Consider the following 144,179-nt stretch of genomic DNA (forward strand, 5'->3'; position numbering starts at 1 on the left):
TCGAGGGAGCCAAGTGATACGAGTACTTCCGTTGAAAGTCACGTTCAGTGAAAGCAGGTAGCGGTACATTTCGGTAATCTACCCCTCCACTATAATCAGAAGTAGAACTCCCAAAATCGGGTTGTATGCAGCTTGCTGTTGAACTTTTTGTCGATATTTGACTCGATTTACGATTCAGACCTAATTTAGGCTTCTTGCTAGGCATGCTAGCCACCGGGGCAGACGTTACACCGGCACGGTCAGGGTTTTCGCTGGCCATGGTTTTCGGATCGCGGGAGGGATCCGTGGCTCTCACATCCTTACCCAGCTAGGAGCGTACATGTACTTTCCTTTTCTCTCCATTTCTCGGTAGCTTTTATCGCGATAAAGAAAGTTGTTCAATACATGACAGATAAAAATACAATCCAAAGAATCGATAGTATGGTGGTAGTAGAACGTGGACTTTCACGTTTGCCATAGGATGACTCTCACTTCGTTGCTTAGAATCAACATGAGGGGGCCTTGTCACAACTTTGTCATGAATAATTAATTGTGGCCATCTGAAATAAATGCTAAGGCTAACGTCAAATCTGTCAGTTATTTAAAGCATGACAGACCATTGCTTTGCAAGTACACGCGCTGTTTTTTTTAAACCAAATTGTTGTTTATAATATGTGATTTGTCAACAGTGAATTGTTCGGGTAAAATGAGGTTCCGTGAAAAGGAATCTATATGCGGATTTACCAAAACATGTGCGCGATTTGTTAAGACAATAACAGCACAAAACTGAATTTCGCGAACATTGTCAATGTTTTCTAAACAGAACAACTGAACTAACGTTAATCCCCGGATCGTGATGTACGTCCTATTTTCAAGTTTTCGGGACTCACAAAAATCGCCCCACAAGAATACCGTGCGTGACTGTGTATTATAAGAAATTCGGACGTTAAAGCTCGGATAAGCCCTTACAATGACATTGAGTCTATGAGAAATACCGGACATACGTTTTGCGACTGAGTACTATGGATTATGAAAATCTCTTTGAAAAGTCGGTTAGACACTTGACGTGTAACAAATACTTCACTTATTATGGCGCCAGCCAATCAGGATAATGCGTGTGCGCGCTGCGCCACCATGCGCTATTGTTTGTGGCTCTTCTTCGTTACGTCTCCACTCCCTCCCTCCCAATTTATCTCATCTCATCTTCTTTATCCAATTTGCCAGTCACCTCACGTACAGGTGAAAGTAGAAGGTGCAACGAAGTGGTAAAAAAAAACGTCTTTGTATCAATAACAGTGCCAACTTAGAAGGCTGAAAGATGGTTAAGTTGAAGTCAAAATAAACATGCACTGTGTACTTTGTCAGAAAAAAAGAAAATACAATGTCTTGTAACTTCGCAAATATTTATTGAGTTCTCACTATCGACTATTGTTGAATATGCATCAATAAAATATTGAAAAATACGTAGGTTTGTTTCTCTCTTTGCTACGTGTAAATATATTTACTACGTCGTGTATTTGGTCAAAAAGCAAATTTACTGATCGTGTAGATGCCTGTCGGGCTTGTGTGGTACTTGGGGAAAGGGCGGTAGTGTTTTCATGTCGTTGCTAAGCCATTGTTACGGTTGCCATGCCGGATATCTAGCTCCAAGTTGTTAATTCCACTCATCACGTGCCGCCGATGCAATTGAAATAATTCACGGAAACACGGGAAATTGCGTATGAGAAAGTAACACGTACACACTGTAGACTAAGCGTGAATATCAATTCATTACTGTTAGCGAAAAAAACACAGCGTACCAGCATTATTGAATACAGCTAACTGTTTTGCAAACAAAATAGCAATATTTATAATTTAAATGTAACGGTATGTAAATTGTTACTTTGTTAGTAAACAGTGTGCTGTTATTGCAATACTGCTGGTTGGACTTGTTTGTTCACAGTAACGGGAAAACAAAAAATACTGAAAATATATTTTCGATACAGTGAAAATAACTTTTCCCATATCTCACATTCAACTCATCAAAATCAGTGAAAATAAAAGCCATTTCAGCAGAAATTATCACCAGCTAAAATAAAGTATTTTACAGTAGCTTAAAGCGCGGTGGTCGTCGCGTTGCGCGTGTTCTTATTTCATGTAAATAAACAATGTATTTTACACGCGTTGTATACGTCGCTATGAGTCCCATATCGAACAGGACGCGGCATGGCGGCTGTAAATCGTCACCCGCAATGCTAACAATGTAAGTGGCAATATCACTGTAACTCGTTGTACTCCGATCATAGAGACGATATGCCAGAATACCTATATATTTCAGTTTATTTTATTCTGTTTGAAACAACAAAATATAGGCCAACTGAAAACAGATATTGACTTCGTGCACTACCTGGATGAACGAACGTACCGCTGATGGCGCTGTACACGTCCGTTCCAAATCGTGAATATTCGTCTACTACCGGTAGTACTTGACCAAAGATAATTTTCGCTCAGTATTGTACACATTAAAACAAATTGCAAACACACTCAGCGTACACACATACTATATAGACATCACCCCGTAGGTCGCAAAGTTTGCATCTCATATTTATATGATTAAAACTCGCGCAGTAACAACGAGAAACAGAAGAGTGAAAGGTTATATGGTTGCTGCGAACGACCGACAGAGGCTACGAATAATCAATTACAGCCCGGCGCTGCAGCCGGGATGAATGACTTCAGCCCTAATTCAAGTAGGTCGAACGTTGGATATTTCATGCAGCTAAAACAATTAGACAGTTACACGTCATATATTTACTCTTGCCTATTTTCTTATTGTATATACATGCCACAACGTAGCCTGAGATACAGGCGTGAGTGGCGCCCTCGCCGGCCGAACGGCATCAGACCCCACAGTGTTGGGTTTGGAGCACCGCGGAGGGAACAACTCACGCGACCTTGTCAAACTAGCCGCAACAAGGCTCAGGCATCACTGAGACGTCTCGTGAGTCCAAAGTTGCAAATTAAGCGGTGATGTTAGAGTGCCGTCAGTTTATATACTCCTTACCAATGAACGTGTGTCCCTGGGAGCCTCGACACCATGTTGACAACGGCACGTATTGGATAGGATCGCCCCAGATTTGTTTGACATCACCGCGACGTTGTCCTTTATGTATTGACGTCAATCTTCTGGCTTTAAAACATGTGATGTAGATGTACTATTCACCGTTTTGGGTCTCAATGTTTAGGGAAAGTCGGCCACCATGTGTTTCTTATGTAAACTGTTTACCAAATAATTAGAAGAAAAAAGTTTGCGATTTTTTTTTCACCGTGGTATAGTGAAATTCTCATGCTGTATTCCAGGCAGAGAATTGATTGAAAGATTGTTGGAAATCCATAGTCGTGCTGGGCTGTGACGTCACCTGGCACCATGTGACTTGGTTGTTTAGCAAATGTATCGCTGTTGTCACCGTATTTCGAGTAAACAAACATGTGTTTTACTTGTGTTTCTTATTTTCATTTGGAAATCATATAGAATACGACGCGGCGACTGTTATTTTTTAATGTGTGACTAAATCGAAAAATGTTATACAAACTTCGAAAAGTCGGTTTAAATACACTCCGTTTTCACACCACTTCCGTTTTTAAATTATATTTTTGACTCAAACGTTTATCAACTATATGATTCCAAAATAAGAGACGTTTTGGACATCATGGGATATATGTACAGTTCACACCAATCTAACTAAAATAAGAACCTAGTTTGGGGGTTTTTTTTGTTTATATAATATCATTCATATATTTTAAATATTACCAAAATTAAAAAAAAATTCCAGCAAATAAATTGAAAAACATATATATATATATATATATATATTTTGCCCTTCATATATATTACCCAGATACCATAGATTTACATAAATGTACGTGTACGTCAGGCAGTCCACCGGTTCAGCCTCGTTCGACAATTGTTAAAAATCTATAGAAACGTTCTCTGAATATCTGTTCCGATATCCATTCTCAGACTAGAGTAACTATAATAGTAGTCTGAGATCTTATCTAATCATCGTACCACTATGGGCGTTGTTCCATTTCTATCACCATGCACTTACGTAAACTGTACCGTCGATGAACAATTAAAACTAAATAACCAAATGATCGTTTGATCTTTTACTGAGAGGAGAGGAGAGGAGCGGGGATAACTGGGCGAATAATCGCCCCATTCTGATATGATTTTGTGATCATTCCTGGCTCGAACAGGGGATGGGAAATAGAATTCATTTTCCCAAGATTCCTTTCAAAGGATCTGGGATACATGAAAACGGGAATTGTGGAAGAATGTGCAAGTGTAAGTCATTTAAATATTTATTGCAAAATAAAACTCGTATACAACTGTTCAAAACTGTATTCAAAATCGAGGAACATTACATGTGTAATTTACGAATTCAGCCAGATCGAAGATTAATTTCACTTTCGAACGTCGAAATAATGAGTTGACTGCGAAGAACATACGACTTGTCTTTCGTGCATTATACTTGTTTGAAGTCTCTTGTTTGTTTGTTTTTTTGTTTTGTTTTCTCCCTCTCAATAAATAAAATATTATGTGAGTGTGTACTAGTAAATGGCGAAGCCGGGGTATTGTGAAAGCCGTGTTTGCGGTTTTTATGAAACGCCAGCAAACAAGAGTCTGTTCGCAAGGGTTCCCTTTCACGTTCTTTCAACCCGTCGTCACTCATACACGCATATACTACAATGCAATGCAATAACGACGTCATTGTAATGAGCTCCAACTGGAATTTCTACATCCGTTCCTATATTGGAGTAAATATTCGTTTGATTTCGCCGCAGTGACGACCTCATAGCCTTGATTGTCGTTTAGTTTCATTGGTAACTGTGACGTGCAGATTAAAGTTACATATTGATCGAGCTAGCGTGGAGGATTATGGTATTAGATATTAATCTTGAATTCCAAAACTACTTAGCGAAATGGGAGATACAGTATGGATTTATTTCAATCAAGGACACATACCAGACTCGGTGGGGGGGGGGGGGGTTCACGTGTATTTATATAACGAAAGAAAATTTGCGAGTCAAGTCTTGAATTTTACTCATAATTCGTGAAAAAAATTGTAAAAACAAGCTTGACAATCTTAATAATGTTTAGTAAAAATAACTGTAGTTTAAATTATTAGTATAAACAACTGTTTATTTACGGGGCATATGTTTTGAGATACGGAACAAATATTATGCAACATCTGCTGTTCGCCGAATGAAATAGTATGTGTTGTGTTTTGAACTAATATGTATGTTTTACTTTCATTGTGAAATTGTGACACATTATTGAACGTGAGCAAACGATAAAAGTACATTGTACTTTCAAAATGGTCACCTTATGTCTCCACAGGAAGCACAGAAACTATAATAAAGTACACGACTCGCCTGTACGGGGGGGGGGTATCGTATCTAGTATATTCAAATTGACAATTTAGCCAACGCCATACCTTTACTTTACCAATATTAGTAGAAAAACAAGAAAACTAAACAGATTTACTCTATTTACGAATTCTGAGCGGCATGTACGGTTTAATCCCTTATTTATTGCAGTTATACAATATCCCGGGCCGCTAACTCCCGTCCCTCGTACAGACTAAACGTACAGTTTTTTATAGGATCTGGGCTCCATGTGATGTCACCGCACATGTGTATTCGTAGCCTACATTTCTGCCATTACATTATAAAGGAATTTTAACAAAAATTAGTTATATTGTTTAATAAAAAGTTAATAATAGTCTTCCACGCTAAAACAACATCCAAATACTATAGTTGTCTCAGAAACAACTTTGACATTGCGTCGCCTTGTGTATTCAAATTTCTTTAGTCAATGCCTCAGCGAGCATGGCGAAATGAGACACTCGGTAGACTGGAATTCACAGCAGAGTATCATTATCATAGAGCCAATCAGTCTGTGACGTAGAGTGATCGATCTATCTGTTCGTTATTAGATATAAAAATGAAATATATGTATAAATAAAACAATAATGCAATTTTCCTTCCAAGATATTATCGCTGTAAAATATGGATATAACACAATCAGTCATATGATATTTTTTCTAGTATACTGTTAAAGTATAGTTCAATGAACGCTGTATATATGTTATAACAGCGACAACTTGAACCGACATTCACTTTTATTCCGAAATTATGAAATATAATTTTACTAACATACAGAAAAAATGATAAACAAATACATCTAGCCAATGTGTTGAGATTTCAGTAATGCAAAAACAAACTGTCTGTCTGTCTGTCCTGCGTCCGTCCGTCTGTCTGTATGTTTGCATGTAAGTCTTCCTACATATCCGTCTGTCTGTCTAACTGTCCGTCCGTCCATCCACTCTTCCGTCTGTCTGTCCTGCGTCCGTCCGTCTGTCTGTAAACAAATACATCCAGCCAATGTGTTGAGATTTCATTAATGCAAAAACAAACTGTCTGTCTGTCCTGCGTCCGTCCGTCTGTCTGTATGTATGCATGTAAGTCTTTCTACATATCCGTCTGTCTGTCTACTTGATCCATTTTTATTTATTTATTGACAATTTGATTGATTCTATAAAGGAAAAAATATTCAAACTAATTTTCATTTTTTATCTACGAAATACTGTTTCCGGTTCGTCCCCAAATCGAGTTTCAGATTTAAATTGCAACATTTCTGATTTAGTACAAATCGTCTGTGATTAAGGTGAGCACTTCAAGATGTGTAGTCGTGATAACGATTATTTTAACTTGTCGTTTCCTAGTTACCCTTGCAATATCAATCACTCTCACCACGAGAACTGCAATGTGTTTGGTTTATCAAAATTCCAAGAAGATTTTTTTTTTTTAATTTAGCGTTGAAAAATTGTTAGATCATTGTCTGTGAATAATAGTGTACTGAATGTAAAATTAAAGAATAAATAAATAAATCATACATAAGGAACTCTCGAAGCCTGAAATTTCATAGCGTCTCTGTGTGCTGTGTTCAATACAGGTCGCATTGGGCCATGCGATGTAGACAACCCGTGTAAAAGCATATCGTTGTTTTTTCCATGGAATTCGAACGCGAGCTGCGTGACGACTGTGAAGCGTGACTGTTTTTTTTAGTTTCAAACTGATGTTCACATCAACCGTGACGAAATCGAATACAGTGAAAGGCATAAAGCAAGGGATGTTTTGAACGTTTTATAAATATAATTTTGTTTATAAGCCAAAATGACTGATAACCAATTCAGAACTGATATGGCGACATCATAGCAAGTTCTAATTAATATTAATGAGTTAGTTCTACGTCATCCAATTAGCGAGCGTTCATTTTGAATACTGTACTAGTAAAATACTTTATTTTCGCTTGGAATTAATTTTCGTCTACCCACGAACCTTTGCGTTTTTAGCGTGTGTTTTTTTTTTTTTCGTCGATTGGGACTCAATTCCCGCGCGTGCGCAGGTGACGACTCTCCTGCTTTAATTTATCACCTCTTTTTAACCAATTGGTGAAACCTAAATTTCAAACTTTTATGATACACCATTTAAATCAACCCCGTTACGATTTTACTCAAGCTTTCAGACTTCTTCATTCAAGTCTGGTCCTCGATGATTGCGGTGATGAGGTGATGATCACCGATGTCTAAAATATGTCGCTAGAGGGCGCATATTCGGAATAAACAGAACGTTCCCGATGACTTGTTTTTGTTGAGACGTGGCATGGCTGAAACTATCGAACAATGACAAACTATATTTACTACCTCGTTTGTTACATAGCGAATAAGCATTATAATGATTCATAGCTAAAATAACATGTTTTACATTATATATATATGAAGTCCATTGACCAATCAGAATGCTTGTTGATTGCCTCTGAGTTGTTGGTTTTGGGATATAATATTTCTGATTTACAACTGACGATGTCTCAACATAATCATGACGACGGTCCAGGTTTCAGTTCGATAAGTACAATTAGTATGAAGCCAAACTTTAGTAATTTCAGAATTAGATTTTGTAAGAGGTCTGTAGTGAGCAGTCTGTTGTTGAAAGTATTTAAACAGGCATTTGTTCTTTTTAAAACCAACGCAAGAAAAAAAATCCATTAACAGGTTATAATATACGTTTTACAGAAGCATAGGGTGTATATTGTTATATTTTGACTGTCCGTGAAGTTGTAAGGATCTGGAGGAACCACCAAAAACAATTTTCATCCCACGAGCCAACCGTCTCTCTCTCCGTTTTCTCGGTGACCCACTAATATTCCGGTTGATCGCTAGAGGGCGCTAAATACTTTGGCGACCCTGTAATGATTTGTATCGTTGGTTCAACGGACTGGTATATTCAGGCCCTGGGAATATAATCAGCCGTAGCATTTTAGTCGCGGGAGAGTCTTGTGATTTCAACTATGGCAGATAGATAGATTGATAGACAGATATTGTATTCAACACTGAATTATGTATGTAATGTACATTGTCTTTGGTATGAAAAATACAACGTTACCAAGTTTTAATTAGGTGATTAGAAGATATCGAAAGAAGCACCAGTGATAATTAGTGCAAGTCGCGCCCAGGTCAAACTTCATACTTCCACTAGAAGAGCGCATTGCACTGTGGGAAAATCAATGTTTATCAACACAAATGTCGCACATGCGCAGCGCGAGGACCACCGCCCTTTAACATAACATCAACACAATATGAAGTAAATAGATCAATAAATAATACTGTTTCTTTCTGTCACCAATCTTCCTAATTGGGGCTAACTATACCTATCCCCCATCCCCTCCTTCTTCCATCTTAGAGGGAGGGCAAGGGGGTACCTGGTACAGGTTACAGGAAATAAAAACGGCATTTTACGTTTTTACAGTAAATAAATGAAAATTCCATTTACAGTAAAAAAATACAGATAGAGCAAATTCCTAATTACATTTTTATAATATTTATGATAATTTGTGTTTAAGAATCAAAATTGGAAATTGCGTACGAATTGCCATATTTAATTTGGAAAATACTTTATACGCTTACAAAAAATAAGATGTTTTTAAAAATTACGGACGAATAAAATAGCTGGTTACATTTTACATCTTGTCCATGTCTACGAATTTATTAAAAATTACATTTTTACGAAAATAAAAACAATTGATTACACCTTACGAAATTACTCCTTGCCGACCCTCATCATATTCATTCCTGGTCGACCCCATCTAAGTTTCCGGACAAAAACGTGTCTGTCTAGCTAGTATTTTAGTACGTTGATCCAGAGTGGTCGCTGCCATTTCATTTAGAAATATTCATTTACGTCATGGAATGCTACAACAGTTCTGATTGGAAGAAACGCCGCGTAACGTCAGCTCGCCGGGAGCAGCCTTAAATCCGATAGTCGTCGTTTCACACTCATGGCCTTAGAGTGGGAAACACATATTTACACGACAAATCGAATAAAGAAAAAGAAATTACACAAACTGATTTGAAAATTACAAATACGTGTAAACACCTTTAATACTGGCAAGACATCGATGAGTTCTCTTTGTTACAACTGACATTACTATATCTAAAAGATGACATATCAAATAAAATAATGCGAATCTGATTAAAATAAGATCCTAGTTTGGGCTTTATTTTATAAGTTTTTTAAATATGTGTTAAATTATTTATTTTTATTATACATTTTATTTTGTTTTATTTTAATTTATTATTTATTTGCTGGCAGTTTTTTAAGAGTATTGGTAACCGCGAAACCCACATGAAATCTCGTATTAGCTGCAGTACGCGGTGATAGTTGGAGTAATACTAAAGAAGATGTACGTAATTATAATAAAGACAATTATTAAATAATAACAAATATATAGTAAAAATAAAATAAAGTGTACACAATTAAATTAAATTCACGCCGTACATTACATCAGATTTTAATCAGTGTGGGGATAGCCATGACTACTAACTTGAAATTTAAACGAAAGGTGGCAGTCGTCGTGCCGCGTCCTGTTCGATATGGGACTCATAGCGACGTATACAACGCGTGTAAAATGCATTGTTTATTTACATGAAATTCGAACACGCGCTGCACAACGACCACCGCGCTTTAATAGCAATGTGACTGATAATTTGCGAAATCTATACTTTAGACACGCCTCACAAGCTATAAAAATGAGGATCATTTAAAAGCACTGAATTAACGATATTTTCGTCAGCGAAAGTTCAAGATTGTATTTTACAATGATAACAAGCAAAAAAAGAAGGGGTTCCCGCACTTCAATGACAATCGTGACATTTATGATTTCCAATATTGTAAAAATTGTACTCTGGAGGCCGTTGTGAATTGAAAATAGTCAAAATACCTTGTACATACAACTGTGTTCGGTTACGGGGTAAGTTTGTTTTAAATGTATTCACAGTATTCAGTCACAGGGAATTATTCCAGGAAAAAATTGTTTCAAAAGTATGCTAGCCGCAGAGTCTATAAATTGTGTAGTTTATTTATTATAAATCGTTGATTTTACTATTTAAAAAAATAAAAAAAGGTTAGGCCGGGTGCATCCCAGGCAGGGGTCAGGCACGCCACCATCAGTTGAAACAATCAACCAATCACAAATCAACACAAACCACGTGACAATCAGCTGTGTCCTTTCTGTCCTACAGCGAGTGGATCGAGAACTTTAGACCTTACATTGGTGTGAATTTCACTGCTTTCTACAAACGCTAGCAATAATCAAACAACATGGCAAACAGGGATAAAGCATCGGATCAACTGAAGGAGTTCAAGAAGACTCAGACGGTAAGTTGCATGCAAAACGAATGTTAGTACATCCATTGGAGTGATGTCTAAGCTCCTTGTTGGCCTTGGTCCGATGTGAGTTTGTTGACCGTTGCAATTGTCTGCAAACTGGGTTGTGTTCATGTGCAGCGCCATTTGGTTTGGGGTCCAAATACGTAATATTTGCTTTCATTTCATTCACTGAACTTGAGATGAGATAGATCGCATAATTTAGTAGACCTCAATAATGTGAAAACGCTCCGGTGCAACGAGTACGCCATTAACGCGAGATCGAGAAGAATCCATGATGAGGGGGGTTAGGTGGAGGGCACGAACTGTTGGAGGGGTTAAAGGTTGAGTTGTGAACGTGCGCGCTCAAGTCAGTCAGTTAGTTAGTCACTGGCACATTTCTAGAAATTTGCAGTGTCATCAGTTTGTCTAAATTATACAGATCCTTTCGTTGTTTTGATAAATGCGTACGTGGAACTTACGCCCTCAACGTGGACATCATTTGGTATTTTATTTTTAGATGAAAATTTTGTGTCCTCAAGTAACACTCAAAATAAGCACTTACATAAAAGAGGAGGCAATTTTTTGAGAAACAATTTATATTTTTGCATTAAACCCATAATTCTCATTCAACCTATATCTGGTCAAGTAAATGTACATGGGGGGGGGGCATAGTGAGGGTTAATATAATTGTCACAAGCTTATTTTTTGTTGTATTTTTAGTTAATGGCAGCCATTTTGTCTGTAGTATAATTACCTTTGGTTTCTATGGCGATAATAATATACTCCATCTCAAATTGTAAACGTGTGACATAAATGTTTTGTGTTGATAGCACTTTTTTGTTATCCCGAATTATTTCATAAATTTGGGTTATATATATTCTCTTTAGCATTATATTTATGAAACTGTTCTAAAAAACTGGTTTTTGAGAAATTTTAAATTGCATGTAAATTTCTCAAAATATTGTACTGTAACACACATCCTGTTTCATGTTACCATGGAAATATAGTGCGGTATTTAGCACCTACATTGTATATTTACATTAAACTCATTTAAAATCAGTGAAATTTAATTCCAGCTAAAATAAAGTATTTTACAGTACCAGACCGCTGGGCATGCAAGTTTTAATTGATAACAGCCTGGGCATATGAGCCGGTCATAATTTCAAATACTGGTATACTGGATTATTAAAATACAACTTATTTTAAGCATAGACACACCTCTGTAATGCATAAATACATGTACTACTAATAGAGCAAATACGGTAAACTGGAGTATGTTGAGATTATATATGTTGACTCAAGATACAGAGATTGGACTGTCTAATGTGTTGATATAATTAGTATGTTCAGAGTCCAGTCCAAAGATTTCTTTTTCAAGAGTTTATTGACCTGTATTTGGCTTTTTCCAATGAACGTGTTTATTCAGCAAATTTGTGGTAATTAATATTCAAAGTTAAAAATATACTGCAAATTTCACAGGCTGAAGAGTGGAACATAGCACTTTTAACACTCAGGTTGAAATTGGTTATACCATGTACTGATGTTAGAAGAGGTAATTTAGGTGTTAGATTGGTTTTGTTGAACTACTAGGAAGGTGTTTTATACATTTTTAGGTTAAAAAATATAAAATTTCGTGAAATCAAAGTTTGCAAATGGTGTCGCAATCTTCACCCTTCAAGCTGGTATTGTACCTGATTACAAAATTTCTGTATGGTGAATTGTGGGTAAAAATGTTTGAAAATGAATTTCTACTTGCTATTTCTTTGAAGGAAACTTTTACCTTCCCACATAATTCTTGGTGTAACATTTTTATCTATTTTTCATTAGTTCCTTTTTTATTAATTTACGATGGATATAATTTTCCGTTGGCAGCTGGTCTTGAAAAAAGATATTCTCACAGTTGGGGGGAAAAATTATTTCAAGGGAAAAAAAAATTACCACAAAGCTTAGTGAAGAAAAAAAAAAAAATGTTTTGCACATTTTTTCTGTAACCCCCCTTCAAGAGTTTCTAATCGTCCACGTTCTTATTATAAAATAAATAATAAACAAATAACTGAAATAACCACACAACAATGTTCAACATGTGAAAACAAAAACAGTTTGTCATACATCAATCCATTACTTGGTTTTTATGTGATCTGTTGTCAATCCCAAGGCTGTTTATTAACTGAATCAGAATCATTGCAAAATAATAAAAGTTCTATAACAGTACTTTTAAATAAGTTGACCAATATTCATATTTGTTTGTCCATGTTGAACAAATTCACGAATAATTAATCACATTATGTGATCAGGGGTTTGTCTAGAAAAAAAATGCAAGATTGAGCATTACAATTCAGCAGCGCCACCAAGTGGGGGAGATAGGGTTCTCCCTACCAGGGTGTGAGTTTTTGATAGTTCCGAGTTAAAATGGAGCATTCTATGGCTTCCTTGGGGCCAAAATTACTATCAGACAGGTCACAGTTGAAGACTGTGGCCACATGTGTTTCTGCTTCTCACATCTGCTTCCCAGGGTAAGAGGGCGCATGGCCATTGCATGAGGGCGCTGCGCTTCTGTTCCCTTGTTTAAAAAAATCCCTGGTGATGATGTCATTGTTACTTTTCAATTTTTTTTTTCACTTCAGAAACCCGAGACCTTGACGACAGCTACCGGGGCACCCATTGATAATAAGAATGCTATCCTTACAGTGGGACCCAGGGGTCCTCTGTTGATGCAAGATTTTGCTTACACGGATGAAATGGCTCATTTTGGTAGAGAACGTATTCCTGAGAGAGTGGTACATGCTAAGGGTGCAGGTAATGATTTCGTTGAGGTATTTTAAGTTTTCGATTAATAACATTGTTGTCAAGATGCTTATGTCTCACTGTACGATGTTTGTTTACAGGAGCCTTTGGGTATTTTGAAGTCACTCATGATATATCAAGGTACTGTAAAGCTAAGATATTTGAACATGTCGGAAAGAAAACTCCTCTCGGTGTTAGATTTTCAACTGTAGGTGAGTTATATGGCATCAAAGTTGGGTAACATTTTACATTGAATTTTGTGATGTTTGTTTTAATTGAAACCAAAATTGTTAGAATTTTTTCAGCCCCTCGGTTCTGGGTATTCAGAGCAATATGTAATGCCAAGGCATGTGTCCCTGCCTTAGGAGAGATGTATTCTGTCTAGGCATGTGCAAAGCAATATGCGCTGCCTAGACATGTGTCTCTACTCTCAGAGAGATGTAACTTGCCTAGGCAAGTTTTCCCTGTCTGAGCATGTCTCCTTTGTCAGGGTGATATATACTGCCAAGGCATATGTTCCATTTAAGAACAACAGCTGCTCTCTTGACATTTGTCCCCAGCCTCAGAACATTAATAAATGCTGCCTAGGCACTTATGTGTCCCCATCAGTCATGCACCCTGCCTAGGCATGTGTCCCCCAATTTCAGGGAGATATACACTACATAGGCATGTGTCCCACCCTCATCTGTGTGGTGTCCTCAGCACAGATATGATGTCCACAAACATAATATGATTTTCTGAATTCCCATTCAGGACTTTTATAATAGCATAAAAATCAGTGAATAAAATCTCATTTCAAATTCAGAAATACATCAGTCACTTTACTGTATTATTCCTAGGTGGTGAGTCTGGCTCTCCGGATTCTGCTCGTGATCCTCGTGGATTTGCTGTGAAGTTTTACACCGATGAAGGTAACTGGGACTTAGTCGGTAATAATACACCCATCTTTTTCATCAGAGATCCAATGTTGTTTCCAAATTTTATCCACACACAGAAAAGAAATCCAGTAACACATCTGAAGGTCAGTCAAGATAGAATTTTAGGGTTTGGGGGAGTTGGGCAAAGAATTATAATCATTAAACGAGGGGGCTCATTGAATGTTGGAAAATGAGGAATTATGATCATAAAACTAGGGGGTATACTGAGTATGGAAACAAATTGTAATCAAGGAACTGGCATTCTGTACACAGTGGAACTGTAATATGATGTTGAGACAAAGAAGTATAGTCATAAAATTAGAAATTATCATAAAACCTGATTGTTCATTATTATTTAACTAGAAAGTACATATGTGGAGGAATGGAATTATAGTCTTAGAACTAGGGGGTACTGAAATGTTGTAGACAATGAATTTTAATCATGGAATTTGGTGGGTACATTATTGTACATAGAATGTGAAATCACAGTTATGTTCATAGAACTTGGGGTTACATACATTTGGAAACGAGAAATTCTGATTACGAAGAAAATCACTGGTATGATTTTATGTTTTGTTTTGTCTTGTTTTGATTTGTTTCAGGATCCTGACATGTTCTGGGATTTTATTACACTACGACCAGAATCAACTCATCAAGTCTCATTCCTCTTTTCCAACCGTGGTACACCAAATGGTTACAGACATATGAATGGTTATGGCAGTCATACATTCAAACTGGTCAACAAGGACGGAAACCCAGTTTACTGTAAATTCCATTATAAGGTAAAAAAAAAGAATTGTAACTGTTCATGTTGTGCGAAAAACAAAAAACAAATTTTGAAACTCTTGCTGAATCTTTATTTGTTTTTAAAGACCACCGGCCAATTTTACAAAATACATGAAAAAATAAATACATAACTATTCTTTCCTGAGGTCAAAGGTCACCTCATGTTTTAATGCATTCTTGTCTCAGAATTTGTGCTTTATGTTCAAACATTGCTAGTTTTGTAATTATTTGGTCACAGTTATCTGACATAATGGAATAAAAAATTTCTAATTTTAGATAAGTATATGACCATGAGGGTAAACATTATTTTCTAATGTTTTCATACATAAACTCTTGCTGACCTTGATTAAAACAAATTTACTATTTACCTAAATGTCATAAAAACATGTTGCCAACATCATGACTCTGCGAAAGAAACTTTGTAGCAAAAAACTGCAAAAAGTTATATTCATAATTATTAGGGTCTCACCAAAGTTATCTACTATGTTTTTTTTCCCCAGACTGATCAAGGTATCAAGAATCTGACTGGTGATGAAGCTGCGGAGATGGCCAAGTGTGATCCAGATTTTGCAATCCGTGATTTGTATAATGCTATTGCAGAAGGAAATTATGTGAGTAGAATATGTTATCTTGTTTGAGTTTAACTCCCTAGCACACCTAGCTTATCAGTTAAATTGACTCCCTAGTACCCCATTTGTAATAACTCCATAGCTTGTAATAACTCCCTAGCGCTCCTGTTGTAATAACTCCCTAACTTCCTAGCTTGTCAGTTCTAATACTCCCTAACTTATCAGTTAAATTAACTTCCTAGTACCTCAATTGTAATAACTGCATAGCTTGTAAAAAACTCCCAAGCACTACTGTTGTAATAACTCTCTAGCTTGTCAGTTAAACTAACTCTCTAGTATCCCCATTGTAATAACTACATAGCTTGTAAAAAACTCCCTAGCACCCTATTGTATGTACTCATATATTCTTAGCTTTCCAGTTTAAATATCAAATTATTATTTTCAGCCCACTTATACCATGTACATACAAGTGATGACATATGAAGAAGCTGAGAAACATAGATGGAATCCGTTTGATTTGACGAAGGTAATGAATTATCTATCCAATTAGTGTGGTCCAGTAAGGCCAGTAGATGCTAATCTCTAATGATTGGCAAATTGATATAGGATTTATTATATTAGTGTAGTCATTTTCCAAGCCCTGAACCAATGAAAAATGACAACACAAGTCACATGTTCCTACATTGTGATTTATGCCATCCATCTGTTTTGCAGTTTTTTGTGTGTGCTTCCAATACAATGTGTTTTTATGACCCTGGGGTTATAGGTCAAACATCCTGGTACCTTCATTATCAACCATTTTAATATGGCAAAATGGAGGTATGATATTTCTTACTCCTGCCAAAAGTACCAGGAAATCTGACCTTTGCAGGATATGCCTAACTCGTATTAGACATAACACATGTTTGTATTTGTATAGATCTGGCCACACAGTGAATTTCCACTGATTCCTGTCGGTAAATTGGTGCTGAATAGAAACCCCAAGAACTATTTTGCTGAGGTAGAACAGATCGCCTTCTGTCCGGGTCACTTGGTTCCTGGTATTGAAGCGTCTCCGGATAAAATGTTACAGGTACGTTATAATAGTGCATTACCTTGTATAAATTACAAAGATACATTGATGAAAACTTATTTTAATGTTCCTGTTAATAATGAATGTATTTGCCCACTCAGCAAATTTGATGATGATGCCTATAAGTGGGACTTGCTCCTGTTTGTTTTCCAAAAAAATAAATATAAGAAAAATTAAAATAAATAAAATAAACATATGACTAATTAGATTTGTGCTAATCCTCCAAAATGCTGACATTCAAGTTGGTTTGTTTAGTAGTGTTGTAGTTTATTTACTGTGGAATACTTGGAATTGGAATTTTCGCTTGGAATTAGTATTTGCTACTTTCGCTGAAGGAATGATTCATTGAAAATAAAATCCAGCGAATATACCTTTTTCCTATATTTTACATTCAACTTGTCAAAAATCAGTGAAAATAAATTCCATACAAAACACCGAAAAAGTCTATTCAGCGAAAAATTAAATGCAGCTAAAATAAAGTATTGTACAGTAATTACACGTGATTACACTTGTGTGAATTAAATATTAAATATATCATATGGTATTTGTGAACACATGACATGTGTGTGAATGCCATATGATGTGTAAACACCACGTGATATATAAAAACAATGTGTGTATACTTTATGGTATGTATGAACACCATCACGTGAGGTGTGTGAACACCACGTGGTATCTGTGAACACCACATGACATCTGTGAACACCACATGGTATCTGTGAACACCACATGGTATCTGTGAACACCACATGGTATCTGTGAACACCACATGGTGTGTGTTAATACCATGTGAAACATGTGAATGCCATCAAACATGTGTAATCACCATATTTATTCTATTTCAGGGACGTATATTTTCGTACTCTGACACCCACCGTCATCGTCTTGGGACAAACTATTTCCAAATACCAGTAAATTGTCCATTCAATGCAAGAACTTACAACTACCAGCGGGATGGTCCCCAGTGTGTCACTGATAATCAAAGTAAGCCTAAAGATAGACCAAAACTTAATATTAGATCAAAGGTACATTACTTGGGGTTTGCAACGCGCATTGTACTGTATGGTGACATCATGCCAAGATCCCATTCAAGTCTCATCTTGTAGATAGCGAGACTGGTGCTACGACCTTCTGACATGACATACAATGTATCTCAATGTTCAACATGTGTAATATACATGTCTCACCACTATCATAGTGAAAAAATGTAATGTACAGAAAATATAGTTCTCGTAATCCGTCATATCGTGAACAGCTATTTTGATCCACCTGAACCTCCCAGTATCCTAGTTACCTCGGGCATGCGCATTTGCATTGTTCTGAGTTGGAACGCTTATGCGAGAGCGATATTGAAACGGGATCTTGGTATCATTTCAGGCTACTTGCAAACCCCAAGTAATGAACATCTGATTAGACCTATATACGAACCCTTATCACGGGGAGATAAGGCAGGAACACCTAATAGTGTGACATCACTGTTTTTATCGCTGTGATGAGGATTTCAGACCGAATAACAACAATTACTCAGATGTAGTGATGACGATAATGACTGAAAGTATATTTTAAAAAATAATGCTCAGAAGGGTAACATTTCTGTTGATTTTGTAAATCAATGGCTGAGTGTGTTACTTGTCAAGAGCAACTGAATTTTCTTTTTTAGCCATTGCGATAAGTAATGATTACTGCCCTCTATGCTTTAAGTGTGTAATTTCTTTTGTTTTCCAGATGGTGCCCCCAACTACTTCCCCAACAGTTTCCAGGGACCCCAAGATAATCTAAAATATGCTTCCCATGTGGATCACGTCAGTGGTGACGTCAAACGTTACAATACTGCTGATGACGATAACTTTACGCAAGTCGGTTCCTTCTGGCGTAATGTTTTGAGTGAATACGATAGAACGCATCTAATTAACAACATTGCTGGACACTTGAAGGATGCCCAGGAGTTTCTGCAGAAACGAGCTGTGAGTCATTAATACTTCAGAATAAATTTTATTTTTAGTGAAAATGAAAAGTGTAGAAAATTTTTATGGGAATGTAAGAAAATCAAAATCTGTCTAAATGTAATTTTCCGTACAACTGCGAGATCTCGCGAGATGCATGAAAGACGCGCTTCGAACGTCTGCTGCAAAAATTGAACGATTTGATTTTGAACTCGAATTTCCTTATTTCGTAGCTCACACCGACCGGCCGATCTTCGACAGAGGAATATTGCTTCCGAATACCCTTACTTAATCGAAATTGCCTATCATCAAATGTGGATAGCACATTACTTTAAGCATGGAAATGTCCCCAAAATACTTTCGCGTTTGTCAAATCCCACGCGATGTTTGACGCGACTACGACGCTATGACCTTTGTTTGTCCTGTTTTTACGTTCGATTTCATGCATAATGCGTGATTCTCGCAGTGTATGGAAAATGGTCTATTGGTCCTATGCTATGTAATAGACGTGCTCTTATCAGTCAAGTTAAACATAAAATAGTAAAATATAAAACTCTACCAAACGGCTGGTTTCATGTAAAACTTTTAACGAAGTCTTCAAAATCAGCTGATAAACAAATTAAGCAAAATGTCATTTCACACTGAGAATAGAGTCGAACAGTGATTGACAGGGAATTATTATTGAGGAGAAGATTTAAATCAAAAAAGTTTTTTGTCACTGTTGTCTCTCCTGACTTTTTTCGTATGTGCAAATTGCAAGTGCTGACGCATCATGCATTTTTGCCACAGAAGTCATATTCATGTTTGGGACTACATGGCAGGGCTGTGCGGCCATCTATTTATCAAATGGCATTTTAATGTGCTATCCTGGCGTCAACCAGGTTCGGTCGAACACAAGCACGTGCGGATCCTAACCAAGATTCCCCCAAAGTCGCATTCGTTAGTGAATGAATCTCGGCCAGTGGCCTTCCCATTGAGTCTGTGGCACACTCACCCAGGGTAGGGGTCGACCTTTTTGATGTTCAGACTAAGGTAAGATTTGGACTTAGATCTACCGGCCATGAGTCCGATGCGAAATCCTCTAGGCTAACAGTCACCAGTTTTTGGCTTTTTTTTTGTATGAAGACAGAAACAGATATAGAATTAAATACTTTACTGTAGCGGGAATTAACTTTTGAAAAACACAATTTGGTCTGATTTACTATAAACTACATTCAATTGATACTAAAGCATCTATTTTTGCTAGTTTTTGTTTGTTTGTTTGTTGCTTCAGCGATAATAAAGCCATCTCTGGTAATTTTAGTTGGACATGTAACTGTTAGTGACCAATGTTCATCATTTCATATGTTACGATCATGATTGTGTTTTATTGATCATCACACTACTGTTGCCATGGAGATGAAATTAAACTCCTTTTGCATCTCATTAAACAACCATTATGGGAGTTCTGTCAACAAATCATACATGTCCTTACTAAAGAAAATTACATTATCATGTGCATCAATAACAAGATTCCTGATTGGTTGTTTATCAAATAAGGTTTCAGCATATGTCAGATATAGATAAAAACACCAAGTTATTATATGTAATATTTTTATATATTTTGTGGTTTTTCAGGTTCATAATTTTAGCCAATGTGATCCAGAATATGGTCGTAGATTGGAAGAGGCATTAGCAAAGTATAAGGTACGTTATTTCAAATTAATATTATATCACATATATTAGTATACTGTGGAATACTTTATTTTCGCTGGAACTAATTTTTGCTGAAAAGGCTTTTGGGCGTTTTGTATGGAATTTGATTTCACTGTTTTTTGATGAGTTGACTGTGAAATATAGGGAAAAAAGTATATTCGCTGGATTTTATTTTCACGGAATCATCCTTTCAGCGAAAATGAATTCCAAGCGAAAATATAGTATTCTACAGTAATTAAATAAAAAACAATGTCATGACCAATGTGGGTCTAGAAAATGTAAAATACAGTGTTCGAAATTTGAATGATTACGCTGTGACGACTGTGACGTTTAAAAGTGCGTTTCACACTATCACAACAGCTACCCCGCATGAGGTATTGTCAAATACTGTATTTTAGCTCGAATCAATTTCACTGAAATGACTATTTTGGATGTTTTCTATGGAACTTATTTTCAATGATTTTTGATGAGTTCAAAGTAAAATATAGGAACAAAGGTATATTCACTGGATTTTATTTCCAATAAAACATTCTTTCAGTGAAAAATAGCAAAAATTAATTCTAACCAAAAGTATTTACAGTAGAGTAATATCTCGTACAAAAGCATGTAAATTGAGGCTATAGCGCCCCCAAGTGGTGTGTTAGTCGCTACTTTCTTTTGTGGTCTAAACATTTCCTGTCAGATCACATCAGAAACAGGTAGGCTCCTGCAACATTATTATGATGTTCACCACACAACGCTTGCCATCACTTGTTTTTGCTTTCCCAATTTGTACCAACTGACGACAAATGGTGTTGCAGCAAATTATTTTCAACCATGAATTATGATTAAAAATACAGTAGATTATGTCCATGATGACTCAAACAAAAATATCATGTGACACAAAACTGATTAAATCCTACTTGTCTGTGTATTTCTAATCTGCTATTTTGTTTGATGCTTTCTTGACAGAAATCGTCTCAAGCCAACCTGTAGGATACAACGAAAACAAGGATCAACGTCTTCAAACAAAAACTAAACATAGCAGATCCAGTCATGTGACTTTAGTGATATCACTGTTATTGACTAAGAATAAAGAGTTGATTATGTAACATACTAAAACAACGACCAATCAGTAGCCTATAAATAAACATCAATTTTTGCATTTTCTTGTCGACTGTAACAAAAATTCCACCTGAGTATTTCATATATTGATCTAGACATGCAGGCAATTTGAAAATATGTCAATTTGATACAAAATTAGCAAAAAATTATAAAAAATTATATAAAAATATATAAAAATGTGCAAAATATGCAAAATGTAGCTGCAAACCAATTTTGGCGGGAAAAATTATTCATTCAACCTGCTTTACCTTCACAAAAGAAAAGTTTTCAGAAATTTGACATGTCAGAGAAATTCTCAAAAATTCTTGGCAGTGAAAATTCCACAGGTTTTCTTTTGTTGCAGTGAGTTTCATGAATTTTAGTTGTGATGTAATCAAATTGCATATCATGAAAATATGTGACCTAAAAATGTAACGGTTATAGTAAAGAACATTTTTACTGGACTTTGGTCAAACTACGCGTCGAAGGTCAAACTGTCAAAGGTCAAACAGTCAAATTCAGAAATTTATCTTGCAATTGATTTTTATTTTAAAATAAACATATATTATTGAAATAAGTAGGATCACGTATAGATTATTGAAATCTAATTATGAAAAATAATTAAAATTATGGTTTGTAGTTTTAGTTGAATACTGAACCAAAAGCAATGATAATATTTTATGTTCAAACGTAGTGATAGAATAAAAAAACTTAAAAATGTTTTAATATAACATGAGATCTTAAAAGCATTAATTACTTCATTATTGGTCTGAAATTGACTTGTAATGTCAGATTTTTTTATTGTAGCATGGATGACTATGGTTTAGTTTGGTACACTACTCCATTTTTATTTTTCAGCGTTCGGTGAAAAATATAATTGTAGTACTGTAAAATCTGTATTAGAAGTCGCTGATAATATTGAAAAGGTATAATGCAACAGAGGGGATGTGGTCTCTATTAGAGTATGTACACATATGCAAAACTATGAATTTTTGGTTCTCAATTGTTCAAAAAGAATAGGTGCGACTTCTATTAGGGATGCTGCTTCTAATACAGATTTTACGGTATCATTGACAACAGTGAGAGATGTGCATAAAATTTGTGTGGATGATGCATAACAAATGCTCAGAACAAGGGAGAATACATCACAATTATTTTTTCAGAAATGTATATAATTATTGGAAGAATAAATTGAATTCTACTAATGAAAGTTTGTGCTTGTTTTGGTTTTGATTTCAAGTTACGTGTGATTGGCTGGATACGTTGTTTTTGTACAATACACAGGTGTTGTGGGTTGGATAGAAACGTTCTTCGTCCGATACTTTTCCAATGATGCTCACCCACAGAAACAAATACCAGATGCCATCTTACTGTTCCTGATCTGGATCTTTGATGTCATGACGTGCACATTATAGCAGGGAACAGGGGCGCAGCGCCCTCATGCCATAGCCACGCGCTCCCTTACCCTGGGGAGCAGATCCTCTGGTAACCATAAAAATCTGATTGACCAGGGAACACATGTTGCCATAGTCTTCACCTGTGACCTGTCTGATAGTAATTTTGGCCCCAAGGAAGCCATAGAATGCTCCATTTTAACTTTCAATTATCAAAAACTCCACACCCTTATAGGGAGAACCCTATCTCCCCCACTTAGTGGCGCTGCTGTATTGCAGTGCTCCCTCTTGCAGTTTCTTTTAGAAAAAACCTTGTTATATCGTTACTTTCACATGCTCTATCACAATCAGAAAGTGTGTTATTTGAGGAATTGCTCTTTGCTAGTTTGATACAATAGATAAATTATTGAGATCCTAACTTTTTTTAAAAAAACTAGGAATAGGAATAGTATTGTTAGATTTCAGTACAGTTACATAAAATAATTTCAAGTTCAAAATATATAAAATTGTGAGGAGGTTTATTTTGGGTGTGATAATTGGATTTGATTTCATTTGAGTAATCTTGATGTTACACAAAACAAAATTGTAGAATTTGTACTTTTTGAATTTAAGTTATTTAATTGTGTTTGATATGGGAATCATAGTGATTTCTTGCATTAAAGTGGATAGGTTTATGGTTGCTTTGTTAGGCGAATTGGGGTGAATAGATTGGTTTGGGGTTGCTCGGTTAGGGGGTGTGAATTAAGGTGAATAGGTTGGTTTTGGGTTGCTCGGTTAGGGGGTGTGAATTAAGGTGAGTAGGTTGGTTTTGGGTTGCTCTGTTAGGGGGTGTGAATTAAGGTGAGTAGGTTGGTTTGGGGTTGCTTGGTTAGGGGGTGTGAAAAGGGTGAATAGATTGTTTTCGGGTTGCTTGGTTAGGGGGTGTGAATTAAGGTGAGTAGGTTGGTTTTGGGTTGCTTGGTTAGGGGGTGTGAAAAGGGTGAATAGATTGATTTTGGGTTGCTTGGTTAGGGGCTGTAAAATGGGTGAATAGGTTGGGCTTAGTTAGGTGGTGTGAAATAGGTTTCATGAATTGGTTTGTGATTCCAGGTTGTTTGGTTAAGTGGTACAACATAGGTTGATTTAGCATTTGAGTAGGTAATGTGAAATGGGGTGGATAGGTTGGTTTAGTATTAGAGTAGGTGGTGTGACATGGGTTGGATAGGTTGGTTTAGCATTCGAGTAGGTGGTGTGAAATGGGTTGGATAGGTTGGTTTAGTATTCGAGTAGGTGGTGTGACATGGGTTGGATAGACTGGTTTAGGATTCGAGTAGGTGATGTGAAATGGGTTGGATAGGTTGATTTAGCATTCGAGTAGGTGGTGTGAAATGGGTTGGATAGGTTGGTTTAGTATTCGAGTAGGTGGTGTGACATGGGTTGGATAGATTGGTTTAGCATTCGAGTAGGTGGTGTGACATGGGTTGGATAGGTTGGTTTAGCATTCGGGTAGGTGATGTGAAATGGGTTGGATAGGTTGGTTTAGCATTCGAGTAGGTGATGTGAAATGGGTTGGATAGGTTGGTTTAGTATTCGAGTAGGTGGTGTGACATGGGTTAGATAGGTTGGTTTAGCATTCGAGTAGGTGGTGTGACATGGGTTGGATAGGTTGGTTTAGTATTCAAGTAGGTGGTGTGACATGGGTTGTATAGATTGGTTTAGTATTCGAGTAGGTGGTGTGACATGGGTTGGATAGGTTGGTTTAGTATTCGAGTAGGTGGTGTGACATGGGTTGGATAGGTTGGTTTAGTATTCGAGTAGGTGGTGTGACATGGGTTGGATAGGTTGGTTTAGTATTCGAGTAGGTGGTGTGAAATGGGTTGGATAGGTTGGTTTAGCATTCGAGTAGGTGGTGTGAAATGGGTTGGATAGGTTGGTTTAGCATTCGAGTAGGTGATGGGAAATGGGTTGGATAGATTGGTTTAGTATTCGAGTAGGTGATGTGAAATGGGGTGGATAGGTTGGTTTAGCATTCGAGTAGGTGGTGTGACATGGGTTGGATAGGTTGGTTTAGCATTCGAGTAGGTGATGTGAAATGGGTTGGATAGCTTGGTTTAACATTCGAGTGGATGGTGTGAAATGGGTTGGATAGGTTGGTTTAGTATTCGAATAGGTGGTGTGAATTGGTTTTGATAGGTTGGTTTAGCATTCGAGTAGGTGGTGTGAAATGGGTTGGATAGGTTGGTTTAGTATTCGAGTAGGTGTTGTGAAATGGGTTGGATAGGTTGGTTTAGCATTCGAGTAGGTGTTGTGAAATGGGTTGGATAGGTTGGTTTTGTATTCGAGTAGGTGGTGTGAAATGAGTTGGATAGGTTGGTTTAACATTCGAGTGGATGGTGTGAAATGGGTTGGATAGGTTGGTTTAGTATTCGAGTAGGTGATGTGAAATGGGGTGGATATGTTGGTTTAGCATTCGAGTAGGTGGTGTGACATGGGTTGGATAGGTTGGTTTTGCATTCGAGTAGGTGATGTGAAATGGGTTGGATAGGTTGGTTTAACATTCGAGTGGATGGTGTGAAATGGATTGGATAGGTTGGTTTAGTATTCGAGTAGGTGGTGTGAAATGGGTTGGATAGGTTGGTTTAGCATTCGAGTAGGTGGTGTGAAATGGGTTGGATAGGTTGGTTTAGCATTCGAGTAGGTGGTGTGAAATGGGTTGGATAGGTTGGTTTAGTATTCGAGTAGGTGTTGTGAAATGGGTTGGATAGGTTGGATTAGCATTCGAGTAGGTGTTGTGAAATGGGTTGGATAGGTTGGTTTAGTATTCGAGTAGGTGGTGTGAAATGGGTTGGATAGGTTGGTTTAACATTCGAGTGGATGGTGTGAAATGGGTTGAATAGGTTGGTTTAGTATTCGAGTAGGTGATGTGAAATGGGGTGGATAGGTTGGTTTAGCATTCGAGTAGGTGGTGTGAAATGGGTTGGATATGTTGGTTTAGTATTCGAGTAGGTGTTGTGAAATGGGTTGGATAGGTTGGTTAAGCATTCGAGTAGGTGTTGTGAAATGGGTTGGATAGGTTGGTTTAGTATTCGAGTAGGTGGTGTGAAATGGGTTGGATAGGTTGGTTTAGCATTCGAGTAGGTGATGTGAAATGGGTTGGATAGGTTGGTTTAGCATTCGAGTAGGTGATGTGAAATGGGTTGGATAGGTTGGTTTAGTATTCGAGTAGGTGGTGTGACATGGGTTAGATAGGTTGGTTTAGCATTCGAGTAGGTGGTGTGACATGGGTTGGATAGGTTGGTTTAGTATTCGAGTAGGTGGTGTGAAATGGGTTGGATAGGTTGGTTTAACATTCGAGTGGATGGTGTGAAATGGGTTGGATAGGTTGGTTTAGTATTCGAGTAGGTGATGTGAAATGGGGTGGATAGGTTGGTTTAGCATTCGAGTAGGTGGTGTGAAATGGGTTGGATAGGGTGGTTAAGCATTCGAGTAGGTGTTGTGAAATGGGTTGGATAGGTTGGTTTAGTATTCGAGTAGGTGGTGTGAAATGGGTTGGATAGGTTGGTTTAGTATTCGAGTAGGTCGTGTGACATGGGTTGGATAGGTTGGTTTAGCATTCGAGTAGGTGATGTGAAATGGGTTGGATAGATTGGTTTAACATTCGAGTAGGTGGTGTGAAATGGGTTGGATAGGTTGGTTTAGTATTCGAGTAGGTGGTGTGAAATGGGTTGGATAGGTTGGTTTAGTATTCGAGTAGGTCGTGTGACATGGGTTGGATAGGTTGGTTTAGCATTCGAGTAGGTGATGTGAAATGGGTTGGATAGATTGGTTTAACATTCGAGTAGGTGGTGTGAAATGGGTTGGATAGGTTGGTTTAGTATTCGAGTAGGTGTTGTGAAATGGGTTGGATAGGTTGGTTTAGCATTCGAGTAGGTGTTGTGAAATGGGTTGGATAGGTTGGTTTAGTATTCGAGTAGGTGTTGTGAAATGGGTTGGATAGGTTGGATTAGCATTCGAGTAGGTGTTGTGAAATGGGTTGGATAGGTTGGTTTAGTATTCGAGTAGGTGGTGTGAAATGGGTTGGATAGGTTGGTTTAGCATTCGAGTAGGTGATGTGAAATGGGTTGGATAGGTTGGTTTAGTATTCGAGTAGGTGGTGTGACATGGGTTAGATAGGTTGGTTTAGCATTCGAGTAGGTGGTGTGACATGGGTTGGATAGGTTGGTTTAGTATTCAAGTAGGTGGTGTGACATGGGTTGTATAGATTGGTTTAGTATTCGAGTAGGTGGTGTGACATGGGTTGGATAGGTTGGTTTAGTATTCGAGTAGGTGGTGTGACATGGGTTGGATAGGTTGGTTTAGTATTCGAGTAGGTGGTGTGACATGGGTTGGATAGGTTGGTTTAGTATTCGAGTAGGTGGTGTGAAATGGGTTGGATAGGTTGGTTTAGCATTCGAGTAGGTGGTGTGAAATGGGTTGGATAGGTTGGTTTAGCATTCGAGTAGGTGATGGGAAATGGGTTGGATAGATTGGTTTAGTATTCGAGTAGGTGATGTGAAATGGGGTGGATAGGTTGGTTTAGCATTCGAGTAGGTGGTGTGACATGGGTTGGATAGGTTGGTTTAGCATTCGAGTAGGTGATGTGAAATGGGTTGGATAGGTTGGTTTAACATTCGAGTGGATGGTGTGAAATGGGTTGGATAGGTTGGTTTAGTATTCGAATAGGTGGTGTGAATTGGTTTTGATAGGTTGGTTTAGCATTCGAGTAGGTGGTGTGAAATGGGTTGGATAGGTTGGTTTAGTATTCGAGTAGGTGTTGTGAAATGGGTTGGATAGGTTGGTTTAGCATTCGAGTAGGTGTTGTGAAATGGGTTGGATAGGTTGGTTTTGTATTCGAGTAGGTGGTGTGAAATGAGTTGGATAGGTTGGTTTAACATTCGAGTGGATGGTGTGAAATGGGTTGGATAGGTTGGTTTAGTATTCGAGTAGGTGATGTGAAATGGGGTGGATATGTTGGTTTAGCATTCGAGTAGGTGGTGTGACATGGGTTGGATAGGTTGGTTTTGCATTCGAGTAGGTGATGTGAAATGGGTTGGATAGGTTGGTTTAGCATTCGAGTAGGTGGTGTGAAATGGGTTGGATAGGTTGGTTTAGCATTCGAGTAGGTGGTGTGAAATGGGTTGGATAGGTTGGTTTAGTATTCGAGTAGGTGTTGTGAAATGGGTTGGATAGGTTGGATTAGCATTCGAGTAGGTGTTGTGAAATGGGTTGGATAGGTTGGTTTAGTATTCGAGTAGGTGGTGTGAAATGGGTTGGATAGGTTGGTTTAACATTCGAGTGGATGGTGTGAAATGGGTTGGATAGGTTGGTTTAGTATTCGAGTAGGTGATGTGAAATGGGGTGGATAGGTTGGTTTAGCATTCGAGTAGGTGGTGTGAAATGGGTTGGATAGGGTGGTTAAGCATTCGAGTAGGTGTTGTGAAATGGGTTGGATAGGTTGGTTTAGTATTCGAGTAGGTGGTGTGAAATGGGTTGGATAGGTTGGTTTAGTATTCGAGTAGGTCGTGTGACATGGGTTGGATAGGTTGGTTTAGCATTCGAGTAGGTGATGTGAAATGGGTTGGATAGATTGGTTTAACATTCGAGTGGATGGTGTGAAATGGGTTGGATAGGTTGGTTTAGTATTCGAGTAGGTGGTGTGAAATGGGTTGGATAGGTTGGTTTAGCATTCGAGTAGGTGGTGTGAAATGGGTTGGATAGGTTGGTTTAGTATTCAAGTAGGTGGTGTGACATGGGATGGGGAGGTTGGTTTAGCATTCGAGTAGGTGGTGTGAAATGGGTTGGATAGGTTGGTTTAGTATTCGAGTAGGTGGTGTGACATAGGGTTGGATAGGTTGGTTTAGCATTCGAGTAGGTGATGTGACATGGGTTGGATAGGTTGGTTTAGCATTCTAGTAGGTGGTGTGACATGGGTTGGATAGATTGGTTTAACATTCGAGTAGGTGGTGTGACATGGGTTGGATAGGTTGGTTTAGCATTCGAGTAGGTGGTGTGACATGGGTTGGATAGATTGGTTTAGCATTCGAGTAGGTGGTGTGAAATGGGTTGCATAGGTTGGTTTAGTATTCGAGTAGGTGATGTGAAATGGGTTGGATAGATTGGTTTAGTATTCGAGTAGGTGATGTGAAATTGGTTGGATAGGTTGGTTTAGCATTCGAATAGGTGGTGTGACATGGGTTGGATAGGTTGGTTTAGCATTCGAGTAGGTGATGTGAAATGGGTTGGATAGGTTGGTTTAGCATTCGAGTAGGTGATGTGAAATGGGTTGGATAGGTTGGTTTAGTATTCGAGTAGGTGGTGTGACATGGGTTAGATAGGTTGGTTTAGCATTCGAGTAGGTGGTGTGACATGGGTTGGATAGGTTGGTTTAGTATTCGAGTAGGTGGTGTGACATGGGTTGGATAGATTGGTTTAGTATTCGAGTAGGTGGTGTGACATGGGTTGGATAGGTTGGTTTAGTATTCGAGTAGGTGATGTGACATGGGTTGGATAGGTTGGTTTAGTATTCGAGTAGGTGGTGTGACATGGGTTGGATAGGTTGGTTTAGTATTCGAGTAGGTGGTGTGAAATGGGTTGGATAGGTTGGTTTAGCATTCGAGTAGGTGGTGTGAAATGGGTTGGATAGGTTGGTTTAGCATTCGAGTAGGTGATGGGAAATGGGTTGGATAGATTGGTTTAGTATTCGAGTAGGTGATGTGAAATGGGGTGGATAGGTTGGTTTAGCATTCGAGTAGGTGGTGTGACATGGGTTGGATAGGTTGGTTTAGCATTCGAGTAGGTGATGTGAAATGGGTTGGATAGGTTGGTTTAACATTCGAGTGGATGGTGTGAAATGGGTTGGATAGGTTGGTTTAGTATTCGAATAGGTGGTGTGAATTGGTTTTGATAGGTTGGTTTAGCATTCGAGTAGGTGGTGTGAAATGGGTTGGATAGGTTGGTTTAGTATTCGAGTAGGTGTTGTGAAATGGGTTGGATAGGTTGGTTTAGCATTCGAGTAGGTGTTGTGAAATGGGTTGGATAGGTTGGTTTAGTATTCGAGTAGGTGGTGTGAAATGGGTTGGATAGGTTGGTTTAACATTCGAGTGGATGGTGTGAAATGGGTTGGATAGGTTGGTTTAGTATTCGAGTAGGTGATGTGAAATGGGGTGGATATGTTGGTTTAGCATTCGAGTAGGTGGTGTGACATGGGTTGGATAGGTTGGTTTAGCATTCGAGTAGGTGATGTGAAATGGGTTGGATAGGTTGGTTTAACATTCGAGTGGATGGTGTGAAATGGATTGGATAGGTTGGTTTAGTATTCGAGTAGGTGGTGTGAAATGGGTTGGATAGGTTGGTTTAGCATTCGAGTAGGTGGTGTGAAATGGGTTGGATAGGTTGGTTTAGCATTCGAGTAGGTGGTGTGAAATGGGTTGGATAGGTTGGTTTAGTATTCGAGTAGGTGTTGTGAAATGGGTTGGATAGGTTGGTTTAGCATTCGAGTAGGTGTTGTGAAATGGGTTGGATAGATTGGTTTAGTATTCGAGTAGGTGGTGTGAAATGGGTTGGATAGGTTGGTTTAACATTCGAGTGGATGGTGTGAAATGGGTTGGATAGGTTGGTTTAGTATTCGAGTAGGTGATGTGAAATGGGGTGGATAGGTTGGTTTAGCATTCGAGTAGGTGGTGTGAAATGGGTTGGATAGGTTGGTTTAGTATTCGAGTAGGTGTTGTGAAATGGGTTGGATAGGTTGGTTAAGCATTCGAGTAGGTGTTGTGAAATGGGTTGGATAGGTTGGTTTAGTATTCGAGTAGGTGGTGTGAAATGGGTTGGATAGGTTGGTTTAGTATTCGAGTAGGTCGTGTGACATGGGTTGGATAGGTTGGTTTAGCATTCGAGTAGGTGATGTGAAATGGGTTGGATAGGTTGGTTTAACATTCGAGTGGATGGTGTGAAATGGGTTGGATAGGTTGGTTTAGTATTCGAGTAGGTGGTGTGAAATGGGTTGGATAGGTTGGTTTAGCATTCGAGTAGGTGGTGTGAAATGGGTTGGATAGGTTGGTTTAGTATTCGAGTAGGTGTTGTGAAATGGGTTGGATAGGTTGGTTTAGCATTCGAGTGGGTGTTGTGAAATGGGTTGGATAGGTTGGTTTAGTATTCGAGTAGGTCGTGTGACATGGGTTGGATAGGTTGGTTTAGCATTCGAGTAGGTGGTGTGAAATGGGTTGGATAGGTTGGTTTTGGGTTGCTTGGTTAGGGGTGTGAAATGGGGTGAATAGGTTGGTTTTGGGTTGCTTGGTTATGGGTGTGAAATGGCGTGAATAGATTGATTTTGGGTTGCATGGTTAGGGGGTTTAGCAGTCGCGTAGTTGGTGCGAAATGAGATGAATATATATTTATTGTGGGTTGCATGGTTAGGGGGTTTAGGATTCGAGTAGGTGGTGCGAAATGGGGTGGATAGGTTGGTTTAGCATTCATGTAGGTGGTGTGAAATGGGTTGGATAGGTTGGTTTAGCATTCGAGTAGGTGGTGTGACATGGGTTGGATAGGTTGGTTTAGCATTCGAGTAGGTGTTGTGAAATGGGTTGGATAGGTTGGTTTAGTATTCGAGTAGGTGGTGTGAAATGGGTTGGATAGGTTGGTTTAACATTCGAGTGGATGGTGTGAAATGGGTTGGATAGGTTGGTTTAGTATTCGAGTAGGTGGTGTGAAATGGGTTGGATAGGTTGGTTTAGCATTCGAGTAGGTGGTGTGAAATGGGTTGGATAGGTTGGTTTAGCATTCGAGTAGGTGTTGTGAAATGGGTTGGATAGGTTGGTTAAGCATTCGAGTAGGTGTTGTGAAATGGGTTGGATAGGTTGGTTTAGTATTCGAGTAGGTGGTGTGAAATGGGTTGGATAGGTTGGTTTAGTATTCGAGTAGGTCGTGTGACATGGGTTGGATAGGTTGGTTTAGCATTCGAGTAGGTGGTGTGAAATGGGTTGGATAGGTTGGTTTTGGGTTGCTTGGTTAGGGGTGTGAAATGGGGTGAATAGGTTGGTTTTGGGTTGCTTGGTTATGGGTGTGAAATGGCGTGAATAGATTGATTTTGGGTTGCATGGTTAGGGGGTTTAGCAGTCGCGTAGTTGGTGCGAAACGAGATGAATATATATTTATTGTGGGTTGCATGGTTAGGGGGTTTAGGATTCGAGTAGGTGGTGCGAAATGGGGTGGATAGGTTGGTTTAGCATTCATGTAGGTGGTGTGAAATGGGTTGGATAGGTTGGTTTAGCATTCGAGTAGGTGGTGTGACATGGGTTGGATAGGTTGGTTTAGCATTCGAGTAGGTGTTGTGAAATGGGTTGGATAGGTTGGTTTAGTATTCGAGTAGGTGGTGTGAAATGGGTTGGATATGTTGGTTTAACATTCGAGTGGATGGTGTGAAATGGGTTGGATAGGTTGGTTTAGTATTCGAGTAGGTGGTGTGAAATGGGTTGGATAGGTTGGTTTAGCATTCGAGTAGGTGGTGTGAAATGGGTTGGATAGGTTGGTTTAGTATTCGAGTAGGTGTTGTGAAATGGGTTGGATAGGTTGGTTAAGCATTCGAGTAGGTGTTGTGACATGGGTTGGATAGGTTGGTTTAGCATTCAAGTATGTGTTGTGAAATGGGTTGGATAGATTGGTTTAGTGTTTAACTAGGTGCGAAATGAGGTGGATAGGTTGGTTTGGGTATGTGTTGTGAAATGGGTGCATAGTGGGTTGTTTAGTGAGGTGAATGGGTTGAATAAATAAGTTTGGGATTGGTTAGGTGGTGTGAAATAGGTTGAATAGGTTGGTTTCAGATTGCTTTGTGAAGTGGTGCAAAGGGCATTGGATAAATGAGTTTGGGTTGTTTGGTTAGGTAGTGTAAAATGAGGTAGATATGTTGGTTTAGTGGTTAATTATGGTGAAATGGGTTAGACAGGTTTGTTTCAGGTTGTTTGGCTAGGTAGTTCAAAATGGGTTTGATAAATAAGTTTCGAATTGTGTTATATGTTGTTAGTGGGTTGGATAGAATGGCTTAGGGTTGTTTGTTTAAATGTGTGAAATGGGCTGGATAGGCAAGTTTAGCAGTGCAGTGCACAGAGAATACACACACACACAATGCGTAACAACACACATACACAGTGAATACACTATACGGTGAATGCACATAGACACTGAATATACATACGGTGAATACACGTACACAGTGAGTACACACATACAGTGAATATGTTGTTCATCAGTTGATGCAACAAGAACCATCTAGTCATCCTGGGCTCCGGGTGATCTGGTGAGGCTAATCAGCGCCAGAAGAATTTCTGGCAGTGTGGACAGGAAATGGTAGCAGCTGCTGAAGGATTGTTGGCCCTGTTCTTCCTCGCCTGTCTGCCTTGCATAGCTCTCTTGTGAAAAGCAGATTGTCATGTTCCTCTGTATTGGGCCAACTCTCCCATGTGCCATGTCCTATGTTAAAAGCATTTAGTGCGGCTTTTAGCGTGTTCCTGAAATGCTTCTTCTGGCCATCTTGGGAGCGTTTTCTTTGATGTAGCTCGCCAAACAGAAGTCGTATTCGGAGACGCTCATCTGACACAGTGTTTGGGATCCTGTCAAGACGTTTTCTGACGCTTTTCATTACGCTGATAGACAGGCTTCACAGTTATAGAGCAACAGCCTGATACACATTTGATCTTTGTCTCTGTGGTGATCCCTCTCCTGTTCCATACATTCTTGGGGAGCTTGCTGAAGATGGCACTAGTTTTAGCAGGGTCTGGTGTTTACTTCGCCGTCAATGACCACATTTCTAGAAACTGTGCTACCAAGGTACGTGAACTTGTCCACTTGTCCGCTCAGTCGTTGCATGTTGATAGTGATGTTGGGTTCAGCATAGGGCTTTCCTGGAGCTGGCTGATGCCTTTCCTCAGTCTTTTTAGTGCTAATGCTAAGGTCAAAGCTGTTGCAGGCATCAGAGAACAGGACAATGCTGTACTGCATATCAGCCTCAGTGGCAGCATTAAGGGTGCAGTCATCGGCAAACAGGAAGTCGTTGGTGGTGTCAAAACATTGGTTTTGCTTGTAGCCTTCTGAGGTTAACACTAAACCATCAGTCTGGTACTTGATGCCAACGCCCATGTCAGCATCCCTGAAGGCATCTGTCAGCATGGATGGGAACTTGAGGCTGAACAAGGTGTGAGCAAGGATGCATCCTTGTTTTACTCCATTGGAAACGTGGAATGGATCAGAGGTCATTCCGTTTTTCCGGACTCTTTCCAGCATGCCATGTATAGTTGTTGTATGGTGGCGATAAACTTTCTGGGGCATCCATACTTCACCATGATTTTCCAAAGATCATATCTACTAACAGTGTCGGAGGCCTTGGTCTAATCGACATAGATGGAGTAAAGGTCGGCATTCCTAACACTTCTCTTGTAGTTGTCTAGCAGCAAAAACCATGTCCATAGTCCCGCGTTCTTTTCGGAAGCCACACTGGCTTTCAGGTAGAAGGCTTTGCTCAAGGTGTGTGATGAGGCAGTTGAGCAAAACTCTAGCCAGGGTCTTGCCTGCAATGGACAACAGCGAGATTTCACGATGATTGTTGCAGGCTTGGCGGATTCCTTTACGTTTGTAGAGATGGATGATGGAGTCATCCTTGAAGTCCAGTGGCACTGTCTTGTGCTGCCAGTTGAGCCGAAACAGCTGGTGACATTTCTCAGGGCCACATCACCCTCCTTGTAAACTTCAGCTGGAATCAAGTCCGAACCAGGTGGTTTGCCACTGGAAAATAGGTGGACTGCTTTCTGAATTTCTTCCAAAGTGGGAGCGGCGTCCATGGTCTCTTCAGCACGAACTTGAGGTAGGCTGTCAATGGCTTCAATTGTTGATGGTGGAAGGTCTGTTCAGGATGCTGTGAGTCAAAGTCTTCCGCCCATCTCTCCAAAACCTTCTAATTAGCGGTAAGTACTTTCCCGTCAGCACTGAGGATTTGAGACAGTGATCTTGAGGTAATAGGGCTGTAGACTTCCTTCAAGCTGTTATAGAAACATACAGTGGATATAGTACAGGGTGAATACACGTACACATTGAATATGCATGTACGTACACTGTGATTACACGTACACACCGAATTTACATACACTGTGAATGTTGTTCACAAATATTATTTAAACGTACAATTACTTTCTACTTGAGCTGGTGTTTACAATTATCGGGGTTCACTCAATTAGGTTGTGTCTGTAGCTTTTTAGACCGTTGTACGTTAATATACGACGGAAATAGACGTTGACAATTAACAGCACTTCTGACATCCGACAACAACAAAACTTAAATGCATTTGTATGTGGGGATGCCATGACCGGTAAATGTTTTGTACTTTTTATTTCCATTGATACCAGGGGCAGATTCAGATGGGCACGCCCCCATTGGTGTCGTTCGCACCTACAGCATCTATCTGAAAGCAGACGGAGAATTACATTACATGGCTCTGCTCGAATCTGCACATGTACGGTTAGTACTTGCAATTTCAAAAACAAATCAACACAGACAAAGTTGACACTCTTGATTTTTTGTCTGGAAAACAAATATTCATAAAACAACAAAAACAACAACACTCGTCACACTGTATAGCGGCTCTTGTAAATTTCGGCATCCAGATCGATTTTCACCTACAAAGTACTCTATCATTTGCAGGCATCGATTTCAACCGGGTACGTTCAGGCTTGTGTTGTCTCAATACACGCTCGATATTACCAGTCTGTTGTACATTGCTACATGCCTGTATAGATATCCAATAACACGATCAAATTTGAACAGGTGAGATTCTTCAATGACAGTTTATTGATTCTCATCTATTCACCGTGATAAATCGTCTTTTCATAACGCTTATAATCTTTTCCGGCAATTGTGATCATATCCACGCTTTATTGTAGTCGAGATGGATGTGTTTGATTGACTGTTTTATTCATAGTCACATGCAGCCCCCCCCCCTCCGCCACACATACAAATACAAAACACAGTTGTTTGTTTTAATCTTAATATCATGAAGTGAATTTCCAATAAAAAATGATGTAATGATATCCTAGACACGGTGGTAAAGCCGTCAATATCATTTTACGTTGACACCTCCAATGCGCAATCACCAATGATTGCATGCGTGTATACGCGTTGTTGTTTCTCGGCATTCTGCCTCGGGCGGTGAGATACATGCGATTTTCAACGATAATAACTATACAGTTTTAATAGCTTTTCATTTACCTTTACGGCGACCATACACAACTTTAATAAAAACGACTTATATTGGTCAATTATTTAAAGGGCGGCAGTCTTCGCGCCGCGTCCTGTTCGACATGGGACTCATAGCGACGTATACAACGCGTGTAAAATACATTGTTTATTTACATGAAATTCGAACACGCGCTGTGCGACGACCACCGCGCTTTGAGTGATCATTTTCTTGTTCCGTTTATTTGAGAGAATATGTCAGTGTGTTGTTGTTTATCATTGCCTCTTTCTTCATGAACACCCACCCACGCATGCAGAAGTGTTTGCCTATTAGGGTTATCGGATTATAACTCGACTTCTTCCTGCTGTCTAACTATTACGATGGTTCTTCGCTGAAGTACCCTTCAGTAACTTGACATAGCGAGTGACGCGTGCACGGTGTTCAGCTGCTTCGTCAAGATACGTAAGTGGGATTTAACACACGCTGCTACAGGAAAAGCAAAGTAAAACAATGTAGTATTTTCAAATTCGATTAAAAACACAAAACAAAGAAGAAAAATGACCATCATTTCCTTTGTGATTTGAGACTAGAATTGTATCGATGCGTTTTTTGTGTATGGAAGGTCTAAAATGGCGCACGTCATACTCTGTCTTGTTTACGTCATTAAGTTGTTTGCTTTTTTGACGTTTGATCAAACTCATTGACCCAGTACATAAACATTAGCATAAAACTGCACACGATTTCGCGGTATATTCACTTGCCAATGCGCCATGTGATAAATATTTAATCCTAAGTATTGTTATAATGTTTACAACGAGAATAGCTGCGAACGAGGATCAAATAAAATGGCGAATATAATGACGTGCTCGGACATTCAGCCACGTGACACGAAACGTGCTTATTTCTCGTAATCGTGACAAGGTCAGTCAGTTTACAGTCCTGTTCATTTGTAACTACGAAGTTAAATGACCAGGATAACTAGTTGTACCATATAATTCGTGTACTACTTTATGTTTAGACATGTGAGTGATCTTATTAAATCGCCTTTACGGTGTCCAACCGTGTATTCATCCTAACTCTCAATAACAGTAGGTGAGAGGTAACCAAGTTTGTTTCCTTGAACCAATTTCTCCACTGAAAACGTGTTATGGTTTGATTCTCGTTGAAGTCTCGTTGAACTTGAAGTCCCACAATTCCTCTATTTTACAATATTTCAAAACAGATAAATATTTCAATATTTCCTCAACCAGATATCCTGTTCAAATTCGCCATTTGTGACGAACAACCATATTTCGATAGAATCTTATTTCGAAAAAAAAATCCTCGAACTTCAGAAATTGCTATATACTATATGTCACTGACCAGGTCAAAAACATGAAAATATTTGTTTCTGGTCAGCGCGCGCGAAGGAGGGGTGAGGTGTCCCTGCCGCTGGTGGCGCATTGGCTTGTTCACGCATGCACAGATCGACTTAGGGATTGGTCAATTACTTCGGCCTAGGGGGTGGGGTCGGCAGATTCCATTTTGCCAGCTGTAAATCTCAGTTGACCCACCCCCTATCAAATAAAAAAAAGTGGGTGACCCCCCCCCCCCATCATTATATTATTATGTGCTTATGAAAACAATGGGAACTTTGATTTTTGCATAAATTTGTGTTGGATTTTGGTATTTTACAGAGCAAAATATGCATATTTAAAAGTTAAAAATACAAAAAAAACTATTTATTTATTTTTTCATCATTTATTTTAATTTATATATCAGCATTTTCACAAATTTAACTTTTTTGATTTGCTGAACAAAAACTGTCACTGCTCGTTGTACTAATTGCTGTTTTGTCTTTCCCTCTCCTGTTATAATTGGATAAATCCAGTAAATATCTTATACAATGGTGACTTCAGACTTTAAATAAAATAATCTGATATCAGCAGCACATGGACTTGGGATGTGTTTAAAACTTAACTGTATAATTGGGGTTCTAGCCGCATTGCATAATCTGTTAGTTATTTGGCAACTTTAACCTCAAGATATTGAGCCTATAACATTTTTTGCATCAACAAATTTATAGGCAATATAGGTAATAGTTATTATTAAGAACACATTTGTACGATTAACTTTTTTATCGTTTGTTCTGAAATAAAATTTGTAAAAATATATGCATGAGCGCGTTTGTGAATTCTGGAAAACATGATATAAAAAACAGGGTGACCCCCCTATTCGCACAATCAAAAACAGGGTAACCCCCCTACTGATCCACCGACCCCCCTAGGCCGAAGTAACTGACCAATCCCTTAGTTGGTGTTTCATAAAAAAACAGGACTCCGTATGAAAAAAAGTAAGTACTGTAAACTTCTTTAATTTCGCAAGAGACAAATTTCGTCAGTCACCTAAAATCGTGAAATTTTGTAGAAGTGCAAATGTTATCTTCATGAATGTAATAAAGTCACCAAATCTCGAAAAATAAGCACTTTACAGTACTTGTCGATATGTACGCATCTATTCACGGTGAGAGATTATATATACTGACAACTCGTCAATGACTGTCAACGCGTCCTGAAAAGTACAACGAAAAACACATCCAAACACAAAGCACGTCGATATCTCACATTTTATTTGAGAAAGTGACCTTGAAGTTATGATTTAGTCAATACTCACTTTTCTGACACGCGTATGCCGTCACGTATACGGAATACTGTACGGAGAACTGCCACCCTAATCGTTTGTGATGGTTATGGCCGATTATTCAAAAAAAGCAAATGCGCATGCGCCTCTGATTTTCCTGTACGTACAGGTAATTAAAAGCGCACTCATTCAAGATCTTTATTATACCAAACGAATACTGCTGTGTTTAATCTCCACAAAAACGTGTTTCTAGTGTTTCCGGCAAGATAAATTATGAAACAGGAACATTCTGATGCAAGTTACCATGTCATTTATTTGAGGGAGCTGAGTGGGAATAAAGATTATGTACAATTATTTTGTCATACTTTTATTGTTATGGTTACATACCATTGGGAGACAGAAAAATAAAAAATGCCCAAAATATCACGGAACATAATAAATTATATCTGTATCTCAACATGTTGCCAACAAGTCATTTATTCTTATTGTTATGAACCCTAATCGTATTTTTTCTTCAGTGAATGTATTTCAAGTATGATAATATTTCCCACTATTGTCAATCATGGGAATTTCTCAGTTAGGCAAAATTTCATTTTTTCCCCTATCCCGTAATGCAATAAACAAACACTCATTAACATGCACAGTAGTGCAAACTTTAAATTAGGCTCGAACTCTTTTAAACTATTTTTTTTATTCTGTTCATCATCACGGAAACGTGATCAACTTCAAGTTTATTAACACGACGAGGTGCAACAAACTGTATTGATTTAATTCAATTGTTTTACCGAAATTACAAAAATAACTGACTATGGCATAGATAATAAAAAAATACCTTCTATAAATAAAATCATATTTAAAAATAGCATTTAATCCAATACTAATAGGTATCAAGTAGAGAAATACACAAGAAAGAGATAACCACGTCACTTGTTTCTGTGACAACTCTATTGTAAGTCACCAATCAGCGTTCAGGGCGTTTTTTGTTTGTTTTTTTTTTTTTTTTTTTTTTTTGAACATGCAGTAAATAAACAAAAATACTATAATTAATCATTTCATGTTTTTTATCTATACATTTCTGTGGACGCACCCCATCACCAAAAATTTTTTATTCGATTCGTTTATTCATATATAAGACAGTCAGCATCTCACAAGCAACCTCATTTGTCTACTCTTTTTTTTTTTTTTTTTTTTTTTTTTGATAAATATTTTTTTATCTACTCTTTGCACAAATTAAGCACCAGAAATTAAATCCACTCGGATCAAAAGATAATAAACAATATATATTAAAATGAAATAAAACCATTTATTAGTAAATGCATTTCAAATATACATTCACAAGTCGAATACGTCAAGGTGTATCCAGGTTTTTCAGTTGAAAATGAACAGCTGGCAGGACGCGTTGGGGCTCGAATTGATTCGAAATTATTAAACATCGCCATCAAAATATCGAATCAGAAACTTTAAATAAGCAATGTGGGTTGTTGAGCATGTTTAGATAATTATGGTTAAAATTGTATCGAATAGGGTGTGATTTATCGTAAATATAAAAATGACATTTTGAACAAAACGCAGCTGTATTCTTTCTAATCGGTAAAATACAAAAAGAATCTACCTTGTAATGACACGTCGAGATAATTCTAAATGTCTTCTAGTGATTCTATAAAAAATGAAAGAAAACCATACTCAGAGGATTTATGTTAATACAACCTGTGACGTCATGTTACATCACACAAGTAATTAGCACTACAAACCTCTTCTTAGGCATAGCACACTATAAAGTGGGTACACTTTATACGTTCTTATACGGAGGACAATGTTTGTCTGAGCACAAAGGCACGGAAATATACAACGTGCGCAATCAAGGAGGCGTGACGTCATGAATTACTAGTATATCACATAAGGAGTGTACCATTTTTACTTCCAGGGACGGTCGCTTGGTTAGAATTTTCTGGAAATAATTTTTCGACCAGTTTTTAATTTGTGTTAATTGTTATAGTAGCTGTGAAGCATTTATCCGCGATGTGATTTCCATGCAATGTATTTGTTTACACGAAAGTCACGGTCAGAGCGTTGGGTCAGACTGTCAGAGCGTCGGGTAATACCGTCAGAGCGTTGGATCAGACCGTCAGAGCGTTTAGGTCGGACCGTCAGAGCGTTGGGTCGGACCGTCAGAGCGTTGGGTCGGACCGTCAGACCGTTGTGTCAGACCGTCAGAGCGTTGGGTCAGACCGTCAGACCGTTGTGTCAGACCGTCAGAGCGTTGGGTCAGACCGTCAGAGCTTTGGGTCAGACCGTCAGAGCTTTGGGTCAGACCGCAAGAGCGTTGGGTCAGACCGACACGGTCAGAGCGTTTGGTCAGACCGTCAAAGCGCTGGGTCAGACCGTCAGAGCGTTGGGTCAGACCGTCAAAGCGTTTGGCCAGACCGTCAAAGCGTTTGACCAGACCGTCAAAACGTTTCGTGCATAGATTTAACACTAAAAGCGTAAATCTTATACATACTAACTACTAGAAAGTATTGAAATGTGGTAGAATGAAAATACCCCATAAAATACCCCAAAATTACGGCACGCTGTAATTTATGGCGCTACGGTGACAAATGTATAATAATACATGATACTTTATGATCGAATATCGGCTTTCGGAATTTGAATATCATTCGAAAAATGAATACCACTGGTGTTGTACGAATACATGTTTGTAGCGTGTAGTTTAATAGGAGAAAGCTAGTGGACCACATGTTGTGCTAATTCTTATTAGAGCGCGGTTTATCAAGCACTAAAATTTCCACTGCAGATATGAAAATGAGCAGAACCTATAATCCCGTTTGTTTATTTGTGTGTCAGATGCGGCGGCACGACATTTTGCGTGGAGGGACGAGATCTGCTCAAGACGACCTTAGACGCGACCTTACCAGGGGGTCCTGGGCATGCTTAAAAGTTTAGAAATCTAGACCCTCTGAAACGCTATTTCTTGCATTTTGAGGGGCAAATTCTGCTGACACAAAGTTTTTTTTTTTCGAGGGACGACCGCTCCCTCTGCCCCCCCCCCCTGTGCCGCCGCAACTGTGTGTTTATGTATATATTCCACGGGCTGCTACACTTATTACTTAGCAATGCATATCTTTGAAAATCATGAAATACAACATTTTTTTTTTTGTGAATCTAAATTTGAGAATGTTATAATGCGACATGCAAAATAGTATCCTATTTAATTGAGAGGCAATTATACAAACCACAGAACAGGATTCCCGATACCGTTATCTTTGAAAGGGACATATATTTTTTACATCGATGTTAAAATACTTCCCTAGCGGTCATATGATGCACCACTTCATATAGAAAAATACAAAAAAACAAACCAAAACAAAACCAAAAAAAAAACCGTCTGTCAAATTATTTCTCTGAGTGTCGTATGTGTCTTACTTACGTAGATTATTGACTTCATTTATTCTTTCTTTTTCGGTATTCTGTTTCCTATGCTAGTCACGTCAGCATATATTAATGGTTTAAATGCTCACGTGAACTTCCTCATGATGCTAGGCGAGCACGCATCGCACCCTTTATTTATACTTTCACAGAGATCTTACCTAGAAAAAAATACTGAGATTCCCCGAATATATTGTCAGTCCAGTTCCAATAATATTGCGTATTTGGGAGTCTGTATTGCTTCCCATAAAATTAAAATTATTTGTCTGGTAATATCATTGTTCGTTCGAAGTAGCTATCATTAATTGCCGTACTATGACTAAACCTGTAACACAAGATTTCAATTACGTTCATTTTACGGGCTGATTTTATTCTAGACAGATTGCATGGCATTTAATGCGGAAATACACAAAGACAGTACTTGTTTCAATGACTGCCGGCAACCATTTTAACACGCTATAACATTTAGAACAACGCCTTTTAATATCCCCCCTTCTGGTGGGTAATCCGGAAATACTAACAACTTTTGTGAGAAGGAAGTGAATATCTTTGGATTTTGTTTAATGGAATTTATTTAAAAAAAAAAAAAACGTTTTCTGTAAGGATACTTGCGTTTGATAAGTATTTTGAGAACGTCATATTTTGTGGAAAGCAACCGAAGCGGCTTTATGGCGCACGTCATTACGGGTTTGTCCGGGAGAAGGGTATAACGTCAATGATTATCTCAGACAATCTCGTTCCGTTTACATGGAAGTAGGTTGATCTTGTATATGAATGTCGATCATGGGCTATATGTTTTGCAGTTCATAAAGAGCAAGTTGATAAAATCCAGAAAAAAAAACACACAAAAATACTGAATACACGACAAAAGCTCTACTCAAAAACTTCGACATATTTTTTACCAAGTTACCAACGACACGAACTACTATTTGACCTCCCTCCCTTTTTTGCGAACTTCGACAAAATATAGAACGCTTTTTTACAGTGTGACATAACAGCTGGCATCGCGGCATGGTTCTAAGCATTGACCGAAAATGGATGGCCTGGGAAAGCCGGTGAAATTGGTCCAATTATAGCGACGGAATTGACTTGAATTAGCCACCCAACTATCGCGTAAGATCTTAGATGATGTCATTAAAATATCATTACACTCATTTGTGAACCTGTTCGAGACCTAGAAATATTTTTGAAGACCTGACCCCTAAACATAATGATAAAAGTAGGTAAAATTATTCTGATCCGATTTGAGTGGAATAACTGTCGTAAAATATCAGATTGGTTCACGGGAATTAAAAGTCTTCATTTACCCCCTTCGCTTATTCAAAAACCCTAGATTTATTTAATTTCAATCCACATGACTCGTAAGATCAAGTAATGGCCGTCTTCCGTTGATGTGTTGTAAGAAAGCGTAACCTACATGGAAATGGCCTATTATATATGGAGTCATCCCAGTATCGCGTAAAGTCAGTGGGAAGTAATTATCGACAAAATACTGAGTTCACAGGAGGGAGTCCGATTCTTCATACTTCCCTGTGTCGCATATAAAGTAAAGAGTTAGACGAGCAGCCAGCGCCGCATTCGTCAGTCGTCGACTTTCAGCAGTGGGCTATGGAAATGTACATAAGAAATGTATCAAACAAAATAGTATGTACCACGCATAGAGAACATAGCATGTTACATAATAGATTACTGAAGCTAATGTAACCGTGTGCAAGATTTTATGTATATGTAACTTATTAAAGGATGTGGTGTCATAACTGCGCATGTGCACGATCCCGGGTGATGAGTCTCACCCAACTCGTAAATTTACATAGCAGCCATTTTTATATGGCTGCTAAAATACAAAAGATAAATAAAAAATAACCAAAGTTTATTTATGTTCGAGCGTGTTTGAACGCCTGTGTACCAGAGCAGTATACCATACCAGAGCAGTATACCATACCAGATCGTGGCCAATACTTGTCACAATAGCGAGGCTGATGAGCGAACTACGTAAGCGCGCGTGGTAGGAACCAAGAACCAATCAGAGAACAGAATATCCGCATGCGCATTTATTAAGAGAAACGAATTAAGAGATACATTGAAGACCTTCACACTTACGTTCATAATTAAAGTTATGGGCATAGTTTAATTTCCAAATTGTAGCGTTATTCCATTTTCTCTGTATGCTATTGAAATCCAATACATGCAATACTGAAAAAAAAAATGTGAAAAAAATGTGAAAATCCATATGGTTCACCCAACCGGCAAGGATATGAATTTGAACCTGTATTATCAATATAAAAATAAAACGTTGCTCAATTTGACATGTCAGAAACAGTTTTTAAATTTTTTTGCTGGTTATCAAATTTAAAATGGCCAACAATAGCAATAAATAGCATATAATTATAATTTCTTACCCGATTCGATTAATTGTATCAAGTTTCTTCTTTTAGCGCCAACACGGCTAAAATTAGAAGAGAGTGAAGAATTATATCGATTTAGTTTCGGTAGCTAACGATTTCCCGTTCCTACATAAAAATGAATTGTTATTAAACATTTATTCGTCCCACAAGACGTTTCACTGAATGCTATCGACACATTTCCTCTTGTCGATAGCCGGATATTGGTCACAGAAAGGACCGCCCTGCTCATGCGCAGTTGACGCATCTGTTGCTACTACTTGAGGCGGAGTTGTTCGCTCACTCTTTCATTTGATCGGAGTGTCTGCAAGTATCATTTCTCACTCGAGCGCTGCTAAGATTCTTTCTACACAATGAAGCTCTACTTGTTACCATTGGTGTTCATGATTCTACTGCTGTTTGTACTAAGAGACCTGGTTAACGCAGACGACGAAGCTGTCTTTGGAGTAAGTATATTGTCACTTTTTCCCGCCTAAAACAGGTAAACGTTTCAAAAATACAGGAAGAAATTTGTTTACTACGTATATCCGTTCACGTAAACATAGATGGTAGAATGAACATTTAGTTTGAATTTGTTGTTGTCTTCTTCTTTAAAGTTTTACATTAAGTAAGCGAGTTTATTCTTCCGCACAACCTGTATATCCACGTGCATTTTAGCAAGGTAAATTTTTCGCATTATTTGTAACCAGAATAATTGTAGCCTATGCTTTTTTTTTTGGTGGGGCGGGGGGTCACAGTGTGAGATGGTAAAATATCGCATTTCATCGTTGGTGAAGCTGGCAGTACACTGTGCAAAAAACGCCGAACGTCAAAGTCAACTCTAGTGCACTTTCACCAACTTGAAATGAATAAACCTTTTTTTTAAACAATTTTGATTAGTAGGCAATGAATAATTATGTAGATTTGGTCAAAAATTAACAAATAATTTTTAGAAAAATACGTTGCATCACCATTTTTCATAATAAATAATGCCGTTCATATGGGGTAACATCATGACGCGCAGTGCCGTATTACACTTACCGCCGGAAATACAACAAAAATGCATGATCATAAATTATACTATTTGAAAATAATAATATTTTAACCAATTACTTGCACGCGAGATTAGACCAACAACTTGTGTATTCAACGAAAATAATTATATTACATAGGTTACGGCGATAAGTTTAATAAAATACATCTGTCGGATTTTAATGACCGCATTGGAGCCGAGGTGCAAAACATGGGACATAATTACCTCAGGCTTACACTCACATTTATGACGAATCCGATTCTGTTTTCTATGAACATCTGAAATTACAATTTTCCAAAAGAAATTTCACATTCGAGAACATGTTCTATACTGGGAATTCAATTCATCATTTTATTAAAAGTCGTACAGAAAACCGTTCATCAATATTTTTTTGACCAAATAAGCACTCTATTCGTCACAATATATCATTTTTTGCGTTCTTCAATGTAACCAATTACGTAATATGATGCTCAGGCTAACAGTAAAATGTAAATGAATCGAAAAATTGGACACTTTCTACTCAATTTGTTACACCCAATCCATCACTGTATTTTTTTATTCAATTTTGTTTCAGTTTAACTAAACTGTCACCGGGGAAAACAAAATAACTTACTATTTCTCTGAATGTTTTTTTACTTCGCGATGAGAGCGTTAGAAATGTTGATCCAAAGTAACCGTGGAAAATATTCCAGAATATTTAAAATTACACATTTTGACAAACTGTTTACTGATCATTAATGCAGATTCTTCTAGAAACAAATTCAAAGCGCCCAGTCATCACACTGCGTCACGCCATCGCGTGCAATATACGTTGCTTACTTATAGGGAATTCGAACGCGCGCTGCACTAGTACTGTTGGGCCTTAACATTCGAACGAACTAGTATATGGTACTGCGCATGCCCATGCTTACATTATAGAAACAAGCGTCACAACGTTTAACAATTATAAGCAAAATTACAGCATTTTCAATCCAGTGGGGTTTAAAATGAATATTCGTTCTCGAGAACATAAAATAAAATGACTAGATTTCTCAAGAGTTTTCTCAGATAATTGTTGTATTTTTTGAACGTAAACTATGATTAAATAGTTCCAATCAACTTGAATGTCTTATTAAATATGGCGGAGTTTCGGTATGATTCTGCTGACCCTGATTACATGACATCGACGAGTCAGAGGTTCTCGATTTCCCTGTACCACATGTCGTGACTAATACAATGTAAATATACATTCGTTTGCTGTAATTGCTCGATTTACGTAAACTGTAGACAAACGGAAAAAGCACACAGTTTCGTGAATTGCCGGGAAACCCAATCTTACGTATTAAGCAACGTGTATCACAACATCCGAAGGATATGTTATTTGCGAGTGTCCATTGTCGTAAAAGCTCGACCCTTTTGTGGCACTTTTTAAATCCGCCAATCAGCACGCATCAGAGAACCAATCAATCTACTTGTAAAAGCAGAGTATCCGTGCTCTCGTTCTAAAACAACTGCTGATTGGAGTACTCGGGCAAAGATGTATTGCGATACTGAACCATGATGCAATGGTATATTACCCCTAAAATCGGAAATTCGTTTAAATTTGTCTATTTTCACTACATTTGTACTCAAACGAAAGACACAAATTCATAGACCATATCGCAATTTCAAATGCTAGTGCATTGTGGGATATTGATGTCAGGTAAGCATGAGTACGCGCGCTTTGGCATGGATTTGTGTTTGATCACGGTTCGATTCGGTCGAAACTATCCCACACTTTGATTTGGAATAGCAATATAGTCTTATATCAAAGTTAGGCAGATTTTATCAGTAACATCCGTACTAATTTCAAAAAATCATTCGGAGACAATGTCTATTATGTTAATAATATTCATAAAATTTTGATTGTACATGAAAGTAGAATCATTAATTTGGCGGGGATTCCATTGTTACTTGTTGTTATATACCCTATATATAAAATATGTTTTTGAAATGCAGTCCCTCACCCCCTTGGCTATTTTCGCAGATTTTTCGTCGCCGGAGCGATTCACGTCCCAAATTTTGATTCTCTTGGCGTCTCTAATAAATACTCTATCTAACCGCTGGACTGAATTAGCTAAATTATGAAAAATTTATAGAAGATTGGGCGAAAATCGGTCGTTTTTGGCCTCAACGTTTTTTTGCTCTGAAACGCAAGGGCGATAAGACTCGATTTTTAAGAACGCAGGTCGCTCGGATCGGACGGTTTCTATTGTTTCGAGGCTGTTGTGTATCTAGAAACATAATAACTTTGTTGTTTGGTGAATATAGAACATGCTCTGTTCCAATAAAGAATTTTGATATGCAAATCGAACAATTTTAATAGTTTCTTATTGTAACGTCTCGTATAAATAGTCCTCTACTCCCCAGAATTTGACAATGGTACTAGCCCAGAATTGACTTTCTGTTCAGCGCGTCTTTGATGTAATGCAATGTTTACGCCACTGTACGCCACTGTACGAAAATACGCACACGCGCGAATTTGACAACATTCACTTGAGCGTTTTAGGATAATGGGAATAGAAGCAAATAGATGGAAATGCTAGTTACGTCACTCATGAAGATTGATGATTCGATTGCTGGCTGGGATAAATGTATTTAGTGTTAATTTCTATGCATATTGTCTACACCTGCGATTCTCAATTTCGATGTGTAAAATCATATCGCTGCTGTGGACGGCGACGGCTGACAGATTGTTTTGGTTCTGTTGCTCTCTTGGCATGGGCAACTGATTTTTAGGTTTCTGTTTTTTTAATATTCTGACGTTCACTTGGTCGTATTTTGTATATACCACTCAGACACTGACAACAAGTAAGTAAACGGGCCGGAACATAGTCAACATGCCAGTGGGACTATGAGGGCCCCGGAAAAAGCGCCATCTTACAACATTAATGAACGAAATTTACATTACAATTTCATACTTCCGAACAATCTGACATTTATGCTGGATAACAAAATATACAAGTACTGTTTACAATATACTGCATAATGGAAATAACATATCTATCTAACCGTTGTTGATTTTTGTACAAAATTCCAAGAACACAAAACAAACAACTGACAACAATCGACAAAACAAAAACACTACACAGTCACTGTTGTCGTACCAGTAAGAAAAAGATACTGTGGAACTCATTGAAAATGTAAATACAAAATAAATGTCAGTGAATACAATATTTATTAATTTGCAGCCTCCATCGACAAGTTCACAGCCTCTAATATTGCAAAACCGTTAGTTGTTGAACTGAACTTTAAATCTCATCAGGATATCCACATGAAGTTACACAGATAGAAAAAAAAATGCAATATTAGGACAAGAAAAATTATGCTTTTTTTGTCAAGGCTATATACTAAATTCCCTTATTTTGTGAGTGTACATGTATCCATAAAATTATCAAAACTTAAAATGTAATCATAGTACAAATGTAAAGTAAACAAAACTATAGAGTAATTTTGGATTATTTGGAAAAGTACTTGAAATGCTGTGACATGGTCTAATTGGTGGTGGGAATTACCAAGCCAGTTTATAAAACAAGCCAATAGGCTGGTTGGTATTCGCTCCGCTCAAAAACAAGTATCATGTTTTCGGCTGTTGCCATGGTAGCCCAGGAACTATGATCAACTGTACGCACTCCCTATGAGCGGGCGGGCGGGGGGAGTATTGGCTGGTATCTAGTGTAAGAAATAGACAGTGGATGAAGGCTCCAGCCAATCACAAGACTGGTTACGAACCAGTTGAGCAAGGCTAACTGAGCCGTGACCTCTGCTGAACAGGCCACGCCTTCGACTGTGCCGTGCGTTCGGGCAAACCGTTAGGAATTCCTAAATGGAGTCAATTTGTGTAGTTTTCTTGATTTATTCTGCAGTTATCGGTAAAATGTAGGTAAGGCTTTGGCGAAATTTGAAGGAGCAACTAATATTCTTCAACCTGGTATTTTTTTGAAATTTTATTTTTCATTCTTTTCGTGTTTTTTCGAGTTTAAAAAATGTGAGCTGTCTATTTCTTACACTAGATACCAGCTGATACCCCCCCTCCCGCTCATAGAGACTGCGTACTACAGTTGATTATAGTCCCTAGGCTCCCTGTGGTAGGACATGAACGTGCAGCCAACGTCGTTTTATATCTAAAACCGGGCCCGTATACAAAGTTCGCAAAAAAACGTTCAGTCCATAGAAGTCACTTTATTTTATTGCTAGGACGTATTCTGCTGTTAAATTTATTATTTCCAACCGTTTTGCGATAGTATTTTCTAGATTGCAGGCAGCATTTACAGTTCATTCATAGTTCAAAGTTGCGTTGGGATTACGTTGATAGAGTGTAACAATGTTGGCGCCGGTGATCATGATCATGTATAGTGTTTCACCAGTACCTATGTCGTTTCCTGCTCTAGAAGTTAAATATGGTATTTTAGCAACCTGTCTGTCGATGTATATTGGAAATGTATTTGCAAATGTTAGTTCTGTGGGTTTGTCTCCTGGTCCATTGTTAGCAAACATCGGTATTTCATACCAGCCAACTCCTTCAGTGCCAATTGCAGATGGGTTTTCATCCGCAGTCGCATCTTCTTGCATCGGTTCTTCGTCTGGTCCTCTTAGCCTTTTACTTGGCGGCATTTCTTCTTCTTGGTGGTTGTTGTCTTCTTCTTCTTGTCTTTGGTCTTCTTCTTGACGTGTTTCTTCACCTTAGGCATTCTGTTGTTTTGGAGTGTTGTATTTGTATTTTTTTTTTATTATGTTTCATGTCATCCATGACGTGGAATTCGTTATTTTTGTTGAAATCTTGTCCTCTTAGATATTTATTGTCATCAATTTGATATTTTTCATAATCTTGTATTTCGCCAAATCTAAATTTTTTGTATTCTTTTGTGTTTTCGACTGTCCAATTTGGATCGTAATCTCTTTTTCGACTTAATTCTTGAGCTATACGATATCTAGCATGTTTTTGGTATACCCCCGTTCCGAAATATCTTTCATTGTGTTGGTCTTCTTTAATAATTTCCATTACTCTTCCAGCCATTCTTAGGTGATATTGTTTTGTCATATTCCGGGTTGTCATATGTAGTTGCTTCTCTGTTTTTAGCAATACTATATTTTTTTGCCATTTGTTGTTTATCGAAATAAGGGTCTCGCATAACTTTATCAGTATCTACTACATATGTATCAATTAATTGTTTCATTTGTATAGAGAACCCCATTATATATGATTTCCAGTTAGGTATTTTTTGTATTCTTTCAACAAATATTCTATCTGCCACAGAAGTAGGGATTTTAGGATTGGCATACTGGATATCATGTTCCTTACATATTTCATCGATTTCATCTTTGGCCTTTTTATATTGTTTTAAGTCAGTCCATTCCTATATCCGTCTTCTCAGGAACTACACGGAATTTCGTGATAAAAAATCACATATTTCGTCTTGGATTCCGTACCGGTTCTCGGTTGTAACCAAGTCTTCTGGTACTGTTGTACTTGTTCGTTGGTTACTTCTGGCTTCTTCATATATCCTCTAGCCTTCATGAATTTGTTGTATGACATATTGTAGTCGTTGTTTGCGTTGTATGTGACGAGCGTAGATTCTTACCTCTTGCCTCTATGAAATCCGGCGAGTAACTGACAAACAACTTCAAATCCTTCTATTCCTCGCGCGATCGAACGTCGCGCGGGTATAAAAATAGAGTGTGCGTCATTGGGTAATTCCAAGTATCACGCGTTGCGTGCGTGCGCGCTCCGTGGTGTTTATTTCTTACTGCATCATAAACCTTGGCAGCGTGCCAAGAAAAAAACCGCCATAGAGGACCTCATTCCATGGTAACTGGTTACGGTTGTTGTTAACAACCACCGTTGCTAATATTATTCCCACCTTGTTTTTCCTCTTATACTGACGTCACACATCCGGGTCTTTAGTGTGATGTCTCTTTTATATAAAAACCCACGGCTGTTGTTGAAATCAAGTGAGGTCACAACTGCTCGTGCAGGAAATCGGGCGCAACGTAGCCAAAATAAAAAAAAAAAACATGATCATATAAACACTGCTATTTATAATAATATAAAGACTGGTAGGAGGTAATAAATTTGTGGCCAAAGTATTCAATAATCAGTTTTTGGCTGTTGCTATGGCAGCGGTGAGCGAGATTTTTTTTTTCAATTAGTGACAGTACGACCTGACTGTCAAGTATGAACAAAATCAGCCAAGCCAAAAAACCCACAGAGCAGTTAAAAGCCGCTGGTGAAAAGTTACCCCAACTTTGAGGTCAAGTTTCTCGGTAATGAAAATAGAATAAAACAACCATTAAATTTATGCCCACACTCAAGCTGAGTAGGATTAGCTACTTAATCCTAAAACTGTAGGGTGAGACACATTTGGCGCGAAGGTATTAAAACAAATCAGTTTTTTGGCTGTTGCCATAGAAACGGTGGGCCAGAATTTGTTTTCAGATCTTACAACCTAACTAGAGTGAAGGTGTGATTTGCCCGCCAAGTTTCTACCAAACGGCCCAGCCAAAAAATCACAGAAGAGTCAAATTTGTCGGTAATGAAAACAGATATCAAAAATTCAAATAGTAACTTAGTGCCCATACTCAAGCTGAGTTGAATGAGCTGTGTCTGAGGAGTTTTATCCTAAATTTGTAGGAGGAGATTGATTTGGCACGAAGCTATCCAGTTTTTTTGGCTGTTACTATGGCAACGACAGGCAAATTTTTTTCTTCAGATTTTACCTAATAACTAGGGTGATGGTGTGACCTGCCTGCCAAGTTTGAGGGAAATAGGCCAAGCCAAAACAATCACAGAAGAATTAATACGTGAATCCCCGGAAACCACACACACAGAAACACAAAATTGATTTTAAGGGCAATCCTAGCAGAACGGATCGCCAATAGTGAACAAAATTGTTCGTAAATATTACTGACCGCAAAAGACGCTCATCGCGAAGTGTCTTGTTGAACAAAATAAAATATATAATATTTATAAAGTATTTTTTTTTTCAAACGTTTTGTTGGCAACATTTTTGATCAAACTTTTACCCATTTTTTTTTCGTATAATAAATTGACAACATTTCGAAAAAGTATTGGCCAAAGTTTTGTAAAATTGCAGCGAGTTGATTTTTCCATTTTAATGCATGTAGCTTCAAGTAATAATTTGAATTAACTTGGGCGCTGTTCAGAATTTTGACTCAAACAAAATAGAAAAAAAAACAAAGGATGCGACATTCCAATCTAATACATCATAGCAGGGGAGTCGTCACCTGCGCATGCGTCAGACTGCCATAGCACGTCATTGTTTACAAACAAGGGTATACCCATGAGCCTTTGCGTTCATAGCGTGTGTTGTTATCGTCCCTTGGAACTCAATTCCCGCGCGTGCGCAGGTGACGACCCTCCCGCTTTAACAGTATGCATCTTCGCCCACTACTACCACAAAGTATAAATTAGTATGTGTAAGACATTTATCTCGAGGCATTTGATTCTATGAAGTTAAAGCGGAAGAGTCGCGGGAATTGAGTCTCAAGCGACGATAACAACACACACTAAAACGCAAAGGCTCATGGGTAGACGCTTGTTTGAAAGCAATGACACGCTATGGCAATCTGACGCATGCGCAGGTGACGACTCCCCTCCCCCTGCTTTAAACATTTACACGATCCTTATTTCCTTGCTCTCGGCCATGTTCAGTAGGGGTGCGGCGCTGCGTGGAAGACAGGTGTCGTCCATTTAATGCAGTTATTCGTAATGATAGCCATATGTCTTCATACTGAATCTTTTTGTCGGCAGGCAAGAACACATTAGCAGAGATCAAAGATCATCAGCATACGTGCATGAGTTTCGTTGAAACAATTAGGGATAACGATTAAAATTACGCCTACTCTGAACACTTGCGTTCGAATAAATGGATGCGAGACAATCTGTCATCGTAATGGAACAACGAATCCACGACAATTACATACTCTAACATATTCTACTTTGGGGACCACTAGCCAATTCCCTTGATTTTTTATGAACATTTATAAATTTCAATGGCAGTTGAACCGAACCAGCCTATCAACTAGCACAATGACGTCATTTGAAAATATTCCAGGAATGTTATTTCAACTTATAAACCTCTCTTTTGAATTGTGAAATATATAAAAATGAAGGGAATGGTATTCATTCTTTGCGAATTTATTAAATACATCTTGTTCAATTACCAGAACAGTAGCTTAGATTAATTGTCTACTAATCAACATTCTATAACTAATATACTTTTTGTTGAATTAGTCACCACATCGTGAAACCATGGGCTGGTTCGACTGGCAGGATAAGGGTCAAAGCGTGAGGATCAGTGCGCCCTCTAAGTCGATACGGCGCGCCATTAACGCGCAAAGATTTGCTCATACGTAACTAGTTTCAGTTTGTTATACACGTTATTGACGTAACAGAATATCATACATTTATACAGTGATTTTAACAAATATTTTACTATAGTTATAGAATTTGTCATTGAGTAAAATAAAATTCGTATTTTATAAACCTGGTAAATGTAAATACGAAAGAAATCAGGGGCCCGAACACCCATTTTATTGAAGACCGCGTTCCCCCTAACAGTCAACAAGCTGACTCAACTTGATAAGTTTGCGGGTACCATTTTGACTTTTACAAAATCAGGCACACAGCCCCCCGACGTTATTTTTAGTTTGTTGTTCTGTTTCTTCTGTTTGATCCTAAACACTGGCAGTTGAGATGAGACGGTCAATAATGCTAACACGTAAATTGTTCCTTTTTATAACAACAAAATAATCCACATAAACGTGAACAGAACATCAACTCCGAAGTTCGGATATATTACAAATCAAATCAACTAGCCACTTATAAGTAATCCGTCATTTCCATTTGAGAGATTTGACGTTGTCATGTTCTATCATATTATCTATTGGTTTCTATGTCACGCTCTGTCACGGTAGCTATTTATTGAATTCTAAATTCTATACCCAGAACCCGACCTTATTCAAAAAATCTACCGAACTGTAATTAGTTTTAGGAGAATTAGAACCAAATGACTTATTTGATCTGGTAACGATACACCGACTGTCACGGGACAGATTTAACCGATACATTGAGAGCAAATATTGAACAACTTAAATTGCTTGACGTTTTCAGTTCTTACATACCCTTATACAATATTGATATTTTACTTCAAATGTATTGACTTACTAGTAATCATGTTGTAAGACTATAGCTACGTACGTCATCGACTATTGTTAAATGCTACAGTGTATCACATTTTGTTTCCCACGTCTGTCTGTGTATGGGGAGTTCTGAAGCGACCCTGACCGGAAATGACGCGATCCCTCAAGTAGAGTCAAGTTGTTGAATAGCTAATCGTTTGACTGAGTCATACTATCGCGACCACAAACCCATTCCTTTGATTTTTATATTTATTTTGTGAATTTCAATGGCAGCTAAATCTCGACAGTTCGCAATGACGCCGGAAATTACGTCATTTGAAAATGTTCTTTAATCGGTCAAAGCCGTGTAGAAACTAGTTTTAGTTTGAACTGTAAGATAAAATATTATTTGTAAATATTTATCAAAATCAATAGAATGGGTTTGTGGTCGCGATAGTATTTTCACGTGACTTCCACAGGGTTGGACATACGATCAGTGTTGTATATAAGGAATAATGGCGTAATTATTCTTGACTGTCTTCATGCACGTGCGCTGGGAGCGACAGGATCATTTCTTTCTTTTCCCGCGCCATGGATATAGTTTTATTTGTTGTGTCTGTGTTAACTACTGACATTTTGCACATTATGTAGGCATTAAAATTTAAAGCGCTGTCACTGAAAAAAATAAACAAACAAACAAATAAATAAATAACAATAAATTGAATATCACACACATCCCCCAGTGGTATGCAGTCGCATGTCATTTTGAAAACTTGATGTTTTTTCTCCAAGCATAGAAATCACAGACTAATTACCGCCTAAAGCCGTATTATGAACACACGTGCTGTGACTGAGTTGACTCGTATGATTGTGGACGATCGATTGGAGCTTTCAAATATAATGGTGCCTGTTTTGGGTTAATCTCCGACGTAAAACGTCGAAATTTTACCAAATCCAAAAATTGAAGTTGATTCAAAATTTTCAAAATAGAAGGGACTCTATGATTCTGATTGTAGTGTGTTGCCTTTAGCGAAGATACTATCACGTCTCGCATTCATGGGTCATGTGACTGAGTCTTGATCTGAAAAATAGTCGCACGAGACCACAACAAATGAAAATAAGGTTTTAACTTATTTAAATTTGCTGCAATGTTGAATTTAATAAGTGATTTATTTATAAGAGAGTGGTCGATTTTTATTGAGATCGTGGGATTGATTCTTTTCGAATGAACAAATGACGGAGAGAATTTTACCAATGTTGGTATTTCAAGACACCTTCGGGGTTTAATGAAAATGTCACATGAAATAATTCAATTCAAAAACAAGTTTGGATGAAAAAAACAAATTGCACGATAAGCTGTATGCCATCGGCTGGGAAAGCCAATATGACGCGTCACTAACACACAAAGAATCGATGTGGCGCAACTAGTTATATTTAATGAGATGATGATTCGTTCGAGTTACGAGCATCGAGTTACGAACACATCGAGTTACAAAAATAACCACACCCATATGTTATAAACCACGCCCACTTTTGCGAGACCTCGTCCAAATTGTAACTCAATGTTAAATTATCAGTTAACCAACCATTGAGTTACAAGCAATATATATTTTTGTTTTGTTTAATGTTCAAACTTAGTAGCTCGATTGTTAATTAACGAATTTCGAGTTATGGAAAACATGAAAAGTTAAACAAAATAAAAAAATATATGTTGCCCGTAACTCGAAGTTCAGTTAACTGTTACTTACTAAATGTTAACGTTAAACAACAATGTTAACTGTTAATTGAACATCGAGTTATAATTTGAGCGTGGTTTTGCAAAAGTGGACGTGGTTTCTAAAATATGGGCGTGGTCATTTTGGTAACTCGATGTTTTCCGTCGTAACTCGATGTTCGTAACTCGATGTTCGTAACTCGATGTTCGTAACTCGATGTTCGTAACTCGATGTTCGTAACTCGAACGATTCAACATCTCTGTATAATTTGTATTTCCCAATATTCTCATGTATTGATCACGACTCATATATATTATGGAATCGGTGAAATATTTTTTATGTGTTAAATGTAATATGTATCATTTTGTTTATATTTTTAGAATGCAGCGGACGACGAAATGATGCAGGAAAAAAGATACAAATGGGTCGTACCTGGAATGGGCTCAAATACCGCGTCAAATAAAGGATCGGGACGCAAGCGCAGTGACGCTGAAGACGATGCACAACAATTTTTCAGTGCCTTACATGTAAGTCGTCTATTACCAATTGATTTCCAATTCTTTAGCATTTCATAAAAGCGCTGAAATACTGTTTTTCACAATATCAGTTAAATGTTATGGATTTTATAGATCTGTGCCAGATGAAATCCCTCACGTGTTTAGTGTTTCTGTTGGTTCGTGTCAGTGGAATTCGGTGCAAATTGAGAGTGGTCTATTATTTAAACTGGGTATAGAAAAATTAAAGCGAAGAAGTCATCGCATGTGCATACGTCAGATGGCCATAGCGATTCATTGTTTACAAACAAGCGTCTACTCATGGGCCTTTGCATTTTTAGCGTGTGTTGCACAGTCCCCCAACACCTCAGTGTGTTGCCATCGCTTGGGACTCAATTCCCGTGCGTGCGCAGGTGACGACCCTCCCGCTTTAAAATCACAGACAAAATCACATGAGATTGACTACATGAGGAGGGTTGTTTATTTACCCGTATATTTGATTATTTGCACAGGCTCTATTGCGCGTTTTGTCGTCCGTGGAATTTTATCATTCTTTTGGTCTACGCAAGCTCAATTCCTGGGCACAGACGTGACTATCTCCTGGAATTAGATCGTCATCGTATATCACCCTGTATTGCATTCTTTAATCTTTGTTGAATACATATGAATACACCTGCCACTCGAGGCGACCTGCAATGTATCACGTCTGTAATTGATGGTGCTCCTAACGCTTACAGGATATCCGTCAATGGTTTAATACATAGTTCAAATTACTTATGACGTAATCTGAGACTCATTCGCGGGAAATCGGAACTGACATGTCGTACTAATCGATTTGATGAAGAGTTTCAATTCGTACTGAGAGATTCATAACTGTATGTGGACTGTCGACAATTACTGGTTTTAAATAAAATGATTTAATCAAATGCCGCCATTACGGCCCTCGGCATTTCACAAACGCATTACAATAAATCATTTTAGTTAAAAAAAAAAAGCATTAGACCAGAAGGACATTCAACAGACTAAAATGTAGCGACAGGCGCGGGGTTATGGTTTTCTGGTCGAACACTTCTAGTAACACCATTGCCGCATTGCATCCAGTCGTGTGACGCGTGTTTGGGGCGCGCCACTAAATCCGCCCGAACTTGAAGGACGGTTGTCGTCACGGTCGCGAAGTGTGTGGTTTGATTTACATGTAACCACAGTTCCTATATCGGGATAGAGGGACTGTGATGTGACCAAACAATGTATTTTACACGCGTTGTGTACGTCGCTACGAATCCAATATCGAACATGATGACGCGGTGTGACGATCACGGCCCTTCAACATAACGTTACATGCTACCAAGGGGGAATGCACCTGCCATTTTTCTCTGTATTTCGGTTATTTTTCAGTTGCTAATATTTGAGGTTCGGGGTTGATCTATGTCTTCCATTCACTCATTAGGTTTATATGACACAAGGGTCCGTTGCCCAGGGATATCCCAGGCAATTTAAAATTCGTTTCAGAGAAAATACAGTGCATAAAGCAATGAGTTATCATTTGGACAGCGTTGAGACAAAGAGGGGCTTTTATTTCCTCTCGCGTCACCTACTTTTTAGGGAACCAATCAAAAGTATTGTACCATGAACGGTGTGGAGCAACTTTACAAAATTACACCCAAAGTTCAAAAAACGCATTATATTCGCCCAAATAACATTCTCAAATAAAAATAATCATATCATGGCCCCTTTCCGAGGATTTTGTTTCCGTTAATTATAAATACAAGTCAATTTCAACATACATTATTTTATATTTCAATTAGTGGCAAGATAAATAAAGTGTTGTTAGATAATAGTGATTGGTCACCTTGCGGTTTACGGCACGTATATGTTACTATCAGGGGGAAATCTCTTTTCTCTGGGGTTCTCCACACTTGTCAGGGGGAAAACTCGTCTCGTCTCTCTATCTCGTCCCCTTGAGGTACGGGATCGGGAAAGTCACTTTAACTTTACAGTCAAATAAGGCGCACACAACGAAATACGTTTCAGCTTTCGTCTTAGTCGGTCAATCGAGCACTCTATCAGACACAGCGCCCTGGGGAAAAAATCCCCAAGACTCTCGCAAGGCTGACCCAAGACTCGCCCAAGACTGGACTGCCTCAAGGCTCGCCCCCGGACTCTCTCGGACTTTCGACTGCCCAGGACTGCACTCCCTCTCTACTGCGTCTGTCGTGGAGTATTCGCCAAGACCAACTCAAACTCTCTTTATTCATTTTCAAAACTCTGACCAATTACAATGCAGTAAAAAGACTCTAGGGCGTAACCTTCAATCATAAAGCCAATCACACTAAGTACTGAATACGTCATATCTTTTGATTAATCGTTCACTACATTAATAACTACGGATGTCAGAATAGCGACGGTATCTTGTAATTAGTTCCAAACCACTGAGCCAAGTTCCGTCCAAAACTTCAAATAGGCCTACACGATGACAGACATAACACAGCAATTCGCTAATAATCAGTTAACTAAGTCGGTTAACAGATACGCAAAAACAAATTCATGACATTACGATGACAATGATTGGTCACATTACGATTTACGGGGATTTTATGTTACGATAATAGTGATTGGTCACCTTGCGGTTTACGGCACGTATATGTTACGATGACAATGATTGGTCACATTACGATTTACGGGGCTTTTATGTTACGATAATAGTGATTGGTCACCTTGCGGTTTACGGCACGTATATGTTACGATGACAATGATTGGTCACATTACGATTTACGGGGCTTTTATGTTACGATAATAGTGATTGGTCACCTTGCGGTTTACGGCACGTATATGTTACGTGTACATTTATTGGACGAATTATTCTAGGCCACTACTCGTTAACTGAACTGTTAACAGTTTAGTTTTTAATCCGATTAAAATCTGACGTGTAGGTTGATGCTTCGGTCACGTTTGATATACGACGGCCAATGTATGACGGTGACGTTGCCTCTGCCTCTATACATACAAATCGCCGTTCACCGCGAGATCTCGCGTAATGCGTAAAATACGGGGTTCGAGCGTCTGCGGCAAAAACAAAAAAACGAATGATTTAATTTTAAACTTAAATTTTCCTTTTTATAGTTTAATGTCTAAATTCTCATCTTTCAGAGATGAATATGGCGTTGAGGTATCTTAATCCATCAAAACTGACCATCATAAATGTGTAAACCACATTATTAAGCGTGAAAATACACCAACATAGTTTTGCGTCTGTCGGATCTCACTATATATCGCTATGACCGTTGTTTGTCCAGTTTTTACGTTCGATACTAGTATCTCGCCCAACGCGGGATCTCGCAGTGAACGGTAAATGTCTTATTAGAATACACTTTACTAAAACAGGCAAATGTTACCAGCGACGTGTAGACCGCCGTACAACACATGTTTGAAACTCATGTAAATAAACGATGTAATTTAAACGCTTTGTATACGTCGGATTCATATCAACACGACCGTAGTACAAACCACGACCACCGCTTTTTAAAAACGACCTCAGCCTCTACTTACTCTAATGTTTAATCAGATTACTCGATATTAAATAAAAGAACAATTTTATGACAATAACTTTACTGAATATGGATATTCTACATGTAGGCGTGCTAATCAATATACATCTATTATACATCTGTCACCGTATTAACGCCATAAGTTACAGCGTGCCGTAATTTTGCGGTATTTTACGGGGTATTTTCATACTACCATATTAGGAAATGCGAATTCCAAATATGGAATAATTACGCGCGTAAGCGTCCTATAATAATAAAAACAAACATGGCTGCCACCAGGATTTGACCGGACTCCATACAAAGAAGTTCGCTGATTCTGTTCTAAACTTTTTGGATTTCGGCATTCCCATGATGTATCCTTGGTAGGAAAAGATGTATAATAATAAGGTCATTACGAAGATACCTCAAAGTATGCACTCAGACAGTACAATGTCGCATCGACCTCCGCTGCGCGTCGGTCGATACTGCCGCTGTACTGTCTTCGTGCATACTTTGAGGTATCTTCGTAATAACCTTATAATATGTCGACTCAAAATAAAAAAAAAATATTATTTATGAAATATACAAATTAACATTTAAATTTATCAATCTGTCTGTAGTCGTAATAAACCATTTCATAATCGAATCTCCCGCTTTATCGACTGTTATCAATAAACTTTCTTCATTATACCTAAAATGCCAGAAAATTCGATGCAAAGTGCGAGAGTTCAGTTTTTTCAGAAACTAATCCTTCTCCGGAGAGAAGTTTGTCAAAATATTTACAGCCTTTTCCCCCTTAATACAGTTGTGATATTTCCATGACAACCAACAATGTGAGTATTATCAGAGGTACATTACTTGGGGTTTGCAACTACGGTGACATGATACCAAGATCCCGTTACAATCTCGCTCTCGCATAAGCGTTCCAACTCAGAAAAATGCGAATGCGCATGCCCGAGGTAACTAGGATACTGGGATGTCCAGGTGGATCAAAATAGCTGCCCATGATATGACGGATTACGAGAACTATATTTTCTGTACATTTTCGATGTATTACATTTTTCACTATGATAGTGACAAGAAAAGTTTTATTTTTTCATTACAAACCTTGAACATTGATATATATCATGTCAGAAGGTCGTAGCCTCAGTCTCGCTATCTACGAGATGAGACTTCAATGGGATCTTGACATGATGTCACCATACAGTACTATGCGAGTTGCAAACCCCAAGTAATGTACCTCTGGTATTATACATGTACCTGTCCTCGGGGGCGGACATCCGGGCATTTTCACCGCCTGGCAACCCTCACGGTGAAAACAAAAGCCAAAAACTCGCAGAAAACGGGACTTGGGGATGGTTGTTGAGACTCCCCTGAACAGTGTAACAAGATTAGCCCTACGTGTGTAACATATATAAATTTGGTTGTTCAGGATTACTTCAAAGTTGAGTTTGTGTTGTTTTCTCAAATTTTCACCGGCTCGAACGGCGTTCTAGTACAGCAGCGCGCACAGAGCCCATAGAAATGCATGGTACAGTGGTGCGCGTCTTAGCAACGTGGAACGTCTGTGACGTGGGTCCGCCCCCGAGGGTAGAACGTACTGTCCTGTCAGCATTTGTGCGACTGTGTTGAAGTCTTGAATTATATATTTATGCTCCCTCAATTTGTTTTCCCAAGACCCCGAAAAACCTACTTTTTCACCCCTGCATCTTTTCATGCACCTTCAAATATTGATAATGAATGCTGCCTCAGCTGAGCTTTAATGATGGAACAGGTCAAACATTTTGGTTGGTTGTGACAATCGCCATTGACGTTATCTTGGGTTGACGCATGGAACAACCACTGGTGGCGCTGTATACAATCGAAACCTATTTAGGCTTGCCAATGCTCACGCCGACAACAGTGTAAGAAGCAGAAACACTTGTTAAATTTGGTGACCAGTTTAAGTATGATAGAAAGCTTGTACAGTCTTCAAATAACCACAATCCTCGGGGCGGATCCACGTCACGATCCACGTTGCTAAGACGCGCATCACTGTACTATGCATTTCTTCGGGCTTTGCGCGAGCTGGTGTGGAAATAGCTAAGAAATTACTTTGAAGTAATCCCAGGAAACCAAATTTATATATGTTGGACATGCAGGGGGAACCTTGTTACACTGTTTAGGGGTGTCTCAACAACCACCAACAATCAAGTACCGTTTTCTGGGAGTTTTCGGCCTTCGTCTTTTCACCGCGATGGTTGCCAAGCGGTGAAAATGCCCGGATGTCCGCCCCTGAGAATACATGCATACATAAATGCTGTCTATTAATAATTGCACTCCCACTAAGTGATACGCTGTAAGATGCATTAACAATTCTGATTCCCCCATAACTGTATTGCCAGTAGTAGTGGACTATTCTCGGGGCGGACATCCGGGCATTTTCACCGCATGGCAACCATCACGATGAAAACAAAGGCCAAAAACTTTCAGAAAACGGTACTTCGGGGTGGTTGTTGAGACTTCCCTGAACAGTGTAACAAGATTAGCCCTGCATGTGTAACGCATATAACTCAAAGTTGAGTTCCTGTTGGAATTTTCACCAGCTCTTCGCCCGGCTCTTCGCTCGGCGTTCCGCGTTCCTCAGCAGCGCGCGCAGAGCCCATAGAAATACGTGGTACAGTGGTGCGCGCCTTAGCTACGTGGAACGTGACGTAGCTCCGCCCCGAGGTAACATATCTGTAATAATTTACCGGTGAAGAGCGCCACCTACCGGGAAAGAATATTAAGTGCCAATGGGGCATATGGCATTTGTAAAATGGTACCGTTTTGACAGCTTCTGTGATTATTGTACCGTCATTTATCTGTTTGATGGAGAGGTAATTTGTGTTGATGTTTTGCCTTCATGTTATGAAGCGTTAGGATGTCACAAGTACGTGAAAACATAATGATCGAACACCTCTCGTTTCAGTCGTTAAGAACAGAAACATCGGAACGAGGTCCATTGAAGTCTTTCACTTTAAATTACAAGTCGATGGACGTGTTTACTTTCATGGCAATTGTGCATGCTTCCTTGATTGGGAGACGCGTTAAACGTGTTATACAGCGAGGTTGAATGTGTAGTTGAATCTCATTGAATCAAGAATACTATGGGCAAATAATTAGTAGCATGTTAAATTGAAAAATGGTAATAATGTAGATACTGCTTTGGAAATAAACAATAACACGAACAATTCTAAGGATTTGAACTTCTAACTGAGAATTATGAAATTGATAATGCCTTTAGCAATCATTTTCTTAATGTCTCAAAAGTGCCGAGCGTTTGTGATGATCGGAATTTGAACACTTGTCAAACTTGAGAGGTACGCTTAATGATTTATCATTTAACGTCCCACAAGTAACCGAAAAACTGAAATTGCAAATCCACGGGATGTGGCGAGATGCTGAACTGTTCGAGTTACGAACATCGAGTTACGAAAACATCGAGTTACGAAAACATCGAGTTACAAAAATGACGTTCAAATTTAGTATCTCGAATAAAATTATCAGTTAACCGAACTTCGAATTACGGTTAATATACAAAAAATCTTTGTTGCTCGTAACTTGAAGTTCGGTTAACTGTTAATTAAAGTTCGAGTTACTAAATGTGGACGTTCAACAACGTCATGAACGCTTGGGACTCCGATTCCCGCGCTTGCGCAGGTTACGATCCCTTCGCTTTGAACTGACTGCGAATACTCTATTATAACACATCAAATGTTTGTGATTCATTTCAGAAGCCTCTACTCGAACGAGTACAGCAGTGTCGAACCCTAATAGCAGATTATGAAGAACTCCTGTCATCAATCGGCGGTCAAATGAAAAACAGTAAGTATTATGAGTCTATATACCTGATTGGCTACCGAACCAGACCAATCAGAGATCTTGATTGCTCACAGTTTTTTTTTAGGACGTTTCAAGTTCTACTTTTTATATACGCTTGGAAATAGGTCACATGTTGGGCACAGCTCAAGCTGACAACTTCTATCGACCATGTGATACTTTGTTATCGACAAATTGCAAAAAACGTTTAAAATTGTTGAATGTTGAAACGTCGGACCATGCGATGACACTTCTCATCAGAAGGTGCGTGGGTTCGAATCCTTTGTGACCGGTAGCGGTAAGCGGGTCAACCATCATGGATCACTGATTTTCTTTTTCTTGAATTCCCCAACATTTTTTGTTGATGTAACACCTAGCATACATTTGTTTGCTCTCGGTGTATTATGTCACCCTCCATCATGATTATTACAAAAGATCGGTTCCTAAGACGGCGAAAACTGAAATGAATGATCAGCCTACTGAGCCTCTCGCAGCGGTTTAATCTGACATGTAGCCATGAGTGGCGCCCTCGCCGGCCGAACGGCATCAGACCCACTAACGGTTTGGAGTACCGCGGACTGGATGGCGCAACTTATGCGACCTTGTCAGGCTAGCAGCGGTTAGAAGGGCACACAATCCTCAGATTCATATCTCATTGCTGTCAAATAAATAAAATATATTGTGTTTCGTGATTTGTCGGGGAAACGTTTATCTTTTGCGTTGCTTCAATTTGTAGTTTCATTCACTCACCCTGCAGCTCTTCATAGTTGCTAGGTTACTGAACGCGTTCGGTCAGTTTTTCACAAGTTGAACAGACTAAATTTATGTTCTTCTTACAAAAGCACGTACGGATACCAAGATAATGTAAAATAAAATTTGTCCAACTTGCACGAATAAAGAAACCATGTTTGCAATATTATATTTTGTAAACTGTCTAAGTAAACAAGAATACCTGCAATACAGAATCTTCATATGGTCTACGCCAAACTCAAGCGGGTATGGTAAAGTAGAAATTCGGAGCAGGGAAAACTACAAACAAAATTATTGTTTCTCTATTTTTTTTCAAAATTTTCTCTGAACAGATTATTTATTTTTTTTCTTCAAATTCCACCACCCGCGTACTTTCCAATAGTCGGTCGTTAGGCAACTAGATAACCCGGACTCTATAATGCATGATGAGAATTTAGTGTTGTCGTCAAACTTGATAATTATAGATTTAGGTTTATTCTATCGATAACAACGTTAACCAGTATATTTCCTCGTTTTGGCAATCTAAAATATAACAATTTTAACAAATATCTGTGCTGGTTGTGGTTAACAGTGACATATATTTCTACTCTGCTTTGGCTGCCCTCTATCGTGAAAGCAAGACGCCTACCTTTGTCGTGGCGTCAATTACAAATATGATGTCAGTCTGGCGATATTCGGTAAAGGGAATCCTACTTTGTCGCGTCGATTGGTACAACTACAAGTACAACTACAAGGACAATATCATGCGTGCAAGTTTACGTTGCACTCCATTTCCAATATGCGCGCGCCGTGCTCACCGAAAATATCTCTGCCACTACACACCGCCATTTTATGGTGAAACGCCGCACGAATTTTACTACGCGTAATCTTTGAGTGTGTTTGCTATTAGAGGGCTCTCGTGGTGATTTATTCTTACCAGTAAACAAGTTTGAATATATGTTATCGATAGCTGAACATTAAGCCGGGGTATTTGAAACCGAAATTGTCATCTAAGCGTTAGGCCGTCGCTGATTGGCTGGTGTGCTGAAATGCCAATTTTTAGTTTCAAATACCCCGGCTTAGTGTTCTAGGTTCTTCGCGTAATTAGGTGTTCGTATGCAAGGGATTTTTCCACACAAAAACGACGAATTCAGCCGAATTTTGTTATCGATTGGCTTAATATAACCACAACGGACCGTATTTTCGTGAAAGATTGGTATTTTTGTCCTGATTTGTAGGAATCTGAAAAACGCGTTTCACAACTTGTCTCTTATTTAGTTTTATGCGTCATTCAATATGATGGCGGCCCCCATATAGTAAATATCGTATTTATTTTATTATCACGTGTGCACCAGCTGACTGTGGACTAACTCGTCTTACTGGCACTCCGTTTGTGCTACGGAAAATAAAAAAAAAACAAAAAAAAAACTTCTCATTTTGAAAACAGGCAGACATGAACTACAAACAACGCATACGCGTTCGTCGATTTTAAGAAACTAACACCTGCATGGCAATGTTTTTATGGGCGTCTTTGAAAGTAGTGCCACTGTGACGCATCGACCAATCAACGAGAAGCATAAGATCGCGTGGTGGCAGAGATATTTCGTAAAAATAGAACTCTGCGCGAGATATTGTGCGCGCGCACGAGAAACGACTTCCGGGAAAGTCAGCGCCCAAGTCGATCTATTTCGCTAGAACTTGTTGCTTATTTGATTTATTTCTCGTATTATTACAGACAGAAAATGTGGTGGTTGGAAATCTGGTTGGCTGGCTAATTGCTAAAGCAACTTACACGACGAAGCCGGAACTGACGTAATTGGTCGGAGATAATATCACTGTTCATAATTATGGGATATATGGGATTGTGTGGATTGAATCGTCGTGACGAAGAATGTCCAAAATGATAAATATGTGGGTCAAAATGAGCATTCATCTGTTTTTTTGTTTTGTTTTTATTTTAAGTTTTGGAATAAATTTCTTATTAAAGCGAGCTGACATTTTACTTTTTTGACAATGTCATTCTCAAATGTAGCTTCTGTATACACCGCCACCAAGTAGTCTACACGCATGCGTGGACTTTGACCTGATCTTCACACACAGTAGTGTCGCACATAGTCATACATACAAACCAATGACAATCGTCAGTAAACAATGTCTTTTTTCACGAATACGCTTCAGTAAACACTGTTTTTTTTATCATTGGCATAGGTACACACGTTAGTAAACACTTATTTTATTTGTGAACATAGGTACTCAGATTTGTAAACGTAGATTTTCTTTATTAACCTAAGTACTCAGACTAGTAAACATAGATTTTCTTTATGGACCTAAGTACTCAGATTAGTAAACATAGATTTTCTTTATTAACCTAAGTACTCAGACTAGTAAACATAGATTTTCGTTATGGACCTAATTACTCAGACTAGTAAACATAGATTTCATTTATTAACCTAAGTACTCAGATTAGTAAACATAGATTATTTTTATTAACCTAAGTACTCAGATTAGTAAACATAGATTATTTTTATTAACCTAAGTACTCAGATTAGTAAACATAATTTGTTTAAACCTGAGCACACAAATATTACATAGGTACATTATTTCTCGGGGAGCTCCCATCATGCAGCACTTCGGTTGATCATTGCAATTGAGCAATGTTTTGCGCATGTGTAAAGATTTCCGGCCAGTGGGACGAAATGGCCGATGATTGGTCATTAATTCTCGTTTGTAGATCAGTACTATTAGGTCGTATATAATATCATGTGATAGGCTTTCTAGTGGAGTATGTAGATAAAAGTGAATTTTGAATAAAGTGCTACGTTTGATCAATATTTGTTGGTTATTATGTTATCCGAGTGTAGCAGAGTTTTGCTTTGAGACGTTGAAATTTCTTCCTCGCATTTATTTCCACACGATACGTGTAATTCCGGGGCTATATTTGTTTTGTTATTAAAGCGGAAGGGTCGTCACGTGCGCACGCGCGGGAATTAAGTCCCATGTGTGACGATAACAACACATGCTAAAAACGCAAAGGCTCATGGGTAGACGCTTGTTTGTAAACAATGGCACGCTATGGCCATTTGACGCATGCGCAGGTGACGAGTCCCCGCTTTAACTGTTACACTGAAATAATCGTTGAGTATTATTTATAAACCTAAAAAGTTATAAACAGCAGCAGTGACGCCTAACAAAAATGAATGGAAATACAACAGACATATGTCTTTTTGTCATCAAGTTTCTCAGAAATAAACAGCAAGTTTAAATCGTTATTATAAAATACAACCAACTTGGATAAATTAGATTTATCAAATCAGATTTATATCGCCAAACACAATTTTTGATCCGGTAAAATTAACTTTATATTATACCATGTAGTCATATACAAATTACATACTAGTAACCAATAACTAAGCTAAAACATTTATTATTGACCATTCCGAATCAAATGCGCACAGTAAAAAGCTACTTTGTTTTTATGGCAAAACAAATTGGAACGTCATCTCTGTGTGTATATGGTTGAGAACTAATACATATCGTATACGATAGAAGCGCCCTCAATAAAAGCATTCGTTTTAGACACTTTCATATTACAACGCTCTCCTAAGTTTGTAAACATGTCAAAGGCACTGTCATGCACATAATGATATGATACAGGAACTTAACATATTCTATAACATATATTTATATAATGTATCGTATTATATTTCTGTTCTATGTTATTGTAAAAAAAAAACTTTGTTCTCGAAAAAATTACGCCCTCTATCGAGGAAACACTTCTGTAATGTCAAAAAGGCGGTGGATGAAAGCAATGTCGTTCAAAAAGACAACTGTCACGTGTTTGGTGGTGGAGTCGCATAATTTTTTTTTATCGACGAACGACATACCAAAATAACATGACGCTATATGATGAAAATCGCATTCGTTTCGACTGGACCGATTTTAGTCACACGAGTACTTCGTCGTTGAAGATATATTGGCTGTGCTTTGGTGTACGATTGCAAAGGCCACTTTCCCGGAAGTAGCGAGACTGGGGTGCAAAAAAAAACTCCTGTTTTACAATGGAAAAAAAATTGTATGATATATGTGAAATGAAATCATAAAATCAGCAGTATTCGTCCGATGAAAAATAAAAAAGCAATTGCGCATGTGCATCCGTTCGAATTACCCACGTACCCAGTGCATTTGCGGCGCTGCAAAGTTTTTTATTTTACGATAAATATCACAGTATAGTTTCAGCATTTTCACGAGAACACAGAGCAGACACACGTTTAGTTTATGCTATACGTTTAATATACTTAAAAAAACGCCAACTACATTGCAATAAAGAGTAAATTACACACATTCTGGAGAAATCTCGCGAGAACAACGTGTCGCGTTTCTCGTTCTACGTGAAAGACTGGTAGCACTAAATTCATCCCTTGGGATATATGTCTCCAAATTTGACGCAAAATGTACAGCTTACTTATCACGTGACAGTTTCAAATAACTCACTCTTTTTACCACATTACTAACTAATTTGCATAACCTATCAATGCCATCCAGCATAAATATAATAACGAACTTATTCATTTGACCGCATTTCATGCGCTTTACTTCACTTTCAAATTGTTAAGTTTTGGACTCAATAGACACGGTCTCGTGGCCACCTGTCTCGATCAAACGTTTGAGGTATAATTTGTGAAATGTGGTAGTTCAAAGGTCATTTTTATATGAATCTATTATCAGAGCAAATGCATATTACTTTGAATAGAGCTATTTTGTCTTTGAGTCTTGTGATTTTAAGATCTGAGAAACATTACATGCAATATACATTTATTTGTTTTGACCCTCCCCCTACCACCACCACCACGCACCAATAGTTCTATTCTCTGTGCCGCCATCGTGGCCGCTGTTCCAACTATTATGGTTACCGGCCATGGCCAAGGGAACAGTGGGCGAAATACTAACTTGGGGCAAGAGACCTTTATTTGTTTTTGCCCCCATCCCCACCAATAGCTCTATTCTCTGTCGCCATCGGTCCACTGTTCCAAGTAATATGGTTACCATGGTGAGAGGATGAAACACTAATTTTTGGGAGGGAGGGGGCAAAACTAAGTCTCGTGGATCTGTCGCTGTCGTCGAGTTCTCGGCGGCCATTTTTGATTTGATTCTACACTAGAAAACAATACTAGTATACAGACGTGGCGTGGAATGTGTCTCCCATACCAGTAGACACAAGAAGAAAAGCACCCATTTAAGCGAAATAAGTGCAGACAGTTGCACACGATACTCAATATTATGGCCATTTATTAAAACATAATAGGCCATGGTCCCTTAAATAAATAAAATGTAACTGATCAATAAATAAATAACCAAGTTGACGAATAAACCAAACTACCGGTATGGTCGAATGCCATACACGATTGTAACCCCAGGCAATCACACTCTGCTAATAATTTATGCTATACACGGTGGATGCAGATTTTATGATAATATTATCATATTATCACAAATATCTCATTAAAATATACATTACTGATGATGTCATTTAGTAAAATCTCATTATCAAGCAGTTCAATAATTTGACTATTTACAACAAGCAATTGAAATCTCGTGATATTTCACTAAGTGAGATTTGACTAAGTTAATTTTGATAAAACATTCTGCATAAACAAAAGGAAAATACAGTTACTATGATAATTGATCTATTTATTCAATTCATTTAGAATCCTACAAAATCTAACTACGTACAACCCTTTTCTAATTATGCACGTCAAGATACAGATCGATTTTGAAACACATATTTTCATTGGTCAACATGTATATGACATTTGTTCTGACAGGCCGCAATAAGTCACGTGACAAAATGTCACGTCACAGATTGGTCGCACTACGTATTCAGTCTATTTTAGCCATAGCACAACACAGTGCATTGATTTCAACTTGAAGGCTGTTTGCCATGGCCTGTATTTTCTCTTTGTTGTCCAATACATCGATGGTTTGGTTGAATGGATTATATCGCACTTCGAAGGGACGATCCAGCTTAGCAGCATACTCTCTGTAATGATAAAATAAACAGGCTCGAAAATTAAAAAGAAACGTACACTTCGCTATCTCGTGGTCGTTCTCGTACTTTTCTAACTCGTTTCTGCGTGTTACGTCGCGCCCTCTATCGACGAAACAATTCTGTGCCGTCAAAATGTCGTAGCGGGGTGTTAGAAATGTCAGTCACATACTAGTTTACTGTTTTGTTGTGTAGCCGTTTATCATTTACAATATAATACCTCTAAAAAAACAGTATTTTCTCTTGGCTGACTGATTGAACCACAGATTGAACCCACATCGACGCTGTGAACCGCCTTTCTTTCATCCATTTACGTCATAGTTACGCGTCGACACAAGTGGGCGCGGCTGATCGGAACGGTGTATTCGTTATTGGGCGTTCGTTTTGAAGTGAATTTCGCTTTCAATTCAACACTATTCAGCCGTCATAACTTCCATATTAGTCAACATGTAGTTTTTTCGAGAAAAAGCTACCCCCTTGATAGCAGGAATAAACATGAAATTACCTCAGTTTATGTTTTGCGTCTTCAAAGCTTTCAGCTACGAAATAAACTGGCTGATAGCAGTCGTCACGGTATTCTTGAAGAGCAGTGGTGTCTGGGTTGAAAGGTCGCTGCTCTGGTTCGTCTGATAACGCATACTGACAATTAAAAAGAAGAGAACGCGTTGAAATATTTTTGCACGATGTAGGACAATAGACCCCAGACGAGAATGGCCGCCGAGATCTCGTTGTGAGCGAGAATACCACGAGACTTGTTTCTGTCTCTCAGATTGTGTTTTATTTCTTTTGTGAACATGGTATTTGAAACAGTGGGTGCGAGGGCGTGAGAAAATGAGTCAATCAATCAAACAAACAAAAAACAATCAATCAATCAAATTTAGGTAGTTAACATTCGAGCTTGTCGGTTAGATTTTAATGATCAATAGTACATTGTATTAACGTTTTTTTTTTTAACAAAGTAATAAAATGTCCTACATAGATCATATCACTATTTTGATCCGGGCAAACCTATCCCACAATTCATTATGATTTGAAATGGTTATGGTCTATGTGTTTATAGTGAGGGTAATCCTGTAACTGGCCATGGGTGGGGAAATTTCTGGTGTAAGAGAATTATAGGGGAGGAATAGATATGAAATAAATCTGGTTGCTCTGATAACACCAAGGTGGAATAACTGACACATGGTACAAGCTGTTTCTTGAAATATTTTCATATGATTTTTCAAAAGCCGACTGTCTTAGAAGCAAGACCACACCACGGATATACAATTGCACGTAACTCGGTAGTACACGACTTACCAGCAGTTCGCCATATGCCGATAACAGTCCTGCGCCGTAAGCTTTGATCTCACCATCCTGCTTGCAGAGACCAAATTCCACACTGAACCAGTACAACTGAAATGGTTTAAAATTAACACAATTATTTTCGCGAATTCAAGATGTGACAAATGTATAAAGTAGTTAATTCAAAAGGTTGCCAATTTAGCCAAAAAGTATATTATTATAATTATTTGAAATTAAAGCCTGTGCATGCGTCAGATGACCATAGTCATTATTTACAAACTAGCGTCTACCTATGAGCCTTTGCGTTTTTAGCGTGTGTTGTTATCATCGTTTGAGACTCAATCCCCGCGCGTGCGCAGGTGACGACCCTTCCGCTTTAACTCAAGCTATTGTTATTTGTCGGCAGTCGTTTGTTTTGTGTTCTTAGGCTTGTACATTTCTCTGCGCTGCCATTGTAAAGCATAGCGTGCGAATATCGCGTAAATACAATGAAAGTTATGTTGGATGTAAACGCCACATGGGACCTATGTCGAACAGGACGCGTCGCGACGATCACTGCCCTTTAAGGTTTTGCAAATTCATGCATGGAGTCTAATTCTGTCAATTGTATATAGCTGTTTTAATGTATTTTGCATCAGTTACGGGCTAGTAGTATTAGCATTTTTTAAAAAAATTACAGCCTCGCTTTCGTCACGAATTCCCCGCACTGGTAACTTGTAATTATTGACTAACACATCATTGTTTTTTGCAGACGTTCAATAAAAGAAAAACTTGCAAAGATATAATTGAAATTTTGGATTGTCAATATATAAAGCAATCACTTCTTAAACTAAACACTTTTTTTGAAGTGTAGTCGTGATAAAGTTATGTAGACCTTTTGAAAACTATCCACAAATACACTAAGCTTGAAACAACTTCAAAGCCGAACTATAAACACTGCTTTAGCAAAGTTCACATAGGTTTAACTCTTTCATCTTTTTTTGGAGATGATGTTACATAACTCATAGGAAGGCGACTGATAGAGATATTCTTAAACTACGCGACGAACAATTCACTGTCGTGTTCATAAACTTGGTGCCATGCATAGCTTTTACGTGAGTGAACCTAAAATGTCCAAATATATTCTTTTATTATTAAGGGGCGGCAGTCGTCGTGCCGCGTCCTGTTCAATATGGGACTCATAGCGACGTATGCAATGCGTGTAAAATATATTGTTTATTTACATGGAATACGAACACGCGCTGCGCGACGACCACCGCGCTTTAAATAGTGTATATCAATGATACGAGCGTGGGAGACTTGTCTCAGTATAGTAAAAGCAAACATACAAATATGTGTGTCTAATACAAGAGCAGAATTTGGTCATGACTTGCATATAACATTAAACTTTTTAGGGTTTATAGAAATAAAATCCATTAAAATACATGAGTGTAAATACTTACTGTTGCCAATTTTGTGATGTCATCATCGGAGACCCCCAGCGAAGCTAATCCAATTTGCTAGTAAAAAAGGGGGAAACTTGCTCAATTAAGTTACGATAGTTCACGGACTACGAAACTGTATAACACTTAATTTTAAGTCGTTCTTAGATACGAGTTTGTAGACAACCTTTCATGAGGTTTGTAAACTAGATCACTCGAAGGTAACAATGCTTTTGACGAGGTCGCGTGTTGAATATCGCGAGATTTCAGTCATTATTAAAGAGTGTGAATATGACGTAACAATTTTAAATATTACCTGAGAAAACTGAGCAAAATTTGGGTCTGCAAGTATGGGCACGTGCCCAAGCAGCTCGTGACAACAATCACTGTAACGACAAATAAGAAACATTCAGTTGATTATAGTATGCAAATGACTTATCGTGACGTCAGCAAAATATCAAGCGCATGCGCATATCGCGTTTAACAATTCAAGTTATAATAATGTTGAGCGTATGTACAATTAACTTAACATTTTCGAATTGATGCTACGGCCAAGGCTTGTCTAGAACATTATGTTCATATGTTGAGAAAATTTTAAATGAGTGTTCGCGACATCTCGAAGACTTACGGTTCAGGAGTATGCATTGGGGACGACGAATGACGGATGTATTGCGTGCACTGAAACACACGAAATGCAAGACTGGCTAGAAAATCCCTCGCCGATAGTAGACCAGCAACTGGTCGGAGCTGGAAGCCCGTTTGCTCTGAAAAGACACAGATAAATTCAAAACATAATTAATAGTTTTCGCATTATTCCATTTTCACATTTGAACGCTACTGAGTGATCCAGGAATAAGCAGATTGCTGTGGAGTTAAGCCCGGAGCCGCGTGGTAGCAACCTGTAGCCTCGTTCGAAGTTAATGTATAGAGCAAAGGTCACCGCCTCGTGAATACACCAAAATGTGTCAAATGAATGCGACTTTTTACAGGATGTAGTGGCATGATAGATATATATTTGTAGAACGATGTAAGCGATCATTGCGCTACTGGCTGCGAACGAGGCTGAACAATTTTTGACGTAGTCAGACAAAGGTCCATTGAGTAACAAATAAGAAAATTCTAAAGACGTTCGGACTCACGTTTTATGAAGTTTGATACATCTTCCAGTTGAGGTATCTTGTTTTCACTGAAAAAAAGCAAAATATAACATTACAATTCGTTCAGCGTCCACCATCACTGTCACGGTATTTTTTTTAAATAAAAAAAAAACTATTCAACTTGAAAGCACCGCATTCATGATCTCAGCGTCGTCTTCGATATAGGTCTCATGCAAACACAAAACTCGAACGCGCGCTGCGCGTTGACTGAAGCGAGCGTTTTTAAATATTGTTTTTGCTTACCTATAAAGACCTCGTTCTTCCAGTAGTCTGAATACTCTGTTGTGTTGGCTGCAAGCATGAGTTGGATAAGTCTCTTTCAAACTTCTATAAACCACACGCCTATATAAAAAAAAAAAACAATCATAAAATTGAAGCGGAAGGGTCGTCACAGGCTCGCGTGGGAATTGGGTCCCAAGCGACGATAACAAAACACGCTAAACACGCCAAGGCTCATGGGTAGACGCTTGTTTGTAAACAATGACACGCTATGGCCATCTGGCGCTACGCCAGGTGACGACTCCTCCGCTTCAAACATCGAAGTGGTGTACAAGTCACGCATAAAACATCTTGATGCTGTATTGTAGGAAAAATATGTTTTCCAGTAATTTAGAAATAGCTGCCATCTGGCACAAAACGCCAGAAAAAGTAAAAAGCCGCCATTTTGTCATTCCCACTGCTTAAAATATAAAAATTGTCAAAACCGTTGGTGAGTGGATTTTGAAGCTAGTTTTCCATGTCCCACACCTTTTGATGTACACATCTAAAGATGCAATACTACATGCAGTCGAACCTAAAGCAGTCGAACAGGCAGACAGACAGGCGGACAGTCGACACCCCACCCCACACAGGCTGACTGATGTCTCAATACTAACCATGTTTTAGTTTCTTCCTTTGTGTACTCCACTCTCGGAATAACTTGTCCACTAAAAAAAAATAACAATTCGTTATAATTGGTGTGGATGACGTAATAATAATATGCAATAGTAATATGACGTAGAACCAGAGTGCCATGCCTCGTACGACTTAACAACTGTATTTCCTTCACACAGAGGTTTCTATTTGCGATAATAATTGCTAAAATATTTGACCATACAATTGTTTTAGTAAGATCTTACATCTGCGATCGAGCAAGTATTCACACCCTGTTCAATCGCATATCGAAAACAAAGTCACATGACTTATGAATGTGAGACTAAGAATATGACAATCACTTACTGTTTATAGTTGAAGGCAATTTCTGTTATTTCTTTTCTTCTTTCTCTATAATTCTTGTCCGAGAAACCCTTGAAAATAAAAATATAAATATTACTAGCAGCCGATGTTGACATTATTGAATACATGTAATGTGGCAGGTAATTATTAATATTAATTAGTAGTAGTTAATATTATCGCTATCCAAGATGATGTCAACACCCTGTTGTCTGTTAACTAATTAATTATTGTGGGAAAATTATTTGGGAAAAAAGTATTCAACACGTCATTTCCCGGACGAATTCATTGTGATAGAACATAACAAAAAACAAACAAAACAACAACAACAACAACAACAACAACAAGCATATTCGTTAATGGTTCAAAAAAAAAATGCAAATGGCCGACATTGATATGTGGTGAAACTGGGTCACTTACAGGATGCTCTGAATCCAAATCTGGTTCATATTGAGTCATAAGATGCGTACATTTATCAAGCTCTGATATCTTCTTAGGAAACCAAGGAACTGAAGCAAAACAACATACATGGATACTATTACTGTGAACTTACTGCCATATCCCATGATACAGTTCGATACATGCGAGTTGAATCACAAATGCACAAGGCGGATGGCTCATTTGCATATTCGAAGTCACAGACGGTTAACACAGTTATATTCAATGTTATTTATTTGTTTAGAACTTGATGTGTTTATTTTCCTGATGTTCATTTCATTACCAAGTAAATGGATGAGGTTAGAGATAATCTTGATTGAAATATGTAAAAAAACTTCCAGTTTAGCACCCGACAGTACTGAAACTACTTTGTAAATACTATGTTGTAATTACGAGAACCGGACTGACACTATAGCCGCCAATATTAAAGATGGGGAGTCGTCACCTGCGCATGCGGCAGACGGCCATAGCGCGTCGTTGTTTACAAATAGGCGTCTACCCATAAACCTTTGCGTTTTTAGCGAGCGTTGTTATCGTCGCTTGGAACTCAATTATCGCGCGTGCGCAGGTGACGACCCTTCAGTTTTAACTCAAGCTATTGTTTTTTGTTGGCAGTCGTTTGTTTTGTGTTCTTAGGCTTGTAAATTTCTCTTCACGACTTTTGTTCACAGATCAACGTCTATGAAGAGGATGCTATGTTGTTTCCGCTTCACGACATATTTTTTGTTCCCGCCCAAAATAATAACAAATGTTTTCAAAAACTATCAAAATATCCTATTCGGTTAGTTTGTTTCAAAATTTGAATTCAATGCTGAGGAAATAAATTCTTTTCTCTAGAGGTGGCCCTCTAGCAACGAAGCGTCGTATCGTTTTGATCTGTAATCGTCCATCATGAAGAATATGTTTTCGAAAGATTTCACTGTAAGTACCGCCACTGGAGGGCGCGATTCAAAGGAACGGTGTACAACACAATATAAACATTTTGACAAGATAAAATATATGTCACAAAAAATCGAATTTAACATAGCTGATGTCGTTGCTGAAAACTCACCTTCTTTTTTGTCTTTCTTAATTTTTTCGTCATGTAGAGTCACGTGACTTGCCACTTCTTTCAAGGATGCTACAAGATTCTTGCATACGTGGATTCTTGCCTCGCACTTTATGTAAAACTCATGAACTTCATCAATTGTCTTCGATGGCCTTGACTCTATATGAAGTAAAGTGGCTTCCCTATCCTAGTACGATAAAGAGAGGAAATATATTCTTATTTCAAGTTCACTCAATACCACTTGACTTTTGCGGGATGGGTCAAAGAAACAATTAAACAGTAGTATTAGTATATTAACTTGACCCTATATATATTTCATAAAATACTGTGGTGAAACATCATTAGGGGTGCAAGCCCTTAAAGGGCTGGACCCCTTTTATTACCGCTGCAGTTTTTCTGCTTTCCGCTGTGTTTTTTTTTTTTTTTTCGTCAGCTCGTTTGAGAATACGGCTGAACGGAATGGTCTGAAATGCCCTATACTGATAGTCCTTAATGTGAACTGGTGCACCTAACTTTTAGAATTTTGATTGGTCAAGTGGTTCGGCAGCCATATTGGATTGAAACTAAGTCGATAGTGGCTATTTCACCACTTTCTGAGGGTCTAGGCTTATTTTTTTTTTATGGCATATAGTACAACTCATGTGCAATAAAACGGCAAAAAACACTCGAAAATCTTCTTCTTCAGAACCATCAAGTAAATGAATGCTCTCATATATAGTATTTAGCTTCTATATATGAAGCACATTTAAATTTGCGAAATTTATTATAATTGGTCATGGTTTGGCCGCCATTTTGGATTTTTTCAGGAAGTAGTTTTTTACTTATGCAACACTTATTATTATATTTTCGATCAGTCCCGTGGGTGGTTTGGCCGCCATCTTAGAATTAGTGAAAACCAAAAGCGGCCATTTTTACCACTTTCTGGCAGTCTGGAAGTCCAAATTTGTGTTGTGTTGTGTTGCACCTGTAGCCCATGCCTATCCTTAATGAGGTAAAAGAACATTAGACGTCACGTGACTTTTGCAGCTATTTTGTTTTTTTCGGAAACTAGGCTAAATCCTTTAAAAATCTTCTTATCATAAAGTTGTACACCGATTGACATGCCTAGCTCTTTCAAGTTTGAGCCCAAAAAACTGATTGGTCACGTGGTTTGGCCGCCATTTTGTATTATTAACAAAAATGACCAAAAGTTTGCGCATTTCTTTCTCAATGGTGCTCCAACCAATTAACTGCCGATTTTGCATATAACATGTCTGGTCATAGCTGAATATGAGAAAAATAATATATTTTCGATCAGTCACGTGTTTTGGCCGCCATCTTTGATTATATGAAAAACTGACCAAAAGTTTAGACATTTTTTTTTCAAAGGTACATCCACAGATGTACTAAATACATATGTATGTGACATGTCTGATCATAGCTTTATATGAAAAATAAAATAAAATTTAGATCCTTCACGTGGTTTGGCCGCCATTGTGGATTTTGTGAAAACAGGAAATGGGCAATTACATGTGTGGTATTGGTCCGATTGGAGTGAAAATTTGTATGTGTATTCTAATCTTGAAATACATTTTTCCAACTGAATGGCACAAGGCTAGGTCCTGTGGCTGGACGCCCAAGGGATGGGGGCTTCTAACCTCATTAATATGCATAACTGTTATATCTCAAGCACTGTTGCAGTTAGGAAGATAAATCCTGTATTATTATGACATTGTTGAACAAGATATTTGACTAAAATAACAGATGACCGTATATGGTCATGTCAGCTCATTAATATGCACAACTGTTATATCTCAAGCACTGTTGCAGTTAGGAAGATAAATCCTGTATTATTATGACAATGTTGAAGAGATTTGACTAAAATAACAGATGACCGTATATGGTCATGTCAGCTCATTAATATGCACAACTGTTATATCTCAAGCACTGTTGCAGTTAGGAAGATAAATCCTGTATTATTATGACAATGTTGAACAAGAGATTTGACTAAAATAACAGATGACCGTATATGGTCATGTCAGCTCATTAATATGCACAACTGTTATATCTCAAGCACTGTTGCAGTTAGGAAGATAAATCCTGTATTATTATGACAATGTTGAACAAGATATTTGATTAAAATAACAGATGACCATATATGGTCATGTCAGCTCATTAATATGCACAACTGTTATATCTCAAGCACTGTTGCAGTTAGGAAGATAAATCCTGTATTATTATGACAATGTTGAACAAGATATTTGATTAAAATAACAGATGACCGTATATGGTCATGTCAGCTCATTAATATGCATAACTGTCGTATCTGTAACACTGTTGCAGAATGGAACATGTAACCATGATGAAGGCACAGTCACTTGGGGGCTGAAAATCAATAAATACTATTTTTTTTTTTAAAAAATCATCCGCTATACGTATATAAATAAACAAGTTGTGAAACACGGCACCTAGTAAATCGACACCCTGTCGGTTTCAAATGTCGATTTCTTACCTTAAAATGCGAAACAAAAAGTGCAGAGGGGGTCAGGTGTTATGTTAATAACCATTGTTCATAATCGCTAACTTGGTTTTATTCAAAACTGTACAAATCGCGAGTTTTCTGGTGATATCCGACAATTTCATGATCGAAAATGGCCAGCAGCCAGAATCAAGGGGGATTCGCACAGAGTTCTGGGTAAATCAAGTGCGCATACTCATTTTCAGCCAATCAGGCGTGCCGTAACAGCGAGTATTTCCTTGATTTACCCAGAACTCTATGCGAATCCCCCTTGATTCTGGCTGCTGGCCATTTTCGTTCATGACATCGTCGGATATCATCAGAAAACGCGGGATTTGTGCAGTTTTGAATAAAACCAAGTTAGCGATTATGAACAATGGTTATTAACGTAACATCTGATCCCCTCTAAAATTTTTGTTTCGCATTTTAAGGTAAGAAATCGACATTTGAAACCGACAGGGTGTCGATTTACTCGGTGCCGTGTTTCACAACTTGTTTATTTATATACGTATAGCGTATGATTTTTATTGAAAATTAGTATTTATTAATTTTCAGCCCCCAAGTGACTGTGGATGAAGGCATCAAACAAAAGATGTAACTGACATGAGAAATGGCCATATATTATAATGTAACCTCATAAAATATGCATAAGCAATACACCCAGATTTTACCCCCAAATTGTTATCAGTCACATGGTTATCCTGATGTTGAATATAAAGAAATATTTAACATGTTTACACTTCATTTTGCAGGGATATTGGTATCAACACACCATTTCAATGAGTATCTGCAGATATCTTTTCTGCCAATTCTGCTTGGAGCTTTAATTTATATTACAATCACCGTCAAAATGACAGAACTTTTGACCTTTCTTTATTCTGGATTAATACCTTGATAAAGGACTAGTGTGAACGCCATACAGGGATGTTAGTAAGTAAGTTGCGCCCTCAGCGATAAATCGCTAATCGTCAAATTTACGGTGCAAGCAACGTATTCAAAATATACAACTCCGTCTGTTTTTGTATCCATTCTACACTTCGAATTTTGCAAATTTCTTTCCAAAACAAGAATAACGAATCAAAATGATAACGAAGCCATTGCACTCATTTACGACACATTTACATTGCTTGTCGCCTTATTAAAACGGTGTCCAATGTTGTTTTGCGTAAGTACGGATAGGAAATGTACGATAACGTAACTTATATGATATATGTTGCTTTGAGACGTAGGCGCGTTTGGACACAATCCTCGGGGGCGGACATCCGGGCATTTTCTACCGCCTGGCAACCCTCGCGGTGAAAACAAAGACCAAAAACTCACAGAAAACGGTACTTTGCGATGGTTGTTGAGAGTCCCCTGAACAGTGTAACAAGATTAGCCCTACGTGTGTAACATATATGAATTTGGTTGTTCAGAATTACTTCAAAGTTGAGTTTGTGTTGTTTTCTCGAGTTTTCACCGGTTCCACCGGCGTTCCACAGCAGCGCGCACAAAGCCCATAGAAATACGTGGTACAGTGGTGCGCGTCTTAGCAACGTAGAACGTCCGTGACGTAGCTCCGCCCCCGAGGATATATTATTATTCTCGTGTGAAAGCGAGGTGGCCGTCGCGTAGTGCGAGTTCGAATTAACAAACAATTTGACACCTGTTGTACATTTCGCTTGGGATCCGTAGGATCAACGCGTATTAATACAAAAACAGAAATACACAATATATTCAAACATAATTCAAAGGATAAATCACAAGCAGACTTACAAACATATTTACACTGATCAACGAGATAATATAGACCTCCAGTCTAGCTATACAGCCATAAAACTAATGTCAGGTGTCAGTCGAAAAGAATGGACACACTCTGTTCAACATGTTGCTTTCGCCCTATATTAGTCTGCGTAATAATCAACAAAATTGTGAGCCGAATTAGAAATATCCTTGTCATTAATGAGCTACAAATGGCATATTTCCACTTCCGTCACGTGATGCTCTATGATCACATTTCTCAAAAACCCTTACAGCTCTTTTCTAGGTCGTCACTAAACGTTCATAAATAAAGAGTATATAATAAAGTAGCTGTCTTTCAGCACGTTCCAATCTGAAGAAACCCTCAAGGTAAGAATCAAAGGCAAAAAATATTAAGGAAACAATTGACACTAAAAGCCTCGTGGAGCACGGTATGCCACAAATTGGCGTCAAGGCTGCGCTAATCAAACAATGTTTTGTATGATTGATTCAAGGAAATGAAGTTCTACAACTGCCTAACACTACAAATATGGACTTCCTACTTAAAAGCCTAAGTTGTTGCAGCACATTTATATTACAAGAAATTCGAACGCGCTTTACGGCGACTGTCGTGACGCTGTAACTGTTTACTAAAAGGCGGTAGTCTTCGTGCCACGCATGTGCGAGATATACAGTACGTTGAGATTCCCATAATACAGTGCGCTCCCAGGGTGAAAAGCACGAACGCGAGTTTTGATCTGCGTGTCATGTGCACTGAATATCGACTTGGACTTTGAAATATTCTTTGATATACGTCATAATCATTCTAAGAATTACATTGGTAGCGTATCTTTTTTGTATCCGCTGATCCGCGAAATACTCGAAGTCGCCATCTTTGTTGCTATAGGCGCATATCTCGCGCATGACCAAGCGAGAGCCCGTGAATCGCCGACTTTTCACTGAGCTGGTGTAAACGCTAGATACTAAGCATTCATCCCAACCCATTAATTAGCAACATATCATGGTAAACTTATAATACAGTGATTTAAATGAAAGTATAAACTTTATTTTATCATAATACATTCGAATAAATGTGAATTAAATATAGGTTATATGTATGGAATTAAAAGTGGCCTATTATTCAGTTTTCTGATTGCATTGAGCTGTAATTATCCCCGATTTTCTACACTTAAGTTATCACTCGTATGCACTATCACGAGAAACTCCACGTAAATCAGGAAGTGACACCGAAACAAAACCAGTCTTGCGTGGAATCGTGAAAAAAAATGACTGTGGATTACTTTTCATCTTGACCTCGTCTATGTAGGGCCAATATATAAGGTTGTTCAAGGTATACGCCAGTTTTGACCTCGCTTGCGACGTAGCACTGATACCATGTACTAGGTACTCCCGTCTCTTACTCTATGTATCCTTTACACTATCATGAATGAATGTCTTGTAAACATTGATTCAGATGCAGTATTAGATTGACATTAGACAGATGGTCATATCGTCTATCATATGAACCCCCCTAGTTCCGTAAAAAGCCAATATTTGTTGGTTTCAGTTATACACACGGTGTTCTCCTCAGTTTGTTTTACTTAACAGCCAACTAAATAGCACAGACATACATTGACCCACGTGCGGGACTTTTTTGATTGACGCTGCCATGGAAACAACCGGCAAACATACGATTTTGGAATCCAACACATAACTTCTATGTAGGGATTTTTGAAATGGAACAGAACTGGGCTCGATTCACAGTATTTCTTCATTGTAGATGCCTGTCAAATCCGCGCAAACGTAGTTCTGGCACGTGCGGATACCATGAATGATGTAATCGGAAATTCGCATATAAGCCGATAATTCCACCTGAAGACCTATTATTATACACCAGGGTGATTTTCCAGTTTCTCTTAGATTTACATTATAACCACATTGCACGTCATGAGCCTGTCTATACGCGGGGTTCCGTTGTAGGAGATTACAGGGTGGGTAGTGGGGATGGTGGAATTTAGAAAATATTTATTCACCCATGGCTGACGTCAGTTTTATTATTCACATTCGACGCTATGTTGTTGTCATGGAAATTGAAAATCATGTTATTTGTTTTTTCTTCACTGCAACATCTTCCAGTCAATCCACTATTTTGAAATGGGAGAATCCTTAATAACCAAGGATAATTCGCTCAATAAAGATATAATTCATTTTCAAAGTACCGACACCACATATCAGGTCTGTGAAGCAGTTTGGTGCCGTAACAAATGTACTTCCGTTGAAAGGAATAACAGTTGCGTATATACATGCAATGAGAAAGTATGGAGACAGGATAGCATAATTTTCAGGCAAACAACTACGTGATGAACTTGCCGCTGTGTTCTAAGTGTGCTATCCACAATTAATTTAAATGTGATGGTCTTTGCGAATAATCGTCTTCGACATGTTTAAATGTGCTAAATGCATCTTTGATTTACACGGAATACGAACACGTGCTGGACTTTTATTTTATCTGTATCTAGATTTTGTTTTCTGTAGGATTTTCTGACAGCCCTTTTAACATATTTAACCTGTAAAATGCCGTATGATATTTAGAGCCTAGTTTGTCGAAATGTTATGGCATAAACACCCGCACTACATATGGTCTATTCTGTATGACCACAGGCCATATTGACTCGGTTTGTGGGTAATCTGGGGACATTAACCGTGATTTACACTATTACTCATTATATGATTGATAATATCATCCATCTTTCTTAACATTTGCCAGTTTATACAAATATTGAACCTATTAAAAGGTATCCACTTAAATATAACTATGCGTTGGACAGCTATGCTTGTAAGGGGCGGTTCGCTGATGTGAAGACATCATCTCCTGGCGATGATCTACATTGAGTGTAACTGTAAGTTGCGATTACGGAGTATTAGTTATGTTTTACTTCAAGCTTCAAGCATTCTCATTCTCGACTATATTTGAGAATTGTTTTGAGTAATCATGAGTAAACGTCATGAAAGCAAATGACCAATCAGTGCTTGTTTAAAACTAGAGCAAGGATCGCCTGCTTTTTCAAGTGGATTGATTGGTTATCTGTATGAAGGGATGTGCGCTGATTGGCTTATTTACAAGTTATTTGCATATTACAATGTAGGCCAATTTGACCACGGCTTTCAAGTGATATACCACCAGGTGACGTAAAGAGTTCACGTGCTCACGAAATTCGAACACGCGCTTCACGATGACTGTGCCACGTGACACGTTGGGTTCGAAAGTAAATATAACTCCAGTCAGTTTGTTACACTAGAGTACAAATAGACAAGATCAAATATTTGAACTTCATTTCCCAAGAAAAATATACAAAAGAATAGTAATATTTAGACCATTGTAGGCTGCTATACAAATTAGTTCGTGATATCATAAAGCGAACAATTAGAATTTGGTCGCCAAGAGACATGGGCGAAAAAAGTGCCAAGTGGTTTATACTTGTAGCAAAAACCAGCATATTTATCAGTAGTAATAGTTGTAGAATAATTCAACCCGAGTGGATTATGAACAATGATCGAGTGAAATGAATGATTAGTTATCCAAAAAACAAAAACAAAAAAACAAAAACTTATGCGAATATGCAAGCAGAAATCTTTGATTAATTACTATTATACATCTGTCACCGTAACGTAAGGCGCATTGGATTATGGGAAAATCAATGTTTATCAACACAAATGTCGCACATGCGCGGCGCGATAACCACCGCCCTTTAACTATCACGAGTAGTGGTTGATGTTGCTGTGTAAGCCTGGGTACTTTCGACAATATTGGAGCTTCCATGTTATATTAAGATAACACTATGCAATGTTATTCAAACGTGAAGTATAGAATGGATTGTTATTATTCTAGAATTAAAAAGGAAATCTGAATTAGTTTACCCGTTGCTCATAATGACCGCAGGGGACTTCGCTTAAACATGGTGAATCATTATTGTAGACCACGATTCGTCAATTACAGTGAATGCACAAGGCAACAATGTACGTCTTTCCACAATTCGAATCGGGAAATGAAAATACAATAGCTACATTCATCGCTGTATAAATAGCTCGGATATTCGGAGAATTGAAAGGGCGGTGTTTGACGCAAACATAATTAGTGAAACTGTATATGTTTTTCTTTCTCTAGCTAGCATTTGTGTTACTTGCACGTTTTGGTTAAGAACACATAGTGAAAATCAATTCTTGTTAAAATAAATATCCGCCGTATGCGATTTTAGGCAGAGCAGAAAACGTTACATGACCTTTGAACCTCGGGAAATGTCTACAATACACAGGAAGATTGAAGCGTGACACGTTACAGTGTGTGTCGTTTACCGCAAAAATTGCAGCAGCAGTGGCACGACTCATCGCTGTGCACGTGACGTCAGAGCAAACATTTTGGCACAAAGTACTCAGATTTGTATCATTCTTGACATGGCTCGTCATACTACGCGTGACGTCACTGCAAACTTGTTGGTGCTAAACACGTCATACTACACGTTTAGTCACTAATGGCATAATTGTTTATCAAAAATTGCAATGGTTCTAACTGCTGAGAAAATTAAAAAAGTCACTTTGTTAAAGTCGTAAAAAACTATATTTGACCCGATTCCCGTTGAGGAATGTGACGTCATACACAATTGCAACAGATATTAATGACCGTAGAATTTGTTCATGAGTGTCCAATATCTTCTGGCGTCATGAAATCACCGAAACACGAATAGGAGAACGTCTTGGACCAAGTTATTCAAAATAAAAGGGCTTTCAACAAAATGTTGCCGGCAATAAAATTTGAACTGATGTTAAATGTTTGATTGTGTATCGATGTGTTTAAAGCGGGAGGGTCGTCACCTGCGCACGCGCGGGAATTGAGCCCCAAGCGGCGATAGCAACACACGCTAAAAACGCAAAGGCCCATGGGTAGACGCTTGTTTGTAAACAATGACACGCTATGGCCATCTGACGCATGCTCAGGTGACGACTCCCCCGCTATAATTTTTGGGGGATAATACATACCTCAAATATCTTCAAAGCATTTCCTAAAGCAGCTGCATAGCAACCTTCTGAAAGGCCAAAGGTGATCGCCATACGTTTCACTCGCTCACTTGGTGATATCACTGGACTGTCGTCATTGAACTCGTGAAATACCTCATCTTCGGAAGGGCTCGGTAACGCCGAGTAGTCAAACGAAGCATTTCGGGCATCTTCGATAAGGCTTTGTCGACGACCAGTGTAAACATTGTTCTGAAAAAGAACATATTGCAATGATAAGTTAAATTTCCCAAAGTTTGTTTGTCTGTCGCCATTCTGTTCATTTGAAGCAGACGATTCACGCTGCGTATGAACACATTTTTAACATGGGTCGGCACGAAATATATATCAAACGCAGCGCCCCCTAGCGGCAAAGTGTTGCTGTGACGTTAGCGCAGTTATTGATCTGTGGTCGACCGCCATAGTGCATAATACGAAAACCATATCTGTTCAAAAACTGTTCGTTCGTTGCACCCACTTAATAATTTTATTTCTTATATGTCATCTTATAGATGTGTTTCCGGTGACCATTTAAACATACAATTAAAATTTCAATATTGTTTGAGCACTTTTAACATGACGTTTCGCATTCAATGAAAAATGACAAACCATTCTGTTACAACTTATGTGGTTATACAATCCAATGATTAGGAAACACTTACTCTATACATAAATAACCATAAATACTTCCATGCATTATTGTGAACAGTGAGGTATTTTACTTGTTTTGTAATTTCATTAAATGATACCTTCTACGGTGCATGGGATGTAAGATTACATAACACGTTTCTGAGTATAACCCATTAAATATTGTTTTACTATTATCATAACCACCTGGTTAGTCAAAATAAATGCATGCACACTATGTATTCCAGCTATGTATGTATGTATGTTTATTATTATTATTATTATTATTATTATTATTATTATAATTATTATTATTATAATTATTATTATTATTATTATTATTATTATTATTATTATTATTATTATTATTATTATTATTATTATTATTATTATTATTATAATTATTATTGGAACGAACATACACAGACATAACACAATTGGAGCCAGCAGAGGGTAGCGTACTTAAGAGCAAATACTAACCGAATTGTATTAGTGCTTGTTACTTTCAAGGTATAAATCTGCCTTGCACTCTACATATACCAAACAGTATTCTCCATATAATAAAGCTCTAAAAGCTTTGAGCAATTACTAAATTTGTGTAGCTTGAAATTGGGATTTGCATAGATACATATTAAGTTGTTTCTTCATATCGGCTTCATCATTAAACCGAAGAAGATATTATGAAACGTAAGTAAGTAAGACATTAAGTTTTTTTTTTCCTTTTAAAAAAACACACCAATGATGAACTATACCATATGATATTATATTTGGTTGCAATGGGTTCGGGTGAAACGCCATACACTCAGTTTTTGTGGTGTGAAATACAATGACAAGCTATTTTCTATGCTGCTCGCAGACCCTAACCATCTTTATTAGTGACTTAACAGAAGTTAATATCAAGACCAAGTAATTCACATAAAATAGATGGTTTGTAAGATTACCCGTAAGACGACATCAAACAGCACCTAGAGTCTTCTACTAAGTTTATTAACTTAAACTGTAAATATATGAGAGGAATAACATCTCCCTATCGAACTCCATTGATCACACTGACATATTCGAAGCCCAACAGCTGACCACGATACACTACGAACGAGAATTATTTGAGTTCCTTTATCTATTATAAGCATAAACAACAAAATAAATTTAGACAGTGTGTTATTGTTGGAAACAATGCTAAAACACGTTTCATGTCATTAATTTAATTCAAGTTAATTGTGTTTTATAAATACGTGGTGAGTTATGGATTTAAAATACAACATGTTTCATTAATTTAATTTGATTTTCTAAATTAGTTTACTTCGCCCAACGCATGCGCCAGATATGGGTCTCATATGAACAAAGAAAGTGTACACTTTCTTCTATGCTATCGATAAAGAGCCATTGCTCGAAACGTCTAGCTATTTTTAATAGTTATTTAGGACTACGATTACCAAATATTATCTTCTATATATCATATTTATCAGTCCGAGCAGCGTTTATTTATTTATAAACTACTATTCATATGAACAAAGATAGCGATTTTGACTGTTGCGTTGACTAACGAGTACAAACTGAGACGTTGCTAAGTTTTAACTAGGTATTTTTTTTGGTGGTGATTGGAAGGTATCGAAGGAGTCACCGGCGGTAATTATTGCACGCTACGCCCATGTAAAAACTCGTACTCGTGATCTTCATTTGAAGAACGCATTGGATTATGGGACATTATTGTTTATGACCACATATGTTGTACATGCGCGTGTTTTATAAATAAGAAGTGAGTTTTAGATTTAAGACTCTGGTAGGTTAGGACCTATACCAAGGAAAATTAAACAACACCTGGCTTTACCGTGACGCCATTTACATCGTTTTATCAAACAAGAGATATGAATATATTACGCACTTGCGATTCATCATTTTGAAGGTAGTACTCAATCACATATGACAGATATGTACGAAATTGTACAGAAATATATTCACATTAGTGTACATCGTAGGTAGCTATTTTCAGAAAACTCCACCCACATGTTCACTCAAATACAAAAAAAAAAAAAAAAAAAAAAACGAAAAGAAAAAAAAACAATAAATCTATGCCAGAGTGTAGTAAAAATTTCCTTGGATTAATGGGCTCTTTTTTTAGAAGAAATATTTCTATTTTTTACTCAGTTTTTCTTACAACAAATCCATCCAAAAAGAAATGTGCATTGTTATAGATATAAGAAACTATTCTGGTAAAATACTACTACAAATATCCACGACACATTTATTATATTTTATTATAAAATGATTAATCTAAATCTAGCCATCTGATTGGCTGAAGCACTGGCTTATATCTGGCACTATAAGGCCATTAATCTTGCCCCAAAACTGAATAAACGTGTTTAAATATATCTATCTGAATCGAAATCACACTAATGTTCATAGTGATTGCAGGTGTATGATAAAATGATCAATACGAATTATTATTGCCAGAATTATTAGTATATTGCACATAAAAATCCCCGTGAACATAACCTTTTTCGTCACTTCCCTTCTGGACTATCATTGTTATACTCCGATTAACGAATGATAACATAACATAACATTGGTAAAAAACTTATAGAAAATAGAATTAGGGTAGAAGCCCACTCATAAATCAAAATACCCAGAATTTAATCATTTTGCACTACTAAACTGTACTCAAAGGCAATATACGGATATTGACTTAAAAAAATTGGGGGTCCTAGCCTTATTTTCGAGAAATTTATGGTTGTATTTTAGTGGAAAGTCGCCATTTTGGCACTATTATAATGCTTTTATCATAGGTTCCTATCGCAGAGATATTATATAATATCTCAAAATCTAGCCTGGTGACTTAGGCCGAAAAAATGATATATTGTTAATGAAGGAGTACTTTTTGTTGTTCTGAATTATTTAAAATGTCTGGGTTTTAAAAAATGGCAAAACATGCAATTTTTCTTTAACGCTGTGTTCTATGGAATTGATCTAAAAATAGCGAAAAAAAGCGTAACACACAAAATAATGCTTCCATAGGACATTAGCTTCATGAACATTGTATGCGATTTATGACAATTTTGTCAAAAATTATGAGTAGGTTTCTACCTTAAGAGCATTTTTTACATCCAGGGAACAAATACAGCGTTGGGTTAAAAATGTGCGCAAATCACTGTGACTGTATTTGTCTTTAAGCGGTTCTGATGTTGTTCTCTTTAGGTTAGTAACGAGCCACAGTCGTCTCACCGCGTCACATGGATCCCAGGCGATGTATAGAAAGCGCGTTAAATGCATTGTTTTGTTTTACATGAAATTAGAACATGCTTTGCACGACAGCTGTCTATCATAAATCTGCAACCTTCTTAAATGATGCGTGCTTTATGTGTTTATTTAGTGGTTCTATTACACATTACCCGGGGTCAGGTTCCGTTGCTCCTATGTCATCTTAGTTGAGGTTGTCCCGCAAATCAGTAACTCGATGTCATATTTTATGAATGTCACCATCCAATGAGTTGACTATATGCTGTAAATCTTGCTACGTGTATTCAAGTCACGAATGAGAGCACACAAATGATTTCTTTACGTCTTTTAGCGTTGTAACAATGTGTGTTTTTTCGATATCGGTTTTTTAGTGTGATTTTATTTCTTCTTTAAAACTATCCAATGATGTCAATGTCACATTCAGGGTAATAATATAATTATCATACAATAGATGATATTATTGTACAGAAGCAACTCGCAATCAATGGGTCACTATATATAATTCATAAGTTATAGTAATAATGCTTTATTGATCTCGACTCCTGCGAAATTTCACTTCGTAAAAACTGCTTTTGCTAAGAAAAAACAATGAAAAAAAAAGATAAGAATTCAAAAGGAATCTATTGTAGGAAATGTTAGAAGAAACCAAATATAATTATAATTATCTCATCTGTATATCATATCTTTATCAATTTTACAATTTCATGGTTCTTTTTTTTGAACATTTTCTCACGTGATGTATACAAAATTGAATTGTTTATTCGGTGTATCGTAGATTGGTGAAACGTTATTGAAAAAAATGAACAAATTCGATGATGCTTTTAGCCTGATGATGGGATGAAAAGAACGCCAAGAATCAACATTATATTGAAATAATGTCAACTCCTTAGAATTATGAAATGTTATGAGACACACTCCCACGGGAATGATCGAATGTCATGGTTGTGCTGGAAAACAGAGTGGTTTACAATTAAAGTTCTGAGGAAGAGGGAAAGACCGGAACAAACATAGTTACATATTCCGCAAATAACATGGGTGAAGAGGCGTGAATGGGAGATGACAAACACACGCAATGACGTCATTTGTGTTAATGTAAATTACATAAAATTAAGTATTACATGATACCAAGCGTTCCATGTATATATAATCACTCGTCGTATAAGTATACTACATGACTTGCCACACCTCGGGTAAAAAAATATTGTATTTTGAGAATAGTTCTCTCACTATTTTTTGAATTCAGCTTAGTTATTTGGTGACCATGTCTCAAAATGGTAAACTAGACACGCATATTTAATAATACTAGCTACATTATTCTCTCACCTTCGTATTTAAATACCGGAACTGAACAGTCACTACGTAAGCACTACGTCAGATCCGGTTTGGAAAACTGACGTCTCATAAGTGTAATGTATATAGACTTCTTTAAACAAATCTGCCCAAGTTACCAATGATGCTTTCGAGAGCTAATAAAGGCGACACTCGACTGCATCGTATGATCACCAAGGTTACGGAACGAAGTGGCTCGTTTGATTCCTCCAGTTCACAACTTGACTGTATGCGAGTAAAGTCAATACTTGAGTTTAATGTGGTTTAATTTAAATACAGACATTATTGGCGACGGATAAGACACAGAGTACCGCTGAGGTTCGTCATTACCGGTATTTGAGGTAGCGGTTACTATATTCTGGATATGGGTCAATGTGTATCGGGCACTTTGCCAACACCTGGTAACACGCGAGGGAAATAGGCCCCACCTTACGAGTACGGTTCAGTCGAAACGATTACACAATGCTGAAGCTTCGAATTTACAATGTGAGTAACGCGCTGCTATTTCGGGTTTCTTCACAGCCGTATTCCTGCTACATAAGATATATAATTCAAGGCAGATGCGTAGTCATAATTTTTGACAAAATTGGTCATCAATCGCATGACAATGTTTATTAGTTTATTATGTACAATAATGAAGCTAATGTCCCATGGTACAACGAAATGGCATTTTTTTGTGTGTTACAGTCAAACGTTTTGAGAAACGTGTCCTAATATTTCTAATAGAACAATTCCATAGAACACAATGTTAAAGAAAAAATGCATTTTTTTTTACACTTTTTAAAACCCAGATTTTTTAAATAATTCAAAACAACAAAAAGTACTCCGTCATTAACAATATATGATTTTTTTAGTGGGAAATACTAGTAGTAGTCACTAGTTACTGTAAAATACGTTATTTTAGCTGGAAATAATTTTTGCTGAAATAACTTTTTGGGTGTTTTGTTTTGTATGGATTTTATTTTCACTGATTTTTCACCAGTTGAATGTAAAATATAGGAAAAGGGTATATTCGGTGAGTTTTTTTTTCACTAAATCATTTTTTCAGCGAAATTTAATTCCAAGCGAAAATAAAGTATTCTACAGTACTCACACACGCACACCAGAAAAACTGACCATAGAACAAAATCATGGCGAGAGCCACCACAGCCATATGACCGCGTACTGAAGAGCGGCTAAAAATATGAAACGCAACATAGTCTTGTTTTGATTTATCACAGGGTCTGACGTCATCATCTTCTGACAAATCTAACCATTTAAGTCCGTAAGCATTTAATAAAAAAACTTTATTGCTTTTCTTAGTACCTTGTTATCTGTAATTCTCTAAACTTACTCTATGTCATCACTCCTTTGTTTGTAGCGATATAATTGACTGTGAAGACAGATAAGTATCAGCCACTAATCTCGCATCTTTATTGGAACTCTATCATATTACGCCTGCCACTTAAGGTAGTTCTTGCCAAATTCAAATGTTGCACTACTGAGCATGCCACTGAGCATGTGTGCAATGCATTATGGTAGAGAAATTTATATTTTGCATTACTGAGCATGTCACTGAGCATATGTACAATGCATTATGGTGGAGAAATTTATATTTTGCATTACTGAGCATGTCACTGAGCATATGTACAATGCATTATGGGAGAGAAATTCGTATTTTGCATTACTGAGCATGTCACTGAGCATATGTACAATGCATTATGGGAGAGAAATTCGTATTTTGCATTACTGAGCATGTCACTGAGCATATGTGCAATGCATTATGGGAGAGAAATTCATATTTCGCATTACTGAGCATGCCACTGAGCATGTGTGCAATGCATTATGGGAGAGAAATTCATATTTTGCATTAATGAGCATGTCACTGAGCATATGTACAATGCATTATAGGAGAGAAATTCGTATTTTGCATTACTGAGCATGTCACTGAGCATATGTACAATGCATTATGGGAGAGAAATTCGTATTTTGCATTACTGAGCATGTCACTGAGCATATGTGCAATGCATTATGGTAGAGAAATTTATATTTTGCATTACTGAGCATGTCACTGAGCATATGTACAATGCATTATGGTAGAGAAATTTATATTTCGCATTACTGAGCATGCCACTGAGCATGTGTGCAATGCATTATGGGAGAGAAATTCATATTTTGCATTAATGAGCATGTCACTGAGCATATGTACAATGCATTATAGGAGAGAAATTCGTATTTTGCATTACTGAGCATGTCACTGAGCATATGTACAATGCATTATGGGAGAGAAATTCGTATTTTGCATTACTGAGCATGTCACTGAGCATATGTGCAATGCATTATGGTAGAGAAATTTATATTTTGCATTACTGAGCATGTCACTGAGCATATGTACAATGCATTATGGTAGAGAAATTTATATTTCGCATTACTGAGCATGTCACTGAGCATATGTGCAATGCATTATGGTAGATATATTTATATTTTGCACTACTGATCATGTCACTGAGCATATGTACATTGCATTATGAGAGATAAATTCATATTTTGCACTACTGAGCATGTCACTGAGCATATGTACAATGCATTATGGGAGATAAATTCATATTTTGCATTACTGAGCATGTCACTGAGCATATGTACATTTCATTATGAGAGAGAAATTCATATTTTGCATTACTGAGCATGTCACTGAGCATATGTGCAATGTATTTTGCATTACTGAGCATGTCACTGAGCATAGGCACAATGCATTATTGGAGAGAAATTCATATTTTGCATTACTGAGCATGTCACTGAGCATATGTGAAATGCATTATGGGAGAGAAATTCATATTTTGCATTACTGAGCATGTCACTGAGCATATGTACAATGCATTATGGGAGATAAATTCATATTTTGCATTACTGAGCATGTCACTGAGCATAGGCACAATGCATTATTGGAGAGAAATTCATATTTTGCATTACTGAGCATGTCACTGAGCATATGTGAAATGCATTATGGTAGAGAAATTTATATTTTGCACTACTGAGCATGTCACTGAGCATATGTGCAATGCATTATGGTAGAGAAATTCATATTTTGCATTACTGAGCATGTCACTGAGCATATGTGCAATGCATTATGGTAGAGAAATTTATATTTTGCATTACTGAGCATGTCACTGAGCATATGTACAATGCATTATGGTAGAGAAATTTATATTTCGCATTACTGAGCATGTCACTGAGCATATGTGCAATGCATTATGGTAGATATATTTATATTTTGCACTACTGATCATGTCACTGAGCATATGTACATTGCATTATGAGAGATAAATTCATATTTTGCACTACTGAGCATGTCACTGAGCATATGTACAATGCATTATGGGAGATAAATTCATATTTTGCATTACTGAGCATGTCACTGAGCATATGTACATTTCATTATGAGAGAGAAATTCATATTTTGCATTACTGAGCATGTCACTGAGCATATGTGCAATGTATTTTGCATTACTGAGCATGTCACTGAGCATAGGCACAATGCATTATTGGAGAGAAATTCATATTTTGCATTACTGAGCATGTCACTGAGCATATGTGAAATGCATTATGGGAGAGAAATTCATATTTTGCATTACTGAGCATGTCACTGAGCATATGTACAATGCATTATGGGAGATAAATTCATATTTTGCATTACTGAGCATGTCACTGAGCATAGGCACAATGCATTATTGGAGAGAAATTCATATTTTGCATTACTGAGCATGTCACTGAGCATATGTGAAATGCATTATGGTAGAGAAATTTATATTTTGCACTACTGAGCATGTCACTGAGCATATGTGCAATGCATTATGGTAGAGAAATTCATATTTTGCATTACTGAGCATGTCACTGAGCATATGTACAATGCATTATGGGAGAGAAATTCATATTTTGCATTACTGAGCATGTCACTGAGCATATGTGAAATGCATTATGGGAGAGAAATTCATATTTTGCATTACTGAGCATGTCACTGAGCATATGTACAATGCATTATGGTGGAGAAATTCGTATTTTGCATTACTGAGCATGTCACTGAGCATATGTACAATGCATTATGGGAGAGAAATTCGTATTTTGCATTACTGAGCATGTCACTGAGCATATGTACAATGCATTATAGGAGAGAAATTCGTATTTTGCATTACTGAGCATGTCACTGAGCATATGTACAATGCATTATGGTGGAGAAATTTATATTTTTCATCACTGAGCATGTCACTGAGCATATGTACAATGCATTATGGGAGAGAAATTCGTATTTTGCATTAATGAGCATGTCACTGAGCATATGTACAATGCATTATAGGAGAGAAATTCGTATTTTGCATTACTGAGCATGTCACTGAGCATATGTACAATGCATTATGGTAGAGAAATTTATATTTTGCATTACTGACCATGTCACTGAGCATATGTACAATGCATTATGGGAGAGAAATTCGTATTTTGCATTACTGAGCATGTCACTGAGCATATGTGCAATGCATTATGGTAGAGAAATTTATATTTTGCATTACTGAGCATGTCACTGAGCATATGTACAATGCTTTATGGTAGAGAAATTTATATTTTGCACTACTGAGCATGTCACTGAGCATATGTACAATGCATTATAGGAGAGAAATTCGTATTTTGCATTACTGAGCATGTCACTGAGCATATGTACAATGCATTATGGGAGAGAAATTCGTATTTTGCATTAATGAGCATGTCACTGAGCATATGTACAATGCATTATAGGAGAGAAATTCGTATTTTGCATTACTGAGCATGTCACTGAGCATATGTACAATGCATTATGGTAGAGAAATTTATATTTTGCATTACTGACCATGTCACTGAGCATATGTACAATGCATTATGGGAGAGAAATTCGTATTTTGCATTACTGAGCATGTCACTGAGCATATGTGCAATGCATTATGGTAGAGAAATTTATATTTTGCATTACTGAGCATGTCACTGAGCATATGTACAATGCTTTATGGTAGAGAAATTTATATTTTGCACTACTGAGCATGTCACTGAGCATATGTGCAATGCATTATGGTAGATATATTTACATTTTGCACTACTGAGCATGTCACTGAGCATATGTACATTGCATTATGAGAGAGAAATTCATATTTTGCACTACTGAGCATGTCACTGAGCATAGGCACAATGCATTATTGGAGAGAAATTCATATTTTGCATTACTGAGCATGTCACTGAGCATATGTGAAATGCATTATGGGAGAGAAATTCATATTTTGCATTACTGAGCATGTCACTGAGCATAGGCACAATGCATTATTGGAGAGAAATTCATATTTTGCATTACTGAGCATGTCACTGAGCATATGTGAAATGCATTATGGTAGAGAAATTTATATTTTGCACTACTGAGCATGTCACTGAGCATATGTGCAATGCATTATGGTAGAGAATTTTATATTTTGCATTACTGAGCATGTCACTGAGCATATGTACAATGCATTATGGTAGAGAAATTTATATTTTGCACTACTGAGCATATGTGCAATGCATTATGGTAGAGAAATTCATATTTTGCATTACTGAGCATGTCACTGAGCATATGTACAATGCATTATGGGAGAGAAATTCATATTTTGCAATACTGAGCATGTCACTGAGCATATGTACAATGCATTATGGGAGAGAAATTCATATTTTGCACTACTGAGCATGTCACTGAGCATATGTACAATGCATTATGGTAGAGAAATTTATATTTTGCACTACTGAGCATGTCACTGAACATATGTACAATGCATTATGGTAGAGAAATTTATATTTTGCATTACTGAGCATGTCACTGAGCATATGTACAATGCATTATGGGAGAGAAATTCATATTTTGCAATACTGAGCATGTCACTGAGCATATGTACAATGCATTATGGGAGAGAAATTCATATTTTGCACTACTGAGCATATGTGCAATGCATTATGGTAGAGAAATTTATATTTTGCACTACTGAGCATATGTGCAATGCATTATGGTAGAGAAATTTATATTTTGCACTACTGAGCATATGTGCAATGCATTATGGTAGAGAAATTCATATTTTGCATTACTGAGCATGTCACTGAGCATATGTACAATGCATTATGGGAGAGAAATTCATATTTTGCAATACTGAGCATGTCACTGAGCATATGTACAATGCATTATGGGAGAGAAATTCATATTTTGCACTACTGAGCATGTCACTGAGCATATGTACAATGCATTATGGTAGAGAAATTTATATTTTGCATTACTGAGCATGTCACTGAGCATATGTACAATGCATTATGGTAGAGAAATTCATATTTTGCATTACTGAGCATGTCACTGAGCATATGTACAATGCATTATGGGAGAGAAATTCGTATTTTGCAATACTGAGCATGTCACTGAGCATATGTACAATGCATTATGGGAGAGAAATTCATATTTTGCACTACTGAGCATGTCACTGAGCATATGTACAATGCATTATGGTAGAGAAATTTATATTTTGCATTACTGAGCATGTCACTGAGCATATGTACAATGCATTATGGTAGAGAAATTCATATTTTGCATTACTGAGCATGTCACTGAGCATATGTACAATGCATTATGGGAGAGAAATTCATATTTTGCAATACTGAGCATGTCACTGAGCATATGTACAATGCATTATGGGAGAGAAATTCATATTTTGCACTACTGAGCATGTCACTGAGCATATGTACAATGCATTATGGTAGAGAAATTTATATTTTGCATTACTGAGCATGTCACTGAGCATATGTACAATGCATTATGGTAGAGAAATTCATATTTTGCATTACTGAGCATGTCACTGAGCATATGTACAATGCATTATGGGAGAGAAATTCATATTTTGCAATACTGAGCATGTCACTGAGCATATGTACAATGCATTATGGGAGAGAAATTCATATTTTGCAATACTGAGCATGTCACTGAGCATATGTACAATGCATTATGGGAGAGAAATTCATATTTTGCACTACTGAGCATGTCACTGAGCATGGGCACAATGCATTATTGGAGAGAAATTCATATTTTGCATTACTGAGCATGTCACTGAGCATATGTGAAATGCATTATGGGAGATAAATTCATATTTTTCATCACTGAGCATGTCCCTGAGCATATGTGAAATGCATTATGGGAGAGAAATTCATATTTTGCATTACTGAGCATGTCCCTGAGCATAGGCACAATGCATTATGGGAGATAAATTCATATTTTGCATTACTGAGCATGTCACTGAGCATAGGCACAATGCATTATGGGAGAGAAATTCATATTTTGCACTATTGAGTATGTCACTGAGCATATGTGAAATGCATTATGTGAGAGAAATTCATATTTTGCATTACTGAGCATGTCACTGAGCTTATATACAATGCATTATGGGAGATAAATTCATATTTTGCATTACTGAGCATGTCACTGAGCATATGTACAATGCATTATGGGAAAGAAAATCATATTTTGCATTACTGAGCATGTCACTGAGCTTATGTACAATGCATTATGGGAGATAAATTCATATTTTGCATTACTGAGCATGTCACTGAGCATAAGTACAATGCATTATGGGAGATAAATTCATATTGTGCATTACTGAGCATGTCACTGAGTATATGTGCAATGCAATATGGGAGATAAATTCATATTTTGCATTACTGAGCATGTCACTGAGCATATGTACAATGCATTATGGGAAAGAAAATCATATTTTGCATTACTGAGCATGTCACTGAGCTTATGTACAATGCATTATGGGAGATAAATTCATATTGTGTATTACTGAGCATGTCACTGAGCATATGTACAATGCATTATGGGAGAGAAATTCAGATTTTGCGTGGGAGGGAAGTTCCATTGAATATCATGACAAAATCTGTGAAATCAATAAATATCATTTGTTTCATGTTATTTTATATTTAGTTTATAACATTGACAAAACATGACTTTTGCAACCCATGTCATAGCTAACCAACCCATGTTGTGGCTGATCAGACAAATCAAATTTGGACTATTTATTTCTCGAAAAGTGTCATGACTACAATTTTATTTTTCATTTTCTACTTTCTATTGGCATGGAAACGCGATCGAACCTCCTTAACTACGACCGAACCTATTTAACTCCAATAGAACCTCTTTGACTTTCCAAGATGCAATAGCAACATATTCACGAATGAAAAAACATGAATGCAAAACATGTACTGGCATTCTGTGTCTGCTTTTGTTAGGAAGGCAGGGGCGGTCTTTGGTTTAGAGCATAGCTATTTTAATTCTACTCTATTGACACAAAGGGGTTCGATTGCCGCGCTACAATAGACAATATGATACGGCATCTTGTTTGAAAGAAAATTCATGGGGATGGCAAAGTCGCGGGCGTTGTGATAAAATGATGGTTACGGTGAGACACAATGAATATATAACTGTTTGTAAGTTTTATTTTGATCCGGAATAGTGACGGATACAATGCGGTAAAAAATGTCATCCTCTTAGCTTTCAACGGAAATGAAATATAAATGTTTGAGACATTCAATTACTCCCGTGGATCAACAATGACACCGTATAATGGAGTTTTGAAAACATTTTTGAGAGGCACATCTGTTGCTAGGGTAACATACCTAAGCCTCGGTGGACACGGCGTGTTTACTTTGGTGACAGTGGACGACGTAACAGCTTGAGGACATCGAATATTTGAAGGAAGACCTTTATATTGAATTGTCAAACTTCGAAATACTTGAAAATGCTCAAACTATATGTTATAACAATCAATCGTCGTGTTTTTGTCTGATTCCGACACATGCGATGTACGTCATTAAAATGCTTCACGGAAAGTGATGACGTATAAATGTGTACGTACAATAACAAACTACGTCACCGGCAAGCTTCGTGCCCCCCAGCTTTAATCACAGTTATTAAAAAAACAAAAGACAACCAATCGGCAAAATGGATACTTTTATTTACCAGTATCGGCGAGATTTGAACCATAACTAAAAATGTACAAAGATTATTCATCCGTTATTCAGCGAACTTGGTTTAACAAATTCTTTATAATAACCGGATCACGCATGCCTTAGATTCACCCATTGTATACGGTTTAAATACACACGTCTTATGACGAGTCACATACATGGGTATTAAGTTATTCTAATCCAAACTAATAGAAATGTTAGGATGGTTTCATTTGTATTAACGAGAGGAATGGTCGCTTCAATTTATTTCGGATTTGTAATATTTGAAATCGTCGTAGTCCAAAGAATGGAGCAATCATAATGCTCTTCATCGACAGGTTTAGATTTACGGTTGTCAGAGTATTCATTTAATCCCCGAAATTATAAAAAATTATGGCGGTGCTGCCAAGTGGCTATGGATATTACTTATAGCGCTGTTATCCGCAAATTTCAAGATGAATGGATTAATCTTCTCCGACGGTTCGTATGTCACGTGCGACACGCATGTCAACGCACGTGAACCAAATCCATTACACGCGTAAGGATTTCATGATGACGAAATGAACGGATTAATTTTGGCGTAAATCTCAAACAATTTATATTCACTATAGTACAGTGATAATGCGATAATTGGTACCCTGGTTAACATATCGACATCTTTTGACAACATTTCTGTTTCAATCTGCTGTAGCTAAATATAAAGGGCATTGCTGACCTGCAATGTATTTACGGTCTTGTTGTAAATTGTCACTGTGACCACCTTATTTAGTAGTGTAGCGTAGCGTAGTGCAGCGCAATGCAGTATAGTGTAGTGTAGTGTAGTGTAGTGTAGTGTAGTGTAGTATAGTGTAGTGCAGCGCAATGCAGTATAGTGTAGTGTAGTGTAGCGTAGTGTAGTGTAGCGTAGCGTAGTGCAGCGCAATGCAGTATAGTGTAGTGTAGTGTAGTGTAGTGTAGTGTAGTGTTGTGTAGTGTAGTGTAGTGTTTTATCATACACTGTAATACAATGTCCGTGCTATCACATATATGTTTAACAGAAAATATCATGATTACATAACGCATATGTTTCTATAAACGGATATTTCTGGCTATTAAGTTACAATCGCTAATATAGAGATGGAGTGACGTATGTTTTAAAGGAACATGGATAACTGAAATCGAATTTCATTGTGATTGTGACGTAGCTATGACACATCATTATTCTTATTTATCCAGTATATTGAGGTCACAGTTAATAACAGCTGTATAATTAAACCCTTATTTTGACTGAAAAAAAGATATTTATGAGATATTGTAATATAAAAAAAAACGTCGATTGGTACCAAGCATAGGAGCATCCGTTCAATGCAACAATGAAAACGTTAATACACATGCGCGTCGAAATACCTGTACGTACAGATAAGTGCGTGACGCATGTGTGTTAAAGTTATTCAAAGTACCCTTCTAAACGATATTAAGAAAACGTTTCAAGCATGAAAGGCATTGGAAAATGTATGAAAGGCACATAGCGCAAAATTTTGATGCTGTGCTGGTGGATATTTTCTAAACATTTTATTTCACAGCGTCTCGCCAATACATATTCAACCATACTAATCACGTGGTTAACAATATCCAATGGCGACAAGCGACACATATTAGGCAATGCATCATTGTATAAATAATACAGTTTCTCTGTAATACTAACACGTGTACCACAGATGGTGTTATTACGGTGGTCTGAATAATACCAATTCGGTTTCTAATTTAAGTTAAGCGGATCAAGATTCACGTTCGAGGTCAAAATACGGGAGATATAACTTTGAATACGTAATTTATTGTCAATGACTACGTCACTTGACTCGACTCGATTAGTGGTTACAACCCCCTTCCACAACTTCGCAAATAATCCGTATTTCAATTCATGTGTTGCTGTATTCATGGGAAATATAAAAACAAAACTGAACACATCGCGATAGATGTTATATATTACCATATGTGTCATTTAATAAGCCCGTTCACAGGCACATGTAGGGATCCTTTCTCTCGCGTGTTGTGGGTTTCTCGAAACAGAATGTCAGTTTTCCAAAAATCAGCTAAAGCAGAGTGTGAACACTTTTGAATAAAGGTACTAATACTCTAATAGTATGTAGCATTTCATAGTTATCTTGAACGGCAAAGGAAGATGATCCTCGAGCCGCGTCGTTTTTTTTACATGGGTCCCACGCAATTCGCCACTGCGTACTATTCACCCAAAACAGTTATACTAGAGTATACCAAACGCAAAAGTATCAATCTAAATGAATAAATGGAAAGAAGATTACTGACTCCATAATTAACTAATCGACGGTGCGTGATGAATAATAACGACCCCTGCATGTTAATTGGCCGCTAAATATACCTAATATTGTCCAACAATCCGCTTGTTTAATTTCATTTCTTGGAACAGGGCTAATATTAGCTCGACCGCTTCTATAAAACGTTTTGACTGCTATTTCCTCTCCATACAAGGCAGCCATACATCTATGTAATTGCTTCATCCTTTTTCTATTAGTAGCGGGTTTGAGTGGTCTAATCCCGTCTCTCGCTCTCACTCTCCGTGATTTGAATTTCCGCTTGTATTCTTCACCTGATCGGTCAAAGTATTGTCGAGAATGATTCGTCCACGCGCGACATTTTTCAACGTGTGTCTCGCGCAGGGTTTAATTAAGTACAATGTTGCCTTGGTAACAGGACGCGCTGATGAGGGTTATAGTCAGGAGAATAAATGTTGACAATGTGCTTGTATGAACTACGCATAATTACACGTGTGAAAGTGCGGCGACACAGTTTGTACTATTAAACAGTTTCGATGTATATTTCTACAGAAAGTAAGCAACCAGTCATTTACATATTTGAATAAATAATGCGGATTAAATGTGGATTAAGTATTCGTGAGCATGCTTAAATCATTCTGTTTGTTATTGTATCTTGATCGAAACAGTATCATTTATGGTAAAATAAACATGCTGCCTATGTCGTTTATATCGTAATGGAATGTGACAACATTATTCCGCGCTTCAATAGAATTGCAAAGCAGACTACTAAATCCAAGAATCTTCAGTGGAATCAGCACAATAAAGTACTATCTATATGTTGAAGAGAATACTTCATTTGTGTTCTGTAGCTCTACTGTGCACAGACAGATTTACATATATAATTCAATGTATGCATGTGACTGAATGTCATATTAAATATTATTATACATCTGTCACCGTAACGCCATAAGTTACAGCGTGCCGTAATTTTGCGGTATTTTACGGGGTATTTTCATCCTACCATATTAGGAAATGCGAATTCCAAATATGAAATGATTACGCGCGTAAGCGTCCTAAGACAGTACGCCGCGCATCAGTCGATACTCCAGCTGTACTGTCCTCGTACATACTTTGAGGTATCCTCGTAATAACCTCATATTATCTGTATATTGTAAAATCGCTGGTATGCGTAACCTCAACACTTTAATAATCACGTGTCCATTTGTCATACAATTTATCCTTTAAGACTTATCATTACAGTCTTTTAGTATGTTTTTTTCGATATTCCCCCAATATAGAGATTGCTTATTGCTATCAATGGGTTTACAAACCATATTTTCAAGATAAACTTTATATTTCTTTACGTGAATTAATGGGTTGACACATGGGAACAAGTGGAACATCACCTTTTCAATTAGAAGAAATCTTTGCGTTTTTCTTTTAAAATTTGATAAAATTAAACAATGTGCCGTTCGACAGTTTTCAGTAGTTTACCTATGCTAATAGGCGTTAAGCGTTAAATTTAAAATGGCCGACAGAAATACCACGTGAGACCGAGAAACACAAACGGACGTCTCAAGCAACTGAGACCACGGCGATTTAAAACTATCTACATGTATTTCAGAGTTGTTTAACAGTTAAGAGCAATGGGTGTTCCCTTCACAACTGAATGTATAAAAAAAACAGAAACTATGACACATTCTGTCACAACGCAATCACATTCATAATATACCTACTCACAACAGGAAATAAAACCCCACAAGAAAGTTTAACGTAAGCAAGCTTATAAAACAAATAATGTTTGACTACTATTTTGTCTGGGGTATGCATTTTGTTGCACAGTGGTTCACATACAACGTAATGTTGACAGGAGGGTGTAACCGAATAAACGTATGTCGTGGAAATTAGTGTCTGTGGTTGAAATATTGACTGATTGCAATTGTCTTGGAACTGACTCCCTCCGTCTGACTGAGAATGGTTATCCAAGAATATTGGCCCTTAAAGGAACACAGAACTGTCACGGTGGATTTAGAGTTTATTACACGATCGTAATGTAATTTTAATCAAGTCTGAATACAAATTTTAACTTTCCTACCAGCCTATTTTTTTTAGCGATTTAAAAAAAATGGAAAGCAGACGACATTTGTCTCGTTTCCTATGGAGAGCCGCTGCTTGGGGTTCACTGTTCCAGTGACGTCGTTTATGAACAACCCTGATTGGTCAGTTAGAAGTACGCCGGAAACTACGATAATGGTCAGCACGTATCGAGTGACAATCGTTTATTTCAGGTTTGTTTTAGGCCGAATATATTTGTAATTGTAATAATTTCCATTGATTGAATTGGTTGCCCACGAGCAAATACCTAAGAGATTATTTCGCATTTTAAAGTAAAACAAATACCGATTAAATAATTATTAACAATATAAAAGAAATGACCAGATTGATGAGTTATTACGGGCGAAAATCCCTAATTTACATTAATTGTCACATTGTGACCAATTAGCAACATACCATTCTCGAAAGCCAACAAACGTTACATGACACGAGACAACCGTTAACTCACGGCACAGATTATTAGATTACGCGTTTTAAACTTACTCACTGTGTTCCAAGGACTAAGTCGATTTGTCTTTAAGACATAGGTTATAAATGGAAATCCACCGATGCTAATCATAAAAAAATACATCCAAACAAATCAGGCGAGTCAGACGTCCATTGTGAATGAATTACTTGAGCGATTATGTACTTTCGCCTAGATAATTATTCTCTGTGAATAGGTGTACTCTAACAATCTTAAAGAAACTGCAAGAGATAGGGGCAACGCAAAGAATATGCATTGAGCGATGTTATAACCAACATCAAGAACGTATGTCCATTATGCAATAATATTTTCCAGGAAACTCGGAAATAATAAATTTTCCACATTTGTCTCAGGGAGGTTAATGTCAAGATATTCCGTCAAATTGCCTAGCAAACTACGCATGGACGAGATATGCCTAGCGACACGTAGTAATATATGGAGTTGTCGTAAACGAGAAAAGAACATATTGTGTCAATATTTGTAATTTTAATTAAATGTGTGTAATACGTTAGCGTCCGTCTAATGTTAATAATATGATTAAACGGTAGAATTAATTTTAGTCCATACTTCCCGCTGATAGACGTTGTCGTACGTCTTTGAGTTCCTTTTGAACAGTTAACAGGATTGTCGGAGAAGAATTCATGTTTCATCAAATTTGAAAGCGTACTTATTGTGGGTTATAATTAATGCTTGATGAATCTAACCCTGGTTTATTTTTTACTATTAACTTAACTATTAGCCATTGATGTTAGTTTTTTATTAAAAGTTTCCGGTGCAACGAAACAATCCTCGGTGTTCTATATGGTCTTTATGATTAATGCGCCATAATTCTCTCGCCAAAATAATTTTGGGCAACTGTTTGCACAGTTACTTGCTTTTTCCTATTGGATCAAATAAACATCGTGTTTATAAATTTTAATTTAAAATATGGAAATAATTACTTTGACAAAACTTGACTTGAAATTGTTACAAAATTGTCATTCATTCTTCGTATAGTGATTTGCTTTGATCATTGTGAAAGAGAATGATAAAAATGATCAAGGGGTCACGTGTCTGAAATCGGTTCAGACGATCATGCGTTCTGTGTAGATTCGTTATAAATATGAAATAAATTTGGGTTGTTGTTATCATATCTGAGTATCACTTCCTCTGGAAATATCCAGTTTTAGGCTATCAAATTCCCAAATCTCGCAAAATCTCGTGAATGTGCCATCATTTTTCCGGTGAAGAGAACAATCCCAAGAAGTCAATTAACTGGCAGATTGATTCATTGTGAAACGGCAAACGGGAGAAATAACCACATGTTGATCCAACACCCGAGGACAGACCCACGCCTGGTCGATCCGCGAACACGGCTTCCTGCCACTAATGAGTAATTCGAGTTTTCCTCCACAAATCCCAGATTAAACAAGGATCCAATTCACATAACTCTGCCGTGAACGTGATTATAAGTCGTGCAACAACAACAGTATCAACGCGACATGAAAACAAGATTGATGTGCTGGGACCGTGCGCGGGGAAATGCATAACGTGCATCGAAGCACACACTGAATAAAAGAATAAAAAAAAACGCAAAATATAGTTATTGAGCGTAAAGTACTCTGATTTGAAAATAAATAATCAACTTGTAACAAGAAATATTATAAGAATTATGTGACTTTACCATTGGTGTCTCGACACTTTTCTGGGAACCCATCCTGGTTCTTTTCATATTGCTTGTCGACATACTTAGTCTCTGCTACGCTCTTTTCAGAACTGTCCGATCAATACAGGAGCGTTGCGATTCAAAGTCTGTTTGTCGATAGACAACACAGTTTTTTCTTCCGGCATGGACCCGCGGGCTCACCTTTCTCACACGATGATGTCTTTTATATACACTGGTAAAGTCGTAGAACTTGGGAGAATCCATTTTACAACAGGTAGAAACGGGTGATAAGCTGGAACAAGTACATTTTCTAACGCCCACGTTGGTAGTGTCGTCAATATATTTGGATGTGTTAATTTTTCACGAAACTATCAGTGGAAGGCTTTGGCAACGGTATAGTACATACGCACGTACGGATTTCATATGCGACCCTATTACTCGTGCGCAAGACTAGTATAATTAAAAAAACAACTATTTTAATAATAAAAAAAGGCAGGAAGATTAGCATTGAAGCAGAATAAACCCCCAGATGGAATTCCTAATATGGACGAGTGTGATCACGTGACTTCCACAATGACTCGAAATCGACGCAAGTCATTTTTAATATCCGTGCCATTGTGTATAGGTCACGTGATCCGGTATGAGTGACTTGTTGATTTAGTGAATATTCATAAGACGATGCCAAACTAAAATAAACACAGTAAATGCACATCAGTGTCAAATTGTATCCCAATCTCTGCATCGGAAATAAAGTCGTTCAGTATAAGTTAGCATATATAGTACTCATTTCTGTAAGCCAACATTCTTCATTAGGAAGTGGTGTTCGATATGGGACCCACGTGACCTATACAACGCGGTATAATACATTCGAACGCGCAATACTGTTCTTTTAAAGGGCGGCAGTCGTCGTGTCGCGTCCTGTTAGATATGGGACTCATAGCGACGTATACAACGCGTGTAAAATACATTGTTTATTTACATGAAATTCGAACACGCGCTGCGCAACGACCACCGCGCTTTAACTATGTTATACAACATATCACCATAAAGAACATGAACGGATACGCGTCAAAAGATTACGTTTTGTTCTTATAGTTTTTATTTTTTTTTCTCCTAGTAATAATAAAATAAAAAGACAATCGATTTTAGGATCATCGTTCAACTTTTCACGTAATACTTTACAGTGACCAAAAATCTAAGCGACCCGAACTTGAAATTCACCCTATACATAAGTACTGACACATAGTACTCGAAACAACTCTGAAATCCGCCGCTTATATTAAACCTTCTTCTCGATAACGTAGATAACTTGTCCAGTAAGAAATTATCCATTAGGAATTCTGGGCGAGGAGATGCCAATTCATTTGTTTCCTTCAATTAATTTCTGCTAGAATTGTTTCAGAACGATGTTGCTATAATTTACTGTGGCTGTTTTTTTCTTTATCAAATATGCATGTGTGTGCATGTTTATGATTGTTTTTGTTTTGGTAATGTTCCCTGTAGATTTTTTTTTTAATTGTCTGGCAATTTTTTTTTTCAAAATCAATTATGTCCTAATAACCGATGTCATGTGATCCGCAATGTCATACAACAATTACATCGTTGGCGACAACCTCAGCCCTTTTATGTCGTTTAGACCTGACAAACCATACGTGAGCGGAAACAAATCAATATTGCCAGTTTCTGGGATACCGTTACGAGCATTGACAAATGACTACAAGGTAGTTATAACCCCTCTTTCAAAATAATGGTTGGTTCCATTGTAGTGTATTTACTCTTATCATATCCTAAAATAACGGTTGCTAGGAAACTACATACTTGCGAATTAACGTTCCGATTTAGAGGTTTATTGGCGCGTGGCGGGGAAGCCTGAGCACATTGTCTTCCATTTCACAGAAAATATCCCACAATGCACCACAGTTCGATATGGGACCCGTACCACGTTTACCACTCGTGTTGTTTGTTTAAACGAGATTAGAGAACGCGCTTCGCGACGACCTGACTGTAGCGCTTTAACTACTTTTCAAAAACTGGAAAATGTTATTTTTATTCTGAAGAAATGTAGTTTCCCGCTATAATTTGGCAGTCATAATTCGAATCAGACGCAGCACATATGATTTGAGTCAGGGATGTTAATTTTGAATATATTGAAATATATCTACTAATCCAAACAAATTATTCATTTTCTGGCAGACGATGGGAAAAATCATGTCAAGCCAACATCCCCTGAAACAGTGAGGTGACTTCAGATTTGTTTGTTCTGGATGACGTCATAGTTGCCATTCGTTAAATTTGACAATACTTGAAATTTGTGGAATATTTTCTTAATCTCAATAGTACAGAAATGGTTAACTTTATACTCGGCCATAAAGCTGGAGTGGTTGTCGTGATACATACATATATATATATATATGACAATTATTATATTTATTAATTTTGCCCAGACCCGCCTGTTATGTAAAACATATTCTTAGCAATGATTCGGGATGTTCGTTTACGTGTTACCGTCAAACTGAGACGCTGCAATCATCGCACACTGAGCACGCGCTCGAAAAGACTCTTCTAAAGTGTTTGGTTTTACACGCGTTGTGATCGTGTGTTATTGCTGTATATGGCGCATCAGTGGCGGCGGCACCGGTGGTGGTGGTGGGGGCGGGGGGAAGCAACACCCCCTCCCCACTTGTGGCGCGTTAACGTAGCCGAGCAACCGTATCGCTGCATCCACACAAGGAGCGTACCTCAAAGAAAATGAAGTAATTCAAACAAAATTTATTAATTTTTATCTACATACACACTATTAGAACAAAATTGTAGAGTTTACACAAATCTTTGTGTAACCCGATTCCTAATCGAGTACAGATGTGTATATGCAAATGTTGGGTTGTTTTACCCCATGATGCATTGCGCTCTCCGAATCCCTTTTGACTTGTTGGTCGGTCGGTCACCATGTGGAGTGGTTGCCTGTCGCTTTTTGTGAGCCACGGAATTGTCTTGCCAGCAGTCGGTCCTTAAAGCTTGCACTAAGACTGTAATTTAAATTCAGGTATTTAGTAAACCATTACTTTTACCAAAGGTTGTATATATTTGTAATTCGTACATGTATTTTAGTATTTATCGTGTGCAATTTGAACACCTGGCTACCGGCACGTCGGAGCTTGAAAATATGCGTACCGTATTTCTATGCCATACTTTGTAAACTCGTTCTTTTTTTGTCTTATCTAACAACATATAATGATATCGTTACTCGGTTTTGTAGCGAAATGGATATAATTTATATTTATTGAACTGTATATTTATATCGCTATTTCCACCACGTGTCGTTCCAAATTTGAAACGTGGGGAAAGTCGGTCCTTAAAGCTTGCACTAAGACTGTAATTTAAATTCAGTTGCAGAGTTGTCGGGCTATATTTTTGCGCCGTAAGGGGACGTGCCACGTGGGAGAAATCGATAGACTCGGAACACGTATAACCAGGATCCCGGAGTTAGCTACAAATAGCCGTGCTGGATAACTACCTTGCTGTCGCAATTATTGCCGATATATGAAGAGATTATAGTGAACTGTAGTGATTTGTTAATTGAATTTTATATTATTGTTAAATGTATCTGCGAACATGTCCTGTCTAACTAGTGTGATCAGCACTTAATCTATTCCTACCGGGGTGTGCCTGTGTGCATATTACCGCAAGTCAGGTGCCACTGTGTTGCATATTGTTGTATAATAGTCTATTGCCATTATTGGTTGTTCCATTATCGTGTGCACGTTACACAGGTGAGAGTGTGCCTGAAGTATTCGGTGGAAAATTGGGTTGATTGGATTTGGCCACTCTAATCTAACCTGCGGGTTACCGACAAGGTGGACCTCGTTTTGTTACAATTAGTTGGTACATTCTCCTTAGGTGACGTGCACTCGGCATGGGCGTGACTGACTTTAGAGTTTATAATTTCGTGTTAGTAATCATTAAATAAGTTGTTGTGAATGATAATAAGTGTGGTGACCATCATTTGGTATAGCGTACCTGGGCCCGGTGTTAAAGGCCGGTTACAAAATTGGGGGCTCGTCCGGGATGGCAGTGTTATGTGGTGTTGATCATATTGTGCTCGACTATGTACACTGCCGTGTTTATTACAATCTGTTTGTCTGCATTATTGCGCTTTACTGGTGCACTTTGCATGGTCACCTCACACTGTATTAGCATTCAGTTTTTCCCTTTTACCTTATTTAAAATTTATTATTGTAAGGACCGACTGTTGTCATTGATCGATCTTTAGCAATTCTTCAATTTTTCAGATTTCAATATGGTGAGCATCATAGATTTCATAGACTGGTGTGGAAGTAAAGGGGTAGATGTTGACCATGCAGTGGTTTTCCAAGGTTTGGCTGGGGCAGAGGAAGAAGGGAGGTCAGTTTCTGACATAATTGTTCACAAGTTTCCCCAATTAAGTGTTGTTGAGGAACGGACAGTGGTGTCCAAAGGTGTGGATACTTTAGTATTGTGTCGAGCAGAATGTAGAGTTTCTTACTTAGAACTGCCTTCTACTTTTCCGATGTACAAAGGTTGCAGTTGGGAAACTGTTTTTGTGCAGCCTGATGTTATGAGACCTGGTCTGATTGTGGGAGGGGCGGAACCAAACATTGAGTGTTCCAGAGGTAATGAAGATGACCTTGCTGGTAAACCTAATTTTCGGCAACTTGCCGAGCATTGGAGCCTACTGGAAAGGTCACATAAAGTGTGGCGAGATGAAAAGGATGCATTGAATGAGGAACTTGCCAGAGAAAGAATCCATTCCTCATTTCTGGAAGAACAACTTAATGCTGGTCATATATTGAATGACAGCATCCCAAAAAGGAGCGGAGAAAATACTGATCGTAAATCTACGCCATCGGCAGGGGCGGGGAATAGTGATGTATCATGGATAGAGTTGATGAACCGAGTGTTGGACACTATTGGTAAACCTAAGACAGAGTCTACATGGTATCGGAAGCTGAAGCTTTTCTCAGGAACTGATCCGACACCCCCTGGGGAGGAAGAATATGAAGCCTGGTCTGAACAAGCCAGACAAATGGTAGAAGATTCGTTATCATCAGAAAAGGAGAAAATGAAACGAATCTCTGAAAGCTTGAAGGAGCCAGCATATCAGCTTCCTTGTGCATGCTTATAATTGCACCAAAAATGATGCCACTAACTTCTCCCCATACTACCTAATGTTTGGGAGAGAGGCTAGACTCCCACTCGACCTTTGTTTTGGTTTAGAGGACACCTGGAACTCCAGTTCAGACTACTTGCAATATACCGAAGAGCTGAAGAGTAGATTACAAGATGCTTACAAACTTGCTAAACGAGAGGCAGACAAATTAGCAACTAACAACAAAAGGCGATACGATGGCAAAGTCAGAGTATGCGACCTACAAGCTGGTGATCAGATCTTAGTCCGTAATTGTGGGCTGAAGGGTAAACACAAATTGTCAGATAGATGGAGACCAGAGTTGCACATTGTGACCAAGAGAGTGGGTGATCGTACTCCAGTATACGTGGTCCGACCAATAGAAGGAGATGGACCAGAAAGGACAGTTCACAGAAATATGCTACTACCTGTGGGTTATCTATCTGGACCAGCAATCAAATCAGACCCTTCGCCCATATCTCGCCCTATAACCAGGCAGTACACTAGAGAAAAGAAAAGTATTGACATTGTCAGCTGCAGTAGTGAATCCGATGAAGACTATTATGAACAACATATTCCAGTCACCACAGAGATGAACTGTAAGCATTCAGAGATGGGAAAACAGAGCACGAATAGGCCCTGTTATCAACCAAATGACTCCACCATAGTTACGAATGTGCAAGAACTTGACTCCCGTACTATCAGTCATCCAATGTCACAGCTGGATGGTGATAAACATGCATCACAGCCAAAATCGCAGACAGACACTAATCTGGAAAGCACACCATTGGACTATCCACCTAATGACTCACTAAAGACTACTCCACTGGAAACTGTTCCAGGCTTCGCTAACGCCCTATTAACGGAACCAGAAATAGGATTGGATACAGATATTGTATCTAATAGTGTCGATCCAGATAAGCATGGTCTAAGTAATGGTAGTACTATTGAAGGATCTCCCACGATGTCTCCAGCTAATAGAGTTAGACCTCAGAGGATGAATGCTGGCATACCAGCAGAAAGACTAACTTATGATAGACTAGGGTCACCAAGTTCCAGGATTGTTTGATAATTTTCACTTTATTCCATGGTTCCATCCCAACAGACTTGCTTCTTCAGCTTGGGATGTTCTGGGCAGTTGCATTCAATGAGGAAATGTAATTGTTATTAATCTTATTATTTTAATGGTGAAGCATGGTTGTTACTATATCTGAAGTTACTGTAGGTCGAGACGCCCTGATGAGTTGGAGGGGGGAGATGTAACCCGATTCCTAATCGAGTACAGATGTGTATATGCAAATGTTGGGTTGTTTTACCCCATGATGCATTGCGCTCTCCGAATCCCTTTTGACTTGTTGGTCGGTCGGTCACCATGTGGAGTGGTTGCCTGTCGCTTTTTGTGAGCCACGGAATTGTCTTGCCAGCAGTCGGTCCTTAAAGCTTGCACTAAGACTGTAATTTAAATTCAGGTATTTAGTAAACCATTACTTTTACCAAAGGTTGTATATATTTGTAATTCGTACATGTATTTTAGTATTTATCGTGTGCAATTTGAACACCTGGCTACCGGCACGTCGGAGCTTGAAAATATGCGTACCGTATTTCTATGCCATACTTTGTAAACTCGTTCTTTTTTTGTCTTATCTAACAACATATAATGATATCGTTACTCGGTTTTGTAGCGAAATGGATATAATTTATATTTATTGAACTGTATATTTATATCGCTATTTCCACCACGTGTCGTTCCAAATTTGAAACGTGGGGAAAGTCGGTCCTTAAAGCTTGCACTAAGACTGTAATTTAAATTCAGTTGCAGAGTTGTCGGGCTATATTTTTGCGCCGTAAGGGGACGTGCCACGTGGGAGAAATCGATAGACTCGGAACACGTATAACCAGGATCCCGGAGTTAGCTACAAATAGCCGTGCTGGATAACTACCTTGCTGTCGCAATTATTGCCGATATATGAAGAGATTATAGTGAACTGTAGTGATTTGTTAATTGAATTTTATATTATTGTTAAATGTATCTGCGAACATGTCCTGTCTAACTAGTGTGATCAGCACTTAATCTATTCCTACCGGGGTGTGCCTGTGTGCATATTACCGCAAGTCAGGTGCCACTGTGTTGCATATTGTTGTATAATAGTCTATTGCCATTATTGGTTGTTCCATTATCGTGTGCACGTTACACAGGTGAGAGTGTGCCTGAAGTATTCGGTGGAAAATTGGGTTGATTGGATTTGGCCACTCTAATCTAACCTGCGGGTTACCGACAAGGTGGACCTCGTTTTGTTACAATTAGTTGGTACATTCTCCTTAGGTGACGTGCACTCGGCATGGGCGTGACTGACTTTAGAGTTTATAATTTCGTGTTAGTAATCATTAAATAAGTTGTTGTGAATGATAATAAGTGTGGTGACCATCATTTGGTATAGCGTACCTGGGCCCGGTGTTAAAGGCCGGTTACATTTGGAATAGATATGACAAGATAAAAACGGAATTTGTCGAAGGAAGCCGAATACAACCGATCACTAGGTGGTCAAGATCACAGCGACGCTACAGTTGACTCCCCAAGTTTCAGCCTCACTTTGAATAGTGTACAAGTCAAGTTCGAATGTAATGGTTACATAACTACACAAAGTACAGCAAAGAATACTTATCACTATACGTTCTGGGAATGGATAGTAGTCTTCGATATGGCATCGTCCGAATTGCACGGTTTCGCTGAAGCCGGCCATTCATAACTGGTCCACGAACCCGTGCGTGATCGTGTTAGGAAAAGCTGTATTTCACTGCAGCTAAATTGAGTCATTTGATTGGGCGCGTCAGGAAGAGTCAAGAACAGAAGATCTATATTTGTTGACACTTGTTAAAAACTTCTTATTCCAACGATGAGAATTGTTTGCAGGCAATTAAATGAAGACGATGGAATGTCTAAATGTTTGTGCAAACCGTGTTTTAGTAAACGGTCAAAACCGTTGAAACTGACAACATATCGACTTGCCCGATCGGGTGTTCGTTGCAACACAGCCCCAAGAGGGACTGTGGTAGCAACAAACACATCATTTCTTCCAGATACAGCACTAAGCGCTATCTTTTGATGGTCAGTAAGCTCGTTCACAGAAAAAAAAGCTAGGGACACGTTCATATATGTATTCCACCATTTCAATTTTATCAGGTAATGTGTCGTTTCCATCGTAAGTTCTGATTGGGTGATATAAATGAGCCGACAGAAATGAATTTATAATCGTTTGAGGGCGTGCGACATACCGTGGTGAAATCTGCCAAGGGTTAATATTGAGGCTTCGGCCGAATAAATGGTCTTTGGCTGGCGAAAATGTCGATATGGGTCCCATGCGACGAATACAACACGTGTGAAAATATTGTTTGCTTACACGATATTATAACACGACGCTACACGGTGACTATGACACTTATATACACGAATTTGACATTCGCCGAGCGAGACTTAAAATTGATAAACATTTTCATACATTGGTGATAAACTGATATATTGTAAAATTGTAATATGCGTCTTGATTGTTCAAAGGTACCGCTTATAAGCATTGTACATTACATGTATGAAACGATAGAGAAAGGGACACTCACTTCATATTTGTGACGTCAGAAATCATGAAATATTGATCTCAATGTAATACGATAATATCGATTAACGTGGATCTCGTGAATTAAACTAAATGTCGTGACAGCGCAAGGCATTTGTCATTCAGATTCTGTTCTTCACGGTTTCCCACCTAGGGGGTGCGAGTCACTGTACAACGCACGCTATTCGATCCCTTTAACTTCTAGAATTTTCACAGTGGGCGACCTTTGTCCCCATAACTGTTTACATGCAGACTTAAAAGCGCGACGAGAGTTTTTTTTTATCTTTCTCATCATATAAGGTGTAAATATCCCCATATAAGGTGTACATATCCCCATATAAGGTGTAAATATCCCCATATAAGGTGTGCATATTCCCATATAAGGAGTGGATATCCCCGTACAATGTGTATATCACCATATAAAGAGCGCATAATCATATAAGGAGTGCATATCACCATATAAGGAGTGAATATCACCATATAAGGTGTGAATATCCCCAAATAAAGAGTGCATAACACCATATAAGGAACATCGTCATATACAACTCAACTAATTACTATGCGAAAATATGTACCAAATAAATTTATAGTATATCATCAAATCAATGGAACAGTGAATGCAATAACGGGAGAGAATCAACGAGATCTCGACGGCCATTTTAGCTTAAGGTCTATTTTTACAATTTGTTCTTCATTTCGTGATGTTTCAAGTCCATTGTGTGCCATGCAGTGGTACGACAGGAAGACATTTGGAGAAAGATTTTAGAGATTACTACACGAATAGCTTATACGATACTGAATGACTGAATGGTGGATTCTATACGGAAACACACTGAAACATAAATACCACGTGACACTAAAACCAGAAAATAGACAGACAGTCTGAAATAGACAGTTTGAAGTACTGTCCTCGATGCTTTTGCCCAGAGACCAAACTTCTCTCCCTCTATCTCCTCTATCTCAAAAAGAGAAACTGTGACCCAACCATTCGTTTTGTTCCCAGCACCAAACTATTCAGACTAATATGTTTGGTTTTACTTAAGTTGTTCTTATTAAGTTTCTTTTACATCATATTCGAGAGATTAAGTAAAACAAAAATATATCCATCAATAAACTAAAATAAAAATATATAAATTAAAAGCTTATCATAATACCCACATCGACTTTTTTATGAATAGGATCTTTATTAACTAATTATCGACCCAAAACAGTAAATACAAAACATTTAAATCATTTACAATATTTCAGCAGCTTCCCTTCTAAGTTTCATAGCATTAAATACAAACGCAGCTAAACGCTGTAGAATTACATCATTTTGAGTTTTGAGTAATTCAGGAAATGTATTTACAGTTGACGGGGTGCAGTAGTAGTGTTGGATATAGAGACATCTAATGTGCAAGCGATTATAAAAGTTACAAACTAATAAAAAATGGAGCTCGTTTTCAATAGAACTCATACGTTAATCTCCTTCTAAAGGACCTCCGTCTTTTTCAATTCGTAAACAATGTGATGAACATCATAGCCGAACTAGTGGTTGCATATGGGTTCGAATATGAACAGAAAACAAATATCTTTCTGATTCTATGGTAATTTCCCGATATTTTCAACGGTATAGCATATTGTAACATTTCTTGGGGTACCTTGAATTTGGCATGGAAATTAATTTTGCCCAATATTTAATGCAGCGTTTCGCTGAGTACAGATAGATAGGATATCTCCCACATTCTACTACAATACAACTATTTGGTGATCTATTGAAACACCAAGAAACATTCTACAGGCGAGATATTGGACTCGTTCCAGATATTTACACTCTCTACAACCCCAGATTTCCGCCTTACACGTTAGTATTGGTAGTATCATTGTATCAAAGACCTCAACGTAGATTCTGTAGGATAGAAGGGGGTAAACAATTCAGAGTTTTAAATGAACAAAAGAAAGTTTTTTTTTCGCTTGCTGCGCCAGTAGTTTTGTTGCCATTAACTAATGGAGTCTACAGAAGAACATAATTCCAAGATATTTGTAGTATGAAACGGTGTGGTCCATCCTACCACAAACCTACTTTTCGTTCCTTGATGAATGTCCCCCGCCCTTGAAAACAATAATTTTGCCAAGTCTTGTCCAAGTTTACAGACATACCCCAGCGCTCACAATACAATTCTAGTTTATCTAATAACCTCTGGAGCCCGACAACTGAATCTGATACAATTGCAACGTCATCAGCAAATAGAAGACAGAATAATTCAATTAAATCAGGAGATAATTGAACACCGTGGTGCTCCGAGTGATTCAGCTCATTACATAATTCATTAATATAGAAGGAGAATAGGAATCGGATTTCAGTTTAATTAGCTTGATCGTTCTCCAATCTGAATAAATATTACTAGAAACTGAAGTGGTCGTACATGTAAATCCGAGCGTGTGCAAATTTGTTTTTAAAGCGCGGCAGTTGTCGCGCTGCGCATGTGCGAGATATATGGGTCTCATATAAACAAAGATGGCGACTTTGACTGTTGCGCAGATCAACGAGTACGAACTGAGACGTTTCCAAGCTTTAATTAAGTAATTTTCATGTTATTGGAAGGTATCGAAGGAGTCACCGGCGGTAATCTGTGCAAGTCGCACCCAGGTCAAACCTCATACTTGTGATTTCCATTTGAAGAGCGCATTGGGTTGTGGGAAAATCAATGTTTATCAACACAAATGTCGAACATGCGCAGCGCGACGACTACCGCACTTTAACATAATTTTATATATTGCTATGTTTGCTGCCGAGACAGCGTTTTTATTTTACGATAAATCTAGAACTGTCTCTGCCCTTCGCGTGTAGTTGTTGCGCTGTTGTTATACTGCCCTCACCGGCATTTGTAATTAAACACAGGAACATAAGCGGCCAGTCGGTCGGCTGCGGCTAAGTCACGAAAGCGCAGCAGCAATAGACTGGAACTGAGTCTACGATAAATCATACTCTATTGGCGATATCGAGTTATAATATGAATTATTCAAACATGGTCAAAATATACCACAATTATCCACATTGCATATTTTAAAGATGCAATATGAACGAGAATAAGTATTTTTAGTAATGTTGTTTAAAGGGCGGCAGTCGTCGTGGCGCGTCCTGTTCGATATGGGACTCATAGCGACGTACACAACGCGTGTAAAATACATTGTTTATTTACATGGAATTCGAACACTCACTGCGCGACGACCACCACGCTTTAATACTGTATATTGATAGATACATTGTACTATGATTTATCTAAACTGAAAACGTTCGGCGGGGCAACGACATACCATAATACGCATGCGCACTAGCTGTTTTGGTACGTACAATAACAATCAATGCGCATGCGTATCAGAGGATTTATATTAGAATTTTCGAAGTTCCAGAATTCTGAAAACAAAACCTTGCTCTAAAGACATACAGTAGAATTCACTGATTCCTGATTTGTTTTAGCTGATGCACCTGATTTGGGAAATCTCTCACAAGCTCCAATGGGTCAGCTAAAATATTTTCATCAGCAGAGACAGCAATTTGCAGAACACCAGCGTAAGTGAACACAGATACGGCAATTCCGATGCCTGCGCGTGTCGGCGGCCAGAAACCGATGTTGTCCACAGTGTACCCTCCGAGCGTAATTTTCTCCGGTGGTCCGAACATATTTGTAACTACAATTGAAGCCTTATCACTGATGAAGTCAAAACTTGGTTTTGTAATGCAGTCAGGAAGGCAAGCTGCCAGCAACTCGGCAAACGTTGCCATGACAATGGGTTCTCCTGACGTTTTGATATCGTTCATAATCTTTGTTATCGTTGTCAAACGCTGGAACGGGTCGGCGATCCCAATCGGCATAGGTATTATCACCGATGCTATGCAGTTTCCCATCGTTGGTGGCGCATGTGACGTTTGTTGTCGGTAACTCAAAGGCATTATTACTAGGATGTTCTGTGGAGGTGTACTCTGTCTATTAATGAAGAAACTTCGAATGGAGCCGGCCAAAGAAGACATAACTACATTGTTTGAAGTTGTTCTGTGTAAACGTCCAATTTTTCTGATTTTCCTGAAATCAAGTGGTTTGCTTAGTGCCAAGACTTTTTCATTGCTGAGCTGGCGCCCATGGAGAATGTTTCGATCTGATTTGCATAACAACAACTTCTCGAGGCACATCATTGGACCGTGAATGATAGCCTTGGCAACGTGCCAAGGTTTGTATAGTAGGTTACGTGGCACTAGCTGTGGCGGGAACACATCTTGGTAGTCTGCGATATAACACCTGAATATGTCAAGAATGGCTGTTCCATCACCAATAGAATGATGACAAAGACAAAATATGTATGTATGCAATTGTGTTGGAATTAGAACCAGTTTCCATGGCGACGATGTGTCAGATAGTCCACCAGAATGCAGTCGCTTGACACACTTTTCCAGCTCTGCAGAACAACATGGCACTGGAGCAGGAATGTCTATCACGTGATCAGTTATCCGGAAATTTGTGTCAGTCCTCCAAAACCACACCCCTGAAATGCATGTCGGGATTTGTCGTAGTCGTCGCAAGTTACGATTTTCCTCAACTGCGTTTAGTATCCGTCGACGAATTATCGTTCTCAAAGTATTGACATCGACCACTTGGTGGATTACGGCCAAAGTCGAAATATAGCTGTCACTGTGCTGCAACCAGATAGCATCCTGTGCTCGTATTGCCGATAACTCGTGACCTCCCGATGATCCCCGTCCTTCAACGATCTTGATTTGTTGGAGTTTGACCAACTTCCAACCCCACGATAGAAGCAGAATTGCAGCTAAGACTGGCGAGACCATGACAAACAACAATAATACGAGTATCGCCAATGTCCAGCGAAGAAAAGTTTTCATAGTAGCACAAGTCTTGTTACTGTTTATGTGGAAATCTTAAAACCCTGTTTCCCAAATAAATACATGTAGAGCCGTGATAAATATCATGGGTAGACGCTTGTTTGAAACAATGACACGCTATGGCCATCTGACGCATGCGCAGGTGACGACTCCCCCGCTTTAACTGTAAACGACATAAATGCATACAAATTAACGTGCAAAACGGTGAATTATTGGTCTATGGTGTATTCTGCATTCAACCCGAAGGCTGTTCATTAAAATACTAACACATGTTTGTGAGGGCAATATCACAATTTGTTGCCTGCCCGATGGTGGCCTTAACCATGAAATTATAATGAGGCCAAGGCCGGAAGCGAGTTACCAACATCCTGAGGGCAAGCAACAATTCGTGATATTGTCTGAATGACCATGTATTATTTATTTTATCACATCGAACAGACATCCACCATGCACAACTACACACACCGCTCACACCTGCTATCACACAAACTAACAACACTCACATTTGAAGTACTAGTATGTTTAAATTCTGTCCCTATCAATAAATAGTCGACACATTGCTTTTGGTCACGCTATTCAGCAATGTTGGTTTCTATACTTTTCAAGTACAACTAACAAAGCAATGCGCGTCTCAAGTGGCAACAATACTAAAACTCTCGTTTAATGTAATTAGGGATATTACATTTCTCCTTTTGTTATGAGACTATGATTTCCATCACATAAAAATTAATGGTTAGCATGTATAAATACGATGGAACAATATTGTTTTTTCAAGTGTTCACGTGCAAAAAGATTTGTGATAATTTGATATACGATACTAAACAATATTCTCTTATATAACGATAACAATATATAAAATAACATAAATCAACATATCTGGTCGATAATCTGCTAATTTCCTACTTAGTATATGCATATGGTTAACATTAACATATCAGTTAATAGTTAAACATAATTGACAAATGGTCACGATAATCAGTTAAGAGTTCACTCACAAGTAACTCCAAGTAAGCTGATCTGTGTCGGTTTCTCTGTGGTCTAATAACTGGTGTCTTCGGGATTCAGATTTCAGCTGCTTGGTGTATTGTAAAAAGTTTCTGATTCTGATTGTTGTTTTGATTGTTTCTTCTGGCTCTTGCTTGCTTGCTTGGTCATCAGTAGTAGTTGTTCTCTCCAGTCTTCAGAATCTAATCCTTTATTGTGAGTTAGAGGTATTTCTTGTCATTCTACGATGCTCTGGATTACTGCATTCACAAGCTTGAATTTACTTGTATCACAGTATGTCTCTCTTCCATCTGTGCTACGTCTGGCTGCAATACTTGATCCATCAATTCGATAGATGATGTAGAATGCCTGTTTCATAAGCTCTTGTCCATTTGTTCTTCTTGTGTTGCTTTAGTAGAACATAATCACCTACTACTATGTACTTTGGCGTGTCTGTTCTCACAATTGCGTTTCAGTCTCTGTTTATACTCAATCATTAATGATAATTTATCGTATTTCTCTTTATCTCTCATCTGTTGATCTAGCTTTGTTCTCACTTGTCTGTTCATCAGTGCTTGATATGGTACTTTTGAACGGTACTTTTTTGTACAGATGTTCTGTTTTGCTTTGTCGACCATTGCCACTTCTAGCTGCCTTGGTGTACCATGTGTGGCGAACATTTTCTTGAGCTTTGTCTTGGTTGGCTTAGCTGCTGTTGTGTACACGGTTTCCACTTCCGGGTAGCTGGTTCTCTTGTCAATGGCTACTAGATCTCGATTTTGATATGGACCTTCAAAATCAACCGGGTTTTCTCTGGTATAGTTGTCATTTTAATTGGTTCTTGTTTATGCTGTTGAGTAGTTACTTGACATTCATAGCATTGACCTATGATCTGCTCAACAAAATTGTTCATCACTAGAAACCAATATTTCTTTCTTGGCATCTGTTTTGTTCTAGTCATCCCAAAATTACCTAATTTGTGAGCTGCGTTGGTGACATTTGTTGTAGATTTATTGGAATTACAATGCAATTTAATCTAAAGATGAATTGTTCTGTTGTATATCTATGTCACATAGAAAGGTATGATGTCTGGCTCCATCTTGTTCTGATCCCAGTCACCATTACTTAGTTTCTGCAGTTCACTATCTGCTTCTGTTTCCTCTTTGATCTGGCCCTTCACTACTGCATGTTCATCAACTACCACATGTTTGATGATCTTTTCTGTAGTTTCTGTACTAGTTTCTGGTAGTGGGTGTCTACTTAGGAAGTCTAATGGATCGACTGCATCCTTTCCTGGCTCATATAATAATTCATAATTTTGCATGTCCATGACCCATTTCTCTATTCGTTGTGGTAGTTTTGATGAACTGCTTTGTTAAACATCGATAGCAATGGTTTATGTGCTGTAATGATTTTGTATATTGGTGCTCCTAACAGAAACCCGTTTTTTGCCCATGCCACTGATTAGACATTTTTATCTGTTTAGCTGTATCTTTTCTATGAACTTGTCAATGTTTGACTGATGAAGTGCACTGGTTGCATACCTTTTCTGCATTTTTGGATCAACCCAGCTGATAGTTGTTTTATGGTAGCTAGCTTCAACTCCTAATGTGATTGTTTTTTTCTAGATTAAAATATGACATGGTATCTTCACTTGTGTGTCTTAGTGGCGTTGTTATGTATATCGAAGAATAAATTTGGATAGATAAGAATCTTCTAACCACTTCTTTATATTCTGGTGCTTTGCTTGTGTTCACATACCTTTCTGGTGTCGGCTTTGAACCATCTCTAGAAAATATGTATCTATAGAATTCTATCTTCTCAATTCTAAATTTTCACTTTTGAAGGTGAAGGTGAAATGAACGTGATGTCAAAATGGTGTGCTGAATGTAGCAGCCGTGCAACTACTTTATACTACTTATTATTCCTATGCCACTGAATAAACTGTTATTTGTCAATTATGTCTTTTAACTGATTTCTATCTTCTATAACAACGTTGATATTGGGTTCAATTCGAAAGCTATTGGTTTCTGCTAGTGAGCCATCTGGTCGAGGGTGCTTATACTGGTTAGTCGAGGTTAGTTAATTCTGCCCTTGACCTCTATGAATTTGGTCCCTGCTCCACATGTCTTATTTCTCACAACGGTCTTGAATTCACCTAGATAACTCAGCAATGTGTTGAGCTTAATATGACTTTTCTCTAGTGTATGTACAAGTTTAGATCTGTTTACTAGAGCTTTAAACTGATGTTCATTCATAATGTTGACATCTTTGATACTGTCAGTTTCTACACGATATCGTCAATTCTTACAGTTATAGTTGTTATTACTGTTGAGCCTAGCTGCATAAGCCACAGTGGTTTTCTTTAGGGTGTAGTATTCATCAAGTTTATTGTTTAATTGTTGATACACATCCAGGACACCTTTAGTAGGATAAAGTAATTTTTTTTTCCAATCTTTCTATGTCTCTTCCCTCTAACGGTCTACACCCTTAATTGTTATTTAGTTATTACATATATTTGAGAGCATTTATTTTCAAATAGATTAATTTAGAATGAGACAACTAAAGCATGAACGTTACCAAGAGTAGCCAGGTGAAAAGAAAAAACCTTTTTTATGTACATGTTTCGTACGGTCAGGAAGTCGATATCAAGTAGATATAGTTAACATTTTTTATTTTGTGGTCGGGATTTTTTTTTCAACATAATACAAAACCAAAGGATGATGAATGCCTTTGAAGCCAAATGCCACAAGATATGACGGGAGTGAAGTCATCCGCCAGTCAGAGTATTCACCAGTCAAAAATCTTATCTGTTCGCACAAAATAAAAATGTAACCCCATTTAAAATCGCTGATTCCTGCGACTGTGGAAACTATTAATAATATTTTGGGTCAAAATTACGATTTTTAGATCAAATTCATAAAACACGCTAAAATTCCTCCCGATTTCAGGCGATCACAACCACAATTTGAAAATGATACACATCAACTAACTAGTAATAAATAATCTCTAGTATCTATATAGTATAGAAAATATTTTAGACCTTTGGCACAATCATTATTTTGGTTGCAATTTTTTGCTTTTTTTGCTAGTTACAATTTGGGTTCAAAATGACGATTTTTAGATCAAATTCATAAAACACGCTATTAAACATTCCCCCCGAATTCAGACAATCACAACCACATTTTGAAAATCGGTACACATGAACTAACTAGTAATGAATAATCTCAAGTATCTTTGGTACAATCATTATGTTTCAAAAGCAGCCTGACACTCCTCAGTCCATTTGAGCTCAGGAAGTTGTTTTCTGCCACTATACTTCTTATCGTGCTTTCTCACATACAAACCTCTTGGTCAACGGTTTTGTTATTTTTGCAAAATCCTTCACATAGCGACGATAATACCCAGCAACGACCAAGAAAGTCTTCACTTCTTTGGCACTTCTTGGCCACCAGAATCAGTAACAATGAAAACCTCCTTCATTCTCAGCATTGGGCAAGACATAAGGTGCTTCATACAAAAACGTTGGCCAACTGTTGTCACTTGTGAACCAGTGTCCACCAAACATTTGCTTTGTTTCCCTTGAATAAAGACCGTCTTCTCATGGGCAGATCCAACCATTCTGTCCCACACCACAGACTGCAGCATTGCAGACTGCAGATTGGTTTGCCTCCATCTTGAGCCATATGTGCGTCTTCTGATGGACAAGGTTTTGCACTGGGCTTCCTGGACCATTCTGATTTGGATATTCTGCCTGTTGCACAGCGAGAACCTGATCCCCCACTAGACCATCCTTCTCTTTGTTCTTTCTTCCAGGGCAGTTTTTGGCTATTTGACCAAATTTATCACACTTACAGAAATTTATGTTCTGTTTATCTCTCTTTATCTTGCACAGACAATCTCTCAAGTAGTGTCCAATCTCTCCACATGAGTAGCCGGCATTGCCTCATGGCTTGATGTCAGTCTTTCCAGTCCCTCTGGTTGGCTGTTCTTTGCCTTCCACCTAACACTGTTTCAGATGGGCTACAATTGCCTCAATGCGAGCCACTAGCAACGCGAGTGGTGTCAACACTTTCTGTAATGCTTTGACATATGCATAACCAGATGGACTGATGGACTATCCTCCTCATCGCACACATCCTCACCAGACAATTGTAGTGATTTGATACAATAAAACACTTCGGCTCGGCCACAGCCTGAACCTGCTCTCTCACTTCTTGCTCAGCTTCCCGGGTCACAGGCAACAACTCATCGTAAGTGCTGGCCCCATAGTAGCCATGGCCAGCTATGGACTTCACTTTTACATCAGAACCTGCCAGTTCGTTTCCTGCAGTAGTTGAGCTTCATACTTCCACACCTCAAACCCTACATCTTCTTTTCGGACAGTGTCACCTGAGAATGATGACAACCTAGGCCTCTGCTGCACATATGTTGGTGTAGCCCATTCATGCTTACCATACTGCTCAGATCGAACTTCTGGTGCTCTCACAGGAAGGCTACCACTCAGCCCTCTACTCCCACTCTTGCGTGCATTGTCCATTTGGGCACTACATTCAGACAGGAACAGGTGCTCTGACTCTCACTCACAGCTCCTGCAACAACATACGTCACTGCTCAATCTCTTCCTTAAACTCACATTGATGAGTCATGGTACGTGACTCAGACACTCTTGAAGCAGAAGTTCCATCAAGTTTAGGAACTTCATCATCACTGCCACCAGAAGCCATGTCTACTGATTGCTAAACTACTGGCCACTGACCCAAAAAACAAACGTAATGAGCCTCAATCAAAACCTCCACTGTACAAGATATATCACAAATCAAAGTGTTAACGACACATACTTTGTAATCGTAGCACACCCATCTCCATGTTGGGTGCCACTGTCGCACCTGTCATTTCTTCCCTTTGCTGTCGGTGTAGGGCAAACTAGCTCTTGGAACCCACTGACAAGAGTATACAATAGAATTTTTATCTTCACGAGCTGTTCGTGGTGTCACGAGTCGGTGTTCTAGAATGCCTTGATGGGTTGTAATGGTGACACAAAACATAATTATACAGGACATCACAGAAAGCAATAGGCTGACAACAGAATCTCAGTTAGAAATCAGCATAAGGGTTTAATAAATCAGGCAATATATCGAACACAATGTGCAAATTTTCATACACAATAGTACACACATTGTATGAAAACAATGCACAGCAAAACTCAGCTCATAGCTAGCTACAAAGCAGCAGTCAATAACACCTATCTTGGTGACGTCACCTGCACTGCACAACTAAATTTACAATATATCAACTACCCAAGCTCAATGTCACAATAAATGCACCCCAATAAGCCTGTATTACAATCACCGTCTTTACACTGTTATGGGTACGCAGTACAGGTGATAATAGGTAACAATATAATTTGAAATACACGGTAAAGGTGCACAACATTTTCATAAACCCACTTGTATAGGGTTCAGAGCTAATCAAACGTGTATCAAGACTACGAAAACATCATTAAAGTACATACAGGTTGCCCATGTATCAACTGCTAGTAGAAATACAACACTAGTTCTATAGGCAAGGTACATATAGATTGGCTATGTTCTGACTGGTAAACTTGCCACACTCAAATAAATTCTCAAAGAATTATACAGAATAAGTAAAGGAAATAACACTACAATGAATCGCATGTAGCCTGTTGCCACTCACTCACACAAACGCATACAGTCTTGCTATGTACAATGTCAGCTGCCTCAAAGTAGTGTCAATAAACGAAAACAATCCACGCAGGAAAGATTAATATTTTTGGAGAAACCCAATAATTACAAATGGGTAAATTTTTCATAAGTACTGACACCACAATTTACTACTGATTTCAAATTTAGCACAACGTCCAAATGCAAGAAATATGAAACATCAAACTGACATCAGAGCTAACAAGACACAGTGCACCCATGTCTCTTACGCACGCACGCACGCACGCACGTACACACACACATACATAGCGACTGAAAAGGGAGGTGATAACTCAAGAGAAAGTCTGAATATACATATGACAGAAACAAAATGCACTGATAATAAACTCACAAGTCACTTTTCATTGTTAGGTCCTTTTCACATCGGGTCACAGAAGCGGCGATTTCCTGGGGATCTCTGTCACGGCGAGGCGAATTCCAACAATCAGTGGCACTATGAACATGGCAGGTCTTCAGACGCTGAATCATGTATACACGTACTTCAAATACGTGGCGTTGTACAAGGGGTGTTCAATAAGTAATACCCCTGACCCACTTCCAGTTATGTGAACTGATGACATTTTGCATGTGTAATGATTTACATCTCTATGGGTTATGTTGCAAAAAACAGCTCTGAACTAATTGTGGTTTCTGATTTATGGGTGTTTGAACTGAGTCAGGTGTGAAATGGAGCCAGTTGAGTGTCACGCAGTGATCTGTTTTTTTTGTATTATAAAGTACGCACAACAAAGAAAATTTTTGATGCAATGAAAGAAACTTATGGTGATGATGCCCCATCACCTTGTAAAACGCTAGCACCGAGAATTCAAACATGGCCGGAAGTCTGTGGAAACAGCTCCCAGACCTGGTCGTCCCTCTTCTGCCATTGATGAAGCATCAATCCGTCAAGTTGAGGCAGCCATTTTGGAAGATTGACACATTACTGTTCGCCAAATAGCCCAAGAGGTCAAGATTGGTACAGGGTCTGTGGAAACTATCATTCATGACCATTTGCATATACATAAGGTGTCTGCCAGATGAATTCCCAGGTTGCTCACACCTTTCCGGAAGCAAGAATGCGTCAAGTGCTCGAGGATGAATTCGGAGATGTGCCAAGAAGATGAGTCAAAGTTTTTTCAAAACACTGATTACACAGTATGGAACTTGGGTCCATCACTGTGATCCAGAGACCAAAGCCCAGTCAATGCAGTGGAAGCACTTGGACTCACCGCCTCTGATGAAAGCAAGGGTGCAGCCTTCTGCTGGCAAGGTCATACTCACATTCTTCTGGGACGAAGTAGTGATGACAGATTTCCTGACAATGGGTACCACAATTACAGGAGCCCATTATCCTTCACTTTTGATGAAATTAAGAGAAGCTATCAAAATCAAGATGCGGGGCAAGCTCAGCAAAGGTATCCTCCGGTCCACAACTCGCATGTCGCCAGATCAGAAGCACAGGCATGTGGCTAGGAAATCCTCCCCCATCCCCCTTACTCTTCTGACCTTGCACCCTCTGACTTTCATCTCTTTCCAGCCATGAAGTTGTTTTTGAAAGGAACGCTTTTCCTAGATGTTGTACTCTTGATTTCTGAAGTTACCTGGGGTGATCTACAAAAACGGTGTCCAGAGCTACATCAAACGATGGGAGAAATACATAACTCTGGGTGGTTTCTATGTAGAGAAAGACTAATTACTGTGCCAAGTTTTATTAATCTCCTGCTTGGAAAATGGGTCAGGGGCATTACTTATTGAATGCCCCTCCCCACGCAAGTCCAATTGAACTCCTATAAGCAATGGTTGCAGAACTTACAAACCATGTGCTGCGATATGCAATATGCCTGTCCTACACTCACCATTCACCACACTGTCTCCGAAACCTCTGGCCTTTCCTGCCCAAGTTGTCCCAAAAAACTCTTCGTTCTGACATTGGGGTCATAGAAGCGTTCTCAACCAATTGCTGCACGCGAGTCACATCATGCACCATGACCTTGTACAGATTCTACATACGATGTTTCCTACCAGGTTCGCAATGATCACATGACAGTTAAATAATAACACATGCTTGTGAGGGTAATATCACGATTTGTTGTCTGCCCAAGGGATGGTGGTCATGACCATAATAATAATTATTTATATATGTATATATTATAAATTTATTTTACTGACACTATTGAATACAATTATTTCTGTACATGTATTGCGACATTATTATTCATTATGTAATATTTTTATTTATTTATAACATTTGATTCATTTGTATGTTCATTATAGGGTTTTTGCTTGATGCAATAAATAGAACATCTACAGTCAGCATAATAATAATAATGTTTATTCAACCTTTGTATCGGCAGCATGAAAACAGTAATACATATCTTTAAATTACATTCATCATTTCTTTTCTATATTGCCATAAATCAGTTACATATTTCCTACTTAAAACTGATGAGGTATTTCCCACATTTTCATTTATGTTCCATAGTGTATCACCAAAAAGGAAATTGAACCTATAATTCACCCCCCTGAAATAAAACTATTCATTAGTGATGAAGATTCAACATTGTTTCTCAGTGAGGTTTCTAATGCTAAATAAAATTCCTTTCTAATATGATTAGATGACGTACAAAGATAAAGAAAGTGGTAAATGTCTTCTTTGCCCTGATTGCAGACTCCACAAATTCCATTACCCCTGTAATTTTTCCATCCCATTTTGTTACCTTCAAGGTCTAATGAGTTTACCCTAATTTTGAAGACAAGGGATATACCATGATGATCACAAGGATCCATTATGCAATTTTCTTTTTTAATGTTTCTTTTAATCCAACAGCAGTGTTTTAATGATTTCATCTTCTCTAAATTTTGTGTAAACATGTTTATTTCATTTTCTTTACTGATTTTTTATAAAACTTCTTATCCATTTTGGATTTTGTGGTATTTCATTTCCATAGATATGATCCATGCCATTATTCACTAGAATGTTTTCTACATAAGCCAGTTTAACTTTGTTTTTATACTGAGTATTCATTTCTTTAAAAACTATTTTAGTCCATCTATTGTTTTTCATTCATACTCCATACTGAAGTCACCTATTTTTTTTAAATTTATTTATTTACCACTCTCATCGGTCACAGTATGCAATATTTTATTTTATCTATTATAACAAGTTTCACACTACTTAATAACATACATACATTGTTTGCTGAAAAAAAATGTGATATACACTCAGTAAATACTATTTTTAGTGAGCGTGTTTCAGCATTGAGAATCACTCAATTTATCGAGAATAACAATTTTGAAATGAATTGAGAAATTCTCAAACGCAAGTTATTTGATAAATCTCAAGATAAAAATGCCAGAGTGCCGTGGAGGTGACGGAACTTATTTTCGCACCAAAGCACCACACCTTCTATACACAAGTCACACAGCTTTAGAGTGTTTTTGGTTCACATCAGCGTGGAACGCGTAGAAATGCTCACAGCGTAGAACGCGTCGCAGCGACCCCGTCTCCCATATAAATAGTCATCTACTCCCCAGAACTTGACAATGGTACTAGCCCGGAATAGACTTTCTGTTCAGCGCGTCTTTGATTGTAGCAATGTTTACGCCACTGTACGAAAATACGCACACTCATGAATTTGACAACATTCACTTGAGCGTTTTAGGATAGTGGGAATAGAAGCAAATAAATGGAAATGCCAGTTACGTCACTCATGTAGATTGATGATTCGATTGCTGGCTGGGATAAATGTATTTAGTGTTAATTTCTATGCATATTGTCTACACCTGCGATTCTCAATTTCGATGTGTAAAATCATATCGCTGCCCGGGACGGCGACGGCTGACAGATTGTTTTGGTTCTGCGGCTCTCTTGGCATGGGCAACTGATTTTTAGGTTTCTGATTTTTTAATATTCTGACGTTTACTTGGTCGTTTTTTGTATATACCACTCAGACACTGACAAAAAGTAAGTAAACGGACCGGGACATGCGACTCTGAAGGCCCCGGAGAAAGCGTCATAGTACAACATTAATGAACAACATTACAATCTCATGCTTCCAAACAATCTGATATTTATGCTGGATAACAAAGTATACAAGTGCTGTCTACGATATACTGCAAGATGGAAATAACATACCTAGTTAACCGTTGTTGATTTTTGCACAAAATTCCAAGAACACAAAACAAACAACTGACAACAATCGACAAAAAAACTTGAAAACCCTACGCAGTCACACCAGTAAGAAAAAGATACTGTGGAACTCATTGCAAAATTGATGTAAATACAAAATAAATGTGAGGAAAAATAATGCTTATTTGTCAAGGCTATATACTAAATTGTCTTATTTTGGGGGTATTTTTGTGAGTGTACATGTATGCATTAAAATTGTCAAAACTTAAAATCTAATCATAGTACAAATGTAAAGTAAACAAAATTATGAGTGATTTTGGATTTGTTGGAAAAGTAGCTGAAATCTTTAACATGGTCTAATTGGTGGTGGGAATTGCCAGGCCAGTTTATAAAACAAGCCGGTAGGCTGGTTGGCGATCCGCTCCGCTCAAACACAGGCAGCATCATGTTTTCGGCTGTGCTATGGTATGACATGAACGTGAAGCTAAACGTCGGTTTATAACTAAATGGGCCCCGTATACGAAGTTCGCAAAAACCATTCAGTCTTTAGAAGTCACTTAGTTTATTACTAGAACGTATTCTGCTGTTACGTTTATTATTTCTAAGGCTACACCGATTTAATTTTATGGATGACATCCGCGCGCGCATTAGTTTTCGCCTGTTCTCAAAAAAAAAAAAAAAAAAAAAAATCTCCGACGACGAGTCTCCACAGATCGGTTTTCTGTTCGGAACTTGCCGACTCATATTGTCGCAAAGCGCCGACTTGTCGTAAAACTCGTTTTGGACTACCTCAAAACCAAACTCCGCACAGTTAGATGCGCGTTACGTAAAGCGAAAAGACCCATGGAAAAGAGATTGCCTCAAAACATGCAAATTTTGCCATAAATGATCCAACATGGCGACCACACCACCAAAATACGTGAGCATAAAAGTTCAGAGGTGAAACGGAGGGATTGTTGTAGACTGGTACGCAATTGACGTTGGCCAGGGAGACGTTTACACAGCTATACGAGAGGTCGGTAGCGGCAAGCGTGTTTCGCCCAGACAACTTTGAGAACATATTGTTCAGAGTGGCTGTCCCGCGTTTCTTCTGCAACGATGAGAGAAATGGGAGAGGAGTGGTGGCCTAAAAGTCGGTCAGGCGACGAATCAGTTCGGTTGCTTTGTCCGCATTGAAGTCGACAAAACAGCAACGAAAGCAGCAAAAGCTCCTTGGCCGAAGTCCCCTTACGGGGTGAAGAAAAGTTTCTTATTATTTTTTTTTCATTTTCTGATCCGGATAATTTGCTTGCACACACATTCAGTAATATTTTGATCATATGACGCATTTTCATCAAGATACATGTACATAATTTCCTGCATCCAAATTTGTGTTGACTCTCTGTTGGTGTTTTTTTTTTTTTCAATATCGAGCCTCTTATAATTTGTTACATAGTTGAAGCAGTTCTAGAGCATTTGTGTCTACACTTAGTCTGTCTGAAGTGTCACTTTAAAAGCTGTATTTTGAATGTCAAAGAAGTTAATTTCCAGGTTGCTGTTGACAAACTTATTGTTCATTTTTAATTTTTGTTTTCAATACAACACAGCAAGTTTTTCTTTATTATTGAGTTGATGTGTATGCCTTTGGCAAAGCTAACATCTGCCTTATCCTCTTGCCTTTTCAAAATCAAAGGTGATGATACCTGTGACAGTAATACAGTACGAAATGTGTACATCAACATGTGCCTCCTACAAATAAAGACTTGGTTTTTTTTGATACACTGTGGTTAAATTCGTAATAATAGCTCCGTAGTCCTGTGGTTTTAGCAGCATTTTTTTTTTGGCCGAATTTTTTTTTTCGCCCTCTCGCATTAGTTTTGGGGTCTTCAGAGAATGTCATCCATAAAATTAAATCAGTGTGGCCTAACCGGGTATACGAAGTTCGCAAAAAAACATTCAGTCTTTAGAAGTCACTTTACTTTATTGCTAGGACGTATTCTGCTGTTAAATTTCCAACCGATTTGCGATAGTATTTTCAAGATTGAAGGCAGCATTTACAGTTCATTCATAGTTCAAAGTTGCGTTGGGATTACGTTGAAAAAGTGTAACAATGTCAGCGCCGGTGATCTCTTACCAGTTCGCAACGTAGCCAAAATAAAAAGCATGATCATTTGAACACTGCTATTGAAAAAACTGATAGGAGGTAATACATTTGGGGCGAAAGTAATCAAAAGTCAGCTTTTGGATGTTTCAATGGCAGTGGTGGACCAGGATTTTTTTCCAGTTAGTGACGGTACGACCTACCTGTGAAGTATGAGCAAAATCAGCCGAGCCAAAACAAATCACAGAGGATTTAAAAGCCGTTGCTGGTGAAAAGTTACCCTAACTTTGGGGTCAAATTTCTCGGTAATGAAAAAGGATATCAAAAATTCAAATAGAAATGTTGGGCCCACACTCAAGCTGAGTACAATAAGCTATGTCTGAAGTGTTTTGTCCTAAATTTGTAGGAGGAGATACATTTGGCGTGAAGCTATCAAAAAAAATCATTTGTGGGGGCTGTTGCTATGGCAAGGGTGGGCCACAAATTTTTCATAATAACTAGGGTGAAGGTGTGACCTACCTGCAAAGTTTGAGCGAAATCGGCCAAGCCAAAAAAATCACAGAAGAAAACAAAACAAAAGTGATTTTAAGGGCAATCCTAGCGGAGCGGATCGCCAAAAGTGATTTTAAAGGCAATCCTAGCGGAGCGGATCGCCAAAAGTGAACACAAATTTTCGTAAATATTACTGACCGCAAAAGACGCTCATCGCCAATTGTCTTGTATAGTTAGCTAAATATTTCTCCTTTATGGCGGAAACCAAGGAAACGAGAAATGTGCACGCGAGCGTGAAACAGAAAACGAAATCGTTCCTTTTGGATATTTGCCAAAATGAAAAATGGCCTGTGGTGGCGCTGTTCAATACTTCTTACGCCGCTAATCGTTGTGTCGTCACAGGACGCCGACCTGCAGCGTCAATGCGCTGCTAATACTGTAAAATGACTAATTTTCACTGGGTTTAAATTTCGCTGATTTACCATTTCAGGCATAATTAATGGGTTTTAAATTCACAGTTTTATCATTTAGATAATGTGTTCTATGCTAAATTTTTGAAAAACAAAAAACGCTATTTCTTGCAAATAAAATAGCAATTAAAAATAGTCATTGCATAATTCGTGAATCGCTGATTCGTTGAATCTTGATTCGTTGATTCTTCAATTAGCCTTACCCCATTGTTAAGCATGGAAATGCCCCCCCCCCCAAATATTTTCGCGTTTGTCGAATCCCACGCGATGTTTGACGCCACTACGACGCTCATTCTCCTTCCAAGAGTTCCTTGCGGTTAGATCACCGAAAGTATCTCTGCCACCACACACCGCCATTTTGTGGTGAAACACCACAAGACTTTTACTATGCGTGTCATTTGCGTATTTTTTTATTTACACAACGGTTCTAAAGTAAACGTCCGATGATGGTCGAGACCATTCATGAAAACGGGGGCACAGCATTCAAACTACCAAAATATGGCAAAATCTCACAACAAGAGGCAGGGAGTGTTGCCACAAAGTTTACAAGGGAAAACTATAATGATATAATTACATAATCACATCACTACTGTCGCGCGCAGTTATCTAACATGAAAATTTTACTTTCTTTATGATGTGTTCTAAGTTAGTTTGTAACTACAGACATTGTTTTGATAATCACGAGTTGAACCCTGAGACTAGATCGGTTTCTGTAGCAACCGTGATGCTATCTCCAAACGTTCGCTACATTGTTTCCCATTGTGTTCTCATGATACTTTTATGGTGTTTACACGTGGGAAAAAAGCCAGCTCCAAGGGGGAGCCGGTGTTAAACAAATACGTATAAACAGACGAAGACGGCGTCGAGCCAGCTTAATTGAAGCCGCACTAAAGGTGGTGGTTTCGAGCCAGCACCCCGATCTAAACAAGACCTTGCAATACGTGTAAACACTTGAAGCCGTCTCCGAAGAGCGTCATCACGTGACCAGCCTCGTTCTGACGCTAAACTTTCACATTTTGTTTATTCTCGAGGGGGGGACATCCGTGCATTTTCAACGCATGGCAACCATTACAGTGAAAACAAAGGTCGAAAACTCTCAGAAAACGGTACTTTGAGATGGTTGTTGAGACTCCCCTGAACAGTGTAACAAGATTACCTTTGTGTGTGTAACGCATATAAATTTGATTGTTCAGAATTACTTCAAAGTTGAGTTCCTGCCGCTTCCTCGAATTTTCAATGATTCTTCGCTCGGCGTTCTGCGTTCCTCCAGCAGCGCGCGCAGAGCCCCTAGAAATGCGTGGTACAGTGGTACGCGTCTTAGCAACGTGGAACGTCTTGTGACGTTGCTCCGCCCCCGAGGATAGTATTCTCCGCTTTTCCACTGAAGAGGGCGCAAAAAATGATGACGTCATGCCGATCTAAACTGATCATCTAAACTAAACCAGCAATCCTCGGGGCGGACATCCGGGCATTTTCACCGCCTGGCAACCCGCGGCGGTGAAAACAAAGGCCCAAAACTCGCAGAAAACGGTACTTTGGGGTGATTGTTGAGACTTCTCTGAACAGTGCAACAAGATTAGCCCTACGTGTGTAACATATATAAATTTGATTGTTCGGGATTACTTCAAAGTTGAGTTTGTGTTGTTTTCTCGAATTTTCACCGGCTCGACCAGTGTTCCACAGCAGCGCGCACAGAACCCATAGAAATGCATGGTACAGTGGTGCGCGACTTAGCAACGTGGAACGTCTGTGACGTAGCTCCGCCCCCGAGGATACGTGTAAACGCTCCAGAGTTTTAAACCACGGATAAGGATTATTGACCGACCTAGTTAAGGCTAGCCTTCTCCCCACGTGTAAACACCATATTTGTCTGCTTACCGCCAAATTCCTACCAAAGTTCTGTCTAGTGTTAGTCGCGTGCCATTCCTTATATGGAACGACAGTGTTACGTTTCGTTTGTATACGCCAATCATTAGCGTTGTTTTTGTTTTTTTTCGGAACGTTTTGGCATGATATATTCTAGAGTACCAGCCCGTGTTTGGCACTTCTCCGATTAGTTGTCACCCAATCTGATTAAAATAAGATCCTAGTTTGGGCTTTTATTTATTTATTTATTTATTTATTTATTTTTTTGGTTAATGTAATATCATTCATATTTTTTTCAGATATTTTACTATTTAAAAAAAAAAAATTATTTGCTGGTATTTTTTTAAAAGTCGTGACCTCGATGTGGTTCGTAACCAGTCTTGTGATTGGTTGTTGACAAATGCTGAACAGGCCACGCCTCCAACTGTGCCGTGCGTTCGGGCAAATCGTTAGGAATTCCTAAATGGAGTAAATTTGTGTAGTTTTCTTGATTTATTCTGCAGATATCGGTAAAATGTAGGTAGGGCTTTGGCGAAATTTGAAGAAGCAACTAATATTCTTCAACCTGGTATTTTTTTTATATTTTATTTTTCATTCTTTTCGTCTGTTTTTTCGAGTTTAAAAAATGTGAGCTGGCTGGAGCCTTCATCCCTTGTCTATTTCTTACACTAGCTAATTTTGTTTTTCAGATTTTAAAATTATTTTAGATTAGTTGTGATACTGTATGTTTCTTACGTTGGACTTTACTCAAGCATTGTTTTTGTGTACGTGCCAAATAAAATATCCTATCCTACCATACCAGCATAAAATCACTGAACTGAGGGCTTAAAAATCAGCTCTATAAATAAGTATTATTGGGGAATTAAATATTTACTTACCAGTGCCGTGCTGTTCATCGCTAACAACCTAGTGGGAAAAAGTAACAACAGAGGATGTTAGTCGTATTAATTCATTTGAACATATTCAGAAACCTGTACTTGTGTATGAACCATTTTGTCTATGTCATTGAAATCAATGTTGTATTTTCACTTTCGTATTAAGTGGAAGCAAAGGCGTTTTTTTTTACTCACAGGGGAAAATCTATTCTCCTTCCCAGAGTTCCGTGCGGTTAGATCACCGAAAGTATCTCTGCCACCACACATCGCCATTTTGTGGTGAAACACCACAAGATAATTACTGCTAATTATTTGCGTATTTTTTGTTATTAGAGGGCTCTCGTGTTGATTTATTTCTACTGGAAATCAAGTTTTAAAATATGTTATCGATAGCTGATAAAGATGTTTTCGTAAATGCACTGTCAAGGGTGTAATAGTTATAATTTACAAAAGAAAATAGTTTCATCGCGGAATTACGGTTACTAAGGTGTTACTCGGTTCACCAAACTGATCGTCCTGCCGATTGGCAGACGAAGAAATATAAAGAAACGAAAGCGCATAGGGGTAGTGACGGCTAAATCGTCCTGTTGTCACACCGTTTGTGCTACGGAAAGTAAAAAAAAAAATGGGTCTCTGACTTTGGAAACAGCCATAATCTAAAAACAACGCGTACGCTTTCGTTGAGTTCGAAAATCGAACACCTGCATGCCAATGTTCTGTTGGGCGTCTTTGAAAGTAGTGCCACTGTGACACACCGACCAATAAACGACAAGCATAAGATCGCGCGGTGGCAGATATATTCGTGGAATAAAACTCTGCCTGGGAGATTGGGGAAAATCATGCCGCAACCTACGTTTACTGTATCAGATATTATCTGCATGCACAGGGCATCATTATGAATACTTTATACTTACTTATTATGGTTTGTATGAGATTTTGAGATAAAAAACACACACACTAGTGACTGCAGCGCATCATTGAGACTGGAGCAGTGACGCTTCGTTGTGTCGTCACCACAGGCGCTCGGAACGTTTCCTGGATAATAAAAAATGATCTAAAGTGGGATCGGCATAGTTAGTCAGTCGCCGGTAAATTCCCCTACTACTCATATAATAACACAAGGTAGGTAAGCGTTGACACCATGACATCGAAACTTCCCGAAAATAACACGATTTTCCAAATTATATTTCGATCCGCTTTACATAACTCAAGCATGATATCGGTAGAAACTATCGATCGACTTGCATTACCTTTATTCGAACTAAAACGGGTTAAATCCTGTGAAAATCGAAACACCCGAGCAATATGAATCAACCCATCTACGCGGATATTTTGAAGCAGAGGCCCGAGCATGCGTATATGTTTAGAATTGCCAATCCCCCCTGGCTGTGGCAGAGGTACTATTGCATAAAGTGCAAAGACCTCTAGAAAGAAGATTGCACAAACCTGTGTCATCGAACTCCGCACAGTTCGATACGCGTTACTTATCATCACTGCACAAAGCAGCTTTTCATAGAACTCATTTGCATATTCGAATATTTTCGAACTACAAGACCCTGTCGGTTAACAAAGTTATGCGCAAGTCATTCGGTTACCGTAATAATCACTTTAATTAGACGTTTCACGCCCTGACGAATAAAATGTCCAGTTAATTTTATTAAAATATACATGACCTGCGTCGGAAAAGTGCAATCCTTTTCCAGATGCCAAAGCATTAGATTGTACCACAGGTACATTACTTAGGGTTTGCAACTCGCATAGTACTGTACGGTGACATCGTGTCAAGATCCCATTCAAGTCTCATCTCGTAGATAGCGAGACTGATGTTACGACCTTCTGACATGACTTAGGCTGTTTGTAATAAAACAATAAAAACATGTATTACCACATTCATAGTGAAAAAATATAATACATCGAAAATGTACAGAAAATATAGTTATCGTAATCCGTCATATCGTGAGCAGCTATTTGATCCGCCTGGACATCCCAGTATCCTAGTTACCTCGGGCATGCGCATTCGCATGTTCCTGAGTTGGAACGCTTATGCGAAAGCGAGATTGAAACGGGATCTTGGTATCATGTCACCGCAGTTGCAAACCCCAAGTAATGTACCTCTGATTGTACAATAAATGACTAACTTTATAAATTTACAAGAACCTTTGTGTTCTATGGCAGTTAGATGCAGAAAATCGAACCCGTTACTACAAGCCAGAAATAGTATTGAAATATTCACCATAATACAAGATGAACGGAAATGTTAGGGAACCCCTTTCAGTGAAATTAGTTGTTAATGTTTCTTTCCCAACTATATTCGTTAACAAAACGTTTTTTCCTTCAAGTTTTATTGTGCGCCATTTCACTACTATAACATTACCTTGCTAAACATAGTCCGCGATAAAATGGTTCGTATTTACGTTTTTACTGAAGTCTAACCTTAATAAATAGTTCGGATATCACATACGTTTTTTTTCACTTTTTGTAGTTCGGTTTCAAATGAAACAACCGCGGAAAAATGGCCGTGCGTAGTGAGGTTATTGACCACAAAATTGAAGGCTGCCTGTGGCCAGGGGGGGGGGAGGAGTTGCATGACACGATTGGTTGAAATACTCGTCTCATTTGCATAAATTATATTCATGAGCAATGAAAAACTCGTCTTTTCAGTAAAATTGTGCCAAAATGCTTTCCGATAGCATACATTAGTTAGTTCTAAATTGATTGATTCTATCGTTACGAGCTGAAAAAATAATCGGAAAAATGATGTAAAGGTAATTGTTGAGACACGTTTTCGATCAGACTCCAGCTAACTGTTGAAAGTAAGCATAGGTTTTCTCTTTACCATGATCATAGCAAGTTACGAAATTCATGGAGAATGCAGAGGCACGTTTAAATTTCACTCTAGTACCATTGCTCAAAATTGCTCAAAATGTTTTCGGTGACTTTTATCAGTGACAAGTTACCTAATTAGTATGCATTTCGAGAAACCACAGTGTGTGTGCATGCGCAGTTTGAAATGGAACAGTTTTGAACGCAATAAAATCACGCGTAGAACTCGGGCTCCAACAAGAAATTGTGGTGTCAAACTGGTTGTCGGTTGAATTGTTTTGCAATAGACATAATTTTGGAGCCTGTTTTTGTATATGAAATGTTTCTAAGTTTTGTTGAGGATTATTCTGTAAAGAAATTGCTTAAATTATTTCATCTGTTCGTAAACGGGACGTTGTTGCTTTGACGGTGGGCTACGGACGACTGACGTCGAAACGTTCCATTCAGATCGGATGGCGCCCTCTCGTGCCAATCCCCCCTGGCTGTGGCAGAGGTACTATTGCATAAAGTGCAAAGACCTCTAGAAAGAAGATTGCACAAACCTGTGTCATCGAACTCCGCACAGTTCGATACGCGTTAATTATCATCACTGCACAAAGCAGCTTTGCATAGAACTCATTTGCATATTGGAATATGTTCGAACTACAAGACCCTGTGGGTTAACAAAGTTATGCGTAAGTTACGGTGGCTTATTAGGGCCATTGATAATTTTTTTAATTTTTGACATTTTCACTTTGTTATTTCCTAATTTTTTTCCTATTTTCGAAATTTTCTCCAGGAGTTTTCTGCTTTTATTGTGAATTTTCTGCTTTTATTTCGAATTTTTGACATTTTCACCAGTATTTACACCGCGGTGAAAATATTTACACCGCGGTGAAAATATTTACACCGCGGTGAAAATATTTACACCGCGGTGAAAATATTTACACCGCGGTGAAAATATTTACACCGCGGTGAAAATATTTCTACCGCGGTTTAAATATTTTCACCGCGGTTTAAATATTCTCACCGCGGTGAAAATACTGGTGAAAATGTCGAAAATTCAAAATAAAAGCAGAACAATTCTGGAGAAAATGTTGGAAATTCGAGAAAAAGCAGGAAAATACAAGTGAAAATGTCAAAAATTAGAAAAATCGTCAATGGCCCTAACAAGCCACCGTAGCCACCGTAGTAAGTCACTCGGTTACTGTAATCATAGGTACACGCCCAGCGATCGGCCACCCCAGGCAACATCAACACGCATCGTTGACTTTCATTAGCTTTAACAACAAAATTAAATATCTGATCGAAATGAAATTTCTACCACAAGTCCGTGAGCCTCAACTAAATCGATGTATGGAAAAAAAATATAGACCAACGCAAATAATTTCGTAAATATACTATATTATGTTGGAAATTAGGTGGAAATTGGTGAAAATAAACTCGCCGAACTTTTTACCCCATGTACTTCCGTAGATCAGCCGAACCCAGGCACCAGCACACACATTAGAACATGGTCTATCGATGTTTGGAAGTGAAGCAGCAAAAATATTTCTTAAATAACTCTAAAAACACCATAAATGGTCAACATTTGGGCGAAAATTACCATTTTCACGTATCAGGAGAAACGCCGCAAGTCAAGAACGAGTTAATCGATCGAAAATCGGAAACCTAACATCGCTAGGCCAGACTCTGTGCTACCGCCATAGGAACACATTATCATCCGGGTACCTATAGTTTAGTGAATAAATCAGGCTGAATTTTGAACATGTGATCGAGATAAAGCACCCCGAGCGACTCCGAAAATGACATATAGGTAATGAATATTCATGATAGGTCAAATTAATCTCAATGCGGAAGTACCGGACAAGAGACCGCCGCGTTTGATTTTACCACAGGGACTGTAATTTTACGTTATCGCGACTGTTCTTTTGGTTCTATAAATGACAGAATAGTCACCTTTATGAGTATATAGTATTGGTTAGTTCAAGCTGGTTTGTAAATTTCAGCACTGAACTCGCACGCTAGTTGGAATGAACTGACCCGGTTTATAATGCATTTTACAATACCAGTATGGCAGTATTCAACTTTTACAAATTAGGAAATTTTGCAAATGTAACATTTAAATTGTTTCTGCAGCTCGTTGACAAATTATTTAAAGCGTTGACATTGTGAGAAACATGAAATAAAAATTTGTTTTATGAACGTTTTTACAATATAAACATGGGCTGGAAACCTTGGTTGAGCTTGGATACCAGTTCATAGATTAGGCAAAAATAAATCCAGCTCAACATCCAAGTTACTGAACTGAACACCAGTTACCATGACAGCCCGTCACAACAGGGCATCACTGTGTATGAAAACAAGTGTACTATATTTTAACATTTGTTTTGATTTGTTCTTATTTTGCATTATGAAGAATATAATATCCAACTATCAGTTCATGGTGTACAGCGTCTACTTACAATATACCAAAATGGTATTTGTTGGCACATTAGGAAAATTCTTTCATATTATTTATATTGGGTGTATGGGATCTATGGAGATAGATTTTTTTTTATTTTCGAAATTTACCCACAACAAAATTTGTCAGCCACTTGCGGGATATTATATAGTCCACATCACATCAGATAGTATTATCGTAGTAGTTGTTTTACTATGCTATACAATTGCCATGATATTCACAGGGTAACTAAGTGTAGTGTGAAAATAGCATTAACCATATTTGCTCTATTGGACATTGCAAATAGAGAAAGCACATCTGAACCAAATCATACATCTATTTGTTTGTATGCTGCAATATTATTTACATAAACACTTCTAGCAAAGCAAATATATATGCTCTACCAGAAGTGATTGGGCTTGCGTACCTTGTTGCGTACCTTGTATTTCTTGACCATTCAGGAATTTTGTGCTTAAAATGTGCTTGCTTGTATTAGAAATGTGCTTCGAGTAGAGCAAACTGTATTATTTATTTATTTATCATTGTTAAATTTTGTATTACGATAGTTCTCTTTCTGGAGGATGTGGTGGCCCTGAAAAGGGCCGCTTTGTTTGTGTGGGAAATTCCACATATTGGATTAGATATCTGGGTTTCAGTGGACTGGACTGGAGTGGACTGGACTGGACTTTATTCATCTGTGAAAAAAAAATAAGAAAAAATTATAAGTCATTAACATTTAATTTTGTTTTGCTTGAAACCTCAGGCTAACAAGAAAACAATGTTGGTCACAAGCTTAAGAATTTACTTGCCAGTTCCAAATATCTACTTACCATGATGTTTTGCATATTACAAATGAGGACAAAAACAATAGTACCATATTTGCTCTATTGGTTAGTAAGCATAATACAAAACGCAATGTTTTGAGTTACGCATACATTTTTTCAGTTAGTAATCAATAAACTGGATGTTTTGGTATACATGTCTT

At 38.1% G+C, this 144,179-nt stretch overlaps 4 protein-coding genes across 5 annotated transcripts; 3 read left to right on the forward strand and 1 right to left on the reverse strand.

Moving 5' to 3' along the window:
* The first annotated feature begins 10,587 nt into the window (after positions 1 to 10,587).
* On the forward strand, positions 10,588 to 21,598 carry LOC100303512 (catalase). The gene is made up of 12 exons (XM_085506198.1): positions 10,588 to 10,737; positions 13,353 to 13,524; positions 13,614 to 13,724; positions 14,352 to 14,533; positions 15,032 to 15,211; positions 15,716 to 15,826; positions 16,230 to 16,310; positions 16,704 to 16,856; positions 17,702 to 17,840; positions 18,582 to 18,820; positions 20,417 to 20,485; positions 21,446 to 21,598. Exons 1-12 carry the CDS (start codon positions 10,681 to 10,683, stop codon positions 21,467 to 21,469), a joined length of 1,518 nt encoding a protein of 505 aa, XP_085362324.1. The 5' UTR covers positions 10,588 to 10,680; the 3' UTR covers positions 21,470 to 21,598.
* A 23,342-nt stretch (positions 21,599 to 44,940) lies between these two features.
* Positions 44,941 to 67,951, forward strand: LOC100373105 (uncharacterized). Of its 2 annotated transcripts, none has more exons than XM_002732330.4 (4): positions 44,941 to 45,095; positions 56,916 to 57,062; positions 64,309 to 64,399; positions 66,858 to 67,951. In XM_002732330.4, the coding sequence occupies exons 1-4, from the start codon at positions 45,003 to 45,005 to the stop codon at positions 66,902 to 66,904; spliced, it is 378 nt and encodes a 125-aa protein (XP_002732376.1). In that variant the 5' UTR covers positions 44,941 to 45,002; the 3' UTR covers positions 66,905 to 67,951. The 2 variants fall into 2 exon arrangements, with proteins under 2 accessions (XP_002732376.1, XP_085362325.1); XM_085506199.1 differs by having other exon boundaries at positions 64,312 to 64,399.
* Positions 67,952 to 69,389: 1,438 nt separating this feature from the next.
* Positions 69,390 to 107,899, reverse strand: LOC100329060 (tyrosine hydroxylase). The gene is made up of 14 exons (XM_085506536.1): positions 107,701 to 107,899; positions 86,976 to 87,203; positions 77,729 to 77,912; positions 76,660 to 76,748; positions 76,246 to 76,313; positions 75,903 to 75,953; positions 75,271 to 75,369; positions 75,010 to 75,056; positions 74,499 to 74,634; positions 74,187 to 74,256; positions 73,892 to 73,948; positions 72,465 to 72,560; positions 71,671 to 71,804; positions 69,390 to 71,159 (listed from the first exon to the last, which is right to left on the reverse strand). Exons 1-14 carry the CDS (start codon positions 107,761 to 107,763, stop codon positions 71,000 to 71,002), a joined length of 1,482 nt encoding a protein of 493 aa, XP_085362662.1. The 5' UTR covers positions 107,764 to 107,899; the 3' UTR covers positions 69,390 to 70,999.
* Positions 107,900 to 112,861: 4,962 nt separating this feature from the next.
* Positions 112,862 to 113,915, forward strand: LOC146735665 (uncharacterized). Its single transcript, XM_085505990.1, has one exon. It carries the CDS (start codon positions 112,887 to 112,889, stop codon positions 113,913 to 113,915), a length of 1,029 nt encoding a protein of 342 aa, XP_085362116.1. The 5' UTR covers positions 112,862 to 112,886.
* The last annotated feature ends 30,264 nt before the right edge of the window (positions 113,916 to 144,179 follow it).

This window comes from Saccoglossus kowalevskii, chromosome 12 (assembly GCF_978046115.1).
Source record: "Saccoglossus kowalevskii chromosome 12, keSacKowa6.1, whole genome shotgun sequence".
Taxonomy (NCBI): domain Eukaryota; kingdom Metazoa; phylum Hemichordata; class Enteropneusta; family Harrimaniidae; genus Saccoglossus; species Saccoglossus kowalevskii.

Excerpts from the sequence above, each read along its gene's own strand:
- LOC100303512 (XM_085506198.1), top strand. The coding sequence starts at position 10,681 with ATGGCAAACAGGGATAAAGCATCGGATCAACTGAAGGAGTTCAAGAAG. Across the intron at positions 15,212-15,715 it reads ACTGTAAATTCCATTATAAG|ACTGATCAAGGTATCAAGAA; the intron begins GTAAAAAAAAAG and ends TTTTTTCCCCAG. Across the intron at positions 17,841-18,581 it reads GTGTGTCACTGATAATCAAA|ATGGTGCCCCCAACTACTTC; the intron begins GTAAGCCTAAAG and ends TTTGTTTTCCAG.
- LOC100373105 (XM_002732330.4), top strand. The coding sequence starts at position 45,003 with ATGAAGCTCTACTTGTTACCATTGGTGTTCATGATTCTACTGCTGTTT. Across the intron at positions 45,096-56,915 it reads ACGACGAAGCTGTCTTTGGA|AATGCAGCGGACGACGAAAT; the intron begins GTAAGTATATTG and ends TTATATTTTTAG. Across the intron at positions 57,063-64,308 it reads AATTTTTCAGTGCCTTACAT|AAGCCTCTACTCGAACGAGT; the intron begins GTAAGTCGTCTA and ends GATTCATTTCAG.
- LOC100329060 (XM_085506536.1), bottom strand. The coding sequence starts at position 107,763 with ATGTCGACAAGCAATATGAAAAGAACCAGGATGGGTTCCCAGAAAAGT. Across the intron at positions 73,949-74,186 it reads ATTTTGCTCAGTTTTCTCAG|CAAATTGGATTAGCTTCGCT; the intron begins GTAATATTTAAA and ends CTTTTTTACTAG. Across the intron at positions 71,805-72,464 it reads CGGCATATGGCGAACTGCTG|TATGCGTTATCAGACGAACC; the intron begins GTAAGTCGTGTA and ends TTTAATTGTCAG.
- LOC146735665 (XM_085505990.1), top strand. The coding sequence starts at position 112,887 with ATGTTTGGGAGAGAGGCTAGACTCCCACTCGACCTTTGTTTTGGTTTA.